Source organism: Mustela lutreola, chromosome 5 (assembly GCF_030435805.1).
Source record: "Mustela lutreola isolate mMusLut2 chromosome 5, mMusLut2.pri, whole genome shotgun sequence".
Lineage (NCBI taxonomy): Eukaryota > Metazoa > Chordata > Mammalia > Carnivora > Mustelidae > Mustela > Mustela lutreola.
In genome coordinates, this window is record NC_081294.1 from 86,750,242 (window position 1) to 86,894,420 (window position 144,179).

General features: G+C 38.6%; 1 protein-coding gene and 1 pseudogene across 5 annotated transcripts; both read left to right on the top strand.

Annotated features, from left to right (window-relative positions):
- Nucleotides 1-3,844: 3,844 nt before the first annotated feature.
- On the top strand, nucleotides 3,845-4,714 carry LOC131831161 (dual specificity protein phosphatase 5-like; annotated as a pseudogene).
- A 20,565-nt stretch (nucleotides 4,715-25,279) lies between these two features.
- On the top strand, nucleotides 25,280-111,969 carry MAP3K1 (mitogen-activated protein kinase kinase kinase 1). 5 transcript variants are annotated; one of them, XR_009353963.1, is made up of 21 exons: nucleotides 25,280-25,788; nucleotides 76,193-76,343; nucleotides 79,639-79,839; nucleotides 83,583-83,783; nucleotides 84,189-84,305; nucleotides 84,670-84,818; nucleotides 91,902-92,023; nucleotides 92,626-92,707; nucleotides 92,813-92,996; nucleotides 95,002-95,277; nucleotides 98,875-98,996; nucleotides 100,553-100,644; nucleotides 101,111-101,300; nucleotides 101,604-102,882; nucleotides 103,240-103,392; nucleotides 104,548-104,710; nucleotides 105,930-106,061; nucleotides 106,952-107,094; nucleotides 107,830-107,961; nucleotides 109,311-109,591; nucleotides 110,304-111,969. XR_009353963.1 is itself a non-coding variant. In XM_059175021.1 (20 exons), exons 1-20 carry the CDS (start codon nucleotides 25,304-25,306, stop codon nucleotides 109,458-109,460), a joined length of 4,524 nt encoding a protein of 1,507 aa, XP_059031004.1. In that variant the 5' UTR covers nucleotides 25,280-25,303; the 3' UTR covers nucleotides 109,461-111,969. The 5 variants fall into 5 exon arrangements, 4 of the variants coding, with proteins under 4 accessions (XP_059031004.1, XP_059031009.1, XP_059031008.1 ...); XM_059175021.1 differs by having other exon boundaries at nucleotides 109,311-111,969; XM_059175026.1 differs by lacking the exon at nucleotides 25,280-25,788 and adding an exon at nucleotides 25,825-26,385 and having other exon boundaries at nucleotides 109,311-111,969.
- Nucleotides 111,970-144,179: the final 32,210 nt, after the last annotated feature.

The following is a 144,179-nucleotide window of genomic DNA, read 5'->3' on the forward strand; positions in this document are numbered from 1 at the left end:
TTTTGTTTTGTTTCCAACGCTAACAATTATATGGTCTTAGTTTAAGTAGCGCCATGGGAGTGGGGGGGGTATGGGTTGGGGAAAGATCTACATTTTCATGAACTGTACTCAGATTTTGAGTATAGTATGTTGTTCCTTGCAACTATGGGTACTTTTATACTTCCTTGCTCCTCACAAAGTATAATTGTTTCATGTTTTCTATTGTCCAGCCCCCAAAAACCTTGACTGAAGAACCAGCAGTCTGTGCTGGGTTTGAATTCATCATTAGCACCCAGGGTAACCTCAGTCCACAGAATGTAAGAAGACAAGTGAGGCAATGTTTGCGGACTCCAGTGGCTGAACCCGCTCCACAACAGAAGAAATGCCCCAATTGTCCTTCCTAAGCAAAAATTGCCATGATTCCCCATAAACAAGCAGTTGTCCGTTGACTGTTATAAATAGACTTTAATATACAACCAGCTGTCTGAGAAAGAGTTTATAACTGTTGACCAAAGCTACAGTGGGGAAAAGAAATGGGAGGTTTCCACATAGCAGGAGAATGGCTTGTATGCAGTGAGTGAGGGTGAACACAGATCCCCCATTTAAAATATGTTAGCATGCCTGAATTCAAGCTAAAATTAGGGAATAGCACAATGGGCTTCATGTGGGAGTCTTTTCAATAGAGACTGTATTCTTCTCTGATGGGCACCCTTGAATTCAGGATTGTGAAATAAGTAGGAGTCACCAGCAGACATCTTATAAAGTGCTGGTCAAAGGAGATATTTCGGAAGATCTATAGCAAGATGCACCAGTTTGGCTGTGATAAGAACTAACTTCTACCCCTATCTCGTCCCCATTTCCTGTCCTGCTTTTCTTTATCTTTTCCAAAATGACAGTCCTTCTCTGCCTTCTTTCCAATATCTCCGGCTAACAATTGTGAAAGTGTTCTGAACAGTTTATTTTAACCAGATCCAATCCCTGGGGCAAGATGCAGTATCAAAAATCTGATGGGCTATGAAAGAGGACAAGGCCCAGAGCAGCCAACCAGGACACATGCCTCTGTACGGCAGCAGGATCCCACCCACAGCTGCTGTGAGTTCTGATCAGCCAGCCAGAGATAAGTAGATGTGGCTGAGCCTGAAGGTAGCTGTGGTACTGTTGCAAAGCTCGGTAAATCTAAACAGGGAAGGACAAACATGCCTTAGACAAATATGGAAACAGAAGGGTGGGGATAGCAGACAGACAAAGGAAAGTAGAATCTAGAGGGGAAGACATATCAGAATGTTTCTCCCTCCTGTAAAATAAGTAGGGATGAAGATATTTTAATATAAAATAATACAGTTTGAACATTTTTAAATGTACACTTTTCCAAATGAATTCCTAATTTGGTCCCCACCCTCTAACAAATTTTAGAGACATCATAAATTTTTAAAAATCACTTAGATTTAAAAAAAATAGGGCTATCATGATTGCTTTTGAATTATCCAGAGCTAGTACCCATCCTATGATCCCTGCTTATCCTGAAATTGACAGGGGTGAGAAAGTTTCTGCTTAGAAACTTTCCTTCTGGTTGAGACACATGTAATTTAACACCAGGTCTTATTTAAGAATTACAAGTTCTATTTTGAAGATTGAAAAACTTTAAACTGAGTAGACAAGAGAATACACCCATAAAGATGTATACCCAGAAGATTTGAAATAGCTGATATCTCATACTACAAACTTGTAAATGATTACTCTTTCCTTGGGAATCACCATTCCTCAATTTCCTTTCATAAAGCAGCACCTCCCTCAGAGTGTAGTAACAGTGCTAAGTGAGTGGGAGAATGCCTTGCACATGGCACTCAGTAGTGTAATATAGCACAAACTAATGTGCTTTCAAACTTGACACTGCTTTCTTTTTCATCCACGGTATCTTTGCACTTTAGTGTTCAGACACAAGTGCACGGCAGTTAGCATCTTGATGAATTTTCAGGAACTGAACATACCCATGGGACCACCACCCAGATCAAGAACATTCCCCATCTTAGTGACCTCCCTTCATTCTCCCCTATTGCCCACCTGTCAGCTAACAGTAACCATTATCCTAACAGTATCAGTTTTGCTTTTTTTAAGATAAATATTTTTAATTGTGGTAAATAGACAAAATAAAATTTACCATCTTAACTATTTTTAAGTGTACGGCTCTATGGCATTAAGTATGTTCACATTGTTGTGTACCATTAGCTTCCACCTGCAGAAGTCTTTGTCATCCTAAACTGAAACTCTATACCAATTAAACAGTCTCTCCCAAATATGCCCAGCTCTTGTCAACCACCATTATATTTTCTGTCTATGAATTTGACTATTCTAGGTACCTCATATAAGCAGAATAATATATTATTTATGTAGTGTCGCCTAAGAGATACATATCCAACATAAGAGAACACAACTCTGGCACCATGGTTAAAGAGTATTATTAATGATAATTTAAAACTCACTATAATTAAATTAAGCAGTCATTACTCAGAAAGCTTCTTAAATGACAAGGAGAAACTTAAACTTTCTATGAGACCAAAGGCCCAACGCTCAACCAAGGGTCAGCATCCAGCAACATCCTCCATACCCAGAGAGTCCCAGGTTCTCAATTGACACAGACCAGTAACTAATGCCTTCGTGTCCTGCATCCAAGCCAGCCCATGAGAGAGTACTCCAAAGAGGAATGCCAGATGGTGAGGAACTGACATCGTAAGGTGCAGGTCAGCTTTCGGCCAGCCCTAGGCCTATGATACAAAGAAGGACAGGAACAGGGGAATAGGTTGTATCCCAATTAGAGGCCTGCTTACCAACAATGTAAGTTTTACCCTCACCTCAAAAGCAAAAAAAAAACCACTCATTCCAGCTCCTCTTTTCCCACTTAAGTGACTTGAAGGTGGCGGTGAGCCTGGCCAACACACAATCTAGAGCAGAGCAATATTCAGACATTCCTACAGAACAGGCCCAGCTCCCCCCAGTGAGGGGGATGATGGGATCAGAGCTAGAGGGGTCTCCACCGCATCAAAGACAAGTGTCCAAGGAGGTGATATTCCCATAAATCCATCCATTTTAGAGAAATGGAAACCAGATTTCACCTTCCCTCCCAAGAGCTCTCACCACTACAAGGACTAATCCCAGTCTCTAGCTGGAGTCCTGAGACTTGTGTGGCTAGAGCCAGTGGAAGCCCCCCCCCCCCCCAGTATCTCCAAAGCAGGCACACCTTCCTGTCAGGCATGTGTTCAGGTGGTACACACACATCTTCCCTTTGCCATCCTAGACCATCAAGGAGAAAAGTCTGACTTCAGAGACGACACACCTACCTGGAGGAGCCAGGAGCAGTCAGGAGCGGCCCTTATAGGAACAAAGGACAGGAGGGTGGACATCGTCATAGGTACAACCCATACTTAGGGGCATCAGGGTGGACAAGGTGGTCATTTACATTCCACAACCCCACCAGCTCCATGAATGCTACCAGAAAGCATCTGGAACATTCCTTGCCTGACAGGGACCGAAGCAGCAGCTATTGACTAGTGGACCTGTGGGTAAAGCCACGTCATCTGGCAAAAAAGATCTCATTCACATGGGAAGGCGGAATCCAGCTGAGATAATCCAAGGGCTCTACCCAGCAAAAACGCAGGACCAAAAACCCAGAGCCCATCGCTCCACACCAGCCCTTTTTGGGTGGTGCTGCGTCAGAGACCCAAGAGCCGGTGTGCGCACGCGCAGCTGCTGCGCTCGAAAGCCGTGTGTGGGACCCGGGGCTTTGGGAAGAGAGCGACGTGGGCGTCCCACGCTCCTCTTTTCTCACCTGCTTTCTAGCGGGCCGTGGATATCCTTTCTCTGGAGGTAAGAGGCTTTCTATTCAGAATATTCTGAGTGTTGCATGGATAGAAATACCCATTTCACAAGAGAAAGTTGAAACCAAGAAAGCCCTCATGAGCCAGTGTGGGAAACCAATGCGCAACATCAGCTACAGGCCTGCTTATGACCCGGGCAGCCCAGGGCCTGGGTCTTCCACCTTGGAAGAGCCTATCATGCATCCAAGAGCGAGTTCTTGGCCAGCCGCCACATCATAGTCCTGCTGAATGCCTCACAGCAGACCTTGGAATCCTGCATGACCCACGGGCAATACAGATGGAACCCGTGTAAAACAGTCACAGGACTGACATTAGCTCCCACTTTAAAGAAGCAGTAAGCTTCACGATGTCAGGGAAAGGGGAAGCAAGGTTTTGGTTCACTGTGAGGCTGGGCTCTCCTATTCACACACCATCTGCATGGCCTGCCTTATGAAGACCAAGCAGTTCTGCCTGAAGGATAACTTCGATTACATCAAGCAAAGGAGGAGCATAGTCTTGTCCAACTTTGGCTTCATGGGCCAGCAGCTCTTGCGGTATGAGTCTGAGATCCTGCCTTCCACACCCACTCCCCGGCTCCCTCCTGCCAAGGAAAGGCAGCCAGCTCTTCATTCATGGCCCATTTGCAAACACTGAGCTCTAAGATGCAGGGTTCCTACTGCACATTCCCTACCTCAGTGCTGGTTCCAGTCCCTACACATTCAGCAGTCTCAGAGCTCAGCAGAAAACCCACAACTACAGTCACATACTGCAAAAACTGGGCTAGGGGAATTAGCTCGACCCCAACAACTGTGATTTTATTTTTAAACTCAGTTCATGTAATATTGAAACCCTCACTGTCTCCCACTATGAGTGATAGTGAGTAGTCACCAGACCTGCAAACGAACTTCAGACCAACCTTAGGGATGGGTTTTGGGGACTGAAGGAAGGTGAAGCTATTATGAAAGCACAGCTTGTGTTGACTACTGTACTTCCAGACCCAGTGCCTTTTCAAGACTGCAGTTCTCTGTATGCTGACTAGTTCACCTTTTCATTTCAAGCTTAAGGCAATAGATAACCTGTAGAAAAATGGAAAAAGCGGGCATCTGGGTGGCTCAGTGGGTTAAAGCCTCTGCCTTCAGCTCAGGTCATGATCCCAGAGTCCTGGGATCAAGCCCCAGATTGGGCTCTCTGCTCAGCAGGGAGCCTGCTTTCCTTCCTCTCTCTGCCTACCTCTCTGCCTACTTGTGATCTCTGTCTGTCAAATAAATAAATAATATCTTTTAAAAAGAAAAGGCAGTTATGAAGTCATTAATTTTAAAGGAAATATAATTTCCACCTTACTTTAACTTTGGCAATCTCAGACTCTGTCTCCATTGCTTCATGGCATAAACTTATCATCATCCAGTCAGGAAAATAACCCAACAGTGTTTGTAGGGACACAGTCTGTGTGCTGATTTCTAATCTCAGATGTTTTTGAGACTCCTTGAGCCCAGTGGAGGCAATTGCTTGAAGTAGTGAGATATTGATCTTTCTGGGTGTCCTGTGTTCTATGTTCTTCCCTGACTTTGGACTTTACACAATTCTTAGTCATACTCAAGACTTTCTTATCATACCTCTCTTCAAACCATCTTTTCTGTCATTTGAAAAAAGTTCTTCAGATCTTATACTTAATCAGGCCTTTGAGGTGGTAGCACCGGGGTGAGGGGGCGGGAAAACAAAAGTACCTACTGTCTAAGTCAGGTGGCACTGAAACAGTCATCTCCCCTGGTTAGTTGTCCTTGTATGTGTTTGTCCCATCTCTTAGAACAAGTGTTTTCTTCCCTGACCATAGGGGTTGTCTTCGAGCTGTTTGTTGACTTCTGGAATTTACAGGTATTACTTTTTTGTCTGCAGGTTATTTCTTCAAGGGTAAAAGCAGTAATTCCCTAAAATCCATATGAATGTGAAGAAAAGCAGCATGTAACTGGTTGTGGTTGTTTGTAGTACAAAAAAAAAAAAAAAAAAAAAAAGTAAAAAGAAAAAAAAAACAGAGCCAGAAGCACAAAAACAAAGCAAGGGCTACACCCTCCTATTGCCACCACTCCAGTCAGTCTTACTTCCAACGCTGAGCTGCCTTTATCACAGCCTTAAACTATCCTTCTGCACAGATGTGGGCCCTTGTCTAAACCCTACAATGTAGGACTGATCATCAGTCCTAGAAAAATTGAATTTTGGTAAGAGAATCTTATATTCCCAGGGCAATATCAATACCTACTCCTTATAGAGAGTAGAGATACAAGAAGTAATAATACAGAGTGTTTCTTAAACTAAACCCAAAAATGCAAGTATATAATAGTAAACAGATGCACTTATTTGGAAGGTGTGCACTGACAGACTGTATCAGTCCAAATGCTGGCAGCAAACACAGATGGGGACAGTTTATAAATTACAAACAATCTAACCAACTTTATATCCTCTAGAGCAGTATGCTTCTTGGACTTCAGCAAACACCAAGAGGATTTGTTGAAACAGATTGCTGGGATGCCTGGGTGGCTCAGTTGGTTAAATGTCTGCCTTTGGTTCAGGTCATAAACCCCAGGTCCTGGGTTCAAGTCCCACACTGGACTCCTTCCTCAGCAGAAACCTGCTTCTTGTTCTGCCTGCCGCTCTCCCTGCTTGTGCGCGCGCGCTCTCGCACTCTCTCTCTCTCTCTGACAAATAAAATCTTAAAAAAAGAAAAAAAAATTATTAAAAAACACAGATTGCTAAACTCTCTCCCCAGAGTTTCTGATTCAGAGGTCTTTGGTGAGGTCTTCCATGAGATCCAAAATTTACCTATCTAACATGTTCCCAGGTGATGTTGGTCCTGAGACTACACTTTGAGATCAGCTAGCCCACATTACTTATACCAGGGCTAGTAGAAAAAAGATATTCATTAAGCTTGTATTGATTCATTGATAATAGGCTATTCATTGATAATAGGCTATGCCTTGTGTGTTTTGTAGCTCTCAAATCCTTAAAAAAAGAAGTTCATCAGGTAAAAAGGATGGAATTTATTAAATCTGGACATTATCAAAGGAAGTACCCACATAAAGAAAATAGCATTTGAAATTCATACTCCCAACATTCTTTTGTTTTGTTCAAGAAGAGGAGACATTTGGATCTTCAAAAATTAAGAAACAGTCCTCTTTGTGTTTCCCAACACTTACAGATTGTTATGAATATCATAGGAGTAGTCTGTCAATTAAACAGTCAAGGTAAGTCATACTTCATTAACAAATTTACCAGAAGTTCACAATATTTGTTTTGGGGTTTGTTTTTTTTTTGGAGTTTATTTATTTATTTGACAGAGAGCGATCACAAGTAGGCAGGCAGAGGCCACTGAGTCTGACCACTGAGCCACCCAGGTGTCCCAATATTTGTTTTTCTTAAGAGACCAAATCACGGGGCACCTGGGTGGCTCAGTGGGTTAAAGCCTCTGCCTTCGGCTTAGGTCATGATCTCAAGGTCCTAGGATCAAGCCCTCCATCGGGCTCTCTGCTCATCGGGGAGCCTACTTTCTCCTCTCTCTCTGCCTGCCTCTCTGCCTACTTGTGATCTCTGTCTGTCAAATAAATAAATAAAATATTAAAAAAAATAAGACCAAATCACTTTGACACACATACACAATCAAAAGAAGAGAAACTGAGGGTCATTTACTCTCATTAAAAAAATTCAGAGTGCAGGGGCGCCTGGGTGGCTCAGTGGTTTGGGCTGCTGCCTTCAGCTCAGGTCATGATCTCAGGGTCCTGGGATCGAGCCCCGCATCGGGCTCCCTGCTCCGCAGGAAGCCTGCTTCCCTCTCTCTCTCTCTCTCTCTCTGCCTGCCTCTCTGCCTACTTGTGATCTCTGTCTGTCAAATAAATAAATAAAATCTTAAAAAAAAATTCAGAGTGCATATCCCAAATTATCTAAGTATATGAAAAGTAACAATAATCAGTACATTCCATCTTTAGAAATGCTTCATCAACATTATTAGCTAATAAACTCACACAGCAAGTTTGTGAGGTAGTCATTATTATCCTTGTTTTGCAGATGGAGAAACTGAGGAAGGAGGACGTAATGACTTGTCCAAGGCAGGCATGAGTCAGCTTCAAATGCAGAGTAGACTCTAGGTTAAGAAAAATGCTTTGGATTTTTGTCTCTTAAAAAATTGAGAAATACAAAACAAAACCAAAGGAGAAAATAACTCACTTTAGGAAAATGAGCCTTGGTAAAGGGAATAGTTGTGTGTGTGTGTTTTCAACTGAGAACAGAATTTCCAAAGCTAGTAATTTGTATGTGCCAAAGTTTCCCACTAATTACCACCATCTCCTCTGTGTTATCTTTCTAGTAAGTGAGAAGTTGATGATAACTCTCTTTTGACTCGAGAAGCTTTCCTTTTTAGTGAACAGGGTCTTATGGAACCCCAATTAAATAAGTAGTGAGCTTATAGAATTTCTAATAAACATGGCTTTCCTTTTGGTGTACATAAATTATTCTTCAAATTATCAGTGAAGAAAAAAGGGGGTGCTCCTGTGTAATTCCCAGACCTTCCCTAAATGCCTTCAAAAGCCATATCAAGTGTGAATGTATTAATCGAAATCCTTCATGAATTTGTAAATTACTTTAAATAAAACCCTTCAAAAATAATTTTGCAAGAGAGGCTTGTTTTTGTAATTTATAGCTAAGCAGCTGTTGTTTTGGTGGTGTCTTCAGTCTCTTTTACACAAAAAAAATTCTGAAAATGAGTCATGTAGACAAGACCAGATTGCTTTACATAGTAAATGTTTTTGTATGCTTGCCTCATAGAACTTCTAAAATCTCAAGAAAGTAAACACCAAAAAAAGATCATACATTAACCCTCACACTGGAAAAAATGTTAACCAATGATATGCGCAACTTACACTCCAGTGGATTTTTGTATTTCTCGTGTATTTCCACGCAATAGCTGAGTGTGTCTGATGAGCACATACAAGACAATTTCTCTGAGCCCCTGCAAAGCCTAGCAGATGCCTCCTCAAGGGTGAAGAACTGACCTGAAATCATTTACTCTGGTATGCCTGTATCTGCATCATTCACTTCCATCCACTTGGATGTAGCAAGAATCAGAACGTGATGAAAAGCATGTAGTTTCTAATATGCTCAGTATATTCTTGGCACTTGAGGTGATGTATATAAAGGTGCTTTGTAAATTATAAACTCTAAGTCCCTTCTGTGGACAAAGGTGTCATATAGTTCAGTAATGTGATCATCTCTAAACTTCTAAATGAGTACCAGTTAAAAGAAATTAACATTTACCATAAAACCTATATGTGTTTTTTCACTGATTAATAAACTATATGTGTATACTTCTCTACTAATATATTATACATACTCTAAGACACACAAAATAGAATTGAAAAGGGATAAAAAAATAAATAAGAAAGACAGGCCACCTGGGTGGCTCAGTTGGTTAAGTGTCTGCCTTTGCCTTGGGTCATAATCCCCGGGTCCTGGGATGGAGCACTGCATCTGGCTCTCTGCTCCGTGGGGAGTGTGCTTTCCCTCTCCCTCTGCCATTCACTCCACTTGTGCTCTCTGGTTCTCTCTATCTCTGATAAGTAAATAAATACATAATCTAAAGATAAATAAATAGGAAAGAATTTATAGTATTTTCTTCCTGCTCTCAATGGACTATCTTTGGAAACTACTGCTCTAATGGAATGTCAAATCTATTTTGAAAATAAGGGGTGATAATTATAATTAACATATAGTATATGTAAATATTGCTAAATATTACTAATTCTAGTGTTTTACATATATTAAGTTGTTTTATCTTGGTATCAGCCTAATGCAAGAGGCGTAATTACTATCTCCACTTCCAAATGATGAAATCACGGCACTCACTAGTCACCTAACTTGTCTGTGGCCACACAATTCAAAGGAGAAGGGATGGGATTTAAATATAGGCAATCTAGAGCTAGACTTTAGCTAATCTGAAATTCTGAATGCCTGGCACATTACTATCATACTAACCTCTAAGTAAAGGACCCTAATTCATTAGTTTCCATAATACCTTCATAATGGCATGTATCTTACCATATTATAACTGTTGCTTTGAGTGTTTGTCTCTCCCACTAGAATGAAAACTCCTTGAGCTCAAGGACTAAAGTACTTTTATATTTGAATCACAGCTTTGATCACAGTGCCTGGTATCTGGAAAGCATCTGTTGAATAAATGGCTAGATGAAAGAAAAAAACCTCATCAGGGTTGTCCCTTCAATTTTTTTATAGTATCCTTTGAAACTAAAAAGTTAATCATTTTGATGAAGTCTAACTTCTTCTTTCGCATCTTGTGCTTTGTGTCATATTTAAGAAAATGATTATGAAATACAAGGTCACAAAGATTTACTCCTATCTTCCAAGAGTTTTATAATTCTACCCCTTACACTTGGCCTTCGATCCATTTTGAGTAAATTTTTATACATGCTGTGAGGTATGGATCCAACTTCATTCATGTGGCTATCTGGTTGTCCCAGAATCATTTGTCAAAAACACCATTCTTTCTTCCATCTAATTGTCTTAATATTTGTTCAAAAATCAATTTAACCATAAATATGAAGCATTATTTCTGGACTGTCAGTTCTTTCCACTGACCTGTATGCCTGCTCTATATGCCAGGACCATAATATCTTGATTCTTGTTGTTTTATAGTAAATTTTGAAATCAGGAAGTATAAATATTTCAATTTTATTCTTTTTCTAGATTGTTTTGATGCATATATTTTTAAATTTACTTCATTTTTATCCATATATCATTTTTATAATCAATTTTGAAACAAAGTCCTAGTAATAATTCCATGTAAAACTGCCTGTTCCTCTTTGTGGAGATGTTCTCCCCATCTCTTCTCTGGGTTGATTAAATGGCAAGGCTCCTCTTGCTGAAACTAAGGCAATGTTTCCAAACAAAGCCCATATGTGAGGTTGGCCATTTTTCCTTCTCCCTCAAAGTTTCTCAGACCAGGTCTCATCTCTTTGCATTGTTTTTTTAAAAAACTCTCAAGATTTTTTGAACAAGTACTCTATCTCTGACAATTCCAGTTGAACTGCTCAAATTGAAACTGAGCAAATGTCTTAATAATAGTCTTTTGGGGGTATATTTTTTTTAAAGCATGTGTATATAAAACATGCACATAGAGACAAGCATGAGTCATAATGGTACAGGTGTACATTTATTTTTAACTTATGCAAATGATATTGTGATAAATGTATATATAGAGAGATATTTATCTCACTTTTTTTCACATAAGTTTCCAAACACAACTTTTGTAATGACCAAATACAAACTTGACTTCACTCCCTTGCTAGAGTAGAGTATAAATTTTAATTTAAAAACAGACCTTCCCTCACCAGGCATTAGGCTACCTCTGTTGACTATTGTTGTCTTGAGAGGAGTATCGGTCCCCTGGTGCCACCACACTGGATGTGCCACCAACCCTGAGATCAGGACCAGTCACTGCCTGACACCATTGATGCAGGTGCCGCTGAAGAGGGTCTCATGACCTGAGAGATGGAAAGGGAGCCAAAGAACCACTGCTTTTATAACAAAACTCGTGGAACTATTTGAGTCTCTTAATAATTTTTATTGATAAAACTTTTTTTTTTTTAAAGAGGAGGAAGAGGGGAGGGGTACTTGGAAAATAAATCAGTAAACCACCACAATATTCCAGGAAAAACTGAACTCTAAGAAAAAGGATAGAAATGGTGGGAAAGAGGGAGAGAACTAAAAGAAGTATCTTGGGAAAATTCTTTTTTTTTTTTTTTAAAGATTTTATTTATTTGTTTAGAGTGCACAAGCAGGGGATGAGCAGAGGAAGAGGAGAGAGAAAATCTCAAGCAGACTTTGCACTGAGTATAGAGCCCGACCTGGGGCATCAATCTCACAGCCCTGAGATCATGACCTGAGCTGAAATCAAGAGTCGGACACTCCACGAACTGTGCCACCAAGGTGCCCCTTCTTCAGAAAATTCTTAGGAATTAGCGCTTTCGTGTGGAGGAGAGACACTGAGATGGCTGAAATCTCAGTTTATTGGGAGAACAGTGTATACCTAGAGGAAAATACATTATTTGGCATATATTGTCCAACTCTTAGGATCGGTGCATCATTATACACTATGATGTTTTCTAATTACATAATTGTAGAATCTGGTGCCTGTTTGTACAGGGCTGTCATCCTCATGAACAGCTTCATGTTCATATCATTTTTTAACAACACTATAAACTTCTTTGCTTTTTATCAGTTTCAAATGCCTTCTTGGTTCCACACAGCTAAGGATATTATAGATTCTCTGGGAACAATCCATGGTTAATTGATGATGTAAGGTAGAAAAGACAGGTTTTTAAATGTTGGAAGCTGGTAAGAAAAAAGAAACCCAAATCTATGATTCTAAAGTTACTTTATTTATAAGTACTTTATATGTTATTTTATATAGAAGTAGAACAACTAACACTTATGTAGTACTTTCTGTGGTCCAGACGCTATTTTAAGTGCTTCATATGTTTTAACTCATTCATCCCTCTCTCAGACCCCATAAGATAGGTACCACTATTACGCCCATTTTCTAGATGAGGGAACCAGTGCTCATGGAGATTAAGTAATTTATTCAATTACTAAGTTGCAGAATCAGGTTCAAACCCAGGTGGTCTTGCTCCAAGTTTACATTCAAATATATATGTCAATATGGTATGACACTGTGATGTGATATAACTAGAGAATAGCACAGCATATCATAATGCACAGTGTGATTCAGAGAGAGACTGTTCAAGCAACCAGAAAGAGAGGTCCTGGTGAATGGAAATGAGTGGGAGAAAATTTCCTAAGGAGAAAGAATATGAGTGAATCATAGGTCAGTTTTCTATAAGTCAATATACCAAATGATTTATTTGCCAAATGACAGATTTGCGGAAATTTGTCAGAAAATTAATCACAGCTATGTTACCATACAAGACATCCACGTGGCCAGGGGCAAAAGGGACAGAGGTATCTAAATTGTGAGAATGGTAACCAAAACTGATAATTTGATGAGTCTAACAAATCTAACTACAAGACTATAACAAAGCTTTAAGGAAGCTAGAATATAGGAAAAGTCCCCTGTAAGGCAATGAAGTATGAGTTTGTGATTAAATCATTCATGGAATGGATTTTCAATGAACTGGCTTGAGGCAAATTCACTTATTGTCATCGAATTGACTTTTGCTACATGGGCCTGATTCAACAGGTAGAAGTGAAATGTATAAATGTAGGTTAGGTCCTATTTTGAATGATCTTTAATCCTACTGTACTGTAACACATGGTAAGGAATACGCTTTACAGTATAACTACATGAGTATGCGTACACACACACATACACACACACACACAAGATCCATGTTGCACTTCAGACAATGCACTCTCATATTTTCTATCCTATTTGATTTTTTTTTAATAATGGTTACAAACCAATGACATGATTTCCTAATCATTTAATTGGTTTTGACCTGCAGTTTATAAAATCTTGGAACAGAAAATCTGTTGTAACTTCCAATATATAGTATAAGATTAATAGTCCTATAGCACCAAACTAACATGTCTAATACTGTTTTAGAGAAAATGGATGTAATTCCAGCTCAGCTCCTGGAGAAGCTGGTGGGACCCCAGCGATAGTTCTCTCTTCTTTGTGAAAGGCAGGGCTCCCTGGAATGGATTCACCCTCCAGAGAGGGGCCAGTGCCTTGGAAAGCATCCCAGTTCCAACTCAGTGTTCCAGGATATAATTCCCCACTGCAAGGGAATGTTCTATCTACTGTAAACCCTGTTGTGGGACTGTAGGGAGATATTGCAGCTTCAGCCCAAACCCTGTTGTGGGACTGTAGGGAGGAGATATTGCAGGAGGTATGGCGGCCCTGGCCTCATGGGTCACAGAGGAGCTAGTTAAAAGGGAGAAGGGAGATACCTTGGTCACAGATGCCTCACTAATGGAGTCCTTCCTTCTCCTCTACCAAAACTACTGGTTTAACCTTCTGCTACTCATAGGAATTGCTCTCTCCCTTTTCCCACTAGTAAACCAAACACCATCTTAAGCCATTCACTTCCTCTTCTGGCCTGTCAGCAGCCCTAGAGATTTCCTAAAGGGTATCATGCTGGCCATAAGAAATGTACAGATGGGTTAGAAAACATGCATTTTCTTTTTCACTTGTGTGGAGAAGGAAAAGACAGGATTGCACATAAGATACTTCTGAGATTTTCAAGTGCAGCAGCATTAATTTATCACCATTTAAAAAAAAACCAAACTTGGGTTGTTTTGACTGGGCTTTCAGATCATCTGCCTACAACCACTGTTTTATGATACTGTTTCTAATTCAGTGACATAGAAATATTAGAGGGGAAAATGATAAAAACATACACCATATGCTATTGTATAATGTCTCATCATTTGGCCATGCATTTAAACAAATTAGATGCTGATTATACTTCAAGTGTAAAATGCTGAGGGCCTCTTCTGCCCTTTTGAGTTCAATTAAATTTTTAATTACTTGGTAAAGGGAGGCACTTCGGAAAATAGAGGTAACATTTCACCCAAAGGCTTTTGTAAAATTAAGAGTCGAAGAACAATGATATTTTTATCTGCTATTGTTCACTGCTGGCCAGCTAATGTTTTTGCTTGTTTGTTTTTGTTTTTAACCATCTCTGTGTATCCATCTCCACTGGACTTGTGTTAGCCCTACTGAATGCTAATAGAAAAGATTAGAATCAAAGATGAAGAATAAATAAAATCCTACCTGTTTTCAAGTATTTGCAAATTTCTGGGACTCATCCTTTCTCACTGGAGCTTTCCATATTGAAATCAGCCCAAAACTCAATTTAGGAAGAGTAAGTGATTAGCATTCCTTCAGTTATGAGGCCTTTATTAAAGTAAAGTGTTTTCTTGGCATCTTTGGTTGATATTTTTTCTTCCTTATCCATGTGAGCATCTTTAGAAAAAGATGAAAGAGCTAAACTTTGAAATAGACTTACTAAGAGAGTAAATGTGATGTACTCAATTTGCAAAACTGAAAAAATACAAAACTGAGAGTGTTATATCAGTATTTGCGTATCCTGAACAGCTAGTGTTGGATCATTCTACTGAAATACCTAAGAATCTGTTATGGAATTCCAGGCCCACTTTGGAGAGCCGATAACTCAGTGAGTTAGAACATAATGCTAATTAGCCGAAATGACAGTCATGGCCCTTGTTTGAGTTACCAAGCATCATTAAAAGAAATTTTGTTACTTTTACCACCCACTAAACTTTTAGCCCCAGTGACCTGCTTTTGTGCTACTGCTCAAAATAGGACTGGTTGAGGACCTTGATTGATTTCACTATGGTTATACAGAAAACCTTCAAGTGCCTGGTGCCTGATAGGCACTTGATAAACATTTGTTGGCTGATTAGAGATGCCTGATTGTTACACAAAGAGTACATTTATTCTTCCTGGAAGCAGTGACATATTATGGTTCGAAGACCAAGTTTAGAGTTAGCATCCTATCGTGCTAATTTTCCAGCTAAGTGATTTGCAGCAGGATAAAAAAGAAATCTCCCTATGATTCCATTTCCCAGTCTGTAAAACAGGAGGAACTAGGTCTGGCTCCAAAAACACCTGTGGAAGAATTAAGTGGGCGACAGTATGCAAAAACACCTGACAGACAAGGGCCCTGAGTAAATGTTGGTTGAATTGAATCCTACATTTTCATTATCATGAGTGAGTTTGTCCTTAATGCTAGGCTTTCCACCAATAATTTTAAGCTATTTATTTTGTTCTCTGGATTATGTAGTATTCCTCTTCTCTTAAAAATAACCAACTCATTTTGGGCAAAGTACAGAGATGCAAGCAAAAATAATAGGAATATTAAATATTACAATGCCAATATAAAGGATTAAGACTGACTTTTAGGTATTAGCAAGCTCACAGTGTGTACATTGGTAAAGGAGTCAGTGAATCCAATAGTAACTTCCCTAGTTAAGGACAGCTGCAGCATTTCACAGAGAAATGAGCTGATGGTGATTTTCTGCCATCCTCTCCTCAATTACGGCCTTTTGGCAGTTACCTAAGCTGACATTATTATTGTTGATTAGATTATATGAAAAGTTATGATGGATGCTGGGATATTTCCCTTCAAATAAAATGAAAATAGAATCCAAGGAAAAGTGAAGAGATAACACGTGAAGAAGCTAAAAATCACCTGAGTTAGAAGGGGCCACTCTGAACATATGCTTTGCTTCTGAGGAGGCTGACAGCTCCAGTATGAGACAGGCCAGACTGTTTGGGAGCTCCCCTTTTGCTTCTGCCAGACACGATGATCAGTAACTGTCACATGAATAGGCAGAGCTGGGGCTGGCCGGAAAAGTACAGTGAGGTCCCACTGACTGGTCCTAGCCAACAAGCCTGCAAAGCAGTTGGGAGAATAAAAAAATGCAAATGTCCGGGGTTTCCTCAACCCTCAATACACAATCTAAGTTCCAACATAGGGTCAACTGTTTCAGGAAGATAAAGAATTGCTTTTAGGAAAATCTGGCAATTTAAAAATCAGCTTAGAAATGTTCTTATATCTCAGAAGCTTTTGATCTCTACTGATATTTCTATATAATTTCCACCCCTGATCATTTTAATATTTGAAAAATTTTAAAAACTTAACTTTTCAAATTAGTTCACTTCATTTTACCAAGACCTTATTTCTAAAGAAGGAGGTGAATCTTTAAAACATAACTTTGAGACCCTCTGCAATATGAAAAGTGATTTAAAATAAGACGAAAAGTTTGTTTCCACGGTCTTACTCTGCCTAGTCCAGTGTTTTCTTATCTTAAAATAAGCTGGCATTCCAAAGTTTTCATTTATATAATAATAAGCTACAACAGTTATGGCCTCCCGCCTTACACTGATCTCTTCAGCAATAAAGAAATAGTTCTGGGGGCGCCTGGGTGGCTCAGTTGGTTGGACGACTGCCTTAGGCTCAGGTCATGATCCTGGAGTCCCAGGATCGAGTCCCACATCAGGCTTCCAGCTCCATGGGAAGTCTGCTTCTCCCTCTGACCTTCTCCTCACTCATGTTCTCTCTCACTGTCTCTCTTTCAAATAAATAAATAAAATCTTTAAAAAAAAAAAAAAAAAGAAATAGTTCTGTGATTTTTGCCACCATTTGGAGTGCTTCTCAAAGAAACCCCATTTTAGTTTACCTTTGCCTCTCTCTTAGATGGGCATATGACCCAGTTTGCTTTGTAGTCTATAAACTGAAGAGAGTAAAAGCTTCTGCTTAGCTTCTTCATGTTCTCCTGCAGCTTGGCCCAGCAGATTCTCTGCTAAGAATCGTCTGAGACAATGGATGTATCCTGGAATTGACAACAAAATGTGTGAAGGTGGGGTTTTCTCCAGAAAGACAGCCTGTGTTTTAGAGCTGTTGATTCAATGGCATTTTCATTTCAGAAATTATTTTTCTTTGTAATTTAATTAGAGATGGAAGTCAGTAATAGGTGTCTGCTAAGGAAATGCAGAGAAGCACTAAACTAAATCCAAAAATGAAGATTATTTCCCCCATCTCATGAATTGTATTTCTTTTTTAGGTTTTTTTTTTTAAGTTAACCAAAAACACTTTTTTAAAATTACTTACTGTGCTGAAAAATAGGCTTTGTCCACAGCATACACTGAATATATTGCAAGGATTGGCCTTCAGGGTTATAATTTCAGACTGAAGAGCAAAGGCTTCATAACCAACTCAAATTTTCACCACTAGAGTTTGGGGAAAATAAGTCAGTAAAGCTTTATGTTCCCCAAAGGGAACCTGGCATTCTAGCATTTAATGTCACCCAGACTATTCCTCTACCCAAAACGTAAACTTCATAATGTATGTAAATTAAAGCCTTGTTATAGAAACACTCTGATTTTCAAAAAGTTAGGCAAGTTATAGGACTCTAACTAAAACTTAGCCAAAACAAAATCACTAATAAGGCAAACTTTTTGGAAAGATTTATTATTTCATATTGTATGTATTATTTAAATTTATTACTGAGAAAAGATCCATGTCTGTTTTAAGATGGACAAACAACATAGAAGTAAAAAGTGAAATTTCCTTCAACTCCCAAGAGTTGCTATTAACTGTCTTATATGTATTTGAAATATATAAAAATTTGTCATATTACATTAACATTATATATGGTATACATAATAATTATAGGCTTTACAAAAATGGAACTTTATTCTATTCTGGTACTTGCTTTTGCACTTCAGTACATTTTAGACATCTTTGTCAATATAATAAATAAGTACAACAAGTTACTTCACTCTTCTCCATGAGTGAATATTCATGCTTAGGTAGCATAATTTTTGAAAATCCAACCACAACTAATTAGCATCTGGTGCACTGTCACTCTGTCATGAACACAAACACCACTCTAAAGGACATTCTCAGTTTTCCATAAAATAGAAATGGTTCTCTGCAGTGTAGAAAACCATGCGGCTTCAAAACACAGTTTCATTTAAAATTTTGAAAGCTATTTCACATTGTCCTCTGTGGTTCTATACTGGATGCCTCCTGTGCCCACCTCTCATCTCAACCACCTTTTATTTCCGTCATTGCTACAGCTATGTGGCAGCTGTCTGTAGTGGTACAGCTCCTCATTCCAGCCTGACCTCATTATCTCTCATTTCTCCCCAGGGTCTCTCAAGTCCTGGGGACACTGATCAGCTTTTGCACATGTGCACACCTTGAAATGTGACAGGCTAACATAACATTTATTGGTGCAACTCTTATCCAATGAGGACAGGAGCTGGTGGGTAAATGCTCCCCTCCTCCTCCCCATGTGCAATTGTGAGGCACAATCCACACAGCTCCTCAGAAGATCCCTGAAGGATTTAGTCCAGACTGCCTATAAAGGTGGTAACAAGGTAGAAAAGGCTCCCCTGGACTGTCTTTAGCCCTCCCTTTCCACTACCCCACTCCTGTTCCCCTGTCTCAGGCTCTGCTTTTGGGGGGACTTCAGTTAACATAGATAAAGATTAAATTCTACCAATGGTGACTGTTTCTTCTTATCCGCAGTCATATCAGGCATTGTCCACCCTTTTAAATCTTGTCAGTGTTATAGGGGGGAAAAATAGATCTCACTGCTTTAATTTGCAAGTCTGAATAATAGTAAGTTACATATAAAAAACACTTTAAAACATCAGTAAGTAAACCATAATCAAGAATCTGCCATTTCTTCTAACAGTAAAACCCTAAGGAAAAACTTTTCCTTGGCCCCTTTTTTCCCCAGATGAAGGCAGTACTTTCTGATTTTCACATAGTAATTGATACAACAAAGACAATACCAAGTATATAATATGCACATAAGTCTTTTTATACTGTCGTATAGCCCTTGACATATTAAGACAGGACTAGCAAATGATGGGTACGTTGGGACCTTTTTTTTTTTTTTTTAAGATTTTATTTATTTATATATTTGAGAGAGAGAGATCGCAAGTAGGCAGAGAGGCAGGCAGGGAGGGGGGAAAGCAGGCTCCCTGCTGCGCAGAGAGCCTGATGCGGGACTTGATCCCAGGACCCTGCAGGAATGGCTAGGAAACAGTCACTGGCTGGTCAGCTGTTTCCAGCTACAACTGTATGGGGTGACCTAAGGAATAGATACTTGTAACTGGAGCCTAGGCCTCAGGACAAGGTGAATGGTAGAGCAGAAAACAGTTAATGGTGGAAACTAGAAGGAGGAGATTGACTGAGAGGTTCAGAAGGGTAGAAAGCATGTCTGCTCTTGGGCCTTGCATGGTAACTAGCACGTAGGAGTTAATGCACTTAATATCTGTTGAATGAATGAAAGAAATAATTTAGATTCTATTCTCTATGTAATGTGGAACCATTAAAAAGTTTGAGAAGAAGAGACAGAATCATAATTGCAGTTTAGAAAAATAGCTGATAATAGTGCCTAAAATTTATTTGTAAGGTTAAACAATGGACTACCTCCATTGGAGGTAGAAAGTAATTGACTTATTATAGGTTACCAATTTCTATCTGTTGTGATTTTTTATTTCCTAAACACATAAAGGTGGATATTTTTAATTATACCCCAATCTGGCCTAACCAGGCAGTTAAGAGTACATCTAACTCATAAGTGTTAGGTTCAGTGGCTCTAGGACTGGGCTGCCTGAATCACAGCTACTAGCTACATATGTCTTTTGAGCATCTGAAATGTGGTGAGTCTAAAATGATGTTCAAGATGTTCTGAAGTATAAAATACACACCAGGGGCGCCTGGGTGGCTCAGTGGGTTAAAGCCTCTACTTTTGGCTCAGGTCATGATCTTAGGGTCCTAGGATCGAGCCCCGCATCGAGCTCTCTGCTCAGCGGGAAGCCTGCTTCTCCTTCCTTCCCTCTCTGCCTACTTGTGATCTTTGTTAAATAAATAAACATCTTAAAAAAAAAAAAAAATACACACCAGGGGCACCAGTGTGGCTCAGTGGCTTAAAGCCTCTGCCTTTGGCTCGGGTCATGATCCCAGGGTCCTGGGATCGAGCCCTGCATCGGGCTCTCTGCTCTGAAGGGAGCCTGCTTCCTCCCCTCTCTCTCTGCCTGCCTCTCTGCCTACTTGTGATCTCTGTCTGTGAAATTAATAAATAAAATCTTAAAAAAAAAAAAACCACCAGATTTCAAAGATATAGCACAAAACAAATGGTAAAAGTTATCATGAATAATATTTTATATATTGCTTACATATTGAAATAGTAATATTTTGGATGTACTATATAAAAATAACACAATATAGTAATTAATGTCACTTTTTATATTTTTAATGCAGACTAAAAATTTTGAATTACATATGTGACTTGCCTTTGTGGCCTGCATTATATTTTATTAGCACTGCTCTAGCAGATGCCAATTTTGTATACCTATTTAGCAGTTTTCACTCCAAAACAATGCAAATCAATTGCAAGTAAAGGTGCAAATGTTGCAAAAGATGCAGAAGCTAATTAAGCCACTGGAAGTGGTACTTAGCTCACATGTAAAGCCTGTTCAGTGTAAGATTCAACGGAGTTGAACCATCAGACCACAAAGGAAGAGAAAACCAAAAGGGACATCAATTCAAAGAAAGTAACTGAGGGCGCCTGGGTGGCTCAGTGGTTAAGCTGCTGCCTTTGGCTCAGGTCATGATCTCAGGGTCCTGAGATCGAGTCCCGCATCGGGCTCTCTGCTCGGCAAGGAGCCTGCTTCCTCCTCTCTGCCTGCCTCTCTGCCTACTTGTGATTTCTCTCTGTCAAATAAATAAATAAAATCTTTAAAAAAAAAAAAAAAAAAAGAAAGTAACTGAATATTACAGGAGGACCTTAGGGTAATGTATGAAGTCTTCAAATACTTTTTGCAAAAATAATAGTCACAAATAAACCACAAAAGTCAAATGGAGAAAGAACACCTCACCATACTTCGAAAATGTTAATCAACATGACTCAAAGAATTCAAAGAATCAGTGCAGTTGTAAAGGTAGCAGAATTTTGCTAACTGTGAGAGAGATCAATTTCATAAGCTGTAGTTTTATTTTGAAGTAGAAACGCCCAATTCATCTGTTTTTTTTATTTATTACAAAATTTAGTTTCTGATTTTAAGTACATGCAAATATATCCAAATATTTAGATGGCTGGTTAATAAAAAGGAATCATAAATATGTGTATGTTTACATATAAGATACACATATCTTAAATATCTTATTTTAGCCTAAAACATAAATAAAAGAGTTTTGTTTTGTATGGTTTGGGTTTTTTTTTTTTACCAGTATTTGGCTGTAGGACCTTGGTCTGTTGAGTGTGTGTTTGCTATTTAGAGTTTCATGTATCATTGTCACGTATCTCACTGTCTACATTTTTTTTTCTTAGTGTTTTAAGGCAAAGTGGGAACTGATAGATACTTGCTTTCCCAATCTTTTACAGTTATCCCATCCACAACTAATTTGATAGAGATTTGTTTAAGAATTTACTTATCTATTATTTGAGAAGGGCAAGGAAGAGGGTGAGGGAAGAGAGAATCTCAAGCTGACATCCTGCTGCGTATGAATCCCGACCCCCGAGGGGCTTGATTTCATGACCCTGAGATCATGATCTGAGCCAAAATCAAGAGTTGGACACTTAACCAACTGAGCCACCCAGGTGCCCAATAGAGACTTTTTTCAGTGTCTCACCTTCTTTCATTTTCCAAACTGAAACTTAAATTTTCTTTGGAACAACATTCTTTTTGCAATCACATACCCTTGTTTTATTAATTTAATAGTGTTTAATTAAATTTTGTAAGGACAGTTATAATAGGTATAATCAGGTTTGGGAACAAGTAGGACAGATTTTCTTGGGGCCCACAATTCACCTGGAGGGAGAAGTTAACAGGCACCATGAGCGTTCATTGTCCTCTGGCATCCCTCTGTATGTTGAACACCACACTGGGAATGTTGCTTGATGAGTCAGCTAAGTGAAGGCTGCTTTAGAAACTTTCTACTATAATGTCACCTACATTGCCCTTGTAGGGGGGTCAATTACCCCACAAATGACAAGATTTCCTGACCTAGAACATGTAGAAGTACCTGGAAATATGGTGTCTGGAAAGTATAGAAAAACCAAATTCTAGCCCAACTCTCCTGCAAGTATTTTATATCTATCTATCTATCTATCTATCTATCTATTTATCTATCTATAATAGAACACAAGCATTTGCTCCATTCTCCAGGTTACATTCCTACTCTTTGTCAACCTAAGACATAAAAATCTTACAGACAAGCATGAAAACACACACACACACACACACACACACAAACACACATACACACAAATCTGAAATCTTCATAGACTCAGCCTGATAAATACCTAATAAAAATATCTGCAGATAAGAATGTTTCATTTAATTTTGTAAATATGAAAAACAACAAACAAATCCCAGGGAAGAGGAAAAACCCTTGCATGAGCATAATAGGTGCTAGGTGCTTAATAAATATATGATGAATGATGTACAGTATGAAATATTTCTGGCAGTGCATAGTGAATCTGTTCATTTTAAGGTCAGCGATATTTATGCACAACCAAGAAATGCATCAGTATTAAACTAGATCCTCCAAATGAATGTGTGTAGGAATTGAAATGTGACAATTCCCAGAAGCACTGTGTAGAAGCAGTGATCTGTGAAGCACTAGCATAAAGGTTAGTAAAGTTGTCATGGCATAAATGTAATCATTGCAATGCTTGTATCTAAGAAAGGATAGAACTAAAGAGCTTGGGAATAGTAACTGGAATTTTCAGTGTACAAGCAATCTTTGAAAAGACACAAGTCTACTTTATGCCATTAAAGAAATCAAAGTAAGGCACTTCAAGATATGCATTTGAGCAGTAACATAAAGCAGGATCCAATAGCACCAAAACCAGTGCTAGAGTCCTAATCATGCTTAAGATGGAGAAACTACAGTAGCAATCCCACCAGTTAACTCCTCTTCAAAGGAGACTTTGTATAACATATGGCAGAGGAAGAACATCCTTTGCAGTCAAGCATGTCCTTTATTCCTCTATCCCTCAAAAAAAAAAAAATTCAATTTGTTAGTGTACAGATGCATGATGACAGCTGAATATTTACATAAAAGATCAAGGGCAAAATGACTTAAAGCATCAAAACTAGGCAAAAGACCAGTACTGGGGTTTCTCCATGGTGGTGCAGAGAACTGGGGACTAGTAGACAGTGTTGTATTTGGTACAAATAAGGAGTTTTGCTGGAATTCTGTTTTACTTTGCTATTATGGCCAAACTTCAAAACTGGAGCAATCTTGAAAGGCTAAGGGCATCCACTTGCTTTTCTCCTTTACAGGTACCTGAGTATGTGTTTCGATCTAAATAGGAAAGAGGAAAGTTGACTCTTTTTAATTTAGGATTTGGTGGATGTGGCACCTTGGAAGACACGGGAGATAACTAGTGTTTAGTTTAGATGATATACTTAGCAACCACTAAAGTACTGTATAATTATAGCCTAAATGTAGAATATAAATTTTAACAGATTTATCTAAACTTCAAAATTTGTGTCGTTGAATGTAATATCTTATGGCAGAAGCAGCAGTATTCAAAACATTAAGCTAATATAAAATCAGTAACATTTTAAAAATCCCTCGAATATCAGCACCTTTTGCGGTTAACACTTAAAGTCGGGAAGATTTTCTAGTTCTAAGAAGTCAAATGAATTATTTTGTAGACAGTACTGACTTAATGTATAATTCTAGGAACACTGACAAGATCGCGCTCTTTCTGTTCCCGAAGAACCCTCCCCCTCCCACCCACCCCCTTGTCTTACTTAACGTTTTCACAAAATAAATCTAGGGATACAGGTCCCCGGTTGTGGGAGGTTTCCCCTCACGGACAAATCAGCTCGAGGAAAAGAAGGGAGGGGAGAAATAAACGCCACGCAGAAGCTCTACGTGTCAGAAGAAAGGTCGAAAATCATTAACATGTAAATGGTGCTCTTTCACTTCCAAGGCTCCTTAACGCCGAGACCTCCCCAAAGACTAGAACGGTTCCGAACTTCAGGTTAGGCAACTCCGGGACTGCGGAGGAGGGCGGGGTGGGGGTGGGGGCGGAGGGAACCCAGACCGTGGCCCGACCCTGCCAGGAAGAGGGACGTGCCGCCAGAGGCACCGGATTCGGGGAGGGCCAAAACCTGGCCGAGAATGACATTAGCGAGTACCTTCCGGCAGAGCCTAGGTTCCTTCCCCTAACAAGCTCTCTGTGGTCCTGTTATACTGCTGCCTTTCCCAAAAACAGCGGAGTCAAAAATAAAGATGTACAAGGACTTCCGCCCCTCCAAGTCTCTATCTAGCGGGGGCGGAGAAGGAGGGCGCCACCTGCGCCTCCCGCGCGGAGTGGGGGAGGAGGGTTAGCCCTTGCCCGGGTTCCCCGACGCCCACTGCAAAGGGCAGTGAGAATGACAGACCGCAAACCCTCTCGCTAGCATCCCCTTCAACGCACTACACACCTAAATTCAAACTGCAACTCTCGTTAGGCGACCTCCCGACGAGCCGGGCCGAGATTGCGGCGAAGAGGAAGCCGCAAGCTGTTGTCGCCGAGACTCCTCCTCTCGCCGGTGCAACCCGGGACTACCTGGCGCACGGCAAGTGCAACACGCAAAGCCCCGGGCGCCTTGCGGCGTCACGTCCCAGCCCATTTCGACGGCCCGTGCGCGACGCGGAGCGCACAGCCTACTCCTTCCACCTGCTCCCCACCCTGCCCTACCATCTCCCCACCAACCCGGCCCAGCGGAATCCCGTGCGCCTGCCCCACCGTCCAGGCCAAGCCTCCCGCGGGCCCTGCCCACGCAGTTGGCGCAGGCGGCCCTACGCTAGCGGCGCAGCGCCCGCCGGTCCGCCCTCCCCCTGCACTCTCCCCGCCCCTTCCCTCCCTCGCATGGGCCGAGCGAATGTAGCCCGCGAGAGAAAATGGCGGCGGCGGCGGGGAATCGCGCCTCGTCGTCGGGATTCCCGGGCGCCGGGGCGGCGAGCCCCGAGGCGGGCGGCGGCGGAGGGGCTCTCAAGGCGAGCAGCGCGCCCGCAGCAGCCGCGGGACTGCTGCGGGAGGCGGGCAGCGGGGGCCGCGAGCGGGCTGACTGGCGGCGGCGGCAGCTGCGTAAAGTGCGGAGTGTGGAGCTGGACCAGCTACCGGAGCCGCCGCTCTTCCTCGCCTCCTCTTCGCCGTCGTCCTCTTCCACTTCCCCGTCGCCGGAGCCCTCGGACCCGGCGGCGGGCGGGAGCGGTTTCCAGGCTGTGGCGGTGCCGCAGCCTCACGGAGTCGCGAACCGTGGCGGCGCCCACCCTCTGGAGCCCGCGGCCGCCCAGGACAGCGGCGCCCGTAGCCCCGCGGGGGCCGAGCCCGGGGAGAAGCGGACGCCCGCCGCCGAGCCGCCTCCTGCAGCGGCCCCCGCCGGGTGAGTAGCGCGGCCGGGAACGCGGCGAGGACTTGGGGGGCGGGCAGGCGAGGGCAATGAATGAATCCCGGGCACCGCGCACTGCGTCTCGGGGCTCTGCGCAGCGACGCTGCGCGCCGCTCGCCGGGATTCGAGCCCTCGGGCACCCCCTTTGACCCCTCCGGCGTCGGGCGGCGGCCCGGACCTGGCTTGGGGGACGGTACGGAGACCCGGGGCGGGGACGTGCAGGAGAGTTTGTTATTGTTTGCAGACATGTGACAGGCGTGCGAGCCGCGCTGCAGGGACCCGTGGAGATAAGGTGTGGGGCCCCGGGCTGGCTTTGTGGGGCTCCCGGAATCGGGACTCTCCGAAGTGACCCGGCTCGGGACCCTGGCGCTGCCCTTGGGACTGGGCTGGGGGCCGGGCAAGAGCCCAGCGGCGGCGCCCCCAGAAGAGAGTCCCGGGATTGCTGGGGGTGAGGCCCGAGCCTGCAGGCAGGCGGTGGTCATAAAGGGGGCGGAGTGGGTGCGGAGCCCAGCCCCAGGCCGGGTGGGGGTGCTGGGGCGCGGAGAACGCCGCGAGGTATACCGGACGTTGACAGACAGAGCCCCTTGTCAGGTACTCGGGCCGGGAATCGGCAGAAGGCAGCACGACCGCGAGGCTCTCGGGGTGCAAGGCTCCGTAACGCCTGTCAAAGCGGTGTAGGCGGGCAGGCTGCAAACTCGGGGATTTGGAATATTTTAGGACTTGGGTCTCTCACTGCGTCCCTCAAGGGGCTCCACATGTTCTTGGGAATGCGCACAGCGCCACTAAGACTTGAGTGACTTCTGTTTGGAGTTTGAATTTGGCCTTTGAAGTTTGCATTCGGCGGAGTGGTGTAAGAGCCAGGACCGGATGTGTCAGCCATTCAGTTTCAAAGCAGTGGTGACTGCTCCCCGCAGCCTCTCCGGCGTGGCTGAGGACTGTGGCTGGGGTGCGGTGCTTCCTGCTCCGTGCAGCTAGCTGCGCGGGCTACCCGCCGGCTGCGGGATTCCAGGGACCACAGTGCAGTGGGCTTCGGCTCCGAGAGTCCTACGTGCCTATGCATTACGGTACGTGTAAGGTAACAGACGAGCCGTTCTCGGCCTGATCCTTTTTTGGCAACTGGAAATATTTATGTTAAAGGAAATTCTTTTAAGTGTGACAGTCGTAATCCTTCTTTTTAGGAAATCTGACTAGTGTTTGCACAGCATAGTCTTGATGAGTATTTTGAGTTGCTGGAAATGTTTTTCTGATAGTTAACCGTTGCCCTGTAGAGTTTCCTGACCTTTATTCTGGGTATTTTAAAGACTGTGTCTTATATTTGTTCCCCTTGTGAGACGACTTTGGCAGTAGGAATCCTTGGTTTGGGTTAATTATCTAAAGTGCTTTGGCACTTTTTTTAGCTTAAATATTTATTTAAAATCATTGTTCATTTATTACCAGGAAGTTGCACCCCCCCCAAAAAAAAACCCTAAAAATTTTGGTCAACACTGCCATGGTAGTTTGAGAGGAAAGGAGATTTGTGGCTGTGATAGTTTTCTGTGTGCACTTGAAAATATAACTCTTGTGTAACAAGAGCTACGTTTCTGTACACCTTCCTGCTTCTGTGAAGATTGGATTTAAAACCTCACTAGATTAATTCTTTGAAGACAGTTGGCACTACAAATGAGCTCCATATAAAAATATTAAACTTTAATTTTAAAAGTTAATTTTGTCTGTTCTTATGAGAACAGCTTTTTGAATACACTAAATAACTTAGTGTCAGCATTCTAGTCCTTTTAATGAGCTTTGAATATAGTAGAGGAGCGACCACTGTAAAAATAATTCTAGAAGTTGTTTAGAGTTGCCTCCACACAAAATAAGAGGACTAAGATGGAGGCAGAATTCAGGAACTGAATAATTCGTGTTTAATTTTTGCATGTTATAAGGTAGGTGTTTTTGCCTTCTTTGTTGAAGGAGTGGATTGTATTGCAGTGTATGAAATAATGAGCTAATCAGCATAATCATTTTTAAAAAATGAATTTCACTAGCCAGAATGCTGTTTGTTCACCCCAAATGTAATACCTACAGACTTCATTTATAGTAAAATGTTGATTTCCTCAATTTGAAAATACAGTGATTTTCCTTCCACTTCCTTGTCTGTGGAGTTGAAATTCATTTGCATCTATTGGTATAAACACCGATTAAGAAGAGTTCAGTGAACTTTATATTTTACTTTTTTGACAGTAGTTTTATTTGTACTTTTTTGAGGAAAATGGGGCATCGAGATTTTTAAGTATTTTTGTGTTCCAGTAGTATGGGTCTGGAGTTCCCTTCTGTCTAAAGACCTTTTGGATTTTTAAAAGAGAATTCTATGATTTTTAATTTCAGAATTTCCTTCAGTTTTTTTGCTCTTTGGATGTAGAAACTGAAAATGTGGGAAACATATTTGTGAAATATAAATTGTGTAAGTCATACTCATTAAAAATAAAAGATTTTCTGTCTGTCCTTCTCCTTTAGTGTAATAATAGAAATCAATGAAAGTTTTGTGCCTGTAAGTGGCGCCCAAGGGTTTGGAATTTTAACTTATAGAATTAGGAGCTTTTTTTCCTACCTATTATTTTTTAAGAAAAATTACAGTGTTGCTTTCCATTGAAAAGGCTGTTGTGTTTGGTAGATATAATTACTCTATCCTATTTTTGTAACTTAAAAAATCCCTAACTATCAATTTGCTGGCCCCATGAAAGAACAAGATATGCTGTACTTGTTAATGCTAGTTTTTGTTTAAAACTAAAACCATTTCATAGGCTGCTTTTATATCCTCATATAGCCTTCAGCTTTCACTTCCTTTTAGAAGCTGCTAAGTTAAAAATACAGTTTAGTGACCTTTTTACTAGAGGAGATATAGGAACATTATTACCTAAAAATAAGTTGTAAAATATTAAGTTGGTGATTTTATGAAATAATAGAAGTAGTTACGTAAGTTACATAACTTACATGAATTTGTAAGTTTTATAGTTATGAATTTTCTACAGATTCTATTTTAAATCAGGTAGGAACATTAATGCACTCTTTATTATATTTAACCTTATTAAATGTAATTCTGAAAGAAAAATATCAGAGCTATCGTTGTTGCCAACTTTTGTTTTCTTTTCATATCTGATTTTGGCAAGGGTGACTGGTTAACCAACATTCCTTAATGTATGATTTCCAATACACTATAATAACTCCATTTTGTTAGATACAAAAACCAGGAAGTAGCCCTGTTCATTGATACTCTTTCCCGTCTTCTGTAGCACCTCGAACATATGTTGCATGTCTTAAAAATGGTCATTGACTTACTGACTTGAAGATTTCAAAACATGTAAAGAAAGGAGTGTTCTTTGTTTTCAAGAGAGCAAAATAACCAGCTACAGCTTGCCTAGGCTGTCTGCTCATCAGTCTTTGACAGTGGCTGTAAGCATTCCAGAAGAAGAAATAATGGGGTGGCAAAGCAGTTAATGGTGAATGGATTCCCCTGAGGGAAAATATGGAGCATTCAGAAGTACTCTGAGAAAGCACAGTTTTTGCATTTGTAACCCATTTTCTTGGGTTGAGAGTTAACTCTCTGTAAAGGAGGCAGTAGAAAAGATGGCATGGAAAAGTAATGGTCTCCAGAGGCTGCTGAAGAACTACACTATATTGCATATATTGCACCTCTGACCTGGAGAATACTGCTTATATCAGATATACCAAGTATATTCCTTAGACTTGTTGGTTTTCCTTAGTCCTTGCCTCTTTTTATATTCCAATCAAAAGTTAGAGCTACTTAAAAATGTAAATGGATAGAAGATTAACATGAAGAAATGTGCAGTTTTAGGAACAGAGCCAAGTTGTCATTAACAAAGAATTTAAGAACTTTTTTAAAAGATTATATTTATTTATTTGACGGAGAGAGAGAGATCACAAGCAGGCAGAGAGGCAGGCAGAAAGAAAGGGGGGTGGAGCAGGCTCCCCGCTGAGCAGAGAGCCTGATGCAGGGCTTGATCCTAGGACCCAGAGATCATGACCTGAGCTGAAGGCAGAGGCTTAACCCACTGAGCCGCCCAGGCGCCCCATTTTAAGAACATTTTTAAGCACGAAAGAAGTAATCAGGAACAGAATTAAAGTAAATGTTGCAAAACAATGAGATTAGTCAGGTGCTCTTCTTATAGCAAGATTGTAAGTGGATTTTAGCCCTGGCTAAAATATGTTCATTGAGTTTACAGATATGTTTGGATTCCGTTTATGTAGTCACCTTTCTTGCCTTCTGCAGGTTAGGCCAATTATATGTAGTATCTCATTTCATTATCACTACAGCCCTCTAAGGCCAATATTATAATTTCTGTTTTCAAGAGAGGGAAACTCATTTGTGATGCTGAAGCCCTGTGATCACATAACTAGAAGATAGAACTATGTCTTTCTGACTCCATAGTTCATTTCTTTCTACCATCTGTGCTGGTTTTATTTTTCCAAATTAATAATTAAATTAATTGATAATTTTTTAGGAAGAATTTGCTCTGCAGGACTCATAATAAACAATGGATAGGCCTCTACCCAGTGCCATTGCCAATATATTTGTTCCTTTATATGTATATATTGCATAGCTTTCTATAACCTGGCCTTGTATGTGTAATACAAGTAGACTGTACTTAAATCACCTTACTGTGTTAGGCAAGGAGAAAAATTGATTTAGGCTGAGTGTTAGATTTTTTTTTTATTTTGTGCTTTATTATAAATGGAGGGAAATAAGGTAAAGTTAATGTTACTCATGAATCTTAATCATCACACATGGAAAGAAGCTGTTTCAGTATAGTGGTATCTTGCTCCTTTGTTTTTTATTTCATTCATCCAAGGTTTACAAATCTCTATATGATGATGGTCTGAGTGGTAGAGAAAAAGATTATTGATGCATGGCTGCTGTTTCTTTTGGTAGGGGTCTAGTATGAACATGTTTAACAGTACTATATTAAGTGCTTTAAGAGAGATGGAAATACAGAGATATTCCCAGTTTAAAAACTAGTGCTTTGAGTCTCATGCACAGCCTTTCACACTATAGTTGTGTAGTGAATACAGTGGTATCTCCCTAACTTATTGAGGAATTAACTGGCCTTCCAGGTTAGTAGTCAAGGGTGGTGACTTTGTTCTTTGTGCTTGTATATTTGTTCTCATAGTTTTGGCTCCTTTCCTTTGGTCTCTTTTGCCTTTCTTAGGACAGGTATGGGCTGTAGTTTTTCCATTTCCAGAGTAATGGAAAAAGCAATCTAGATATAGATTAGTTTCAAACAATTTCTGTCTATACTCTTAAGAGGAATATGTACAGAACTGCAAGTTCAAATGTGATTTTTTTTTTTTCCTTTCTTGAAAGAGAACATTAAAAGGGGGTATGGAGAGCAAGAAACTCAACATAGACCAATGGTGGTTTTAAAACTTAGTCTTTATTATTAGTAACAGCAACTCTGCTAGTTAAGAAAACAATGTTAGGGGATGCCTAGGTGGCTGTTTCTCTGCCTGCTGCTCCCTCTGCTTGGCTCTCCCTCTCTGACAAATAAATAAATAAAATCTTAAAAAAAAAAAGAAAAGTTAGGAAATGTCACATAGCTCTTGAATGTAAGATAATAAAAATAATACTTATCTTCATTTACTCTCTGGCATGTCACAATTGGTTTAGGTATGTTTAGGTATGCAAGGGAGTTCTGTATTGTTAATGATTGAGTCCTTTGGAATACCAGTCTGGTTAGTTTGGTTTAATAGATTGAGTTGTCATAGAGTGCCAAAAACTGTTATGTTATTAATACCCACCAAGTATATATTTCTGAGTATAGCCTGACACCCAGGAATTATTGAGGCATCAGACCTCTTGAAGACTGGAGGAAGCTTACACAGTGCTGTAGTTCGTGCATTAACTAAGTTTATCACATGAAAGTATAATGATGGTGAGTGGATATGGAGTAAGGAGATAGTAGATACTGGGTGGAGACTTTACTCTTAACAAATAGACATGATCATTACCTTTTGTTATTGCCTAAATAGTCACTTAACTGACAAATTATCAAATCTTCAACTGTTCTACAGCATTCTAATACTAAATATCAGTTGTTAGCAAATGAGAAACTCTGTTTTACTATTTATACTACTGCCTAGTACCTAGACTAGTGTCTGACACCCATGGATATTAGGTGCCCATAAATGTTAGGATGAATTAATTTTCCTGAAGAGGTAATTTTTATATTACCATATCTGAAGATCACAATAATTTACTTTGATGTGATTTTAACCATGGTCTAGTTTAAGGCAAGTTTTGAAGGCAAGATCTGTTTCTTATGTTGATACATAGTTGCAGTAGGTGGTATTTAGCAATCAGTGGTTGATAATATAGACTGCTTTTATATAACATAAAACTTAACATACTTAGTTTAATAGCTAAGTATAGTTTCATAGTAATTAGAGCCATGCTTAAACTGAGTTTCTAATATTTGAAATGACTCATTATTTGGGCTAATGGGTAACCCTTCTGATTTTCTTTCCTTTTTTTTTTTTTTTTAAGATTTTATTTATTTTTTTTTATTTGAAAGAGAGAGATAGTGAGATAGAGCAGAAGCAGGGAGGAGAGGGAGAAGCAGGCTTCCTGCTGAGCCGGGAGCCCAATGCAGGATTTGATCTCAGTACTCTGGGATCATGACCTGAGCTGAAGGCAGACGCTTAACTGACTGAGCGACCTAGGCACTCCTGATTTTCTTTTTGACCTTAGCAGTTTTTCTTTAGTGGCCCATCATCACCCACTTGAATGTAAATATTAAGAGATCCTTAGGGTGATCCCAGGGCTTTTGTCATTCTGTCTTCTCCATTCCCACCATTAATGCCTTTAGATAGTTATTGACCATTCACAAGTGATTGCAGAATTTGTTTTCCTAGCCATGACCTCTCCTAAACTCCAGACCTACATCTATCTGTGTGACATAGCCATACTCAGGTATCTAAAATCAAATTCAGGGTTTTCCCTGTACTTTGTCCTACTATTGTATTCTTTGCTCGTGAGACAGCAAAACCAGAACCAAGGAGTTATCCTTGAGCACTCCTTGTATTTAGTCCACCATCAGAGGCTAGGGATTTGGCCTCTTGCCACATTCCTAGGCCAGGCTTGTATGATCTCTTTCTTGGACTCTTTCACTTTCCAGGCTTGCAAGATCTCTTTCTTGCAAGCCTCCTGACTTGTTTCCTGTATCCTGCTTTCTCCCTTCCAGTCTGTCCTCCATATTATATGACCAGAGTGATCATTTTAAAGTGTTAATCTGATTATAACAATGTTCCTCTAGAAATGCAAATAAGATTAAGTCTAAAAACGTTCCAAAGCTTGCCCTTTGGTTAAAGACTAGAGAATCCTTAACATGCCCTACCCAGTCCCTGCCCTGTCTGGCCCCTGCGTGCCTCTCTAGGCCCATCTCAGATCACACTTGCCCTTGTTCTCTGCAAGACTGCCTTCTTTCATTTCCTCAAAGTCAGCACACTACCTCCTGCCATCGGGCCTTGGCATGCACTGCATGCTCCCTCTGCCGGGAACACTTTTCCCCAGTCCCAAGTCAGCACTTCATTGTTCAAATCTTAGCTCACTGTTAGTTCCTCAGGGAAGCTTTTCTTCCCTCATCTCCCAGACTGGCTTCATAGCACAGTGTCCTTACTCTCAGTGTTGTGATTTTACATTTGTTATCTCATCTGATAAATTACTATCTTCTCCAGAAGACTTTAAGACCTGAGTGGGCGGTGCCTGTGTGGCTGGATAGCAACCCAGCACCTAGCAAAATGCCTGGCCCAGAGTAGCCTGTTGGTAAATATTTGTGGAATAAATGTGTAAGGATAATAATGCCATGACAAGCTCAACCTCATAGATCGTTTGTTCTTCACCTTTGGTTAGACTTGTCTAGGACCTAACTGAGACAGGATTAAACAGCAAAAGCCTAGATGATTGATATGCCCTAAGTCTCAGTTTGTGATAGATTCTTTGGGAGGTATCTGGACTATAAGACATGCCAGGTGCTGTGAGTGAGGTAGGACAGCTTAATGTGGCATGAAGGAAATAGCTATATAGTAGTCCCTGCCTCCCCTTTCCATGGTTTCACTTTCTGAGGTTTTGGCTACCTGCAGTCAGTCACGGTCTGAAAGCAGATGATCCTCCTATTGACACTGTCATCAGAAACTCACTGGTAGCTTAATGCTTCATCACAATGCCTACACCATTCACTTCATGTCATTGTGTAGCCATTTTATCATGTTACATCATCATAAGGGTGAGTATAGTACAGTAAGATTTTGAGAGACCAGTACAGCAAGCTTTTGAGAGAGACCATGTTCATATAACTTCTTAAAAATATATTGCAATAATTGTTCTATTTTATCAGTTATTGTTACTCATTTACTGTGCCTAATTTATTAATTAAATTTAATTAATTAAACTTTATCATAGGTATGTATGTATAGGAAAAAACATTGTATATATAGGATTCAGAACTGTCTGTGGTTTCAGGCATCACCTGGGGTCTTGCAGTGTGTCCCTAGTGGATAAGGGGAGACTGCTATACTGTGTGATAATCTGCTATAGGTTGGAGGAGTTTACTATCTGTATGTAATTCTTTTGCACTTACTAGGGAGATGAAAATGGGTATGTATATTTATGTATATATGGTATTTGTAATCATGTTCATATTCATAGATACATAAATATACACATAAAGGTGTTATGCATTAATGTAATGACTCATTTTTTCAAATTCTCAGAATGTTATGTAAACTTAAGATTCCATTTTAGAGTTCTTGTCTCTTAAGTATTTATTTTTTGAGTGTATTTACATCTTAAGTATAAATATACTCAAAAAGGTGTTATGCATTAATGTAATTGTTCCTCTTTCAAGTACTTATAATGTAAACTTAAAATACTACTTATGGAGTTCTTGTCCCAATAACCCTACTGTCATGCGAAATTTATTAATTTGTTATTAATTCATCTTAGAGTAAATAGAAGTTCACGCTTGCTTTTAAGAAAAGATTTGCTAAGCAAATACCGTATGAAATCTTAGGAGCCAAGAGCCCACGTAACAGAAAACACTTTAAAGTTTACTGGTGGTAACTAAATCTTACAGCCTGCCTTATCTAGAACATGGTTTAGCACTAAGAACTAAGGAAAAAAGGCTCTCAGCTGCCAGAGGGCCTGTAACAAAATCTGTCCTTTGAAGTTCTTTGATTTTATGCTTAACAAAAGTTCAAGGGCATTGGCTCAGAATTCACTGACACTTATTTAAGATATTATTCTTGTAGTCTTATCCATTTGGTATCCCCAACACACTGCAATCAAAAGCAGCCAATTAGACTAGCAGTATGAGGAAGAGACAGGTTCCCTGATGGCCGCAGCGTAGAGAGAAACTTGACCGTAAGAGGAGAGAGGGAGGGAGAAGAGGACATCATAGCCTTGGTGTCAGAGGACACCTGATGTGAGAACATTCATTTCCACATATCTGGATGGCTTCTCAGATTATAAATTTATTAAATAGCAGGACTTCCCACATTACTTTTTGAGTACCAATTTCCTTATGTAGATAGAATGAGTGTGATCAGGATTGTTTTTATAATGGTGAGTGTGGCTTACTATTACAAGGCTTTGTTTCTGTCTACTCACTGAACTGAGCTAGAAGGCTTATTATATTTTAAGCAAGATATCCATTCAAGATAGTTGTAGAATGTATTTTGATCCTTAAAGTGGTAACCTTCTAAGTTACCTAGAAGAGATAGTCTTATGGCCTTGATGATACTGAATAAATGAAGTGTTCTTTAGAATTGCGTAAAATTGGAGGGTACTCATTAGAAATGCCATGTGGATTGTCTATATGGGAAAATCTATTTTGCTTTATTTCTTGGCCTGAGCCATTTTATACCCTGTAGTTTCCTTAGGATACTTATTAATCACCACCCCTGGTATACACTGACCTTTTTCTTAGTGAGGCTGTGAAGAGTCAGGCAGTAAGCTCCAACTCTGTAACATTGATCAATTTACTTGATGACTGCAAGGTTTTTGGTTTAATTACTTGCAAAAACATTCGTCATGTCTGTATGTGCTAAGATGATAAGTGTTTTGGAACAGACATTTCACATTTCTTTTTTCTCCTTTAAGATAATAAATTGGCTACATCTCTTATTTTTTGGATTTCTGTTAGTATTCTTAAATTCTTCTTGTGTATTTATTGAAACTTCGATTTCATAAAAAGTGTGGCCGATTAATGTAGATATTAAGATTCCTGAAAAAGTTTTAGTGTTTGAATTTTGAAAATATGTTTCAATTACTCTGGTACGCTGACATCTCCAGGCTGTTATATGAGGTCCTAATGTTTCTGGGATTCAGAATTTATAGTATTAAACTTCATTAATAAAATTCTTATACAGTCCTTTTGAAAGTAACAGAATAATTTATTTTTTAAAAAATTGTATCTTTATCATTTAACAAAAAGGACTGTACATTGTAGACTATCCTTTGCTTTTTTCTTGACAATATTTTGTTATCATGATAAACACAGAGTCTTTTAATGACTGAATAATACTCCATCTTATGTATGTCATGTTAGCCAGTTTCCTATTTTTAGACATTTATATAGTTTGTTTTTGAATTTGTAAATTAAGTTTCAGTGACAACCATTGTGTATACATTTTCATAAATTTGTGCTTATAGTTCTGTAAAACAAATATTCAGAAGTGGAATTGCTGAGTCAGAGGACATGCTTATTTAAAATTTGATTGTGTAGCTGAAGCGCCCTGTCAAACACTCTACCAGTTTATATTTACCTCATAGTATGTAAGAGTGCCCATGGCCCCACATTTTGGCCAACATTGCATATCATTAGTCTTTAATTTTTTGCCAGTTTGGTGGATGAAAGATGGTTTCTTATTCTAATTTGTTTGTTAGCTTTTTAGCATCATTGTACAACTTGTCCTGTTTATCATCAGCTTCATATTTTTTGGTGTATTTCCTTTCACACATGGGTAAGAATTGTTTGGTTTTTTTCTTACTGGTTTGTAATCATCCTTGGTATATTATAATTTTAGCTCTGAGATATATTGCATTTGTTTTCCTCCACTTCTGTTGTGAGTTATGAATTTCAGTTACAGTATTTTTCCATAGAGAAACTTTAATTATTTTTTCAAATTTCAGTTCTTTCTTTTCATTATTTCTGTTTAGGTCTTATATAATGGCCTAGAGATGCAGTGCTGGATAGTATCTAAGAGTACAGACACGTGAATTCTAATCAGAGTTTCCCCACTATCAGGTAGGGTAATCAGGCAGTTCACTTCAGTTTTCTTAACTGTGATATGAAGATACTGCTTCATAGTTGTTGCATAGACATCATCTTTGTATAGTTCTTCAAACAGTGCTTGGTGAATGGGAAACCCTGTGTAAGTAATAGCTATGATTATTCTTCATTGCAGAAGTATCACAATTCGCCAATGTTTTCTAATATTTTTTTTTTTAATTTTTTATTTTTTATAAACATATATTTTTTATAAACATATATTTTTATCCCCAGGTCTGTGAATCACCAGGTTTACACACTTCACAGCACTCACCAAATCACATACCCTCCCCAATGTCCATAATCCCACCCCCTTCTCCCCAACCCCCTCCCCCCGGCAACCCTCAGTTTGTTTTGTGAGATTAAGAGTCACTTATGGTTTGTCTCCCTCCCAATCCCATCTTGTTTCATTTATTCTTCTACCCATTTAAGCCTCCATATTGCATCACCACTTCCTCATATCAGGGAGATCATATGATAGTTGTCTTTCTCTGCTTGACTTATTTCGCTAAGCATGATACGCTCTAGTTCCATCCACGTTGTTGCAAATGGCAAGATTTCATTTCTTTTGATGGCTGCATAGTATTCCATTGTGTATATATACCACATCTTCTTGATCCATTCATCTGTTGATGGACATCTAGGTTCTTTCCATAGTTTGGCTATTGTGGACATTGCTGCTATAAACATTCGGGTGCATGTGTCCCTTTGGATCACTACATTTGTATCTTTAGGGTAAATACCCAATAGTGCAATTGCTGGGTCATAGGTCAGTTCTATTTTCAACATTTTGAGGAACCTCCATGCTGTTTTCCAGAGTGGCTGCACCAGCTTGCATTCCCACCAACAGTGTAGGAGGGTTCCCCTTTCTCCGCATCCTCGCCAGCATCTGTCATTTCCTGACTTGTTGATTTTAGCCATTCTGACTGGTGTGAGGTGATATCTCATTGTGGTTTTGATTTGTATTTCCCTGATGCCGAGTGATATGGAGCACTTTTTCATGTGTCTGTTCGCCATCTGGATGTCTTCTTTGCAGAAATGTCTGTTCATGTCTTCTGCCCATTTCTTGATTGGATTATTTGTTCTTTGGGTGTTGAGTTTGCTAAGTTCTTTATAGATTCTGGACACTAGTCCTTTATCTGATATGTCGTTTGCAAATATCTTCTCCCATTCTGTCAGTTGTCTTTTGATTTTGTTAACTGTTTCCTTTGCTGTGCAAAAGCTTTTGATCTTGATGAAATCCCAGTAGTTCATTTTTTCCCTTGCTTCCCTTGCCTTTTGCGTTGTTCCTAGGAAGATGTTGCTGCGGCAGAGGTCGAAGAGGTTGCTGCCCGTGTTCTCCTCAAGGATTTTGATGGATTCCTTTCGTACATTGAGGTCCTTCATCCATTTTGAGTCTATTTTTGTGTGTGGTGTAAGGAAATGGTCCAATTTCATTTTTCTGCATGTGGCTGTCCAATTTTCCCAGCACCATTTATTGAAAAGGCTGTCTTTTTTCCATTGGACATTCTTTCCTGCTTTGTCGAAGATTAGTTGACCATAGAGTTGAGGGTCTATTTCTGGGCTCTCTATTCTGTTCCATTGATCTATGTGTCTGTTTTTGTGCCAGTACCATGCTGTCTTGATGATGACAGCTTTGTAATAGAGCTTGAAGTCCGGAATTGTGATGCCACCAACGTTGGCTTTCTTTTTCAATATCCCTTTGGCTATTCGAGGTCTTTTCTGGTTCCATATAAATTTTAGCATTATTTGTTCCATTTCTTTGAAAAAGATGGATGGTACTTTGATAGGAATTGCATTAAATGTGTAGATTGCTTTAGGTAGCATAGACATTTTCACAATATTTATTCTTCCAATCCAGGAGCATGGAACATTTTTCCATTTCTTTGTGTCTTCCTCAATTTCTTTCATGAGTACTTTATAGTTTTCTGAGTATAGATTCTGTGTCTCTTTGGTTAGGTTTATTCCTAGGTATCTTATGGTTTTGGATGCAATTGTAAATGGGATTGACTCCTTAATATCTCTTTCTTCTGTCTTGCTGTTGGTGTAGAGAAATGCAACTGATTTCTGTGCATTGATTTTATATCCTGACACTTTACTGAATTCCTGTATAAGTTCTAGCAGTTTTGGAGTGGAGTCTTTTGGGTTTTCCACATATAGTATCATATCATCTGCGAAGAGTGATAATTTGACTTCTTCTTTGCCGATTTGGATGCCTTTAATTTCCTTTTGTTGTCTGATTGCTGAGGCTAGGACCTCTAGTACGATGTTGAATAGCAGTGGTGATAATGGACATCCCTGCCGTGTTCCTGACCTTAGCGGAAAAGCTTTCAGTTTTTCTCCATTGAGAATGATATTTGCGGTGGGTTTTTCATAGATGGCTTTGATGATATTGAGGTATGTGCCCTCTATCCCTACACTTTGAAGAGTTTTGATCAGGAAGGGATGTTGTACTTTGTCAAATGCTTTTTCAGCATCTATTGAGAGTATCATATGGTTCTTGTTCTTTCTTTTATTGATGTGTTGTATCACATTGACTGATTTGCGGATATTGAACCAACCTTGCAGCCCTGGAATAAATCCCACTTCTTCGTGGTGAATAATCTTTTTAATGTACTGTTGAATCCTATTGGCTAGTATTTTGTTGAGTATTTTCGCATCTGTGTTCATCAAGGATATCGGTCTATAGCTCTCTTTTTTGGTGGGATCCTTGTCTGGTTTTGGGATCAAGGTGATGCTGGCCTCATAAAATGAGTTTGGAAGTTTTCCTTCCATTTCTATTTTTTGGAACAGTTTCAGGAGAATAGGAATTAGTTCTTCTTTAAATGTTTGGTAGAATTCCCCCGGGAAGCCGTCTGGCCCTGGGCTTTTGTTTGTTTGGAGATTTTTAATGACTGTTTCAATCTCCTTACTGGTTATGGGTCTGTTCAGGCTTTCTATTTCTTCCTGGCTCAGTTGTGGTAGTTTATATGTTTCTAGGAATGCATCCATTTCTTCCAGATTGTCAAATTTATTGCCGTAGAGTTGCTCATAGTATGTTCTTATAATAGTTTGTATTTCTTTGGTGTTAGTTGTGATCTCTCCTCTTTCATTCATGATTTTATTTATTTGGGTCCTTTCTCTTTTCTTTTTGATAAGTCGGGCCAGGGGTTTATCAATTTTATTAATTCTTTCAAAGAACCAGCTCCTAGTTTCGTTGATTTGTTCTATTGTTTTTTTGGTTTCTATTTCATTGATTTCTGCTCTGATCTTTATGATTTCTCTTCTCCTGCTGGGCTTAGGGTTTCTTTCTTGTTCTTTCTCCAGCTCCTTTAGGTGTAGGGTTAGGTTGTGTACCTGAGACCTTTCTTGTTTCTTGAGAAAGGCTTGTACCGCTATATATTTTCCTCTCAGGACTGCCTTTGTTGTGTCCCACAGATTTTGAACCGTTGTATTTTCATTATCATTTGTTTCCATGATTTTTTTCAATTCTTCTTTAATTTCCCGGTTGACCCATTCATTCTTTAGAAGGATACTGTTTAGTCTCCATGTATTTGGGTTCTTTCCAAACTTCCTTTTGTGGTTGAGTTCTAGCTTTAGAGCATTGTGGTCTGAAAATATGCAGGGAATGATCCCAATCTTTTGATACCGGTTGAGTCCTGATTTAGGACCGAGGATGTGATCTATTCTGGAGAATGTTCCATGTGCACTAGAGAAGAATGTGTATTCTGTTGCTTTGGGATGAAATATTCTGAATATATCTGTGATGTCCATCTGGTCCAGTGTGTCGTTTAAGGCCTTTATTTCCTTGCTGATCTTTTGCTTGGATGACCTGTCCATTTCAGTGAGGGGAGTGTTAAAGTCCCCTACTATTATTGTATTATTGTTGATGTGTTTCTTTGATTTTGTTATTAATTGGTTTATATAGTTGGCTGCTCCCACGTTGGGGGCATAGATATTTAAAATTGTTAGATCTTCTTGTTGGACAGACCCTTTGAGTATGATATAGTGTCCTTCCTCATCTCTTATTATAGTCTTTGGCTTAAAATCTAATTGATCTGATATAAGGATTGCCACTCCTGCTTTCTTCTGATGTCCATTAGCATGGTAAATTCTTTTCCACCCCCTCACTTTAAATCTGGAGGTGTCTTCGGGCTTAAAATGTGTTTCTTGGAGGCAACATATAGATGGGTTTTGTTTTTTTATCCATTCTGATACCCTGTGTCTTTTGACAGGGGCATTTAGCCCATTCACATTCAGGGTAACTATTGAGAGATATGAATTTAGTGCCATTGTATTGCCTGTAAGGTGACTGTTACTGTATATGGTCTCTGTTCCTTTCTGATCTACCACTTGTAGGCTCTCTCTTTGCTTAGAGGACCCCTTTCAATATTTCCTGTAGAGCTGGTTTGGTATTTGCAAATTCTTTCAGTTGTTGTTTGTCCTGGAAGCTTTTAATCTCTCCTTCTATTTTCAATGATAGCCTAGCTGGATATAGTATTCTTGGCTGCATGTTTTTCTCGTTTAGTGCTCTGAAAATATCATGCCAGCTCTTTCTGGCCTGCCAGGTCTCTGTGGATAAGTCAGCTGCCAATCTAATATTTTTACCATTGTATGTTACAGACTTCTTTTCCCGGGCTGCTTTCAGGATTTTCTCTTTGTCATTGAGACTTGTAAATTTTACTATTAGGTGACGGGGTGTGGGCCTATTCTTATTGATTTTGAGGGGCATTCTCTGAACCTCCTGAATTTTGATGCTCGTTCCCTTTGCCATATTGGGGAAATTCTCCCCAATAATTCTCTCCAGTATACCTTCTGCTCCCCTCTCACTTTCTTCTTCTTCTGGAATCCCAATTATTCTAATGTTGTTTCGTCTTATGGTGTCACTTATTTCTCGAATTCTCCCCTCGTGGTCCAGTAGCTGTTTGTCCCTCTTTTGATCAGCTTCTTTATTCTCTGTCATTTGGTCTTCTATATCACTAATTCTTTCTTCTGCCTCATTTATCCTAGCAGTGAGAGCCTCCATTTTTGATTGCACCTCATTAATAGCTTTTTTGATTTCAACTTGGTTAGATTTTAGTTCTTTTATTTCTCCAGAAAGGGCTTTTATATCTCTCGAGAGGGTTTCTCTAATATCTTCCATGCCTTTTTCGAGCCCGGCTAGAACCTTGAGAATTGTCATTCTGAACTCTAGATCTGACATATTACCGATGTCTGTATTGATTAGGTCCCTAGCCTTCGGTACTGCCTCTTGTTCTTTTTTTTGTGGTGAATTTTTACGTCTTGTCATTTTGTCCAGATAAGAGTAAATGAAGGGGCAAGTAAAATACTAAAAGGGTGGCAACAACCCCAGGAAAATATGCTTTAGCCAAATTAGAAGAGATCCAAAATCGTGAGTGGGGAGAAAGGGGATAAAAAGAGGTTCAAAAAGGAAGAAAGAAAAAAGAAAAAAAGAAAAAAAAAAAGAAAAGAAAAGAAAAGAATTTTTTAAAAAAAAGAAAACTCCTAAGAAAAATGTAAAAAAAAATATATATATATTAGATAAACTAGTAAAAAATCGTTAAAAAAGAAAAAGGTAACAGTTAAAAAAAAAAAATTTTACCCGAAGGCGAGGAAAAAAAAAAAATGAAAAAGGAAAAATTAAATTAACTGCAAGACTAAAAAAAATCACAGGAAAAAAGCCATGAGTTCCGTGCTTGGCTTTCTCCTCCTCTGGAATTCTGCTGCTCTCCTTGGTATTGAAACCGCACTCCTTGGTAGGTGAACTTGGTCTTGGCTGGATTTCTTGTTGATCTTCTGGGGGAGGGGCCTGTTGTATTGATTCTCAAGTGTCTTTGCCCCAGGCGGAATTACACCGCCCTTACCCGGGGCCGGGGTGAGTAATCTGCTCGGGTTTGCTTTCAGGGGCTTTTGTTCCCTGAGCGCTTTCCGTAGAGTTCCGGAGGACGGGAATACAAATGGCGGCCTCCTGGTCTCCGGCCCAGAGGAGCCGAGAGCCCAGGGCCGCACTCCTCAGTGGGCGCTCAGAGAACCGCGCCCAGTTACTCCCGTCTGCCTGACCTCCGGCCGCGCTCCGAGCTCACCGAGCCTGCGACCGGTTCAAGGTAACACGGAGCTGCGAGCTTACTGTCGGCTCTGTCTCTGTAGCCGGCTTTCCCGTTCCAATACCCGCAAGCTCTGCGACACTCAGACACCCCCGATCCTTCTGTGACCCTGCGGGACCTGAGGCCACGCTGACCCCGCGTGGGCTTCGCCCCGGTTTAGCCTCTGGAGCGATGTCCCTCAGCGGAACAGACTTTTAAAAGTCCTGATTTTGTGCGCGGTTGCTCCGCCGCTTGCCGGGAGCCGGCCCCTCCCCCCGGGGTCTATCTTCCCGTCGCTTTGGATTCACTTCTCCGCCGGTCCTACCTTTCAGAAAGTGGTTGTTTTTCTGTTTCCAGAATTGCTGTTCTTCTTCTCTTCGATCTGCCGATGGATTTTCAGGTGTTTGCAATCTTTAGATAAGCTATCTAGCTGATCTCCGGCTAGCTGAAGCAGTCTCAGCTTGCTACTTCTCCGCCATCTTGACTCCTCGTTTTCTAATATTTTTATGTATTTAAAAATATATTTATATGTATTTATTTGAGTGAGAGAGAGAGAGCACATGCAGTGGGTAGAGGGAGAGGGAGAGAGAATCTCAAGCAGACTCCATACTGAGCGTGGAGCCTGATGCAGGGCTTGATCTCACTACCCTGAGATCACAACCTGATCTCAAACCAAGAGTTGGACACTTAATCAGCTGAGCCACTCAGGCACCCCTAATTTTATGTATTTAAAAGAAATACTTTAACCTCTGATCCATCTGAAATTTAAGGGGTACAGAAGGCTCTAACTTTATTTTTTCCAAATGATTAGGTGTTCTAGCACTGTTAATTGACAAAAAATATCCCCTTTATCATACACTAAATTTTCAAGCATTTGGAAGTTCGCAAATGCATTTCTTTTTTTTTTTTTTAAATAAAGATTTTATTTATTTATTTGACAGGGAGAGACACAGTGCGAGAGGGAACACAGCAGAGGGAGTCGGAAAGGGAGAAGCAGGCCTCCCGCCAAGCAGAGAGCCTGATGCGGGGTTTGATCTCAGAACCCTGGGATCGTGACCTGAGCCGAAGGCAGATGCTTAACGACTGAGCTACCCAGGCACCCCCCCCCCCAAATACATTTCTTTATTCCAGATCCTTTTCTTAACACCAGGAGCCTAAACTCCTGAATAGCCACATTTCAAGTTTTGTACAAAAATTAAAAGAAAGCCATTGACTAAAGAGAAAAAATATATCACGAGACTGTTAACTATATGTTTGCTGACTCATTAATATTTTGGTTCTTGAAATGTCTTAGCCTCAGTGGCAAAACCCCGCATCCAACTGCCTCCGGGTTAGTTTCTCTCGAAGGTACAGCTCTGGCAGGCATTGCAGTTGCCACCTGTCCAAACTGAACCTCTGTCCTCCCCAGCCTTCCCATCCTCTCCCTCAGACCTCCAGGTTGTTTGAGATGCCTGTTAATTCCTGCCACCATCCCCCTAATTACTGCACTCTTACTCTACTGGCTTTTTCAGCCTCAGCATCCAGGCAGTCTCTAGTTCTAGTGTTCCCAGTTCTCTGCTGGCTTTGGAATCTACACCGTAGCTGCTAACGCAGGGTCACGCCTCTGTCACCTCATCCTAGTTCTTGGAAAGCTTTCTTCATACCTTTGTACCGTCATACTGCTTTTAGACATGTCTTCCTGTCTTTTCCCTACACTGTGGTTAGAGTGGGGCTTCTACAGTGCAGGTCGGACCGTGACACTTCTGTCCATGAAACTTTCCTTCATCCTTTGAATGAAGTCCAGACTCTTTATTGTAGCTCAGAAGCCTCTAGTGACCAGCTCTGCTCCCCTCTTCACGCCCCTTTCAGGGCATCCTCCTCCAGACCTCCATATTCATCCTTGTTCATCCATGCTCATATTACTGTTTTCCCAGCTCGCCCCTCTTTTTTCTCAGTGTGCCATTTCCCCTATCTGGAATACTCATTTTATTTCCATTGTGAGATGTTTTTAAATATGTTTTTATTCTCTTTGCCATAAAGAATTATTGGCATTTTACTAAATATAAATGTGGCTATTTGCAGAAGTCATTACTGTATTGGGAACTCATTACTGCTGAACTCTTTGGTTTTGAGTTCTTCAGTATCTGAATTAGATTTGCCACTTTTAAACCTCTTCGGTTTTGCCTCTGTCACTGCATGTGCATGGTCATGTCTCACTGAACAGTAGTGTTTACAGAGTTGTTTATAAAGTATATATTATTAAAAAACAAGTCAGATTTTTCTATTTGTACTAAAATTTCAAAGGTGCAATATCAGGAAAATATTTTGGTGCCACACAACGTATTGCTGTCTTTGAAAATAATCCAAGACCATCTCCAGTCAGAGAACAAACATGCTCAAATGCTTCAAGCACAGGGTTTGACTGTGTTGTGGGCACATCATCACAAGGTTTATATCAGCTTCCGGGCCTCCTCAGGCAAGGTTCCAGGAAGCTGATGGGCTGTAGAAGATAGGCATGTCAGTTGTGGGATCACTTGAAATCTCTTTTTGTCTGGTCTGTACTCTCTGTAGAGAACCCAAAGGGCAGAGTAGTAAACATGCCAGGGCGAATGCCCATTGCCAGTGCTCTTACCCCCCTGAGGGTGCCACTGCCTGTGCCTTCAGGAGCACTTTGAGTGACTGCTATGAGCTAGCAGGGATGAAGCCTAGGTATGAAGGACTTTAACAAGGTAACAGTGTACTGGTGACAAGGAGTGTGCAGGCCTTAGCCGGGAGTGGGACAGTATAGGGAGGGTATTCTGGGAAATGGAAATTCTGTGGCAAGTCCCAAAGAATGCAGAGTTGTTAAGCAGGTGAAAGGGGCTTGCAGGAAGGTTTCATGGCTGGGGTGACAGAGCTTGGGAGGGCAAGCCCTCTCTGCTGATACGGAGAACTGCAAATATAATTCAGATAGCTTTGTCTGGGTGGAGAGCAGAGTGTAGATGGGGCTCAGGAATGAAGCTGGGAACAAGATTTCTGTCTCTGTCCAGAGAGTCAGGCTCTCTGCTTCCGTATTGCTCCTACTGGCGGATCCTTAGATCTTTGTTTTTAGGACAAAATAAAAAGCTTTTGTAGTTTGACAGGTAATCACAGGTTGCTGGGAATTGGGTTAGGAGACCCAAAGGAGTTACATCAGAGCTGGTGTGAGATAGTCTGTAGCCACAGGTCTGGGAGCTGTGGCTCTTTGCACTGCCAACAGCTCCCACAGTTTCAGAGGTTCACAGATTGGGAAGTGTTCTCCTGTAAAACAAATGCCATCCACTTTGATTCTGAATGTGGTTTTGGAACTGCACGTTTATATTTTGGAGATGGCTCAGTGTAGTGATTGGGAACCTGCATCCTGAGAGTCAGGCCTGTTAGCCACTTAATACTGCTGGACTTTGGGCAAGTCACTTATTCTGAACTTCAAATGTCCTACCTCAAAAATGGTGTGAGTGGAGTGATCAGATGAAATAATGAAGCATGATTTTTGACCCAGAAGACTACTCAGTAAACATTAACTGTCAATAATTTTACTGCAAGTAACTGAAGACTCACTAATACTTTGTGCAGATGAGGATGAAATTAAGAGACTTAGGGTTACCTTACCAGTTGCCATTAGTTTAGCAAAAGTAGTGTGTATAGATTATACATTATCTTGAGAGCAGTTTATTTTCTTCATTATTTTGAAATTATTTGCTAAAATAATAGAAAACACAACTTTCAAAACTATGTGTTGAGGGATAAAGCATATCATTGGTACTACATAGATCAGGGATCTCATCACTTTGTGAGGACATAAGGCTGGTCTCCTGGGTTTTCTCACCTGTGAAAAGAAGAGGTTGACTTACATAATCTCTTAGTTCCCTTAAAGTTCTAGCAACTTTCCATTAATTTAATTTGAAAATTACATCTTACATATATCTTTAGTAGTAATTATTGAAACATTTAGTTTTTTGAACTTACAGACTCTTGGAATTTTAAACCTGGATATCGGCTCTAAAGAGAAATACAAAGGAGAATTGATGAAAGCTCAGAAACAAGAAATCATGTTTGTTAAGTGACATTAAATGAAGAGAAAATACTTACTTTTTTAAAGCCTATAACTATACTGGAAGAATAGTATTTTGCAAAGTGGAGAGAAATTAGGACAGAGTAGTTAGCATGTTTGTGTTTAACAGATTCTGTTAGAGCGGAATTTTGAAAATAACTTTAAATCTAATTTTGGGAGGCACCTGGGTGGCTCAGTTTGTTAACTGGCTGCCTTTGGCTCAAGTCATGATCCTGGGATCATGGAATTGAGCCCCACATCAGAACCCTGCTCTGCGGGGAAACTGCTTTTCCCTCTCCTGCTGCTGCTCCCCCTGCTTGTGCTTTCTCTCACTGACAAATAAATAAAATCGTAAAAAAAATAAGCCTCGTTTTTATAACTATAGTGTTAAAAATTGTCTTTCTTTACTTCAGCTTTAGTTGTGTAAGGATGGATATACCTGGGGTAACCTCTAATAAGCAAAGCTCTCCTTGGACTTTTTCCTGTGTTTATAAAGTTCTTCCCATAAATGGCTATATGCATACATAATTTCCTTTTTACTTAAAACTTTAAAATGTGCTCTTTGATGAACACTTAGTTGTATTGTTTCCTAATTGTGAAAATTCAAATTTAATTGTATTGGGTGGGGTTATTTTCACATACTTTGAAACGAGTTGGCAGTTCCTAGTAAGTATGAATTTCACTGAATTTTTTTTATCTAAGAATTTGGGGCTCAGGTTATAGAAAAATTTGACTTTCAAGTAGATGTAGAGTAGGACTTTTTAACTGACTTACTCATTATGATTGTACCAACTTGAAGCATATCCACAGAAAACTCTCTGGCCCATTGCTGTTCTTCATACACAGAACTAAAGCTGCTTCTAATTCATTGCTGAGCACATCCAACACTAATATTGTTTGTCTTAGATTCCTGGTCGTGAAGAATACTTGACCCTTTCTGTTTCCATCACAGCCTATACACTTAGTTCTGAATGTTGGGATCAGTTATTCACACATCTGGGAGCACTTATTACATGCTACACACACCTGATTTATTCACAGACATAGCTGTGATGAGAAGCAGAGCAAGTTCTTTTAGTCTCTATCGCATTAGCACCATTCTTCTAGCTTATTGTGACTGATTATGATAACTCGCGATAGTTTTTGTTACCACTGATAAGGCAGGTAAGACTGTCATTTGCACAATGCAAACTGAACTCATCCTTCAGTTTTATAAGTGCATGGTGGAACATTCCCTCCACTGCAGGAGGATTTGCTAGGAGTTTTAAATAGTGCCAAAGATGCATGAGAACAAAGCCTTCCCTCTTGGGGCTTAGATCCATAAAGGCAGTTTTGGCACCAAAGAGAAAAGGTTTATGCTCAAGGACTTCTTGCTTTCTTTTCTCCCGCTTACTTCCTGGTAGAAAACCATTAGTGTCTGAAGTCAGCTTATCTCTAAATAAAGCAGCTTGATAAAGAAATGTGCTCAGAATTACATTGTGTAATATAATGCTTTATTCTTAGTGAAGGTTCGCTAAAATAGTGAATGTTGCAGGTTTTAATTACTAAAAATAAATTAGTAGAAATTTCTTATCTGAGTAGATAATATGGTTGACCATACACTGAACCAAGATGAAATTATTTTTTCTGAGTTCTGTCTGTGTTTCATAGTCTCCGCCTGTAACACATATACATCCCTCACCCCTCCCTCAGCCCCCAACACACATGTAGTTCTTGCCTTTTCACTCATGCTGACAAGTTGTTCTGGGACTTGATATTACAAGGTCTTCAGTAAGAACTAAGTTCTTTGCTATGGCGAGTTTCCTATAATGCCATTGCATTCATACATTTTCATGTATTTCTCAGTTGTTTATTAAAAATAAATCTTAAAAATCATTTATTGAGCATTGATAGGGTTTGCCTTTGCAATCAATCTGCTCTATGCTTTGAGTTGCTTATCCCATACTTTTACTCTTAGGCTGATTTTCTGTCCTCATGCTGTTGAGTTACTTCTGCCCTATTATGTTACTTTGAGCACAGGAGCTACATTTTATATTCGCTGCAGTCAGATTATTTTTAGCTGTCACAGAATTTAGCTCAAAGACCTAGAAAAGTACATGTTAATTGATTAAAAAAAAAAAAAACCTAATCTAGGATTGATTTTTTTTTTTTTTAAGTGTACTAAAGGAGATTGCCTGCATCAAAAACATTGGTAATAGCACTTACGTTTTGTAAAAAGATTCTGCTTAAGGGATATATTTTAAATGTTCAGGTTTTCCATATGCATTGTCAGCCACCTGAAACGAATCTTTTAAAATACAATATTCTGTCTTCTTTCCATTAACCATGAAGATATCCTTGGAAATTTTATAATTTCACCATTCCAGCTCTTTCTTCAACAGCACTTTTACCTGTGAAAATGGGATAAAATCCTGGGTTTTTAGACTGATGTGTAAGAATCTGGGGTTTGGACACTGTGAAGACCTGACAGCCATCACCACCACTCCTCCAGGATTATGTGTCGTGGAGGAAATTGTGAAGTCAGCACTCTTAGCTGTTGTGGCTTTCATTTTCTGCCCAGCAACCCAGTAGTTATTTTGGGGTCTCTCCTATAAGGCTGGGAAGGAAACATCACTGGGTCTCACCCTGGATCCTGGGCAAAGAGGGGTTCTCTGCTCTGATGCAGCTGAGGCTGAGGTGGACTCCTTGCCCTAGTTCAAGATACTACAGATAACACAGTTGCTTTTGGATAATACTCGCTCAGGATATTGACCTGACCTATTGTTCTGCCTTGCTGGAGCATAGAAGTCACCAGTGGAACTTTTTTAGGAGACTAGATCAGGAATGGGTGGATGGAGAAAAGAAGGGACCATTACTGGTGGCACTGTAGCCCCATCAGCTAGAGTCAATCTTTACAACCAGTGAACTACAAAACTTAAATCAGGCGTATTTATTACAAGGTAGTTAGACTCTGACAGAGGGAGGTGGACCACAGAAGACTCAGGCCTTAATTTTTTGTTAACCCCTGATTTGTAACTTAATGTTTTCCTAATTGTTCATTTTGTAATTCAAGTTTAATTGGACTGTCAGTGGGGCTTTGGACTACCCTTTCAAAAAACTGGTAGCATATTCACTTCTGCATTTATTAAATGATACTTGGAGTCATTAACTCTTTCTCTTAGAACTTTAAACATTAAAAACAACTTTGAATATTCTAGTCTTTTTCAAGATACTTAACAATTGCTTATGTAGGACTAATGTAAAAAATTTGGAACAAATGAATTCCATGACACTTCTTTGACCTCTCAGGAATCAAATAGCCCAACTTAAAGGTGAGAAAATGTGGAAAATACTTTGAAAATCAAAATTATTCTGATAGAAAACTTGGACTTTCTTCCCTGTTTCAGTTAAAATTAAAAGCCTAATTAAATTGCAGTTCAAATTCAAGAATTTCTTATGGACACATCTGATTCCTTCTTTCCCGTTTCAGGTATTGTATAGGGAATTTTCACGAGTCTTTAACTGAAAGGTATTTGACCTGCTGTCCAGGAGCTGATTGTGGTAGATGAAGTATTAGCATTGGCTCACACCATCTGACCTGTCCTCAGTACTGTCTTCTTAACTTTGCAAGAGATTGACTCAAGTACTCCAACCTCTTTGACTTTGTCCTCATCTGTGAATTGGAAGTAATACCTTCCCTACGTCCAGAATTGGAGAAGATCACATGAGATATTGTATATGAAAGTACTCTCAAAGGGTAGAAATAATGCACTAGGATTTATGATCCCAGCACTCTAGAATTCCAGAGTGCAAGCACTTGCCTCTCTAAATATCACAGTGGCATTATACCAACAGGGTTGAGCAGAGCCCTGGAGTGCCAGGCTGCAGTGGCTGGCCAGTGCTGAGTTCCCTCAGCTCATTATAGTTCAGCCCCTTACTCCTGTGTGCTGGTCTCACTGGAAAGAACAATAATAATTTGCTTCCTCCATGCCTGGTCCACTGGGTGCATTATATAGTTTCTCTCACTTAAGCCTTGCACTGTCCTTATAAAGTGCAGTTTTATTCCATTTTACAAGTGAGAAAGCAGACACTCTGAGAGATGAGGTAACTTGGCAGGTAGCTAGGCAGTGAAGCCTGGCTGTGAACCATCATAATTTGACTATGCCTTTAAGCTTTAAATAATCTTTTACACACACACACACACACACACACACACACACACACACGATGTGTATATATATGTATGTGTGTGTGTGTATATGTATATATATATATGATATATATAAAAATACATACTAAATCAGGATAGGTTTGAGTTACAATAGCACACAGATTATTATCCGTTATTTATTTCCTTGTCTTGGCTTTTATTGAAGTAAAAATCATATCTGGTGGTGACTTTTAAATTATGTTTACGTCTTCCAAAATACACAGGAAGCATCAGTAAACCACGTTAACATTTTTGATTGTGACGTGAAGTTCTTATAAAATAAAATAAGGCCAGCTGTGAACACAAATAAATTTAGACTTCATTGTTTGCTTTGCTAGAGAAGAGAGTAGGCTCCAGGCTGCAAATGTAGTTGAATTCCTTAATACATAGAACTTTGTCCATAGAATGGGAGATGTGGTTGGGGCACATGTGCATTGAAAGTGGTCATCATTAATACTGTGGAATCCTCACCCTTCAGAGAGTGCACACACAGACTTCTCTCTCCCACACTCTGGGACACAGCCATTATTCCCAATTTACAGATGGTGGGAATACCTCAGAACAGTTAGCCTCCCCAAGGAAGTGAATCAGGAAGGGGCACAGTGAAAAGTCTGACTCTGTCGTATGTGCACACACTCCCTCCTCAACTTACACTTGAGTGTCCTAGTGCATACTCTAAGGTAGCTGCCTTGCGTGTTTCAGACATTTTGGAATTTACTTCTTTATACCTAAATGTAGTTATTAGAGCTCTTTGTGAGTCCTGAAAAAAATAACTAGTTTTCGTGTCCAGTGGTTTTAAATTAGAGCTCAATTCAGACTTTAGCATTCTTTTAGTAGGTGTATTTTAATTGTTGACTATTCCTGTTTAATCAGGATGTCAATTTCTAAGGCTACCATCCAATATACAGGTATGCCTAAATGAATTCTAGTCCATTTATTCTCTATTGATGTTTGTTCTTATCTGTAATATAAGTTAACAAATGCCTGCCTACTAAGTGTGGGATCTTTAGTTTGTGTTCAGCAGGCATCTTCTTTGATAATTAAAAGAGCTTAATGGCTTTGAGAGAATTCAGTAATCTCCCTGACCCTATGCCACCCCCACAAACAAAGGAGATTATCTTTGAGTTTAACTATAGAAATGCCACTCAGGTAAAAATGAAATCTTCAGGGAAAGAAATGTACGTTATTCTCTTATTTTGTTTTCTTAAAAATAATGGTAACATGTTTGCTGACCTATAAATCTTACATATGTGCTCCTTATAGAAACTTACATTATCATTTCAACTCAGTCCATATTTACTGGCATACTCGCATACTGTGCTAGGAACTCAGTTGAGGAGGTAAGAAGATGATTCATTTCTTGTGTTCCCTAGCTATTGACTCCTGGTAGCTAATTTCAGGAAAAACTCTTGGAGAAAAAAGGAGTAGTTGTCCATTCTACCTGGATTTGACAGTATTCATGCTTATGCTGGATATGAGGACAGTCTCATAAATGCTGCCTGTTGATTACCTTTTAGTGCACAAATGATGTAGGCAGTGAAGAAAAAAGATGAAAAAAGAAATACTGCTATGCCTTAAGAAAGGCCTCTTAAAAAAGTGTAAGTTGGCACACACATATACACACCCCCCCAAGAAAAAAAGCAAGAATGATGCATCAGATTCCTAAAAGTTATTTTATTAGGTATGTTTTATTTATATACATCTTTTAAGAAAATAACTTGTGGAAAGTAAGATATGCTTAATCTTATATCTATTACAGTTATAATAATTTCAACTTTGTAATTGAAATTTCATGGCTTCTCATGAGTGTTTGTAAGGATACTTTTGCTCAGGGGCGCCTAGGTGGCCCAGTTGTTAAGCGTCTGCCTTCAGCCTAGGTCCTGATCCCAGGGTCCTGGATCGAGCCCCACATCAGGCTCCCTGCTCAGCGCGAAGCCTGCTTCTCCCTCTCCCACTCCGCTGCTTGTGATCCCTCTCTCATTGCGTTCCCTCTTTCTTTTGTGTTTTTCTCTGTCAAATAAATAAAATCTTTAAAAAAAAGGATACCTTTGCTCAGCTGAACCCTGGGTTGCTCAGAATCTTTCACAGTTGCTGAGGATTGAGGAATGAATGGGGAGTTGTTGGGGGGCAATTTTAACTATTACAGATAGGCCCTGGCTCATATGTGGACCTCTGAAATAATAGGGAAATCCTAGCTCAGATACCTTCTTCTCAGGAGTGCCACGATTGAGCAGAGGAGAACCTGCAAAAGGAGCCTGAGATGTCACAAGACAGATGACACCCAAAAGGCAGGAGAGAGGACTTTGTCCAAGGAGAAAACAGTCAGCAGCAGCAGTGCCGCTGAGCAAGGAATGCAAGGGTGGTGGTGTGGGTCTCCTGACCAGCAGTTTTAGTGGAGCGGTGGGCATCAACGCCACTGTGCTTCATTAGGGAGTGACAGAGAAGTGAGGAAGCACAGGCTCCTCTTGAGAAGCTCATGGAGAGGGAGAAAGCCTACGGGTTAGCAAAGGCAAAGAAGCGTTTCAGGATTGATTTGGTTAGTTTGTGTAGAAGGCTAGGAGAAGGAAGAATGCTTATAGGCTGAAGAGATGGAGCAGAGAGAGGAGGTTTTGTTGTTCAAGTAGCGAGCTTTTTCTGAAACACTGACATTTCTTGAGGAGGAGGCTTGGAGGGCACTTGACTGGATGGTGAATAGGAAGCCAGTCTGTGATTAAAAGTTTGCCATGGTTATGAAATATGTAGAAGGGCATTTTCTCTGTGTTTAAGTTATTATAGTTCATGATGTAGCAAAACATTCACTCACTCAACACATCTGGCTGTGTGCCAAGTGTTAGGAATACACCAGCAATGGAACAGACAAAAAAATCCCTGCTCTTACAGAGATTATGTTCTCACAAAACATAAGTGTTTTGTTTTAAGTGTGCTTGGAACCCATTTCATGGTGTCTACGTACACAGTTTGTTCATGTTTTATGGACTTGCCTACAGCTGACAAGGAACCCTTTTTTTAAGTGACTTTCCGTGCCCCAAGTGTTCAGAAGATTGCTTTCTTTCCCAGCCCTCTCGGGGTTCCTTACATTTCTCTACCCCTTCCTAATTGTCACGTGTAGTTACCTCATAGAAATAGTGTCATTGTCCCATTTTTAACGTGGTCAGCATGCATACCTGTCTGGCCAATCAGATTTTGATTTTGAAGGTGTGGTGTAGTGATGCAGCTGGGGAGGGGATCCAAGAGTACTTTCTTGGTAATAATAAAGTATCAAAGTTTTTACATATTTTTAGAAAAATACTTCAGAACATATTTAGAAATATTCCTGTAAATATTACATATATTGCATAATTGGTAGGCTTTCTTGGATGGAAAGTGGTACAGAGGTGGCGTATACTTGGCAGGTATGCAGTTTATCTTTTGTTTGTTTGTTTTGTTTTATTTAAAGATTTTATTTATTTGACAGAGAGAGATCACAAGTAGGCAGAGAGGCAAGCAGAGAGAGAGGAAGGAGGAAGCAGGCTCCCTGCCGAGCAGAGAGCCCGATGCGGGACTCGATCCCAGAACCCTGAGATCATGACCTGAGCTGAAGGCAGAGGCTTAACCCACTGAGCCACCCAGGCACCCCAGGTATGCAGTTTATCTTATCTCTGCCTTAGGTAGAGGGTGACTTATTGCTTACATATGGCTAGTTGCTGTGCCATCGATAAATTACACTCTCTAAACAATTTTTTAAGTTTTGTTGTATCTTGTTTATGTAAACATTATATTGTGATTGGAAGGTGGTTGAGAACAGCTGCTTTAGCTTATTGGTGAACACTTTGGCCATCCATTCAGTTCTGTTAGAAAGAACCCAGGAGTGTTCCGTGCAGTCTGCCATCCTAAGAATGCTTACGTGGAATAATGAACAAAATTGATTCTCAAGACTATAGCCTCGGGTTTACATTAATTAATTCTTTAGAATTTTGTTTTAGTCATCTTTGTATTATTAACACTAAACTTTCACTGTCTCCCTCTCCCAAATCTTAGAATAAAATTGGCATTCTAGAAATAGATGGTCTGTTTTTCATGCTTATGCTGTGGCTTCAGATGCATCCTGACACCTATATCTCCCTAAACTAGGAGAACCTTGGTTTGAGGAGTCTGGATTTGGGGTTCCAACACTGCCCCTTCCCTGGACACACCCCATTCACTGGCCCCCTTAGCTAGGTCCCTCTGAGTTTGCTTCACAGTAAGATATAGTCTCATGGTTTCTGCCTCTCCCCTCCCAGACACAAAACCTGTTGTTATTCTTATTAACCATAGAAAAATCAACAGGCATTAGCAAAATTAGAGTCATGGGTAAGCTCCAAAGTTACTGGAAATTTTTTTCACTGAAAGATGTCTAGGCTCATGGTTCTTGACTTCTTTTACAGGGGATGAAATCTTTCACTTCACAAGGAGTGATCCCTGCTTTTCCCTCTTTCTGCAGTCCCTACAACTAATGGTGGATACTTGGTTTAAACAAAGGTCTCAGTGAAGCTTATTTACATCCTAGAGATCTTTCTGGTCTAGAGGCTTATATTGAAAAGGCATTGCTTCTTCCTAGCCTGCTGTGTACAGGTGCCAAGCATTAGAAGGTCCATAATATTAGAATGGAAATCGAGAAAGACATGGGCTTTACCCTTAAGAAAAATACAGCATGAGGGAAATGATCATCCTGTTCCTTTATTGAGGACTTAATTATTAAGTACCTCTCATATGCCAAGCTTTCTGCTAGGGCGGGGAACATGTTGAGACCCATTTCTGCCCTCAAGGATCATTTCTTGCCCTCACAGTCAAGTGTTGGAGACAGATATGTAAGAGACCATTATAATGGTACTATTTACTTAGTGGGGATGGAGGGATCCATCCCTCACCCCCAACCTCAGACTGAGTTAGAGGGGCTGTGACTAGTGGGGAAGGCTAACAGCAGTATCTGGGACAGTTTCTCTAAGGTAAAGATAATCCTAGAACTTGAGTGATAAGATGGCAACTACAGGGCATTGAGACTAAGAGATATTCCTAAAGAAAACTAGACAAATTTTATTTTTATTTTTTTCTTCTGTATAGTAGATAAATTACATTTTATTGTTAACTTTGTTCCCATTTTTCAACTTAAAAATGTTAAGGTTGAGTATCAGCCAGAGTGGTAATAAATTGAGTCAAAGTTATTCCAAGTAAAGAGAATATTCACATGCATGCTTATGAAAAAGAGATGCTGCCACATTCTTAAATAGCATTAAAGAAAATAGTAATTTATATAAGTACAGTCTTTTGCCCCATTTCCATTCAGATTATTCTTTTTATAACAGAATTCATTAAAATTAGAAATGTTTATAATGACTGTCTTTTGAAGCATATACTAGGCTAAGTCAGAACCTGCCATTTTAAAATAAATGCAATTATTTGGCTCTTCTAAATTGTAGCTTTTGCTACAGTGAAAAAAAAAATGGCATATTTATGAACACCTCCAGAATTCTGCTTAAATGAGGAAGACATTATTTAGGTAGACAGAAAGTAATAATTCAGACTATATTTGGAACACGATATCAGAATTAATGTATCTTTTCTTTAAAGTGATACCTCTTTTTCCAAAGTGGCTGTACCAACTTGCATTCCCACCAACAGTGTGAGAGAGTTCCACTTTCTCAAAAAGTTAAAAATAGAGCTATCCTATGACCCAGAAATTGCACTGCTGTTTATTTACCCCAAAGATACAGATGTAGTGAAAAGAAGGGGGCACATGCACTCCAGTGTTCATAGCAGCGATGTCTACAATAGCCAAACTGTGGAAGGAGCCGATATGCCCTTCAACAGACAAGTGGATAAGGGAGATGTGGTCAATATATACAATGGAATATTACTCAGCCATCAGAAAGGATAAATACCCACCATTTGCATTGACATGGATGGAAATGGAGGGGATTATGCTAATTGAAATAAATCAAGCAGAGAAAGACAATTACCATATGGTTTCACTTATATATGGAACATAAGGAATAGCATGGAGGACATTAGAGGAGAAAGAAGGGAAAATGAAGTGGGGAAAATCAGAGGGGGAGACAAATGAGAGACTATGGATTACAGAAAACAGTTTCAGAGGGGAGGGCATTGAGGGGTTAGGTTAGCTTGGTGATGGGTATTAAGGAGGGAACATATGGCATGGAGCACTGGGTGTTATACACAAACAATGAATCATGGAACACTACATCAAAAGCTAATGATACTGTATGGTGACTAACATAACATAATGACAAAAAATAAGTAGGGGGGTGGATGACATCTTTGATATTAATAGTCACCTAAATTACATTTCAAAGGAAAGAGTGCCACCTACTGAATAAGGATTTTTTCCTTCCCTGTTGTTTCATTCTAGAATGTTCTGTTTCACTTTGTAATTCTTAGGGTGTTTTTTTTTTTTTTTAAACTACAAACAGGTAGCTTATGCCAAGCCAGTGAACAAAGAAGTTAGGTTCACTCCTGATCTCATCATCCAATGGATTAAATAAATATGGTGGCTAGTATGCATAGAGGAAGTTTGTGCCTCCAAAACCAGTTGTAGAAAACATAACAAACATAAACATAAACATGATTCAGCACTTTGCAAGTTTCAAAACCTTCTGTGAATGTACTGATTGGCCCAAAGGTTTTTGTTTTAAGATGGGTATGTGTATTGGGGAGGGTATGTGCTGTGGTGAGTGCTGTGAAGTGTGTAAGCCTGATGATTCACAGACCTGTACCCCTGGGGCAGATAATACATTGTATGTTAATTAAAAAAAAAAAAAAAAAGATGGGTATGTGTACACTCACTGAATGGGAATAGGTGGGCAAATGGGTGGGAAGTAATTATTCCAAGGAATGACTGAAGAGGCGTAAGGAACATATGACATTGGTCTCAGTGTCTGGTGGGAAGACCTCAGTCACCTAAAGAATAATAATAATACAGGTCCGAATAATAATACTACGGAGATTATTTGATCACACCTTGGCTGTAGGGGAGATACCTGAAGTCAAGTTGGAAACCCTAATATCTCTTTCACAGTAATCCATTTGGTACTTTTGGTAGTTATGAACAAGATGTTATCTCATCAGTTGAAAGATTGAGAACATTAACACTAGCAAACACACCAGTAACAGAATTAAAAGATTTTATTTGAGAATTTTACATGACCATTATTTATAGTTTACTGGCACATTTGTGGTGTTTTGGCTTAATTTATTGCTAGGCATCAAACATTTGCAGCTTTTTCCGCTTATTTATTGGACTATGTAAGTAGAGAGTGATTTTTTTTAAGAGGAGCTAGACTGTATAACAGATTGATTTATACCTGCTGTTGTAGATTAATAGTACAGCCCATTGAGGAATGATGTTTTGTATTAAAATCCTGAACTGAAAAATAGAAAAACATACAGTAAAGGGCATTAGAATTTGTTCCATATAAGATGTTTATGTGGGGGCGCCTGGGTGGCTCAGTCGTTAAGCATCTGCCTTCCTCTGGGGCCATGATGCCAGGATCCTTGGATCAAGTCCTGAGTCGGGCTCCCTACTAAGGGGGAAGCCTGCTTCTCTCTCTCACAGTCCTTCTGCGTGTGTTCCCTCTCTCGCTGTGTTTCTCTGTCAAATAAATAAATAAAATCTTTTTAAAAAATAAATAAATAAAATATTTATGTTGTCTAATCCAAACATGTTAAGCTTGTGTCCTAAATACCAGATGTAATTAACCAAAGGTTAGTCACGCTTTCAGTTTAAAGAATAAATTGTATCTAAGAGAGTAGATCTTAAAAAAAAAAAAAAAGTAAATTGTAGTAATGTCTACTTTTATTATATAAGTAAGGAATGATAATTTGCTGAATGAATGACATGCATTCTCTGAAAATATATATATTTTTTTTTAATTTGAGAGAGGGAGCTCACAAGCTGGTGGGGGGATGGACAGAGGAAAGAGAGGGAAAGAGATTCTTAAAGCAGATTCCCTGCTGAGCACAGAGCTCAATGACATGGGGCTGGAACCCACCACCCTGAAGTCATGCCCTGAGCTGAAATCAGGAGTTGGGAGCTCAGCAGGCTGAGCTACCAGGCACCCCTCAAAAAACACAATTTTTAATAATACAAAATTAAAATATTCTAGCAGTGTTTGGGTTTTCAGGTTAGTATTCAATATGACACATTAAATATTAACATATCCCAGATTTTCCTTGTTTTAGAAAAGCAAACCCTCATTTTTATGACACAGATCAAGCATTTCTGAAATTATGACACCGGATAATGACAAAAAGGGGCTGTGTGGCTGCAGAGAGCCCTGGAACCATGGGAATTAGAATGCAGATTGGCCATTGTCACAAGTGCAGCCGAGACTTGGCCAGAAAGTATCCATGCTTCATTTATCATTTCTAGCTACTACTTCACATCTTCTTGACTTATAGCACTTAAATATGCAAAAATGGTTTTATCTTTTAAGAAAATTTGTGGTTAATTCAATTTAAAAAAAAACTGGAGTTTCTAATGTAAAACAACCTAAAAGTCTATGTTTTGTGGTCTCCTTTCTGAATGTTTGTCCTGACAGTTTGACATTTCTGAGAGAGCTTTCTTTTTTTTTTTTTTTTTTAAAGATTTTTTTTATTTACTTATTTGACAGAGATCACAGGTCAGCAGAGAAGCAGGCAGATAGAGGGGGAAGTAGGGAGATAGAGAGGGGGGAAGCAGGCTCCCTGCTGAGCAGAGAGCCCGATGCAGGGCTCAATCCCAGGACACTGAGATCATGACCAGAGCCGAAGACAGAGGCTTAACCCACTGAGTCACCCAGGTGCCGCTGAGAGAGCTTTGAGTCTTTTAATATAATACTCATCCCTTTTCATAATTAGGTTTATTGCTTTTATGAGAGTGACCGTAAAGTATACAGAGTCTGTTTAGTATTTTCTAGCCTAAGTTTTCACAGGGTCTGCAGGTCCACATGTGTACCTTGCTGATAATGGTGCTGGTTATGTTAAGAAAGGATTCTCACAGTTTAAAATACTGGAAGCAACTAAATTGTAGGAGTGGCAAAGAATAATTTGCACAAATAAACTATTAGGAGGTACCCTTCAAATTTAACAAATAAGGGAGTTTAGGAGTCATGTTGAGGTTTATATTTTTTGATACTATATTTCCCTTTTAGGACTATAGCATGTAAATTGTGGAATTAATAAATGAGTCATAATGTTCACATTGGATGACCCTGAAGTTTTGCCTTGTAGTCTGATCTGATTTAGTAAATTTTGGAATTCCAGAAAGGTTGTGAATTACTGACGATCACATACCTGGTTAATGGCAGTTAGGACTTGACTGAATCTCCAAACTCCCCAGTCCTTTTATTCTTTGATTCTTGAAGCCTTCCACAATGTAGAGAGTAGTAGTTTCGTACCATGTGCTTATTTTTAAAGATTTTGGCCATATAGAAAAATACAGAGGGAAAATATTAGAGAATAGTATAATGAACAGCCATAAAACGTCACCTGTATTCAGTAAATGTTAATATTTTATCATTTTTGTTCCAGTCGGGTACATGAATGTATGTTCTTTACAGGAACAAATATTAAACAAATAGTTGTTTGTCCCCCTGCCTCCCTCCTGGCACCCCACAGAGAACAGACCACCTGGTAGACTTGTACAGCAGTTACCTCCTGAAACTAGAAAAACATAGTTGTATTTTACTATTTTCATCTGTTTTTCAACTAACGTATTGTTAAAAGAAAATACGAATCAACATAGTGTGCAAGGAGGAGGATGGGACTTTGAGGCCAGATAAACCCAGTTTTAAAATTCAGAAATCCACTTACTACGAATTCTTAGTCAAGTTACTTGATCTTTCTGTAAGAGTTTCTTTGCTCCCACCATGAGGATGGTGTGTTTCACCTTGAAGCCGTGGTGAGAATTAGAGCCACTCTGTGGACAACATCTAGCATAGTACCTCGTACAGAGGGGGTGCTCCCTAAAGTGCAGCTTTAATTAACATCATTATTATGAACAATAATAGTAGTAATTTTAGTAGATAAATTTATCTGGGTGCCTTCCATGTAATTGGCACTTTTTAAGTGCTTCATTCATGTACATTCACTTTAAAATTCTGTTAGATGAGAACTAGATGCAAAGGGCTTAAAACTGTGAAAGGCGCATAGGAAAGTGCATCATATAATTAATAGGAGGAAATTAGGGAGGTTAACTTCCTTTTAGGCATTCTACATATACATTAGCTTATTTAATCCTACTAATGACATTACGTGGTAGGTATTTTTATCCCCATTTTACAGTGAGGAAGTTGAGGTACAGAGAAGGTAATACCTTGGGCAAAAGCCATAGCTAATAGTGTCAGACCTTGGATTTGAACGTAGGCAGTCTAGCTCCAGAGTTCATCCCCCTTATCACTGTGCCATACTTTTTAATTAGGTGTGTGGTATGACTTCTGTTTCTACCCTATCCTAGAAATAATATCCTTCAAATTATGTCATCTCTCATGAATAAGAAGTCTTTTAGTTTTGATTATGTGTACAAGCCAGATTTTACTGGTTTCAGTGGCTGTTGCCCCCATCAGTACCCTTAAGACACCCCACCAAGCCACGCCCCGCAGTATTTCTTAAACTCCCCAGTGTGGGTCTGACTTGGCTCCTGAACGCATTTGGTCTGTTGCCCTGTAGCTATCTCTGGACAGCGCTGCCTCCCTGTCTGTTGCCTTTGCTTCCTCCGGCCACATTGGTCTCACTGCTCCTGCCGGGTACTGATGCTCTTTCTGCTCTGACCGCCTTCCCACCAGTAACTGCCGGGAAAACGGCTATCAGTGCCAAAGACACAAGAGAGCTCCCACTGTGCCAGAGCTCTGGGAGTTTGCAGTGAAGTGAAGACTGTGCCCCAGGTCCCTATTTTATTTCATATTCTGGGGCTTTACTCGATTCATGTGGAGATGAGAGAAAATGGCTTGTCAGGGTTTTTTGGTTTTAGTTTTTTGTTTTTCTTTTTCCTTTGGCTGATGTCTCATCTTCACCCAAGACCTCTTGGCAGAGAGTGAGTAGAAAGGGGCAAATCTTAGTGACAAACTCTGGCCTCTGCTAATAGACTAGGCGAAGTGTGAATGTCTGACATCCCCATCTCGGTTTGTATCAGGTGATTTTACGCATTTTACTCACTTACGCATTTCTGAAACCGGCTGTCAAGTAATCTTTTCCCCCATATTTTGAATTCTCAGGTCCTTAGTTGCATTAAAAACATGCTGAATTTTGTGATAGCTTGAGAAGTCTTATATTAAGACAGTAAGATAGCCAGTATTAGTTTCTTCCCTGAATTCTTCTTAGACATACTAACTGGAGCCAGAATGAACTGTAGAGATGATTTAGTACGGATTTCTCATAGTATATCCCCAAAACCACTACTCTGTCAAAGGCGTTCTGCTCAAAGGGACTTCTGTGCCAACAGCATGAGGAATGCTGTGTATCTTCTTCCCCTTGCCTTGGAAAATTAAGTGCACATAGGTTTTTATTTCTTTTATTTTTTTTTTTAAGATTTTATTTATTTGACAGACAGAGATTACGAGTAGGCAAGAGAGGCAGGCAGGGTGAAAGAGGAGGAAGCAGGCTCTCCTTGGAGTAGAGAGCCCGATGTGGGGCTCAATCCCAGGACCCTGGGATCATGACCTGAGCCAAAAGCAAAGGCTTTAACCCACTGAGCCACCCAGGTGCCCCAGCACATAGGTTTTTAAATAACCTGTTTAATTTCATTTTATTTCATGTTTTCTAACAGCAGAATCATAAACTGTTTAGTATTTTATAGAACATTGTTTTCACCAAAGTTATATCTTTTGTCTAGAAAATCTTTCAGCCTTCATCAACACTATGCCTGCCAATCCTGTTCTTTCCTTTAACATTATTTAGGTATGACCACCTCTGTGGATCTCCCCAGGACTCCCCAAGATAAAATTAAGGGTGGATATCCACTCCATCCTTTCAACTATTTATGATATATTAAAATACTTCATTATAACAGAGATGGCATCCTATTTTCTCTGTTGTGCTAGACTAAGCACCTGGAGGAATAGAGATCCTATCTTACTTATCTTCTGTCTCTTTTTCCCACTTTGTATTTCTGTCTCTTGCCTAGCCCAGAGCTTCCATGTAGTAGACGTGCCAACATTCATTGAACAGAGTGGTTTTCTAGTATTAAAAGCATAAAGAAGAAAAGCAGCATTTGTCAGGAAGTCATTCTTCCTCATTCTGAGCATCCCAGTTAACATGCCTTTCCACCAACTAGAAGGAAGTACTATAGAAATAGTATCAGCTGTTCTGCGGCATTTGAAAGAAATCATTCTCCTAGCAAAGGCTGTAAGAGGGCTTTGTGCTGTAATCCAGTGCTATACTCTCTTCTCCATTAATCTGGGAACACTAAAAACAGCCCAAGGGTTTTTATTAACATCGATGGTATTCACTCAAAATATTCTAATTTTAACTGTAAACCTACTTTTTTTTTTTTAAGATTTTATTTATTTATTTGACAGAGAGAGATCACAAGTAGGCAGAGAGGCAGGCAGAGAGAGAGAGGAGGAAGCAGGCTCCCTGCTGAGCAGAGAGCCCGATGCGGGACTCGATCCCAGGACCCTGAGATCATGACCTGAGCCAAAGGCAACAGCTTAACCCACTGAGCCACCCAGGCGCTCTGTAAACCTACTTTTCTTAAAAGAGGGGAATATGTGCAGTAACAGACCAGTTTCCTAATTATTAGCCTTATTCATTTGATCTCTTAAAAGAATACTCAAACTAAGCTGCTGTGATTTTTGAAAAACAATTGACATAGTAAAAATGCAGTTGCATACCCACTGGAGAAAGTTCCAGAGAAAAGCATACAGCCGAGCTTCCATATAACATTGATTTGGGATCTTCTCCATGAAAAGCAAAATGGTGAAGGAATAGCCATCCCTTCCAACAACCCCCTGTCCCCTTACCTGCTTTGTACCATGAACTATGTAGTAGATGGAGGACAGGACACACAGTGCTTTGCTGAAAACTCGCATAGTGGTGGTATAGGGAGTTCCCATCTGCTTCTCTAATGTATTATGAAAGCTTACTATAGTTACGCATCATCTGTCATTTAGACATTCCCAATTCTAGATTTGTTATGTAGCACACAAGGGGAATTCTTGAAAGGAAATACACATTTAGCCAAATACTATAAAATATTAGCATCCTTTTCCTTGCTTACTGATCTGTGTTCAACAATTAAGGAAGAGGATGCTCATACATCCCATTTTTTTCAAAGGTTTCTAAAAGTTCTTCGTCAAGTATCAAGGATACACAAAGGAAGGAATAAACAGTGGAATTTTTAGCAGTGAATATCAAAAGAATACAAAGCTTCAAGATTAAAAGTATTTGAAGCTTTCATGGGTTTTTGTTGGAAAGGAACAAATAAGAAATGGGACCATATTGGTCTTAAACTCCCTTTGTAAACACTGGCTCTGAGAAACTAGTTTACACTAAACTTGGTAGCTCTCCCAAGTTTGTGGGTACAAAGAAGAGAATACTCTGAGTCTTTCTCTGGAAAATGGGTGGCAGGATAGCAGTATTTAGAAATATTGTTACAAAGGCCATTACTTTGATGAGCAAAAAAAGTATTTTCGAAAAACACATAGTAAACATTCCACTGGCAGCTAGTTAACTTTTCGGTCCATTTGTTTTGTCCATCATTGTTAGAAGAAGAGCATTTGTTGGTGTTCTGTCAGTAAGATTTTCATGTATTTTGTGAGTTGATCAATCTTAGAAAACCACAAAAGTCATTTCTGTTCAGTTCTGACCATTTTTACAGTTTTCACTTGTCTACCATAAATACTACCGTTTCATTTTAGTTCATAATTTGTGATGAGTCAGTGAATTTCGCTGAAGTAAAGTCCTTATAGAACTGAAAGCATGTGTTTAACTGTAGTGTGATTTGTTCTTTTATGCCAGTATACAAGGGGTGTTATCTTGAAAAGATGTCTGCCTTCACTGTCTCTGCTTTCTCTCTTCGAGTGCTTTTTTATGAACATATTTTCTGATGTCAAATTGCTAATTTTATAGGATTTTTTTCCCTAACTTAATTTGATTACTAACTTGGCTTGCCACCTTATTTCCTTTAGATTTTCTTTAAGTTCTGTATTATTTTATTTATTATTTTATAAATACAAAATTTTTATATAAATACTATTTTATAATATAAAATTTATATATTCTATATTCTATAAATTATAAATTTATAATATAAAATATTTATTTTTAATAAATATAAAAATTTATTTTCTAAATAGAATTTAAATTTTATTTTCTTAAAATTCTTTTTGCCTCCTGGCAGGTTTTAACTTCTTTTGTAGACATTTTCTTGACCAGACAGTTACACACCTGTTAGTACATGTGATTATTCTTAAATATCCTCTGGCTTGATAAAGTATATATAATTATTTTCATTTAATGTAAATTTGTTGATTTTCACATTCATCTGTCATCACATTGAGAAGGAACAGCAAATTTTTTTCCAGATTTGGATAGAGTATCACAGTCCCATACCCTGTGATGTCATCAGTACTGCATATTAGACTGATCTGTTTGTGGTAAATTCATTAACTTGAATGTTTGGTAGTTTTTCATATGCCATTACATTTCTGAGATACACGGATGTACCAAGGAAACTTCTTTTTTTTTTTTTTTTTTTTTAAAGATTTTATTTATTTATTTGACAGAGAGAAATCACAAGTAGAATGGAGAGGCAAGCAGAGAGAGAGAGAGGGAAGCAGGCTCCCCGCTGAGCAGAGAGCCCGATGCGGGACTCGATCCCAGGACCCTGAGATCATGACCTGAGCCGAAGGCAGCGGCTTAACCCACTGAGCCACCCAGGCGCCCCCAAGGAAACTTCTTAACCAAGTTTTTACATTGCTGCTTTATATTCTCCCTGGGACTAGGCAAGTGTTAAGAGTGATTTTAAAAGATTTTTTTTTTTTTAAAGATTTTATTTATTTATCTGACAGAGAGACAGGGAGAGTAGGAACACAAGCAGTGGGAATGAGAGAGGGAAAGCAGGCTTGCTGCCCAGCAGGGAGCCCAGTGCGGGGCCTATCCCAGGACCTTGGGCTCATGACCTGAGCCACCCAGGCGCCCCTTTAAGAGTGATTTTGAACACTATTTTTCACTGTATCTTGTTCTTGGTTCGCGTAGTTCTTAGGCACAGGAAACACACCCCTTCAGTTTGATGATGTTTTCTCGTGTATAAACCTATCTACCTGAAAGTCTAACCTTGGTGTTTACCTTCAGCATGTTAGTCACTTTGGAAGCTACTGAAGTCCATCCAAAAGGCTTGTGTGCTAATTACACACGATTTACTTTTCCTGCAAAGCAATTTCTTTTTATCAAACTCTTATTTGAATATTGTTATGGGTATTTGTGATCAAGAAAGGTGCCTTTTAATCATAAAACAGTTTTGAGTAGAATTAAATTAAAAAGTTCATAAAAGAAAACCTAAAATCTTTTCTTTCTTCACTTAACAATTTATCCCCCATTGGTAAGTACAATATGTTATGTACATTTCAAAACCTTTTTAATGATGTCTGACTTTCGAATAGTTATAATTACCAGTAATAACTGACTTATCAATCCATTAGAATTTATTCAGTATTCTGTAGAGTATCAGTTTCTTTAAATATATCCATACATATTTATCACATATATAAGAACATATAACATAAAACTATGTAGTTAAAATACACTTTTTTTTAAAAGATTTTATTTTTAGGGGTGCCTGGGTGGCTCAGTTATTAAGTATCTGCCTTTAGCTCAGGTCACAATCCCAGGGTCCTGGGATTGAGCCCCATATCTGGCTCCCTGCTCCACGGGGAGCCTACTTCTCCCTCTCTCACATTCCCTGCTTGGGGTTCCCTCTCTGCTGTGTCTCTCTCTGTTAAGTAAATAAAAATTTTTTATATTTAAGTAATCTCTATACCATCGTAGGGCTCAAAATTACAACCCCAAGATCAAGAGTCCCATGTTCCACTGACTAGGCCAGCCAGGTGTCCCAAAATACACTTTTCTTTTTGATTCACTTGAATTCTCTAAAAGGAGCCTTTGAGGCATGTAGTTTACTCCATAGACTAGATAATAGGTAATTGACTGCCAAAAGAAATTCCATGTGGATTTGCTACCCTTACGAATGCTTTGATACTGGGGCGCCTCGGTGGCACAGTCAGTTAAGTGTCCAACTCTTGGTTTTGGCTCAGGTCATGATCTCAGGGTTGTGAGATCAAACTCTACGTCAGGCTCTGCACTCAGCACAGAGTCTGCTTAAGACCCCCTCTCTTTCTGCCTCCCCCACCCCCAAATATATAAATCTTTTTTTTTTTAATGCTTTGATACTGTCTAGTAGCTCTCTGCACTTTATAAAGTCATTTGCATAATGATTGTTAAGCTAATATTTTACAAATTACTAATTTAGAAGTCAGAAAACCTTTTGAATATTCTTCATGTTCTCTTTGAAATTGTTTTTATGTTCCAGAGACACTAGTTTTTGATAGAAGTTATGGGCTAAATAGGCTGTGTGTGTCTCCTGGATACTACATCTGCACAATGTTATTTCCCAGATATTTATTAGAAATGATAACAGCTACTTCTGACTCTGAATCAGCAATTATTTATGTAGCCCATGGGATATGTTGCTCTGGGGGCTCTGTTGGTAGCTACATGCCACGCCAGGGGAAAGGCCCTGCCTTCAAAGCACTTGCACTTTCCTTGTCTATGTTGGCCTAAGTCAGCGAGTAAACAAGCGCTTGCAGTATGGTTACCCATTAATATATTCTATTGGATTCATTTGTCTAATTTCATATATACTCTTCACGTTTCTATCCCATGTTCAACTTTTTAGAATTTTGTAATTTTTACTGAATAATTTAAAGCTCAGATGAGGTGCCATTTTAACATGAGATCAGATAAATGGAATTTTAGTATGTACAGATAATTTGGAATAATTTATAAATAGAAACAATCAAAATCACTAAGGTGGTATTAAACTACTTGTAATAATAATTGTTGACAATAAGTTATATTATTGTCTTTGTTATTTGGCCTCCATACTATTTTACCTTTGATGTTGTTAAACAGTATGTGGGCTTTTTGAGGGTGAGATTCTGTGCCTATCTCCCTCAAAGGACTAAATAGAAAGATTCGTACAATACTAGAAATAGCTCTCTCCCCATAAAAACTTCTGATAGAGATTCCATATATTATAAAACTGATTGTCCATGGCCATACCCGTATTAAGAAATCAGTAGTTCTTTGTTGTGCTAAAGAGAAGATGGTTACTCTTTATGAGGGGGAAAAAAGCAGTTCCTCTTTCTCATTGTAAATAAATAGGAATTGTGCCATCATTAGTTCTCAGAGTCAAATAGTACCGAGCACAAGTTGTAATAAAGTCTTTTGGGGACTAATTATCATACACACGTGAGCCATTTTATATACTATTATTTCATATCTAAAATTAGATATGTCATAATTGTTGTATTACAAAGGTGGAAGGGTTGGACTGACCATTGATTTTATTTCATTCTTGCTGCCCAAAAGAGCCTATACTCGAGAAATTATCTTATGGGAAAATAGAGTTTTTATGGATATTTTGGACTCAGATCTTGGTCAGCATTTGGTCATCATCTCAGGGTCCTGGGATCAAGCCCCACATCAGTCTCTCTGCTCAGCGGGGAGCCTGCTTCCCTCTCTTCCTCTGCCTACTTGTGATCTGTCTCTCTCTCTGTCAAATAAATAAAATCTTAAGAATGATTCCACAGTCTTTTTTTTTTTTTTAATCTCGGTTTATAGCCTGTATTTTTCACATACAGACCTTGGAAACAAGTTGTTTTTCTTCCTTGTTTTCTTTTTCTTACTTGTTTTTTCTTATCTGCCAATGGGACAGTAAAAGTCCCAAGTCATGAGAATTGACTGAGGTGACCCATGTGGAGCTGTTAGCACAGTGCCCTGTCCATGGTAAGCGTTTGTTAGCCTCTGTTGTTAGCCTTATGGTTCACCACACACTCTCCCCATTCTTAACTAAGTCATTCCTTCTCTTGACTTTTACCTGGAAACTCAAAATTTAAGGGTCCCACAACAGACTAATTTTTGTCTTGGAAGATAGTTCCTCGCTTGCTCTCCTCTCCCCTTGGCCAAGCGGACCTCAGTTGAGTGGCTTTGAATTGTATCTATTCTAGACAGGGTTCCTTGAGAGTTCTTGGACAGTGAAAGAATTAAGTTTCTTTCAAAATAAAGTTATCCATAATGTGAACTGTTCTGGAAATGTTTATATATCTACTAAAGTTAAACTCCCATTACTTTCCAGGAAGGTTTCATGTGATCATTACATACTCTTATTATAGTGAAGTGCTCTGTTAATGAAGAGAACATGCTTCTTTAATTCTTAAAATAGTCACCATTGTAAATACTTGTTTAAATTTTGTATTCTCATCAGGTAGATAAACAGCACAGATACCTGATGTTGAGTCATTGTAAAAACAAAATCAGAGTTGACATGACCTGCCATAGCAGTCAAGAGTCAGGTGGACCAGGGTTTGAATCCTGATCCTGCTCCTTATACACTGTGTGACCCCAGGCATGTAAGTGAGCGTCTCCAAGCCTCAGATGGTAACTACCTCAAAGGGTTATTGGGAGGGTGAAGTACATATAAATACTTATAAAGCACTTAACACCTTGCCTGGCATGTAACATTAATTTTTTCTATTATGACATAAGTCTGGCAGTTATTTCTCCATATCACTAGTTGTTGACTAACATACATACTTCCATGCTAAAGATGAACCATTTAAGAAATACCTTTTAAAAATAATAATTAGGGCGCCTGGGTGGCTCAGTGGGTTAAGCCGCTGCCTTCGGTTCAGGTCATGATCTCAGGGTCCTGGGATCGAGTCCCACATCGGGCTCTCTGCTCAGCGGGGAGCCTGCTTCCCTCTCTCTCTCTCTTTCTGCCTACCTCTCTGCCTACTTGTGATCTCTCTCTGTCAAATAAATAAATAAAAATATTTAAAAAAATAAAAAAATAAAAAAAAAATCATAATTGACTTGGTAGAATTCTATTTCTAAGTGTTTTTCTAGTGTCTTATGTGTACCAGAGCAATGTGCTGTGTTAGTGCTGTAGTCAAGCTCTTTGGGGATGGTGGGAAGAGAGACATAATAGGGTTTATTTCAGTGCAATGTAAAATGGAGCCATGAAGTTTCCTCCATTGCAGTGCATACATGTGACCTCTGGAGAATTGGTTATTCACCACCCAGGGAAGTTTAAAAGTAGCTCTGGTCATGTAACAGCATATTGTGGGACCCAGGTACAACTCTTAAGTTTATTTGAATTGCTTTTTCCCTTACTTCTATTGCCAACCACATCTTCTAATTTCTCTTTCTTCTTTATTTTTGTCTTATTGTTCCTACTTAATTACTTTGCTCTTTTTCTCTATTTCAATGCCATTCTTCCTGCAGTGACACGATCTGTGTATCTTACAGTCACATACCCATAGTGGGCAGATCTGGTTAAAATGTAGAGTACCATCCAGTATAGAGGGTCTTTGGACCAGGGCACATTCTTGCGCTGGCCAACTGTGGAGTGTAGGATGGGTTCAGATGTATAAGCATGGTACTCCCAAGCATCAGGCACCACCGTTGAAAGGGGAGGTGTCCATTGCTGGATAGACACTCTGGCTTGGGTTCAGGTGCATTTTGTGGCCTGTCGAGGACATTAGCTACTGATGATAGAAAAATAAGTAAGATGTTAGAACCTGTCCCAGGAAAGCTCCCAATGTGGTGAGGGAAGCAGATACTTAAACTAATACTCAACTTTATAATGTATTATAATTAATATTAACTCAGTGGGGAGGGAGTGGCAACCGCTATAGAATGATAGTAGGAAATTCTTTACTGAAGACATGTCAGATGATAGGGTCATTTTGTCAAGAAAAAAAAAATCATCTGCAGTACCAGAGAGGTATGAAATACCTTGGTATGCTTTAAGAAGAGTATTTAAGTGCTTTGAGAAGTGGTGGTTCGTGTTTAAGGGGTTCTAGGAAGAGGGTCTAGTATATGATCCCAGTGAGGTCAGTCAGAGAGTTAGAAGCAGAACTGGGGAAAAAAATCACCTCGTAGAAGTTCAAGGAGAGGAGAGCTGTAAGAGTGGCAGTCCAGTTAACAGTCCTTGCTGCCACAGGTGGTCAGGCAGAGGACCAAGTGGCTTCATTAAGAAGGGACCATTGAACCATCTCATTTGTTAGCAGGTAAATTCTGTAAGTCTAGAAAGGGACCAGAACAAGAAGCCTAACTGCAGAGGAAAAAGGTTCTTTGAAGCTCTAGGTTGATCAAAGATTCATTCTGATGATGTTTAGAACCAAAAAAAAGCAAGAAATATGTTTCCTAAATAAACAGGAAAGGAGGATAAAGCTTAATTTGTAACAATCTTTAAGTTTCTCATATTTGTCTGGCTAAAATTTCATTTATGTTTAAAGTCTTCAAAGTAGTTTCCCAAAATATGTATGTTTGTTTTGTCAAAGGGTCAGAAATGTTCAAGTTATGACTTAACGTAAAATAACAGGTATTGGTTGTAGGTACTAATGCAAAAATAACTCTCCAAAACACTCATGTTGTTTAACTAAATTGAATTAGAGGCCCTGTAATCTCCTAGTGATTTAGCAACTATCTGTTTAGATTAGTTTGTGTTTAAAAAAAAAAAGATGTTTCCTGTTATGGCTGTAATATTAATTGAATAAGAAGTTACATGACTGCTATATACATACACACATGACTTTTTTCCTAGCAAGTAGACAGAATTCACTGTCTATTTCATTGAATCTAAGATCCCATTGAGTATAAACTGAACCATTATCTTATATAAACCCTACCATAAATTACAACATTTGGTTGTAAGAAGTATTGAGATTTCACAGATACTAAAATGCAAAAAAATATACATTTTTGAATAATATATGATTATTAAAACATTAGAAATAACTTTTTGGTTTATATTTGCAGATTAACTTAGGAGCAACAAAAATTGCTCCACTGAATAAAATCTAAATTACAAATGTAGTCTTAAATACAAAACTATAGAAAGATTAACATGAGTAGTCATTAAATTGTAAAACTAGGGAGGTACTGGGTGACTCAGTTGGTTAAGTGACTGCCTTCAGCTCAGGTCATGATCCCAGGGTCCTAGGATTAAGTCCCACATCAAGCTCCTTGCTCAGTGGGAAGCCTGCTTCTCCCTCTCCCCTCTCCCTTCTCTGCCTGCTTGTGCTCTTTCTCTCTCTCTCAAATATATAAAAAATATATATTTTCTATCAAATATATTTCTCAAATATATCAAATATTTATATCAAATATATTTCTCAAATATATAAAATTTTAAAAAAATAATTTTTTAAGATTTTATTTATTTGAGAGAGAGAGAGCATGAGAGGGGAGAAGGTCAGAGGGAGAAGCAGACTCCCTGTGGAGCTGGGAGCCTGATGTGGGACTTGATTCCAGGATTTAGGGATCATGACCTGAACTGAAGGCAGTCGCTTAATCAACTTAGCCACCCAGCACTGCCCCCCCCGCCCAAATTTTAAAACTAGGAAGGTCCTTAGGGCTGCCAAAGATGTTAATAAATGAGCATTCATTTAATATATGCTTTGAAACCTATCATAAGCCAGACATTGTTAGTTGTTGGATATAGAATGATGGATAAAAACACTGGTCATGGAATTTATAGTTTATGGTGGAGAAATAGGTTTGCAAATTGCAGTGAGCACTTTAAAGGAAAAGTACAATGGTGTGAAGGAATGGAACTACAGATTCCTAACTCAGATTGGGACCATCTCTGAGGTATAGAAGAAGAGTTAAAAAGTCAGAAATAAACAAGGTGAAAAGTAGACAAGAAGCAGTCTGTGCAAAAGTCTTGAGCTGGAGAGATGTTGGAGTTTTTCAGGCAGTGAAAAAAACACAAGGAGCCGGGTGGAGGTCTAGGTTACTTCATTTGAGGTAAGACCAAATGATGCATGGCCGCATATGACCTGTTAAACATTCTGAATTTTAGTCCAACCCAGAGGGATGCCTGGAGGGTTTTAATAGAGGAAGTAACCCTGGCTGCTCTGTAAAGCCTGGATTGGAGTAAGATTCAAAGTGAAGAAGCCTCCTTAGGAGTCTGTTGTTAATACAGACCAGCTAAATTGGCAATTTGACCTGGGGGTTTGGAGTAGAAGATACATTTTCTTGAAGATAATATGCCAGTATCACCAAAAACATTAATTTGTGTACTATTTGACCCAGCAATTCCATTTCACAGCATTTGTTGTGAAGAAATAATCCTGTATGTATGTACAAATTGAGGTACTAGTATGCATATCCCCTATTATTTATTAAGAAACTGGTTTAAGTGATTACAGTATTTTCAAACAAGTGTAAAGAAAAGAGGCAAATCATGCCAGCTTTAAGGAGGCCACATCATTCAGGAAGATTTGTTTAGACAGGGAGAGTCTTCTTCATGTTTGGGTGAGTGCCAGGGAGAGAGACACTGAAAATACAGAATGGAGAAGAGATACTCATAAAACAAATTTGGGGGAGGAGAGACATTTAGGACCAAAGGGAAGATAAGCTCCTTTGTCCATGAGTGCAGGAGCTTCTGGGGTGAAAATGCACTGTGCTTCTGCAGTGTGTCTTATTTTTTGAGAACTAGCCTGGGAACCTAGCCACGCCTTGCAACATAGTTACTAGAGGGGAAAGTGTTTGCTTTTCAAACCAGAGAGTTGTAAGTGAATTTTTGGTATGCAGTCAGCCCATAAGTTGGGTTCCCTGTAAATCCGAGCTTCCCTGGGTAAGTAGTAACTGAACAGGATGAAATTTTGGGAAAACATTTCTCTACTCTCCCTGCCTTCTTGTCCTTCCCTTTGCCCTCCCTCGCCCAACCTCGCCCCACTCCTTCTCTCCCATTCTCTTCTTACCTTCTACCTTTCCCCTTCCCTTCCTGCCCTCTCTTCTTTTCCCACTCCTCTCCCCTCTCTACTCTTCCTCTTAGACACCCAAAAAGTTACATTTTATACTATAATCAGAGCAGGAAAAAGAGCCAGGCACTTGTAAGCAGATAAAAGAATCTCCTTCCTTCCATTCTTTATTTACCTTTTTTCTTTACATATAGGCACTTTCTATTCAGGAGTTTTCTTAGACCTTTGTGGTGGAAATATTCTACTATATGCTCTTAGTGCCCACTTGTAAGTCTCAAATGTTTTGTGCCCTCTACATTCCTAAAACTAGACCAGTCTCTCTACACAGGATTTTTAACTTGATTTCCACTGCCCTCACAGAATTGATGTTTCAGAAGAACCAATTAACTATTTCCTTTCTAGTGCATATTTAGTTTTTAGTAAGTTTTTTTTTTTTTTGCTGGTTCTCTGGAGATACTGATGCTTCATGGTTGTAATTAGCTGGAAAGTTCCTAGAGAAGTTTGCATTTGACTTTTTAGTAAGCTTGCGGTTATCTTCTGTGGTATTTCCTTGAGTATTTCCTTTTCCAATTTGTAAAAAAAAAACACACAACTGTTCTGTAACTTTATAGAATATCCAAAATAGTTACTGAAATTAGCTTAGTATTTTTTAAGTTGTTACTTCTTCCAGAGCACAAATGCTTTAACTCTTTTCTTCTAAATCAGGTTTTTAAAATCCATGCATATGTGCGTATGTGTTTTGCATTTGATATATATATCCTCATGTGGATATAAGTGTATCTGAAATTAGCAGATGATAGGGTGCTTGGGTGTCTCAGTTGGTTAAGCCTTCAGCTCAGGTCATGATCGAACCCCACATTAGGCTCTCTGCCAGGCAGAGAGGCTGTTTGTCCCTCTCCCTGTGCTGTGCTCCCCCTGCTTGTGCTCACTCTCTTTCTCTAATGAATAAATAAAATGTTTTTTAAAAAAAAAAGAAAGAAAGAAATTAGCAGGTGCTTTACCATTTAGGCTTTGTAGAATTAGGTCTCAAAAGTTACTAGCTTCCAGATTATTTTGTTCTAGTAACTCCACACTATATTATGGAGTAAAGGACAGATGTTTGTACCAATTTTTACTTTTTATTTACAGAGTATACCCAATGCTTTGATATGGAACTGTTGTTGGGAGAATACAAATTTAATCATTTAGGCTTTGAACAAATATTATGGGATCACAGAAGATGGCTTAGGTTACAGTTAGCTTATTAAATATTTATTGTTTTTCATAAAATGAGCATATCCACCAGATTCAGTCTATAAAGACTTAAATTATTGGAAATGCTAGAATAAATTTTGGAAATCCTTAAATTAATGGAAATCCTATAGTAGTAAAATACTCTTCTAAATCTCTGTTAAATACTTCAGGATGTGAGAGTGGTGCAATTGGAAACAATGCAGTGTTCATGAATGTGTTCGTTAATGCCACACTTAATGTCTTGGGATCCATTTTGTTAACTACCTGGGAACAAGGACTGCATTAATATTGTTAGTTAAGTCTGTACCTTCTAAATAGAACCTTTCTTTTTAAAAAGACATTATTAAACTCACATTATCATGTGATATTGAACAAGAGTATGTATGATTCACAGTGATACTTTCATTCTTGGCTTAAAGTCATTGGTGAGGTGCGTTAGCAGTTACCTTTTTAGCTACATGTCCAATGAAGATATAAAATTCTATTTGTTCTTGGAAATTATTTTTTATATATTAATCTCATTCTTGTTTCTCCCTCCATTTCAGTCGTGAGATGGAGAGTAAAGAAACTCTCAAGGGCTTGCACAAGATGGACGATCGCCCAGAAGAACGAATGATCAGGGAGAAACTGAAGGCAACCTGTATGCCAGCCTGGAAGCATGAGTGGCTGGAAAGGAGAAACCGGAGAGGCCCTGTGGTAAGTGGCTGTGGGTTACCTGATGTAAGGAAGAAAGCATAGCAGGAAATGGGAAATGAATCATAAATAGATCCTCTTGTAAGCTTTTTTTCCTTCTTTTTAAATACAGTCGTTTCATTTGCTTGATATTCTAGCCACTTGGAACAAAATATACCTAAAACTATGCTCAGTAAGCACCTTAAACTGTTAAACTAAGCTGGTTGGGTTGGGGAGGTAATGCTTAAAGCAACACTGCCCCCTACTGTCAGTATCTAAAACTTTTTAGTAGAGACTTCTATTGTACTTCGAAAAAGAAAAGCATTTTTTTTTTTCCACATTTTATTTTGATTTTTTTTCTCCGAGGTAGGATCCAAAGATCCAAGTTCCAGAAATCATTCAGGAAAGCAAAAAGTTTGAATAGACTCATGGGGTTTGAGGTAAATTTAAAAGATGCCCAGGGTTTAGGGAAAGAAAACTTAGCTAGCTAGGATTAAGAAAGAAAGGCATTCTCTATCCTTTGCCATGGTTATTTTCTTTTAAAGTATACAAATACTTTGAAATGTGCTCATCTTTCTTATAAAAGAAGTATATCTTGATTTTTAAGTTTTCCAGTATCAGTTTGTATCAGCAGGTTTTTATTTGCTTTTTGTTTGTTCTTTATAAGTAAAGACAAGATTTATTAGATTTGGGGGAGGGCAAAGGGATGGTGGGTATAATCATAAAAGTTACTGGGCAAGCTACTCATTTGACAATTGAAACCTTCCAGCTGTATGATCATCTAGCCCTGCATTCATCCCACTTGCCCTTTTTTTTTTTTTTTTTTTTAAAGAGAGGGTTAGATAGGAGGTGGGAGGAGCAGAGGGAGAGGGAGAGAGTATCTTACACAGGCTTCATGCCCAGTGCAGAGCCCGACATGGGGCTCAGTCTCACAACTCTGAGATCATACCTGAGCTGAAATCCAGAGTTGGATGCTTAACCAGTTGAGCCACCCAGGTGTTCCCCACTTGCCTATTTAGTTTAAATTTAAATATAAATTAGTTAGGGGTGCCTGGGTGGCTCAGTGGGCTAAAACCTCTGCCTTCAGCTAAGGTCGTGATCCCAGGGTCTTGGGATCAAGCCCCACATAGGGCTCTCTGCTTAGCAGGGAACCTGCTTTCTCCTCTCTCTCTCTCTCTCTCTCTCTCTCTCTGCCTGCCTCTCTGCCTGCTTGTCTGTCAAATAAATAAATAAAATCTTTAAAAAAATAAAATAAATATAAATTAGTTAAATATAAATAAGTAAAAATTTTGTTCCTTAGCCACATTAGCCATGTTTCTAATGCTCAGTAGCCATATAGACTTCCCTCATCACTGAGCTGTGTTCTGTCTTGTACACTCTACCCAATTGGTGCTAACCCATGGAGCTAATATAGAATATATTTAATTGTTCCTTTATATACCAGCCTTTATGCTAAGGTACCATATTACCCATGAGTCCTTTTCTTTCCAGCTAAGCTTCCACATTCCTTTCATTTGTTTTTCATATGAAGTAGTATGGTGAGAACCCCTCACTGTTGCAGTAATCATGTCAGAGGATGCAGATGAAGAAATTGGGGATTCATCTTAGAACAGAGAAAGTTCTATTGAAAACATCTTATAGAAGGGGTAAATTTCTACCCAATTAATATAAAGAATATTTGAGTAGTTTAAATCCATCTGAAGTTTGAATGTGCTTTCTGGAGCTCCTTGTGCTGATGGAGAGTCCAGATCTTTTGAGAATACCATAAAGCAGAAATCACAACTTTTTTGAAAAGAAGCCAAAAAAGCCAATCCTTTATGACATATAAACTAAGGACATTCAGTTATCTAAGGTTAAATTCAGTTTTTTCTCACTGTCCCCTTTCCAACAAATTCTTGAGTACGTTATCTGTGTATAGGACAGAGGTAAAGAGGGAAGAGATGTATGGAATAAGACACGACTTACAGTCCTTAAATTCAGTTATGCTACCCTCTCACAGTTTACAGATTTCATATTACCCTTAAGAAGTTTATAGTCTACTTGGGGACTCTGCTTTTGTTTGTTTTTATTATGCTTATGTAGTTTAAATCAGGTCCTTCTTAAAATGTGAGGTATAAATATCTCCCAATTATGAAAATGGAACTTAAAAATAAAGGCATGAAATATCACAGAACAGTATGCGACTGTATGCCAAATGTGTAGAGTGGGCAGAGAACAGTAACAACTTAGAAGAAAAATGTCAGGCTGACAAAGTTAAGTGCACATCTGGATTTTAACTGACCCTTAAAAGATGGGAGTTTTGGGATGCCCGGGTGGCTCAGTTGTTACGCATCTGCCTGGCTTGGGTCTTGATCCCAGGGTCCCGGGACCGAGTCCTGCATCGGGCTCCCTGCTCAGAGGGGAGTCTGCTTCTACCTCTCTCACTCTCTCTGCTTGTGTTCCATCTCTGTCTGTGTCTCCTCTGTCTATTAAATAAATAAAATATTAAAAAAAAATAAAAAAGATGGGAGTTTTTACCAGGTGAAGGTATGCTGCCTGGTGTGCTACAGGCTGGAGATGTGATTAGCAGGGAAAGTGGGAGTGAAAGCCCAGGAAGATGTCAGGTTAGTCATGTTTGGTAGGCACTTCAGCAGGCTAGTAGAGTAAAACAGTAGTGGGAGAAAGGCAGGGAAGATTGGCTAAGGTTACAGGGTTTAGCCTTTTGGTCAGAGCCAGATTAGGTCTGTTGAGAAACAACAGGTCTTGCAAGCTGCCTTTCTCCTTGAGACATTGCTCTTTAAATGTGTAGTTTTCTTTGATGATTTTGAAATACATGTCTAAACTACTGTAATAAAACATTGTATAAAAAAAGGCAAAATGGTTTTATATTAATCAAACTATTTGGGCATTTAAATTATGCCCATTATTGTTTTCAAGATCCTGCATTTTCTCAATAGAAATGAAAAAGAAAACATCTCCTTGAATCTAGTTGAATAAATTAACTGTAGAAGGTAAAAGTGCTTATTTTTCATGTTTGTTTACTAACCTATGATTATTGATTTTGAATGTTAAGTGATTTAGGGGACATAATAACAGATAATACTAAATTCTAAAATTATATGTAACATTTTAACTAGTGATAAAGCCTAAATGAATGAAATCTGTGGGTAAAAATAGTCTTAACATTCATTGTTTGAAGTAATACTAAATAAAAGTTGATAAGTTGTTATATTTGTATAACATTGTGTAATGAAAACTTGAATTAATTTTTTGGCCTCCTGTGTTTAAATTTACTTCGTTTTTTATATTAAGTAATCAGAATATTGGAATTTTAATTTAGGTGGTAAAACCAATCCCTATTAAAGGAGATGGTTCTGAAATTCACAACTTGGCAACTGAGTCACAAGGAGAGGGCCAGGCGAGCACCACGTCACCCGCTCCCAAAGGCCGACGTAGTCCTTCTCCTGGCAGCTCCCCATCGGGTCGCTCAGTGAAGTCGGAATCTCCAGGAGTTCGGAGAAAAAGAGTTTCTCCAGTGCCTGTAAGTTAATGTTTCAAAAAGTATATTAAGTTTCTATAATTTTTTGATACATTTATAACACAGAAAAGATTGGCTAGCCATCTGTTACAGCAACATTTCTCCAAGTGTAGTCCACAAACCCTTGGTTGGGGGAAGAGTGCAGGTCCTGAGACCTTTTCTGTGGATCCATTAGATCAAAACAAATTTTGTAATAAAACTGAGATCTCACTTGCCTCTTTAACTGCATAAACATTTACAGTGGTGGGTAAAGCTGATGCATTCACCTAAATTAAGGCTATGACAACAGGAATCGGGGTATTTTTGGCAGACATTTTCCTTAAGACAAGTTAAGTGAAGGAAGGAACTTCAAGAAAGAAAATTGAAATGTTTTTTAACTAGGGAGTTTAGAATTTCAGGAAACTCATATCCACCACTATAAACTTGGCAGTTTCCCAATACTTGAATTTTCTAACAAGATTGGTGAAGTTACCAAATGTGACCTTTTTTTAATGTAATGCACAGCGAAATGCATAAACATTTAGGAAATCTGCATAACTTGGTGAACCAGTATTTTCTTAATGACCAATGCATGATGAAACAGAATCATCCTTAGGTAAATGATCCATTCAAATTGTGAAAGACAGATCTGGATTTTCATGTGTAAGAGTAGGAAAAGTTTGTTGATCTGGTTTCAGATTTCATATCACAGTCTTGGGACTAGTATCAAAGATGAGTGTTCATAATTATTGGAAGAGTCTTTTAAAATACCCTTTCCAGCTGCATATATTTGTGAAGCCACATTTTCTTCATGTACTTTAACCAAAATGTCATTATCACAGCAGATGCAATGCAGAAGTATGGATGAGAATCCAGCTGTCTTCTGTATTAAATCAGACATTAGAGAGATTTGCAAAATGTAGGTGCTAACTTTCTGAGAGAGAGAAAGACTTCTAGTGAAGAAATGCAAGTTAAATTTTACTTTCTGAACTTGAAGAGCAAAGAGCAAATGAGTAGGTGGTAGAATGACTAAGATCATGACCACAGGGGGGCATCTGGTTTTCCTCTGATCAGCACATAAATCCTTCCAAAAGTAAATTTTAAATAATTTTTTTTACATTAAAGTCCAAACTACCTAACAGTATTTATTGGCTTTATGTTGACACATCTTTAAATGAGCCATTATTTTTAAACTTAAAACAAGAACAATCTTGGTTTTGCTCATGTAAATTAGGCAGGGCTCAGCAAGAATGACTTATGTCTGTTCCTCATGATATCTGCTGAAGCTGGAATATCCAAGATGCTTCCTCACTCATGTGTCTGGTGCTTCAGCTGGGATACCAGAACAGTTGGAGGCTGTTGGCATCTCTTCCTCATAGCATGGAAGTTAGGTTGCAACACCAAGTTTTGCAAACTAGGAGAGAGCATGGAACAGATTCTCTCTGTCCTCAGAGGGAACCCTGCTGACACACCTGTTCTTGGACTTGTAGCCTCTCGAACTATGAGACCAAAAAAAAAAAAAAAAAAAAAAAAAAAGTGTATCAAGAGGGCAAGTCCAGTGTGGAAGCTTTTTTCAAACTGCCTTGTTTCCTAATGCCTTATGCCTTATTGCCCAAAGGTAGTTCCATGCTAGTTGTATATCCAGAATCAGTGTGATGGGGGACTACACAAGGGTGTAAATACAGGGAGGTACAGGGGCCATCAAAGTATAAAAGTCTACCACAAGTGTATACAGAATTGCATTTCCCCTTCACTCCCCCACTTTAGGATATATGTTAGTCAGAATTACCTCTTGTTCTTTTTAACACTAAGTTTAGCATTTCATTATCTGGATAAATCATACTTTATTTAATGAACTGCATACTAATTAATGGACATGTATATTCCTTGTTTTCATTACTAAAAAAAAAAAATGGTCCTGCAAACATACTTTTTATGCATATGGCATTTTACACATCTGTGAGCATATCCATAGTCTGAATACTTAGGTCATATAGCATGTGCATGTGTACTTGTTTTTTCTTTTACTTTTTAATAACTGCCTACTAAAAAAGTAATGGCTGGATTGAGATATAATTCCTATACTGTATAATTCACCTGTTTAAATTGTAGTATTCATTGGGTTTTGGTCTATCCAGAGTTGTAGCCATCACTATAGTCAACTTTAAAACATTTCTATCACCCCAAAAAGAAACCACAGACCAATTAGCAGTCTCTGCCCAGCCCTTGGCAACTATTAATCTGCTTTCTTAGTCTATATATAATTGCCTGTTCTAGTTATTTCATAAACAGTAAATGGAATCATTCAGTATATGTATATGTTTTTTTTTTTTTTTTTTTTTTTTTTTTTTTTTTTTAAAGATTTTATTTATTCATTTGACAGAGAGAGATCACAAGTAGGCAGAGAGGCAGGCAGAGAGAGAGAGAGGAGGAAGCAGGCTCCCTGCTGAGCAGAGAGCCCGATGCGGGACTCAATCCCAGGACCCTGAGATCATGACCCGAGCCGAAGGCAGCGGCTTAACCCACTGAGCCACCCAGGCGCCCAGTATATGTTTTTTTTTTTTTATTGGTTTCTGTCACCTATCATATTTTTGAGGTTCATCCATAGTATAACTTGTACCAGTACCCCATTTGGGTTTTTTTTGTTTTTGTTTTTTATCCCCCCACAAAATATGTTTATCAATGTGTGTGTTGATTTTTGCCACATACATACGTATTTTAATGTAAAAATATTAGCTATGCCATATTCATGGGGTTTTTTGTTTGTTTGTTTAACATTCAAAACTAATTTCCAGTTGACCCAATTCTCTGTAATTCTGTTTGGAGGTACTTCATTTTTAACTATAGAATAACAGTCTTTTGTATGGATAAACACATTTGGTTTATCCATTTGTTAGTTGCTGGACTTCTGGGTTGTTTCCAGTCTTTGGTTGTTATGAATAATGCTGTTTGGAACACTTATGTACAGATCTCTTTGTATTTTTTCACCTCTCTTGGGTTTATACCCGAAGGTGGAATTGCTGGCTTGTGTTTTCCAAAGCAGCTGTACCATTTTATTTTCCCACCAGCACTGTATGAAGGTTCTAATCTAGCCTCGTGTTCTCACTAGCATTTATTATCTTTAGCAATTAAACGAGGCATCAAAAAGGACTAGAATTCCCCCTGGGCATTACTATAGAAAGTCCAAGTTCTAGGGGAATCAATGGAGTGGAATGAGTGGTATATATCACCTTGACCACAGGAGATTTTGTCTGCCTTCAGTGAAATGTCTTAATCTGGGGAAAGTCACTTACTAGTTCTCTATAGAATATATGGGAGGAATTCCATGGTAGTTATAAATTACCAGTTGCAAAGAACATTTAGTAACATGTTAAGTGGAAGCCAGGGAATTGGATGTTTAATTTTTATCACTAGAAAGAAGCAATTCATTTTGCTTGCTTATGGATGAATTTTTATGCTTTTAATCTTGATTTACCTGATGCTTTTCAAAGAACTCAAATATTTACATTTTGTAAAACTACCACATAGTTGTCTCACTTGGCCAAATATTTGTCATTAGTTATAAGGATGACTGAGATTTTAGAAGTTTATTTGTGATGCATATGTCAGATAAGCATTTGCAAAACAAATTTTGTCCCATTATATTTTGGAGCATTTTTTCGGAATATAAAATGCCACGTGGCCATATCTGGTTTGACCCTTTTGGAGGTCATTGATTCTTATCAAGAAGTAAGTAATATACCTAACACAAAAATAACGTTGTGAAGTTTCAGAGTGGGCGAGTCACACCACCTCGAAGAGCCCCTTCACCAGATGGCTTCTCACCATACAGCCCTGAGGAGACAAACCGCCGTGTAAACAAAGTTATGCGGGCCAGGCTGTACTTATTGCAACAAATAGGACCCAACTCTTTCCTAATTGGAGGAGACAGCCCAGACAACAAATACCGGGTGTTTATCGGGCCTCAGGTAGGATTTTTCACCATTTTACATTTTATTAGTATCTGGTATTAACTCAAATGTATGTACTATAACAGTTTAAATTTAGATGAGTTAATTCTCTTTAGTTAACTAAAGTGAATTTAAAATATATTTTGGGCTAATAAACATTTTTATTTGATGTATTTGTGAAGGTCTCTAGTATGACTCAATATACTTTAGACCACAAATCTGATTTAATAAATTCATCAAAAATAAGAGATTAAGTCATAGTGTAGACTTTTCTTACATATTCTTATATACTTTACTATGTAAGAATAATGAAGCAAATTAACAGAAACATTGTTAAACTTGGAAATTTTAAAAAAGTGATCATCTTGGGAATTCTGATGGAACCACAGATTTATTACCGATAAATTCTCTGTAACTCTTTAGAACTGCAGCTGTGGCCGTGGAACTTTTTGTATTCATCTGTTGTTTGTTATGCTCCGGGTGTTTCAACTAGAACCTTCAGACCCAATGTTATGGAGAAAAACTTTAAAGAATTTTGAGGTAATTTTTAATAAATGCTTTAGAGTAAAACTGCTAACAATTTTTTATGGCTCATTCGTGGCAATTTCTCGTGAGCTATAAATTTAAAGAGACATTTTGAAGGTGTGAAGATATTTAAGAATTATTTGAGACTTATCTCTTATAATTCATTGACTAGTTTTTTCTTCCAGATTGAAAAGAAAGTAAACACTGACATGTTATAGTAAATATTGTCCGTAGTAAGCTATATATGTTCTTATTTTTGAAGCTCTTAAGATTGGCTTTGTGAAAAATTTTATGAAATAAAAGACAGTGGAACCTCTAGAACTCTTTATATGTATATTATAGTGCGAATATCATTGTTACTGTTTTTTTTCAATGTTAGGTTGAAAGTTTGTTCCAGAAATACCACAGTAGGCGTAGCTCAAGAATCAAAGCTCCATCTCGTAACACCATCCAGAAGTTTGTTTCACGCATGTCAAATTCTCATACATTGTCATCATCTAGTACTTCTACATCTAGTTCAGAAAACAGGTTAGTACAATTTAAGGAATTAAAAGCATTAATCCAGTGTTACTTTTTAATTATAGGGGTAATTTTTTATATTTACTTGTTAAGTTGCTCGAAAATAATTACTGAATCTTGGCTTTGAAGTTAAAATCAAGGGTAAACAATATTTAAAGGTCATCTGAGTATTTGTGTGTATACATACATATATACATACATATATATATATGGACTTTTCATCCTGAAAAACTACACTGTTGAAAAATGGCACCATAAAAATCAGAATATAATAGGCACTTCATAAGAAAAATCAGGTGGCAAGTATAAAATATAAGTGGCTACTGTTTATCAATCATTACTTTTTGCCAAGCACCTAATATGGTTTCTCATTCTGTTCTTATACAAACCTCATTACATGGTTTTACCACTCTTTGGCAGACAGTGAAGTTGAGCTACTGTGTAAAAAATAAGTCTTTAGTTCTTTTATAAACAAACGCCAAAGTGGTTTTCCAAAATCAGTTTCCCATGTAGTACCTTAAATTGTATGACATCGCTACTTCTTTCATAGATATTTTCACAGAATCCTCATTACAGGCTGTTTTATGTGTGAGAACACAAGGATGCTCTTCTAAACAGATTAATCATTTGTAATTAAGTGATACAGGAGCTGTTAATCACAGGTATTTAAAATCTACAATGCTTCTCAAACTCTTCCATTGCCTAGCTGCTAATAAGAATGAACACGTAATGCTGAGGATCTGAAATACAGCCCAAAATGACAGGTGTGAAAAAATTTTCAATTCTCATGTGAATTTTCTTTCTTTTCTAAGTTCTTTATTGGGTTCCTTCATTGGTTCCTTCACTGGTAAAAATGAGTTTTTAAAATCACTCCAGAAAAGGAATGCTGCTTCTCTTAAAAGGCACCTCCTATATGTTCCTGAGGCACCTGTTTGAGAAGCACTAGTCTTAGTGATTAAGTCCCATCTTCATATCAGCAATTTTTTAAAGTATTATTACTACTTCAAAATTGATGAAGAATGAAAAGTAATGAGGTCAAGGGATTTGTAAAGAAAAGAATGGAGAAGATATATGGAAAAAGTAAATGTCTAGATTTTCTTATTTTTTATTAAATGAATTGGTTTTAGAATTGCAGAGTTTTACAAGTTTTGGGGGGAATTAGAGATTTCTTAAGTTTACATGGTTTAGTGATAACTGAAGCCAAAAGAGGTCATGCAGCTCAGCTGAGCAAAGGAAGTATCTTGACTTCTAGTTCAGGGCTCTTTCTGTTACTCCTTATCTCTTGTAAATAGTGAAAAAGTGAGCTTTATTTCTTGAGCTTCATGGCCCAAACTTATTCTGGAACCCTCCTCCTTTTGATTCACATTGCTATAGCTTTTTGCTTTGGAAAAGAAAAAAAAATGTTTAAAACCGGGTAGCCAAAGTTAAAATAGAAAGTTTCTCTCTAAAATAAATGAAGATTGGGGCGCCTGGGTGGCTCAGTGGGTTAAAGCCTCTGCTTTCGGCTCAGGTCATGATCCCAGGGTCCTGGGATCGAGCCCCGCGTCGGGCTCTCTGCTCAGCAGGAAGCCTGTTTCCTCCTCTCTCTCTGCCTGCCTCTCTGCCTACTTGTGATCTCTGTCTGTCAAATAAATAAATAAATAAAATATTAAAAAAAATAAAATAAAATAAAATAAATGAAGATAACTTCCAAATATGGACTGGCCATAATATGGAGGTTTTATTTATTCACTTGGATTAATATATATATGGGGGGAACCACTGAAGCTGTCTTGATATACTGACATTATACTGTACAGGTAAGTAGGTTAATGTTTCATGTAACCACAAATTTTTATATCTAAAGACTACAATAAAAAAAAAAAAAACAGGAACTCTGTCTGGAGACCTGATTGCATTGTATTAATTTTAAATTATATAAGAAACAACAAAAGCCAGAACTGGGACAAAGTGAACCTAAGGTCTTAGTACATAAATGGGCAAAGGGCGTGAAGAGAACATTCACAAAAAAATTTCAAGAAGCTAACAAACAAACATACTAAGGAAATGGTCATTTAAAAAAAAAATTTGTTTGTATAGATATTTAGATATTTATATAGATTTATTTAGATAATTTGTCAGACAGTTCAGTTCTTGTATAAGGATTTGCTTCACCATATGTCAAGTTCTGTAGTCTTCTGGGAAAAAATATGTTTTTTTAAAAAACGTTTATATTTGTTGATGTAGTAAATGTACTTTTTTGACAAAAATTTTAATCTGAGAAATGCACAAGATTTATATATATAACTCTGTCACAGTATTATGGAAAAAATTGAGAGTAGCTTAAATATCCAGCCAGGGAATGGTTAAAGTATACCCATATTAGGAATAGTTCATGCAGCAACTATTAAAATTATGCTTCTGGGGTGCCTGGGTGGCTCAGTTGGCTAGGCATCCAACTCTTGATTTCAGCACAGATCGTGCTCTCAGGATTTTGAGACTGAGCCTGGTCTCCGGCTCTGAGTTTATCAGGGAGTCTGCTTCAGATTCTTTCCAGTTTTTTGCCCCTTTCTCCTCTTGTTGCTTGCAGTCTTGTGCACTCTCTCAAATAAATAAATCTTTAAAAAAAAATTATGGGGACACCTGGTTGGCTCAGTCAGTTAAACGTCTGCCTTCCATTTAGGAGATCATGATCCCTGGGGTCCTGGGATCGAGTCCCACATCGGACTTCTGGCTCTGTTGGGAGCCTTTTTCTCCCTCTACCTGCTGCACCTCCTGCTTGCTCGCTCGCTCGCTCTCTTTCTGACAAAGTATTTAAAAAAAAATTTTTTTTTTAATTATGTAGTCTGAAGAATACTGAATGGCATGAAACCAAATCCAGGTTCTATAATACTGTATGCTATGCCTGAATCTAATTTTTTTTTAAAGATTTTATTTATTTATTTGACAGACAGAGATCACAAGTAGGCAGAGAGGCAGCCAGAGAGAGAAAGGAGGAAGCAGGCTCCCTGCTGAGCAGAGAGCCCGATGCAGGGCTCAATCCCAGGACCCTGAGATCATGACCTGAGCCGAAGGCAGAGGCTTTAACCCACTGAGCCACCCATGCACTCCCTGAATCTAATTTTTATATATAAAGGTATTGTGGGTGTATACATAATGAGTAAGAATTTTAATGGTTATTAGCAGGTGGCATTATTATGGGTGACTTTAAATACTTCGGGCTTTAAGGTTCATCACCTTGTAGCTGAAGTAGCCATAGAGGATAAATGAATAAATGGGTATGGCTGTGTTCTGGTAAAACTTTATTTACAAAAGTTGGTACAGGCTAATGTGATCCCCTTGTAGTATGCTAATACCTGCTCTCTATTCAAGTGACTTTACTTCTGAGAAAACTATGGTAAAAAGAAAATGTATAATGTAGAAGAAGTGGGCACAAAAATGTTTCTGCTGGTTTCTTAAAAGGTGAAAATAGAGAAACAATTCATGCCCAGCAATAAAAGAATGCTAAAGTCAGAAAAGTATTTGAGGGGTGCCTGAGTGGCTTAGTTGTTAAGTGTCTGCCTGCAGCTCAGGTCATGATCCCAGGGTCCTGGAATCCAGCCCCACATGGGTCTCCCTGCTCAGTGGGAGGCCTGCTTCGCCCTCTCCCACTCCTCCTACTTGTGTTCCCTCTTTTGCTGTCTCTTTCTTTGTCAAATAAATAAAGTCTTAAAAATTAAAAAACTTTGAAAAAAAAAAAGAAAAGCATTTGTTTGATAAGTTATACTTGCAATTGGACTAAATTGTGGAATTTTATTTTTTTCTTCTAAGTCATTTGAATAAGCTATTTTTGGTGTAATTTGAAAGTTACTTGACCTGGGATCATCTCTGCCATTCATATGTTTATTATAGACTGTTGTACAAGTGATTTCTGCCATGTATCTGTTCATTTTTATCATTACCACATATATATTTTGACAGCACTTCCCCATTCCACATAGCTCCATAATTATGAAAAGAGATAAAGAGAAGAGGCAAATAATCAGGAGGGGAAGAGACTAGTATGTGTGCCTTCACCTCAGGAATCATGCATCATGACTTTGTTGCACCCGTTTGTTCAGCTTTTATTAAAGTTTTTTAAGCAAACTGTTACTTTGCTGTCATCCAGACTGTTTTTCAGGAACTATAGCTTAAGGTTGTAGAAGTGTAATATTAGGCCCAGAGAAAAGCCTAAGCTTAGTAGAGACTCGAATTTGTTGGGGTAGGCAGAATATGAAATGTTCTCCTCAAATTAAAGCATAGCACAAACTAATTTTAATGGTCTTTGGCAGCTTATTTAACATCTCAGAACCTAGTCTATATACTGTAATGGAAATAATATTGCTGATTTTTAAAAGCCACTCGTGACATCATAAAGGTTCAACAACAATTTATAAAATATAAAACAAAACCCCTCTCTCCAGTCTGAGCTGCATACAAAATAACTACTGTTAACAGTGTAATACAACTTTTAAAAACTGAAATAAAACTCTCCCCTGCATTGTTTTTTTATATACATACACACACTCCTTAGTACTTCTCTCATCTTTGTTTTTTAAACAAATATAAATTTCATGCTTTAAATTTTGATCTGAAACTTTTTTTTAAAAAATTTTAGATACCAGGATGATTTTCCTGAGTCAGTACAAAAATACACACTACTTTTTTTTATGGCTGTATAAGATAATGTAGATAGAACACAATTTATTTTGCCATTGCCGTAATTAATGGACATTTAGTACACCCAACTTTTTGCCTATTAAATGCAATACATTTGCTTTGTTTATATATTCCAAATGACTCTGTAGGACAGCATTCTAGAAAATAGTTTTTTTAGGTCATGCATATGTACATTAAGTAATTTAAGAAATATTAGCAATTCCCTTTCAAAAATTTCAGTTTTTACTCCCACCAGTAGTATATATGAGAACTTGTTTTCCTATGCCAAAATGAAGCCAGATGTTACCAACTTACACAATTTGTGTCAACCAGATTATTTAAAAAAAAGATACAGTTGGATTAATATGTATTTGTAATTCAATTTTCATACTTAATTGGCTATTGGTGTTTTTCATTTCAGTTGCTTTTTTATCTTCTTTGCCCATTTTACTATTGAATTACTAGTATTTTTCTTACTGATTTTTCTTTTATTTTCAGCATAACAGTATTCATTATTTTTTGCACCATACCCAGTGCTCCATGCAATCCATGCCCTCTATAATACCCACCACCTGGTTCCCCCAAACTCCCACCCCCCGCCACTTCAGACCCCTCAGATTGTTTTTCAGAGTCCACAGTCTCTCGTGGTTCACCTCCCCTTCCAATTTCCCCCAACTCCCTTCTCTTCTCTAACACCCCTTGTTCTCCATGCTATTTGTTATGCTCCACAAATAAGTGAAACCATATGATAATTGACACTCTCTGCTTGACTTATTTCACTCAGCATCATCTCTTCCAGTCCCGTCCATGTTGCTACAAAAGTTGGGTATTCGTCCTTTCTGATGGAGGTCCATAGTGTATATGGACCACATCTTCCTTATCCATTCGTCCATTGAAGGGCATCTTGGTTCTTTCCATAGTTTGGCGACTGTGGCCATTGCTGCTATAAACATTGGGGTACAGATGGCCCTTCTTTTCACTACATCTGTATCTTTGGGGTAAATACCCAGTAGTGCAATGGCAGGGTCATAAGGAAGCTCTGTTTTTAATTTCTTGAGGAATCTCCACACTGTCCTCCAAAGAGGCTACGCCAACTTGCATTCCCACCAACAGTTTCTTACTTTTTTTTTTTTTTTTTAAAGATTTTATTTATTTATTTAACACAGAGAGAGAGATCACAAGTAGGCAGAGAGTCAGGCAGAGAGAGAGAGAGAAGCAGGCTCCCCGCTTAGCAAAGAGCCCAATGCGGGGCTTGATCCCAGGACACTAAGATCATGACCTGAGCCGAAGGCAGCGGCTTAATCCACTGAGCCACCCAGGCACCCCTTCTTACTGATTTTTATAAGTACTTTGTGTATTAAGAGTGTTCAAATATATACAGTATACTTTAAATATACACAATAAAGTTGCAGTTTTGCCATATATTGAAATTGTTCTATACAAATTAGAATTCTGTCATGTTTTCTCCCACCAAATAGTAGTATATTGTGGGTGTTTTTGTCATTATTTATGAATGTCTTAGATCCTTTTTAAAAGCTTCACAGTGTGTGATGTACTATTTTTTTTAACCTTTGATGTTCATTTGGTTTTTTCCTTTATGCTAAATAATACTGCAGTGAAGATATACAGATACAGATACAGATATTCATTATTCTGTTTCCTTATGATACATTCCTGGAAGTCTAATTGAAGGGTTTTGCTTATGAACAATGTGACGTATGTTTTAGCTTAGTTTCTAGGAAAGTTGAACCAGTTTATAGACCCACAAGAAGCACCTGTGATGGGCCTTCAGACTTAAGAATAGATGAGCTCTAAGGTCCTTTTCAATGATCGAAATCTTGAATCTGTTGGCATATCACATTTCCATAAGTCAAACCTTATAGTAGTTGTTGAAAAGGTACAACTGCAGAATTTTGGGGCTACATAGGTCTCTAAGATTATACTTCATATTTTGAATTGTATTCATAGCAAGAAAAGGTTAACACATACCCATAATCTATAAATATTAGTGGTGTGACTCTTACTTAAAATTCGTCTATAGCAATAGAAGAAATAAATATTTCTCAAATAGTTCTATAGAAGATGCTCCTAACAAGAATTTCTTTTTTTTTTTTATTAAGATTTTTATTTATTTATCAGAGAGAGAGAGGGAAGAGAGCGAGCACAGGCAGACAGAACGGCAGGCAGAGGTAGAGGGAGAAGCAGGCTTCCCGCTGAGCAAGGAGCCCGATGTGGGACTCGATCCCAGGACGCTGGGATCATGACCTGAGCCGAAGGCAGCTGCTTAACCAACTGAGCCACCCAGGCGTCCCCTAACAAGAATTTCTAATGAGTTTTTTTTCGTATTGTAAAGAATCCAAAATTGTTTTTAGCTGTGGTGTTAATTCTGCATTATATTCTTTGGCATTTAATGCTTTCCTTTCTCCTTCCTCACAGTATAAAAGATGAGGAGGAACAGATGTGTCCTATATGCTTGTTGGGCATGCTTGATGAAGAGAGTCTTACCGTGTGTGAAGATGGCTGCAGGAACAAGCTGCATCATCACTGCATGTCAATCTGTATGTGGCTCTTTTTCTCCCTGTGCCTACTCAGCATGGTTACTTTAGGAGTTAACTATATTCTTTAGGATTTTAACATGACTTTTGGGGAAACTGGGGAGAGAAGAAAAGAAGTATATCTAGGTCCTTATGTAAAGTTTTCAGTGAAATGGAGTTGAGGATCTCTTAGGACATGAGCTTTGTGAAAAAAAAAAAATGTAATGTGGGGTGATACATGTAGTAATGGAAGGCATGCACAGGATTGAAAACATATTTCTTACCTGGAAAGTGTACGTGGAGGTGAGGAGGTAGAAGACCTGGGCAGGCATGACAGGGTAACATGAAAGCAAGTTTTGGAATGACTTTACCAGGTAATCAAGTGAGCAGAATGTTCTAAAAAACAGTTAGCAAAATACATGCTGTAACTAAAAAAAAGCATATGCAAAAGGTACGTGCATCAAAATAATTTTACCTCTTGTGTTTGCCTGCTTCAGGTAAATACATCAAAGTATTTTTTGAGGTTCCTTCGCTATAAACCTGTACAAACCATTAGCAGCAATTATTACATACAACTAATGTTAAGTATTTATATTTTTTGAAGTTTTTTTCCTCTAATTTTTCAGGGGCAGAAGAATGTAGAAGAAATAGAGAACCTTTGATATGTCCTCTTTGTAGGTCTAAGTGGAGATCTCATGATTTCTACAGGTAACAGTTTTTGCATTAATGATGTAGACCTGTTTAATAAAAAATAAAAATGTTCTGGAAGTGTTACTAAATTTTTTAACAAACTTTTGTTAATTTTTCATTTAGCCACGAGCTGTCAAGCCCTGTGGATTCCCCTTCTTCCCTGCGAGCTGCACAGCAGCAAACAGTACATCAGCAATCTTTGGCTGGATCCCAACGGAGGAGTCAGGAGAGCAATTTTAACCTTACACATTATGGAACTCAGCAGATTCCCCCTGCTTACAAAGATTTAGCTGAGCCATGGATTCAGGTAAATAGTTTTTATTCTTCATTTCTCAAATAAACCTTTATAGACCAATTAATGTAGCTACCTCCAGTTGTTCTAATTTAAGAAAGTACTTTTGCTTGCCTCCATCATGACTGATAATTTGACTGAAAAATTTACCTCTGGTATTAACACTCATCTGCTTATTAAAGAGTTTAAACTTGGAACATTGTTGGAGTCTCACCTCTCATCTCTAGAAAAATCTCTTTCGGGACCATCAGACATCAGGATTATCTAAGGATAGAGGCTAGACTCCTTCAATGCTAACTTGTTCAAATGTTTAATCCCATTTCTACGAAGAATTTTCTGTCATTTTTCTTTTTATTACCATTTAAACTCAGTTTCTATTTTCTGTATCCTCATGGCATATAGTAGGTGCTAAATTGCTGAGTGGATTAATAAGAAAAAAAAATAGAGCTTTTGCCTTATATTAGCCATTTTTATTTGAAAGGGCAGTTTCCATTTTTACTTTCCATTTTTACTTCCTCTTCTGATGAAATCTTTTCTTACTCGGTAAATTGGAATTTCTGTTAGTTGGTTGGTTGGATTCTAGTGATTTTCTTTGTTGTTGTCTGCTTAGTCTATTATTTTTTATAAACGATGTCTCCAGTAGACAGTAGTAAAGTAAAATGTTTTTAATAAACTGTTAAATTCTTTTTAATACTATTAAATTTGTAAACAGACACACTGACTCATTCAGTTTGTATGTCATTAGGATTTCCTTTTTCTTTTTAATGACTATTATAGTCCTGCAGCTTTTGAATTCTTTTCTTAGTATGTAAGTAACCTATCATGAATCTAATAAAATTTGGAAACTTAAAAAACATAACCTTATTTATCTCGTTCATTAATGGTATTGAACATAGGCCCTTACCCTGCCCCTTCATGAGTCCTCAAGAGAATTCTCAAAGTTGGTACTCAGGGGCTAGGGATACCATTCTTTTATGGTTTTTTTGTTGTTGTTTTTGTTTATTTTGCAATACCTGTGTTTTGGTATTTTGTTTTTTATTTTATTTTTTCAGTGTTCCAAGATTCATTGTTTATGGATGCCATTCTTTCAGGGCAGTGGTGTAGTCAGTTTTGCTTAAGCTTTAGGCTGGACTATGCTATCTACTAGTTTTTTATTAAAAATATGACATAAGACAGATTTAAGACTTACGTCATGGTGTGTTATTTAACACTGCATGCCAGGCATAAGTTGACTATTTTGGTTGATTTATTCTCCTTTAGTGTCACCTTGTAATGGAACACATTTAAATAAATCATCATTTATTTGCCCTAAAAATTCAGAAATTTTCATCTCTAAAATTCAGAAAATTTTCATAAGATAAGTTATCTTGGGTCCTAAGTTTACTTTTAACTAATTGGCCCATAATTTCAACACCATGTACCCTTTCTTTGCAGGCACGGTGATTTGCTGATTTGAACACAAGTTTTTTTCTTGAGATTTTTCTACTCCTTAGTTGTAGTTCCATCTGTTTTGTTGAGGGTATTTTTTTCCCTTAACCTTTTTCTGCAAGACAAAAATCACATTTAAAGTTTTTGACTTAACCACTGTCATCTGGAGGAGAAATACTCTGTATCTCTTTGGACACTCCATTGCCTTTTTTGATTTGGCTTTATCTTGCTTCAGTTTTTTTCTCTGTAACTAACCTTAATAAAAAGTTGGGGTTCTAAACAGATTTTTTTTTTTTGTCATAAGTATAACAGTACAAAAACATATACGTATCCATCTAATTACTTAATGAAGTTCACTCTTAATTTTGTTTACACCAATGAATGTTAAGGAGTTTGGGTAATTACCAGTTAAACTTGAATATAAAATTCCTCCTTCTGATTTTTAAGTGGCTGGGCATAATTTGAAACTGTAGATTGGTGACGATTTAAGAAATGTACACAATTTTCCTTTAGTACTCAAAAATCATGCTTATTTTCAAATATTTGAGGCTTACCAGTTTTTCTTCACATTGAATTGTTTGTTTGACTACAGGTATTTGGAATGGAACTCGTTGGCTGCTTATTTTCTAGAAACTGGAATATAAGAGAGATGGCTCTCAGGCGTCTTTCCCACGATGTTAGTGGGGCTCTGCTATTGGCAAATGGGGAGAGCACTGGAAATTCTGGGAGCAACGGTAGAAGCAGCCCAAGTGCTGGGGCCAGCGGGTCTTCCCAGACCAGTATCTCAGGAGACGTGGTAGAGGCATGCTGCAACGTTTTGTCAATGGTCTGTGCCGACCCTGTCTACAAAGTGTACGTTGCTGCTTTAGTAAGTAGCTTTATTACATAACAAAAATGGTTTTTGTTTTGTTTAGAACTTGTAGATACCACTCTTAAGATCCAGTGAAAACTACTTTATCTGATTTAATTTTGGAAAAACCAAATTTTTATTCCATAATCCCAAGAAATTGCAGTTTTCTATTTAATCTCTTCATTTGGATTTTACTTGTTTTTTTTTTGTTTTTTGTTTTTTTAAAGATTTTATTTATTTATTTATTTATTTGACAGAAAGAGCACAAGTAGACAGGCAGGCAGAGAGAGGAGGAAGCAGGCTCCCTGCCGAGCAGAGAGCCCAATGCGGGGCTCGATCCCATGACCCCGAGACCAAGACCAGAGCCAAAGACAGAGGCTTTAACCCACTGAGCCACCCAGGCGCCCCTGGATTTTACTTGTTTTAACCTATTCAGGTTTTCTTATATGCTGGTTACTTTTCTCCCCTAAAATAGCCATGTCTTGCTGTTCCTATCTTTAAATCTTCCTAATACCTTACACATGATCAAATTAAAAATGCTTTATGGGATAGCAAGTTCCTTTGATTTTTTTAAAAATAATTTGACATTAGGCATTAAGGAGAACTAATTATTAATAAACATTGTTGTATGGAAATTCAGGATCGTTTTCACAGAGGAGGGTTCCATGACATAGATAACTGAGTTGTTTTTCTAGTTGAAGCTGTTAAAAGTTGTCTTTCTTGAGTGGGATGGAATGAGGAGGTTGTTTAATTTGTAATTTTGGAGGCTAACTTGACTTTCTCCATTTTAAGTATATATATCTTTTAGAATAGGATTTCTCAACCTCAGCACTCTTGACATTAAGCCAGATAAGTATTTGTTGGGGGCAAGGGTGCTGTCTTGTACACTGTATGATGTTTAGCACCATCCCTGGCTTCTACCCACTAGGTATCAGTAGCAAACCTCTCTTCTCCCTCCCATCTCCTTCATGACAGCCAAGAATGTCTCCAGGCATTGCTGAGTGTCCCTGAGGGTCAGAATTGCCCCCATTTCATGACGACTGCTTTAGAATAATTCTTACCTAGTTCTTTCTTCTTTTAACTAGGCTCCAAGCTCAGGTTTTTTAAAACTCCTTAATCTCTCTGCCTCCACCCTCAGTCTTCTTGTAATCCATCCTGTAAGAACTATGCCCAGTGAATCTTCTTTTTGAGAGGTAATATAGCCTGATGGTTATGAACATGAATTTGGAGTTAGAACTGAGTGATTTCATAACTTACCATCCTAACTGGGGTACTTGAATAATCTGCTAGTTAAACTGGGACTAGCCTAGGCAATCTGAACATAAGATCAAGATTATGGAGACCTTAATTGAAATTCTGGTTCTTCCACTTGCTGGCAGTGTCACTTTAGGACTCATTAAATTTCAACTTTCTCACATAAAATAATGAAAATATTACCTGTTAGGTTTGAAATGAGATTGTGTAAAACCTCTAGCCATAAAGTGTGGCACATTGTAAGAACACTGATTATATAGTAGCCATCAGTATTCCTTAAAGACCACTTTGGTTATTGCCTGGGTTAGAAACCCTTAGAGGATTAGCAGCATTTCCAAAAGCATATTCTATGGCAATTTGGCAGGATTATGAAAACTTCCCCTGAAGGAAGAGTTCTCTGTTCAGTTAAAATTGATGAGCAGTGAATTACACAAGTTAAGCGGGTCTGTACCCTGCAAGGCTTCTAGGAACCTTCAGTAAAATAATGTACATTAGGAATTTATAAGAACAAGAAGTAGAATGCATTATTTCCCAAGCTATCTTACCATGGTCTGGTTTTTTCATGTAGAATATCCAGGGACCAGCATACTATAAAGACCAATGTTTTTGGCCCAACTTTTTACCTCTTTTTCTTACTGTTTTCCAACACAAACCTACTTGACTGTTCAAAGTACTGCCTTACTGTCTGGTTGTTTCTTCCTAAGTTCAGACGGTTTCCCATCTAGCTTGTGAACTGTGGAGTGAAAGGACTCTGAGAATCAGACTATACTCTTGATTCCTCTATAATTACTTAGTGTGCCATGCACAGTGGAAGCAGAAATGGCTCCATCCCTTAAAGCTCTCCATTCTCTTTCTCCCTTCCCTTTGTCCTTCCTGTTTTCCCCTCCCTTCCCTTGCCATATACAGTTCTTCGCTGAACCACTGGAGGGTTATTTGTGGGCATCACGACATGACATTTTAGCGGGTAGCTTTTAAGAACAAATACATTCTTCTGTATAACCACAATGCAATCAGCAGACTCAGGAAATTTAGCATTAATAACAGTATTATTATGTACTTATGAAGTCCATATTCAGATATCCCGTTGTTGCAACAGTGTCCTTTATAGCTAAGCCACAGACTTTACTCAGTTTTTACCAAATTTTCCATTAATGTCTTTTTTGTTCCAGGACCTAGTCCAGAAACTCACATTGCATTTAGTTAACTGTACTCCCTTAATCTCTTCCCATCTGTGACAGTTCCTTAGTCTTTCCTTGTCTTGGATACATCTTGACATTTTTTGAAGTGTGCTGGCCACTTATTTTGAAGAATGTCCCTCATTTTGGGTTTATCTGGTATTTTCTCATGATTTGATAGAGTTTATGCATTTTCATAAGAATATGAGAGGTTGGGGTGCCTCGTTGGCTCTGTCAGTTAGGCATCTGCCTTTGGCTCAGGTCAAGATCCCAGGGTGCTGGGATAGAGCCCCACATTGGGCTTTCTGCTTAGCGGGGAACCTGCCTCTCTCCTTCTCCCTCTGCCTGCTGCTCACCCTGCTTGTGTTCTCTGTCAAATAAATAAAACCTTTAAAAACAAAAAAAAAAAAACAGAAGGAATACAAGAGGCGATGTGCCATTCTTAGTGCACTGTATCAAAGGATATATGATGTTGATCTGGCTTATTATTGGTGATGCTGTCTTTCATCATTTGGTTAAGGAGATGTTTATTGGGTTTCTTGCTATAAAATTACTATAATAAATGTCTTAGGGGAGATACTTTGAGGCTGCAGATATCCTCTATTTCTCTTCAGAATTTTGCCCACTGATTTTAGCATTTGTCAGTGGATCTTGCCTATAGCAGTTATTATTATAGTGTTCTAACAGTGATTTTCTATTTCCCTTATTTCTTCTATATTAATTAATTGGGATTTTTCTATCAAGAGGAACAAACTGTCTCTTCTCCCCCCATTTATGTATTTATTCAGTTTTTAAATTTATATCAATATAGACTGATGGGTATTTATTTTATCTGTGGATTATAATCCAGTACTATCATCATTTATTTTGTTGCTTATATTATTTGAGCTTTGGCCATTAGAAGCTCTTTTTTAACTTACTTTAAAATTCATTCTTCAAAATTTGCAGAAATAGTTCAAGAGTTTCCTTATACCCCACTGTTTATTCATATACGTATATATGTGTATGTGTGTGTGTGTGTGTGTATGTGTATAATGGATTATTTATTTATAAATATATCATGGATTATTTATGGATTACAGTCCTTTCCTATCATAATTTATTTTATTAAATGGTCTCAGATTATGCCAGGGTCTCTTATGCTTTTCAAATGCAGTTAAACTGACCTTCAGTTTTTTCTTCCCAGAAAACGTTGAGAGCCATGCTAGTATATACTCCTTGCCATAGTTTGGCAGAAAGAATCAAACTGCAGAGACTTCTCCGGCCAGTTGTAGACACCATCCTAGTCAAGTGTGCAGATGCCAATAGGTAAGGCCCTACTGATGAACTGCTTCAAACCCTCTTATATTAAAAGCCTAGCAACAAGCCTCACACCTGGTGAGTATTTGATACATGTTTATTAAATGAGGCTTTGAATATTGTTTTCTAATATGAGATTTGAAGTTAAAATTTAACACTTAAAGCTGTTGAACACTAGGGAGAAGGACTAGTGACAAGTAAAAACCAGGCTAAGAAACTGCATGGATAACCATTTTACTGTGTTGTGATTGATTTTCTTTTATCTTAAAGTAATATTCTTAATCTCAAGTCCATTTGAAAGAACAGTAGGTGTTATATACATAATCTTACTTTAGAGAATGAGTTACACAGGATAGGAACCAATAAAATCATTGCATCTGCTTAAAAAACCAAACAGTTCCATATTTGCTGTGTTTTGGAATTTTACTCTATGACAGTTTATGCTAAAAAAAAGAACCACACAGCAACAAATTCCATTTGATCCTGCAATATCCTTAAAAACTGGCAAGCAACAAGAGTAATGCTAATTGGAAAGGTAAGGATAGTTAGGTAGAGAAATGAGTCATGATCATAGTAAAAACTAAGCTCTAACTGTGCTTTTATGAGACCAGTGGTTCGCCCACTGCTCCTTTAATGAGCATAGCTAGTGCTAAAGGTCGTTGGGCATTCTTACCTCTTTCAGTCCTGCCCATTTCAGGGGAGGAAGCACTGGATCTCCCATGTGCCTCTGCCATGACCCATTTGAAGCTCGCTCAGCCCAACTTTTGTCTTCTTTCCTAAGTCACATGATGCAGTTTTAGGTTTGCAGTTGGTCTCAAAAACTAGGTGCTTAGATTTGACTTCTCATTTCATGAAGTGTGTGCTTTGCCCCCATTGTTTTCTCCACATAAGCCTATGAACTGAAAGTATTAGAGATGGTCTTGTTGCTTAGAGAGAATACTATAATACCTGGACATTAGGCAGATTAATAAATAATTTGCAAATGCATAGAAAAATTGCTGTTTTTCAGAATCAGAGTATATTTTTCAGAGAATTTCATTGCTTTTGTGGCATTTGTTGTGTTGTGTGCTTTCCCAAATACTAAAATTAGGTTGTTTACTTGGTCCCTTCAGTGACAGAACATTATTCAAAAATACAGTAAAAAGATTTTAAGGTATTTGGAACTCACTCAGGCTAAATAAGAGAAATAAAGGTTTGGATGGGAAGGTTTTGCTTTTAATGCAAGAGATTCTTACTGAAAATTCAGAAATCAAAACAAGTATTTTTTATTTTAATGAAATAACCAAAATACGCTTTTTATCTGGTTTGCTATTTAAATCAGTACTTGCTCTTCAAGAGCCACTAGTAAAAGTTCTGTGCTTAACACAAATGAGGTAATGAAATTAACCTTAAATGATGAATATTATTATTTGTAGGAATATTATTAATGTGATTTTAGTGGTGGAAAAGCAAACACATGTGGAAGCTTTTTTCCCCACCTTTTCACATAGCATTACATTACTTTTGTCCTTTTAATGTGCATTTTATCTAAGATCCAAGTCTGATGTTGCTTCTTTCATTTGTAGTCGTACAAGTCAGCTGTCTATATCGACACTGTTGGAATTATGCAAAGGCCAAGCAGGAGAGTTGGCAGTTGGCAGAGAAATACTTAAAGCTGGTAATAACTTTTCACTTAATAATAATGTAGCAGATCTTACCATTTTCCTTCGCCGACTGTCTAATTCTGTAATCTCTGACAGGGCAGTTGTATGGATTTTGGAGTAATTGTGTAAATTGATTGAGTCAGCTAACGTTAGAAATATGAATTAATCTAAGAAATTCTTTCTTTTTTAAACGATTTATTTATCTGAGAGAGCACAGAGGGAGGGGCAGAGGGAGAGGGAGCAGACTCTCTGCTGAGCGCATTGCCAGACTTGGGGCTCAATCCTAGGACCCTGAGATGATAACCTGACTCAAACTCAAGAGTCAGCCATTTAAGCAACTGAGTTACCCAGGAAACCCCTAACAAATTTTTAAAATGAATATAATTAGAGTATTGTCCTTGAATGGTGCTATTTTGACCATGTTTTGTTTTAGATTTTAATATCACTGCTTTTCAATTATTTCTGCTTTCCTTTTCACAGGATCCATTGGTATTGGTGGTGTTGATTATGTCTTAAGTTGTATTCTTGGAAACCAAACTGAATCAAACAACTGGCAAGAACTTCTGGGCCGCCTTTGCCTTATAGACAGACTGCTCTTGGAATTTCCTGCTGAATTTTACCCTCATATTGTCAGTACTAATGTTTCACAAGCTGAGCCTGTTGATGTCAGGTAATATTTCTTCTGCAAATAAATTACTTTCTTCTTCTTTCTACTCATCCCCATCCTCCCCCCCAAGGACACATTTTAGACTCAGAAGCTAAAGAACATATATATAGGTTACTAATACCTTAATCTTTGATTGATTAAAAAAACCTCAAGTCTAGGCTATTTAATTAAAATTTAATAGATCCTTTGTTCTGAAATGACTTTTTTTCAGTGTATAAGCTTTAAACTCTAGTACCTTTCTTATTTGCAGATAGTTTGCAGTAATTTTGACTTGTCTAGTAATTGAATTTTTTTTTTTTCTTTCAGGTATAAAAAGCTGCTGTCCCTCTTAACCTTTGCTTTGCAGTCCATTGATAATTCCCACTCAATGGTTGGTAAACTCTCCCGAAGGATATATCTGAGTTCCGCAAGAATGGTTACTGCAGTCCCCCACGTATTTTCAAAACTATTAGAAATGCTGAATGTTTCCAGTTCCACTCATTTTACCAGGATGCGTCGTCGTTTGATGGCTATTGCAGATGAGGTGGAAATTGCTGAGGCCATCCAGCTAGGCGTAGGAGACGCTTTGGAGGATCGACATGACAGCTTTTTACAGGCGGCTGTCCCAACCAGTTACCCAGAAACCACAGAGAACAGCTCCCTTGAGCACACAGACCATTTAGAGAAAACTGGAAAAGGACTATGTGCTACAAAACTGAGTGCCACTTCAGAGGACATTACTGACAGACTGGGCAGCATTTCAGTAGGACTTCCCAGTTCAACAACAATGGAGCAACCAAAGCCAATGGTTCAAACAAAAGGCAGACCCCACAGTCAGTGTTTGAACACCTCTCCTTTATCTCATCATTCCCCATTAATGTTTCCACCCTTGTCAACTCCTCCTTCATCTGCCCCCTCTGCACCAACTGGCACTGGAACGGATGTCTCTAAGCATAGACCTCAGGGATTCATTCCCTGCAAAATACCTTCCGCATCTCCTCAGACACAGCGAAAATTTTCTCTACAGTTCCAGAGAAACTGTTCGGAAAACAGAGACTCAGATAAATCTTCCTCCATCTTTACTCAGTCCAGACCCCTGCCCTCTAGTAATATACACAGGCCAAAGCCATCTCGACCTTCCCCAGGTAATTCAAGTAAACAGGGAGAGGTCTCAAAGAATAGCATGACACTTGATCTGAACAGTACTGCCAAATGTGAGGACAGCTTTGGCAGCAGCAATAGCAGTAATGCTGTCATACCCAGTGATGAGACAGTGTTCACCCCAGTAGAAGAGAAATGCAGACTAGATGTCAATACAGAGCTCAACTCCAGTATTGAGGACCTTCTTGAAGCATCTATGCCTTCAAGTGATACAACAGTAACTTTTAAGTCAGAAGTTGCTGTGCTCTCCCCTGAAAAGGATGAAAATGATGATACCTACAAAGATGACGTGAATCATAATCAAAAATGCAAAGAAAAGATGGAAGCTGAAGAAGAAGAAGCTTTAGCAATTGCCATGGCAATGTCAGCGTCTCAGGATGCCCTCCCCATAGTTCCTCAACTACAAGTTGAAAATGGAGAAGATATCATCATTATTCAACAGGATGTAAGTATAGTCTTGAAGTGATTAGAGTTTCCTTGCACCAAGCTAAAAGAAACTTAACTCAGAAACGATGCTTTTCACATGAGTTAATTGTGAGAAGCAGTTTTTCACATAGAGTTATACAGCAGTTTTTTAATTGTTGCTTGACCACAAACACTACTTGCCTATTCCAAAGGCATTTCTGTAATGGTGATCCCTTCTGCATTTGACATTGGTCACCGACACTGTCCCTACAGAGGTCAACTTTATAGATGGTCTGAGAAGCCAGACCAAGCAAGACTAGTATTTTGCCAGGCTGATTTCACAAACTCTTCCTCTTTTAACCTAATAGTAAAAAGATTGCTTTCATTTAATATGTAGACACCAGAAACTCTACCAGGACATACCAAAGCAAAACAACCTTACAGAGAAGACACTGAATGGCTGAAGGGTCAGCAGATAGGCCTTGGAGCATTTTCTTCCTGTTACCAGGCTCAAGATGTGGGAACTGGAACATTAATGGCTGTTAAACAGGTAAATACCTAGTGAGCACATAAATGACTTAAATTATAGAAATGAAGCATGAGCAAATAAGAAAAATAAAGGATATGTTCCAGTGTGTATATGCTTTAGTTCTTTTTCAGACACCTAAATTTCAAAGTAAATACTGCCAAAGCACCAAAAGCATCATGGATTCTAATGGAAAGCTGAAGCATGATTTATTTTAATGAGCTGCAGAAATGTCCCCTGATAGTCTTCTTTCTTTCTTTCTTTTTAAAATTTCATATATTTATTTGGGAGCAGGGGAGGCATGAGTTGGGGGAGGGACAGAGGCAGAGGGAGAAGGAGAAGCATCCTTCTCCCCTGATGAGCAAGGAGCCTGATAGGGAACCGCTCCCAGGACCCTGAAATCATGACCCAAGCCGAAGGCAAATGCTCAACCAACTAAGCCACCCAGGTGCTCCTGAAAGTATAGTCTTAAAGCATGATTATTTAAAATGCAGCACCAAGATGGGCCTCATAGAGGTTGTTTTTGGTTGTGCTTTATTTTTTTTTAAAGATTATTTATTTATTTGACAGAGAGACGAGATCACAATCAGGCAGAGAAGCAGACAGAGGGGGAGGGGGAAGCAGGCTCCCTGCTGAGCAGAGAGCCCAATGCAGGCCTCAGTCCCAGGACCCTGGGATCATGATCTGAGCTGAAGGTGGAGGCTTAACCCACTGAGCCACCCAGTTGCCCCTGGTTGTGCTTTTTATAAACAAGAGTTATGATTTCATACTCCTTTTACCCATGTAACCTGTGCAGCAGCATCTTGGGATCTCTAGTTTACTTTTTATGAACATCCTGATCAAAAGAAGAAAATTAAAATAAAGCTTTCATTTTTAAATTATGTTGGTTCTTCTATGAATGGGCTTTTCTTATTCCATCTTTGGACAGTTTGGGAGGACTGGCTACATCCCAGTTTTTTCCCTTTTTCTGATATTTCATTGCTTCTTAAGCTAGACTCTCTTTTCTTTCTAAGAGTTTGATTTTTTTTTTAATGGAGTATCTACATATTAGCATAAATGCTAACTCCTGTTAATCTATAACTGATTTGAAATTGTCCACTTTAGATCAGATTGTTAATAAAGTTTATAAATAGAAATTCGTCAGAATTCAAAACTTTATAAACATGGTTATTGAAACAGGTGACATATGTCAGAAATACATCTTCTGAGCAAGAGGAAGTAGTGGAAGCATTAAGAGAAGAGATCAGAATGATGAGCCATTTGAATCATCCCAACATCATTAGGATGTTGGGAGCCACATGTGAGAAAAGCAATTATAATCTCTTCATCGAATGGATGGCAGGTATGTTCCTGTTTTAAATTGCCAGTAATAGCACATGAATTTAACTTTCTGGCTAATACTAAATTTAAGAAAAACAGCTTATTTTTAAAACACTTATTTTTAGTAAGTAGTTGCTTTTCTAAAAGCAAATCACCCCTAACATAATATAAACCGGAAATACTTTGTTGCAGCAAAACAAAGTGTACCGAGTAATAGTACAAAGCTCTCAAAGAGTGAGGAGAGCCAAGAGTATTGGGTTGCCCATTTTATCTTACATTTAAATATAAATAAGATATTCATTGTCTCTACCTTTCAGACTTTTTCAGTGTTCCTTTTTAAATGATTTTGTAGCACTGTTTTACAGGAATAATTTTTTAAAGACCTGCTTATGTGTAAGAGCCATATTTTTCCAGATAGCCATCATTAGTTAGACAGATTTGAGATGTTTTAATGTGACAATATAAAAATGAAATTAAGATATAACTTGGAAAAATTATTGTAGGCAAACTAGCACTGAAGCATAAAGTTGAATCTTGTCATCTACTTGAACAAATAAAAACTGAATTTTATGTAGTATCATATTGTACATACAGTAGAACAAGTAACTTGGGATATAATGAATGAACAAATGCTTTGTTTAGCATCTTAGATTTTTTTGCATCTGAAGGAGTGTGTTGCTGTTTACATATCTGTTCTTTGGTATGTTCCCTGATGTTGGTTGTAGCTGTGTAGATTGTTGTTTTTAGGTTGACTATTTTAAATACTTCTCAGTGTGAGGTTTATTGAGCTTGTGACCTGTCCCAGGTCAGAGCTAGTAAATAGTAGAGTATGAAGCTTCTTGCTGGCTCTTCTGGTCTGGCTTCTCTCTACCTTCTGCAAAATAACATGTTAGCACTCTTAAGTCTTACTAAGAAAGGTATTTTGTATATCTTGGTCAAAAAGAGAGGTGAATGGTACATTGCAGAATAGTTCCATCCAAAATTGTTAAGTTTCAAAGCTTTCTGAAATCTTGACCTTCCAAAAAACTAGGTCATGAAAGTTGGATGAAAATGTCTAATTGATAGGTTTTGAGATCCCTGGAATATATTAGTTTTAAAATCCGTTTCACTTCTGGTGCAGAGTATAAATTTAATATTTCATATTGAACATGAGGTCTGGTACAAGAATATGTAACCTAAGTGTAATAAAATTGTTTTAATTTTGGCTCGAGTTTATGATAATTATTATATTTGTCTTATAGGGGGATCTGTGGCTCATTTGCTCAGTAAATATGGAGCCTTCAAGGAATCAGTAGTTATTAATTATACTGAACAGTTACTTCGTGGCCTTTCATATCTCCATGAAAACCAGATCATTCATAGAGATGTCAAAGGTAGGTATTCTTTTAATTACTACCCACTACCAATAAATAGAAATACATGTAGTTTTATAACTTGGACCTTTGTTGATAGTTTCTACCTTGAAACTATGGGGTTTCAAGTTAGAAACTTGGGGTTGTTTCTCCTGAGTAACTCAAATCACTAGAATTAATAGAAGTGAAAGGAACCTGTGGAGTCATGTAATCTGCCTTCCTTGGAGAGACTGATTTTTCCAGTCCTACTGCTAATTGATGGCAAATCAGGTATAAAAATTTCCTGATTTCCTATCTTGGTCTCATGACCTCCTACCTCCCCAAAAGTTCCTGTTCCTGGCTTTATTTAGAATAATTGGGATGTCATGTACTTCTTTTGAGAAAAATCCTTTCAAATCTTTTGCAGTTCATCTTATTAAGAACAACGTTGGCTTTCTGACATGAATGTCTATGGCTCGTATTTGATATAACATACTCAAGTAATTTTATAACATTAATTTTTTATAAGTTAGAATTGTGAAATTCCTGTATATTTTCAGTTGGTCTAGTGAGTGTGTTTCAGTAGGACTTTGTCTTAAAATGGAAACTACACTAAAATTTTAACTTCGAGGGAAGATTTTTGATGGGAATCACTATATTAAAGGTTTTTAGCACTTTTTATTAAATGTCTGCCTTTATTTCCTTCTGCCTCGTTACTTTGATCTTCCCTCTGAGGATTTGGATTTTATTTATTTTGCACTATTGATACCTCTGTGCCTTTAGCAAGAATGAAATGAATTCAGAGAGGAGATTTTTCTGAACCCTTCCATGTCTACTTCCTTTGTTACGTCCTATTTTGTAGTATCTTACTGAGTTTCTAATTTGTTCTTTTGTTTTTAACATACAAGGTCATTTGCTATTTCTTTTGACAGGTGCCAATTTGCTAATTGACAGCACGGGTCAGAGACTGAGAATTGCAGATTTCGGAGCTGCAGCCAGGTTGGCATCAAAAGGAACTGGTGCAGGAGAGTTTCAGGGACAGTTATTGGGGACAATTGCATTTATGGCACCTGAGGTGAGAAGCAGCTTTGAGTGTGATGAAAGAAAACACCTGGAGTTCTAGGTGACAGAATTAGAGCAAATTAGTTTGCAGTGTTATTCAGTATATGCTTACAAATTAGAAACATATGGCTCTAAAAATAAGGTTTTAATTATATCCTTGATTTCAGAACCCTTAATCCTTGCCTTTCCATCTTTGTCTTGACAACATTTTAAAAGGCAGGTTGTAATAGTTTGCTTATAAGACTATTTCTAACAAAGAATTTTGGGGTGATATGTACTACTGTTTTGTAGTACACCCAAAGCACACATAATAGGAATCTCAACAGTTGGGTCTCTCCCTGTTCCAAAGGGAGGTGAGCACAGAGAAGCTGGTCTTAGTAGCAGTGGAAGAAGTGTAACTAAGCACTGCTGTTCTGAATCAGGCTTCATCTATTGTGTTCCAAACTCTTCGTGTTTACATGTGGTGATCACTTACTTTTCCTCTGGCCACTTGGTTTACTTAAGTGCACTGGGGGTGCTTGGAAATTCTGTGATACGTCTCTTTCTTTCATTATCTCAGAATTCTCCAAAATACTTTTGTGCCACATAGGAGATTAATAAGTTTATTGATGAAATAAATGAGACATCAGGGTAGTCCGTGGAGTTACCATTGTTTTGATCTGAAATTAAAAAAAGCTAGGATCTATAACTACAGAACATCTTTCTCTTTTTTTAATGAGTAATATTTCCAAATCACCTTCCATTTTAGGTACTAAGAGGTCAGCAGTATGGTAGGAGCTGTGACGTATGGAGTGTTGGCTGTGCCATTATAGAAATGGCTTGTGCTAAACCACCTTGGAATGCAGAAAAACACTCCAATCATCTTGCTTTGATATTTAAGGTAACTGATAGAAAAATTACTTCTTTCTGCTAAAATTGGCAGGAGGCAGATTTTCATGGATTCTCCTTAACTCTCAATCTCAGGTGAAAGCATATCCTCTTTGAAATAAATATGCATGTGAACATCTCCAGGAATTTATATGGTGTGGTGAATATGGGCAGCAAATACAGTCAGTCCTCATTTTTCACAATAGTAAGGCTCTATAAAGTCACTTGGAACAATGAGTTAGCAAATGATAAATCATTGTTCCTAGGTGAAATACATAAATGGATGTATCCAACTTTCAAAGGTAAGAACATAGAGCTTTTTATGTACACAATCTGCCAATTTTTAAAATCAGATTTACTCTTTGGTGTATTTTAAAAAATTATATTTGAATCAGGTACCAAATCCTATTTGTTCTACCTTTCTGACAACGCTCAAATCCACTCTGTCCATTTCCAGCAGAGAAGAGTATCATAGTTGAGATTTTTAGCTTTTGATCAGACACGTACTAGTTAAAAGCTTGGGCTCTGACATGTGCTAGTTAAAAGCTTGGGCTCTGATGGGGGATGGGGTAACTGGGTGATGGACATTGGGAAGGGTATGTATACGTTGTCATGAACACTGGATACTATATAAGACTGATGAATCACAGACATGTACCCCTGTAACAAATAATACTTCTGTGTTAATTAATTGAATTTAAGTTAAACAAAAAAAGCAGCTTGGACTCTGGAGTGATACAGACATGGTTTCAAACCACAGTCTAGCCTTTAATAGCCCTGTCACTAGGGGAATGACTAACTTAATCTACCCTGTTTTTTTGGTTGTAAAATGGGTGTAATGACAGCACCTACTTCATGGGATTATCTCTGGGCCTGAGTAAAGCAAAGTCTACTGCATTGGCACCCCAGCACCTCCCAGCTGCCATAACTGCCTCTGGTTCTTCCCATACTTAGAGACCTTCCTCCTTTGGTGCAGCTGTGTGTCTGATGTACAAAATGGGCAGGTGTGGTCTTTCTCACTTTGAATAGCTCTTTGTGCTGCATAATAGAAAATGTAGGAGAGCGAATAGTATAAATACTTTACCTACCTGTCTAACCATTTTGATGCTCTCATCCGTGTTCATTTGAGACAATAAGGGAAACGCATAGATCCATCTGCTCAGGATGTATTTGGTCAAATTCTAAAAATCCTAAAATTTGAAGGTTCTTGGAGGAAGCCTCCCATCTGGCTGGTGAGTTTTCCCATAAATTCTGTCAGAAGAAAGTCCACACACTTAAGCTTCCGTTCTGTGCACAAGATCCGTGTGTACTACAGAGTTCCGACCATGCAAGGTGTCAACATACTGGTGGTTTTTCTTATAGATTGCAAGTGCAACTACTGCTCCATCGATCCCTTCACATTTGTCTCCTGGTTTACGAGATGTGGCTCTTCGGTGTTTAGAACTTCAACCTCAGGACCGACCTCCGTCAAGAGAGCTACTGAAGCATCCAGTCTTCCGTACTACTTGGTAGCCAATTACAGACTCTGATGGAGACAGGTTGCTCAACAAGGCAAAACTTTTGTGGGGAACCACGCTGATAATCTGCTGGCCTTCATGCCACTGAACAGCTATGAACAGGACCAGTGGGGAACCCTTACCTAAGTATGTGATTGACAAATCATGATCTGTACCTAAGCTTAGTATGCAAAAGCCCACAATTTGTGCAGAAACTGTAAACCGTGCCTTTCAAAGAACTGGCCATAGGTAAACAGGAAAACAGTGAAGTTTGCATGACTAACAGAAGCGTATTTTGGGGTTTTTTTTTTTGGAGCACTTTTTCAGCAATATTAGCAGCTGAATCTATTTTAATAGCAGGATCTATTTTAATGTTTGAATTATTCTTCCATTTCATATCGTGATCACAAGCAGGGGGTTCTGCAATTCCGTTCATTTTTTTTTGTCACTGGCTCCCAATCAGTATCTGCCTCTTTTAGGTCAGAATATGCTATAAGTAGCAGTAAATATATTTTTAAACGTTGATAACTTCTTTATGAACCACAGTTGACCTTTATTTTTTAAATGCCTGGGCAATTGTGGTTCACTGTGCATTTTACTGTTGGCCCATTCATTTCGTTTTTGGATATCATGGTTCTATATTTTCATTTCACCTTCACTTTTGTTTAATATTCAGGGAAAGGTGAGTTTTTTCAAACAGAAAAAAAAAATAGAACTAGGTGTGAACTAGAGTTTATTAAATATCTTGTTATTGCAAGAGGGTATTTTTTAAAATTCAGATTTAATCTTGTTTGTTTTTAAAATTGGAATATAATAAAATACTACCTTCACTGAGTCAGTCACTGCTTTTTTCATGCAGGTTAAATATAAATTAAGTGAAAATCAACTATTCTCTGTGATGCAGCTCAAAACCAAGATCAAGATGACCTTGAAATTTGATTTTTTTAATGTATTGGTTTCTTTTATAGGAAACATCACACCTTTGAAGTCTTAACTTTGTATGTAACAATCCATCATTCATCATCCATCACCACTAATAATATTAAACTGCTATTTTCCTTCTACCATGCATTATCTCTTTACAGTAGGCCTGGCTCATAATTAAAGAAATTAACTAATAACTATCGATGAGTAATAGTGTTTTTACAAAATAAATTTTCTTGGAACTCTGAAAACATGTTCAGAAAGAAAAGTGAAATTGAATTTGACTTACACCCTAATTCTTGGTTTTTGCTCAATTATCTAATGGTTTTCATCAGAGTTGAATTCAGATGCATGGAATCCTGAAGGAAAATGGCAGCTCTTTTATCCTTTTTTTGTGACTCTTTAAATATTTAATACAACTTTTTGAGATGAGAAGTTTTAACTCTTCAGAAGCCAGTTGAATTATTGCAGAGTGAAACAGAATTGGTTATTCTCAAAGACTCAGGATAAACTAAATAAGCTATACAGAGTACATTTTAAATGTACATCACAAATTGGAAGTAAAATAAGTTACAAGATAAGTTTACAGAGATATATTGCATATAATTTTTAAAAGGCAGGTTTTTTTGGTTTGGGGTTTTTTGGGGTTTTTTTTTTTTTTTTTTTTTTTTTTTTTTTACGTGAATGTGTCTCTTAGTGAAATTTTACATTCCTTTGTTTTTGGAAGATTGGCAATATTTGAAGAGTTAAAAATAGTACCGAAATGTGAAGTTTGGTAGCTCTAAATGTGTTGTACTTGACTTCCTTTTTTTATTTTCTATCTTTTCTGTGTGTGTGACTACTTAGAACTTTCACAACCCTAATAAGATTGTTTCCAAGTTTCTCATGTGCAAGCTTTAACGGATGCACTCTTGCCATTTTATGTACTGGAAGATCATCACTGGTCAGATTAATACTGTGTCTGACAGAAATGTAAACTGTATAAACTGAGGAACCTCAGCTAATCAGTATTACTTTGTAGATCACCATGCCCACCACATTTCAAACTCAAACTGCCTCTAGATGCAAATCCATTGTTTGAGTTTGTTTGCAGTTCCCTCAGCTTGCTGGTAATTGTGGTGTTTTGTTTTTTGTTTTGTTTTGTTTTCAATGCAAATGTGATATAATATTCTTATTTTCTTTGGATCAAAGCTGGACTGAAAATTGTATTGTGTAATTATTTTTGTGTTCTTAATGTTATTTGGTACTCAAAAGTTGTAAATAATGTCTACTGCTGTTTATTCCAGGTTCTACTACCTCAGGTGTCCTATAGTTCTTCTTCTACCAAAGTTCACTTTCACAATGAAATTATATTTGCTGTGTGACTATGATTCCTAAGACTTCCAGGGCTTAAGGGCTAACTTCTATTAGCACCTTACTGTGTAAGCAAATGTTACAAAAAAAAATCTCTGGGTTAAGAAAATTTGGCTTAAATGTATCCTTTGTTATTTTAAATATATCAAGATATTTTAATTAAAATTTTTACCCCATTGAACCAATTTTATAGTATTTGTACCTATTTTGGTGTTTGTCTTTATAGTAAATAAAAGTTTTTGAACAAAGGTTGGTAATTTTATTTATTTTGCCAGCTGCCCAGTTATGTCCTTTATAGATGAAGGATCCAGACCAAGAGTATGTATTCCTCGTAGTCATCAAGTTTCTTCAGTTTCATTCAATCCAGAATCATTCCTTAGTTTTTCCTTTATGTTCATGACCTTAGTATTTTTTAAGATTACAGGTTTTTGTTTTATAGAGGTCCTCCATTGGAGTTCATCTGGTGCTTCCTCATGACTGGATTTAGCATATGCATTTGTGACAGGAATATCAGAGAGGTGATGCTATGCTCTTCTTGGTGTGTCTTTTTTTTTTTTTTTTTTTCTTTAAGATTTTATTTGAGAGTGAGCAAGAGTGGAGGGAAGGGGGAGCCACAGGAAGGGGAAGCAGCAGATTCCCTGCTGAACAGGGAGCCCAGTGCCGGCTCTTCCTGGTGTCTTATCAGGAGGCACTTCAAAGCCAATTTGTCCCAATGCTGGTGATATTAACAGTGATCATCTGAGTAGGCTTCACCACTGTAAAGTTACCATTTCCCTTTGTAGTTAATATCCAGCTTAGTACGGATGTTAAGTATTTTGTAGAGGTGATACTTTGAGATTACATAGTTTGTTCTTCATTTAACTTTCACTCTCTGCTCTTAGCCTTCTTGAATTCTGAATTATTACTCCGATAGATGCCAAATGGTGATTTTTCTAGTTCTTGCATTCTTTCTGTATTTTGTTAATAGACATTTTGCTATAAGAAGAGCTTTCTCTTCTATTTATTACTCACTTATAAGAATGGTTTTTTGGATTCCTGTACAGTGAGAGAAAATCAATTAACTGTCATCATGTATTAGCTCAAATAGTCATCCTCAGCCACTGGGTGCCTCTGAAAGCCAGCTTCTCTGTCTGCTGGCAAGCCACCTTCTTCGAACACTTCCATATTTAGAGACTCATCTTGTGTATTCTCTGTTTCAGCCCTGGGATCAGCCATTTTTCAAAGATTCCTTTGATAGAGACTAGTATTTATTTTTATTTATTTATTTATTTATTTTTAAGATTTTATCCATTCGATAGACAGATCACAAGTAGGCAGAGAGGCAGGCAGAGAGAGGGGGGGGGGGAAGCAGGCTCCCTGCTGAGCAGAGAACCCGATGTGGGGCTCGATCCCAGGACCCTGAGATCATGACCTGAGCCGAAGGCAGCGGCTTAACCCACTGAGCCACCCAGGCGCCCCGAGACTAGTATTTAAAAACATGGTGCTAAAAATACTCTTTGCTCTTGGGTATCACTTGTGTGTCACCTGATCCCAGAGTTTTTCTGTGTATGTATATTTCTGCCTATATATATTATGCCTTCCCTGCATGGGGCCCAACCCCTGCTGGACTGCCTTTGTTCCTACTTATCTGTAGGCTTTCATAGATATATGTTCCATATATATTTTTTAAAGCCATCTTACATGAATATATAAAAGTTGTATGATACATACTCTACATATAATAGCATATAGATTATATATACAATATACTTTGTTTTTTTTAGAGTACTTTCAGGTTCACAGCAAAATTTAGGAGAAGATTCAGAGATTAACCATATGCTTCCTGGTCCCATTGACTCACAGCCTCCCCAACTATCAACATCTAAGGACTTTTTGCCAAGAAGGAAAGCTCTTCCAAAAAAGTTAAGTTTTTTTTTTTTTTATCTTAAGTGAAAGTTATAACACTTTTAACACTCTACCTTATGTGGCTTGACATGTTATATACTTTCATATAAATACTACTACTGTTCCTAGCAGCACAGATTAAACTTAGTTGATTCTTTTTATATTGTATGGGAATAAAGATTCACTCACCAGAAGTATTTGTCAGGCATACCCTGGAACAGTGATTACGCTCCATTTCACAAAGGCAGAAACCAGCCAGTTGCAATCATTCTGCAATCAAGCTACACCAGGGAACTCCCTTGGCCTGCCCCACAGTTTTAGTCTTAGATTGTACCTTGTGGTTGTGTACTCATTTCTACTTTTATTCTTCATTTTTCTGCCAGTAGTCATCTCTCACAGGATCAAACTTAGTCAGAAACAAGATGAATTAAGCCTGCAAAATAGGTGATGTCTCCGATTAAGTGGTGGTTCAGACGGCATTTTCTACATCCACGTTTGTTGTAAAGACTCTGTATAATATGAAAATATGCATCTTTTTTTTTTTTAAGAGAGGAAGCAAGGGGTGCAGGGATGAGGCGCAGGCAGGAGAGAATCTTAAACAGGTTCCATGCCCAGTGTGGGCCCTGACATGGGGCTCAATCTCACAACCCTGAGATCACAACCTGAGCTGAAGTTAAGAGTCAGACACTTAACCAACTGAGTCGCCTGGTGCCCCCCTAAATGTGCATCTTTTAAATAGGCTTTAGCTATTACTGTTAAGCAGTACACTTACGTCATTTCCAGAAAATATTACCTTTGAGAACAGATTTTGCCATCTATTTAAATGGCAATAATAATTGTGTAAAAGGGCTGTATATATAGGATAGAGAGAATCTAGAAAAACGTTGGGGTATCATGCTTACCAATAAATGCCCATGTGAATTAATATAGTAATTCACTTGTTATAAAATGCATGAAATACTGATGCCACTGGGGAAAACAGTGACTAAACAGAAACTTTGGCAATCTGTCACCCTTCTACACCATGACAATTTTTAGGTTTCTAAGGAACAGTAGTAGGTCATAAGGAGGGACCTGGAAACCATGAATACATACATACACTGGCTCAAATCTGGCTCTGCCACTTGCCATTTGACCTTTTGAACCTTCACTTCTGCCTCTATAGAATGAAAGTGACAGTGTTGTGCAAAGTAAAAGAACCTATGTAAATGGCCTAGAACACTGTCAGGCATGTTGGATGCACACTGTATGTTTGGATGAATAGATGAGTGATCCAAAGGTTATAGATTCAAATACCTATGTGGCTTGAAGTGTCCTTAGCAGGGCCTATGGCCAACCTAAGAGTTCATGCCAAATTCGTGTTCAAGAAAGGGTCTGTGTTTGCCATACTGGAATGGGAAGAAAAAAAATAAATAGAAGCCTCTAAATTTTCAAAAGAAGCTGGAAATCTGGATTTTATCTGCAACTTCCTGTTGTTTAAATATGGGAAACTAATTCAAAATTTGGATTAGGAACTATAGGCTAAACAAAACTCATAGGCTAGTTTTAACCTGTGGCTAGCCACTTTCTGATCTCTGATTTGGTCCAGTCTTTTAAAACAAAAGAAGGTAGACTACTGGAGGAGAATCTCAGTTTTGGAAAAGTGGATCCAGGACTTTTGTCTTTTAAGAGCTGTGAGAAGAGGGGAAACTGGAGATGATTATAGATGCTAGAGAATAAACCTCTGAGGAGAAAATTAATGTCTAACTATATGCACTAATGTGAAATGTTTACCATTAAATCCTAATTATCAGGTAGCATATTATGCATATGTAACATTCAAATATGCCATCACTGTGATATTAACTTTGTGAATTTTATTTGACAACAGATATTCTGTATTATGTGACTAGAGAACTCCATCCATGATTGAAGCAGCGTCACCACTTTATAGTCATCCTGGAATCACTCTAACCCATGCCTCATGGCCCTCATACCTCTGCCACCCACGCAGGGCTAAAACTAAGCTAACATGATGATGTAAGAGGTAAAGTCATCACACCCCAAAGTACCTTTCCAACAATGCTGAAATTCCTATTAGAGTTTAGAGATAATTAAGCGCTATTTTCCTTTAAAGTCAATTTGCTAAAGATTTCTCACCATGTATAAAGACATACCTGAGGGGTGCCTGGGTGGCTTAGTCAGTTAAGCATCTGCCTTCAGCTCAGGTCATGATCCCAGGGTCCTGGGATCCAGCCTGGCATTGAGCTCCCTGCTCAGTAGGGAGTCTGCTTCTCCCTCTCCCTCTGCCTGCTGCTCCCCTTGCTTGTGTCTGCTCACTTGCTTGCTCTCAAATAAATAAATAAATAAATTCCCCCAAAAAAAGAGAGATACTGAGAGAATAAGGGTGTAACTAGGGTGAAAGGGAAAGGAGGAGCAATAACACGGGATGGTAGACATTGAGAAATCCTTGTCAGGAAGTGGCGTGACTGTATTTTGTAAAGATCACTCTAGTAGCATCTTGAAGAAAGAAACACAGTAGTACAAAAAACTGAGACAAAGAAGACAGCTGCAGTGTCCAGTTAAGAAATTATGAAGGGAGTGTTGCCTAGGTGGCTCAGCCGGTTAAACATCTGACTCTTGGGCGCCTGGGTGGCTCAGTGGGTTAAGCCGCTGCCTTCGGCTCAGGTCATGATCTCAGGGTCCTGGGATCAAGTCCCGCATCGGGCTGTCTGCTCAGCAGGGAGCCTGCTTCCTTCTATCTCTCTCTCTGCCTGCCTCTCCGTCTACTTGTGATCTCTCTCTGTCAAATAAATAAATTCTCAGAAAAAACAAACAAACAAAAAACCAAAACAACAACAAAAAAACATCTGACTCTTGATCTCAGCTCAGGTCTTAATCTCTGGGTAGGGTGTTCAAGTCCCACATTGGGCTCCAAGCTGAACTTGGAGCCTACTTAAAAAAATTTGTGAAGGGAGGGACGCCTGGGTAGCTCAGTTGGTTGGACGACTGCCTTCGGCTCAGGTCATGATCCCGGAGTCCCGGGATCGAGTCCCGCATAGGGCTCCCAGTTCCACAGGGAGTCTGCTTCTCTCTCTGACCTTCTCCTTGCTCATGTTCTCTCTCACTCTCTCTCTCTCAAATAAATAAATAAATAAAATCTTTAAAAAAAAAAAAAAAATTTGTGAAGGGAGAGTGACATCATGGCAGCGTAATAGGTCCCTACCAAAATTGAATCATGAACAAACACAAAATGTGAACAAATTGTAACAAGTTAGGAGACTGAATCAGTAATCAAAAATATTATGCCCCTCCAGAAAAACAAAAAGCCCAGGACAAGACTGTTTCACAGGTGAATTCTATCAAAAATTGAAAGAATTAATATCCTTCTCAAGCTTTGCCAAAAAACTGAAGAGGGAACACTCCTAAACTCTATTCATGAGGCCAATCTTAGCCTGATATCAAAGCCACATAAGCACTCAACCAGCAAAGAAAACTATAGGCCAAAATCTCTGATAAATATAGTTGCGAAAAATCACAACAAAACATTATCAAACTGAATTCAGCAGCACATCAAAAGGTTCCTATAGCATGAACAAGAGGAATGTATTCCTGGGATAGAAGCATGGTTCCACATAGACAATCAAAGAATGTGATATGCCACATAGATGTAGAAAGCTTTTGACAAAAAGGCAGTGTCATTTTATGATTAAAAAAACAACAACGGGGGTACAGAAGGAACATACTTCAACATTTTAAATAAAGGCCATACATGACAAGTACACAACTAACATCAGACCCAACTAAGTTTTCATATATGTAATTGTTATTTTCCCTTAAGGTCACTGTGCTTAGGGAGATTTCTCAATCTTTATGTAAATATGCTACCAGGATGAGGGCTTTACATAACTCAGTTGTGTAGAAAAGTTGAAAGATTTTCCTCTAAGATAGGAATAATCAGGAATGCGTACTCCCATCAGTCTTACTCAACATACTACTGGAATTTCCTGGCCAGAACAATAAGAAGAAAAAAAAAAAAAGCATCCAAATCAGAGAGGAAGAAGTAAAACTCTTTTTGTCTGCAGATGATGCAGTCTTACATACATAAAATCCTAAACTCCACCAAAACACTGTTAGAATAAATGAATTCAGTAAAGTTAAAAGATAGAAAATTGATGTAGAAAAAATATGTTGCATTTTTTTTTTAAGATTTTATTTATTTATTTGACAGACAGAGATCACAAGTAGGCAGAGAGGCAAGCACAGAGAGAGGAGGAAGTGGTCTCCCTGCTGAGCAGAGAGCCCAATGCGGGGCTCGATCCCAAGACCCTGGGATCATGACCTGGGCTGAAGGCAGAGGCTTTAACCCACTGAGCCACCCCGGTGCCCAATATGTTGCATTTCTATATAGTGATGATAACTAGCAGAAAGAGAAATTAGGAAAACAATCCCATTTACAACTGCATCAAAAAGAATAAAAGACCTAGGAGTAAATTTAACCAAGGAGGTGAAAGACCTGTACTCTGAAAACTGTAAAACACTGATGAAAGAAGTTGAAGATGACACAAATAAATGAAAATATATACCAATATACCATGCTCCTCCTCTGGAAGAACTGATATTGTTAAGATGTCCATATTATGGGGCACCTGGGTGGCTCAGTGGGTTAAGCCGCTGCCTTCGGCTCAGGTCATGATCCCAGGGTCCTGGGATCAAGCCCCACATCGGGCTTTCTGCTCTGCAGGTAGCCTGCTTCCTCCTCTCTCTCTGCCTGCCTCTCTGCCTACTTGTCATCTCTGTCAGATAAATAAAGAAAAAATCTTTAAAAAAAAAAAAAAAAAAAAAAAAAAAAGATGTCCATATTATCCAAAGCAGTCTATAGATTCAGTGCAGTCTATATCAAATACCAACAGGGGCCACTGGGTGGCTCAGTTGGTTAAGCTTCTGACTCAGGTCGTAGTCTCATGGGTTGTGAGACAGAGCCCTACACTGGGCTGCCCACTTAGAGGGGAGTCTGCTTGAGATTCTCTCCCTCTGCCCCTCCCCTACATGTGTGCACTCTCACTCTTTTTCAAATAAATGCATCTTCAAGAAAAAAAAAATACCAATAGCATTTTTCACAAAACAAGAACAAAGAATCCTAACATTTGTCTGAAACCACAAAAGACTCTGAATAGCCAAAACAATCCCAAGAAAGAATAAAAAGCTGGAGTTATCACAATCCCTGATTTTAAACTATACTACAAAGCTAGAGTAATCAAAACAGTATGATACTGGCACAAAAAAACAAAACAAAGATCAACTGAAGAAAATAGAGAGTAGCCCAGAAGTAGAGCCACACTTATATGGTCAATTAATCTATGACAAGAAAACACAATGGGGAAAAGACAGTCTCCTCCACAAACGGTGTTAGAAAAACTGGACAGCTACAAGTAGAATAAAACAATCAATTTCTTATATGATATACAAAATTAAACAAAGTGGATTAAAGACCTAAACACAGGAGCTAAAACCATAAAAAATCTTAAAAGAAACTAACTTTTTTTTATAGGCAGTAAACTCTTGGACATCAGTCTTAGCAGTATTTTTTGGTTTTCTCTCCTCTGACAAGGACAACAAGAGTAAAAAATAAACTATTGGGATTACATCACACTAAAAAACTTTTGCACTAAAGGCTGCCATCAACAAAACAAAAAGGCAACCTACTAAAGAGAAGAAGATATTTGCAAATGATATATATGATATATATTATATATATTATATATATAATATCCAAATATATAAAGAATTCATGCAACTAAACACTGAAAAACAAACAATATGATTAGAAAATGGGCAGAGTACCTGATTAGTTATTTTTCTATTTTTTTTTAAAGATTTTATTTATTTATTTGTAAGAGAGAGAGAGTGAGAGCGAGCACAGGCAGACAGAGTGGCAGGCAGAGTCAGAGGGAGAAGCAGGCTCCCTGTGGAGCAAGGAGCCCGATGTGGGACTCGATCCCAGGACACTGGGATCATGACCTGAGCCGAAGGCAGCTGCTAAACCAACTGAGCCACCCAGGCGTCCCGGATTAGTTATTTTTCTAAATAACATATACAGATAGCTGACACACACGAAAAGATACTCAAAAATCATTAATCACCGGGGAAATGCAAATCAAAACCTCAATGACTATCACCCCAAATTGATAAGAATGGTTAGTATAAAAAAGACAAGAAATAACAAATGTTGGCAAAGATGTGGAAAAAAGAGATTCCTTTCTCTTTGGGGAATACAAAATGGTGAAGCCATTATGGAAAACAGTATGGAGCTTCCTCAAAATATTAATAGAATTACCATATGATCCAGTAATCCCACTTCTTGGCATTTGCCCAAAGAAAACAAAAACACTAAACACTTGTGTCTACTGTACCATTATTTTCAAAAGCCAAAATATAGAAGCAACCTAAGTGTCCAATACATAAGATGTGTATACACACACACAAACACACACACACACACACACGAATATTACTCAGCCATAAAAATAATGAAATCTTAACCATTTGTGATAACATGGATGGGCTTAGGTATATTATGCTAAGTGAAATAAGACAGAGAAAGACAAATACCATATGATTCCACTTATATGTGCAATCCAAAAAAACAAAACGATGAACAAATGGACCCATAAATACCAAGAACGAACTGGTGGTTGCCAAAGGGGAGTGAGATTGTGGGGGTAGGGGGAGGTGATGAGCAAAAAAGGTAAAGGGGAAAAAAAAAAAAGTAAAGGGGATTAAGAGGTACCAGCTTCCAGTTATGAAATAAGAAAGTAATGGGGATTGAAAGTACAGCATACAGTCAATAATACAAGTTAACTGAATACAGTCAATAATATCAAAGTAACTGTTTGATGAGTAATGGTAACTATACTTATCATGGTGAGTGTTTCAAAATATATGTAACTATTGAATGACTATGTTGTACACCTCAAACTAATACAATATTACATGTCAAATAACTTCATTTAAATTTTTTTTCCAGTTGCAGGATATAAAATTAACATACACAAGTCAGTACTTTCTATATAATAACAATCAAATATCTGAAAAGGAAAGAAAACATTCTCCTTTACAAGTGCATCAAGACCAATAAAAGACAGGAATAATTGTAACCATGAAGATGTAAGACCTAGACACTGAAAACTAAAAAACTATGATCAAAGAAACTTAAGTAGTATTGTTAAAATGTCCATACTACCCAAAGCCGCCTATAGAGTTAACACAATCTATCAAGATTCCAGTGGCAATTTTCAAAGAAATAGATAAAGCAATTCCAAAATTTCTATGGAACCACTAAAGACACCTAATAGCTAAAACAATCCTGAGAAAGAAGATAACGCTGGAGACATCTCATTTCCTGATTTCAAACTCTACTATCAGGCTACAGTAACCAAAATGGTACGATACTGGCACAAAAATAGGTACAATAACCAATGGAACTAAATTAAGAGCCTAGGCATGTACCCTTACATATACAGTCGACTAATATTTGACAAGGAAGTCAAGATATTCAGTAAGAAAAAAAAGTTCTTTCGAAATGGTGCTAGAAAAACCTGGGTAACAATTTTCCAGATAATGAAAATGAACACTGATCTTACATCACTCATAAAAATCACATCAAAATGGTTTAAAGACTTATAAGACTTGAAAATTTAAAACTCCTAGAAACACACACACACACACACACACACGGATAAAAACTCTTGGTGATGGTCTTGGCAACAATTTTTGAATAAGACACCAAAGTGGAAGCAATAAAAGCAAAAATTAGTAAGAGGAACATGAAACTAAAAACTTCTATACAGCAGGGGTGCGTGGGTGGCTCAGTGGGTTAAAGTCTCTGCCTTCGGCTCAGGTCGTGATCCCAGGGTCCTGGGATTGAGCCCCACATCAGGCTCTCTGCTCTGCAGGGAGCCTGCTTCCTCCTCTCTCTCTCTCTCTCTCTCTCTCTCTCTGCCTGCCTCTCTGCCTACTTGTGATCTCTGTCTATCAAATAAAAAAAATTAAATCTTTGAAAAAAAAAAACCAAAACTTCTATTTAGCAAAAGAAACAACAAAATGAAAAACCTACTAAATGGGAGAAAACCTTGGTAAATCACGTATCTCATAAGGGGTTAATATTCCAAAATACATTAAGAACTCAGAACTCAATAGCAAAAGCCAATCTAATTAAAAGATGCACAGAGGATCTGAATAGTTTGTTCCAAAGAAGACATACAAATGGTCAAGAGATGCAGGAACAGATGATCAGTATGAATAACTGTCAGGGAAATGCAGACTGAAACCACAAGGAGGTATCACCTTGAGGAACGCAAATTCGTGTAACCTCTGTGGAAGAGTATGAAGTTCCCTCAAAAAATTAAAAACAGAACTTCCCCACATGATCCAGTAATTCCACTGCTGGGTATTCATCCAAAGGAAACGAAATTACTATCTCAAAAAGGTATCTGCATTCCCATGTTCACCGTAGCATTATTTTCAACAGCCAACACATAAAACTACCCAAGTGTCCATCAACTGGATGAATGGATAAAGATGTGGTGTGTGTGTGTGTGTGTGTGTGTGTGTGTGCGCTTCTGTATTATTCAGCTGTGAAAAAGAAACCCTATCATTTGTAACAACATGAATGAACTTCAAGGGCATTATATGTTAAGTGAATAAGAGAAAAACAGGGCACCTGGGTGGCTCAGTGGGTTAAAGCCTCTGCCTTCGGCTCAGGTCATGATCCCAGGGTCCTGGGATCGAGCACCACATCGGGCTCTCTGCTCAGCAAGAGAGCCTGCTTCCTCCTCTTTCTCTCTCTCTCTGCCTGCCTCTCTGCCTACTTGTGATCTCTGTCTGTCAAATAAATAAATAAAATCTTAAAAAAAAAAATAAGAGAAAAACAAAGACGGTATGATCCACTAATATGTAGCAGCTTTAAAACAAACAAACAAACAAAAACCTCATAGAGAACAGATTGGTGGTCGCCAGGGGTTGGGGACTGTTGTTGGGCAAAAATGGATAAAGGTGATTGAAAGGTACAAACTTCCAGCTATAAGTCCTGGGGATGTACAGTATTGAGTACAACATGGTGACTATAGCTAACAACACTACATTGCGAATTTGAAAGTTGCTAAGAGAGTAGATCTTAAAAGTTCTCATCGCAAGAAAAAAAACTGTAACTGTGTGGTGACAGATATCAACTAAACTTATTGTGCTGGTCATTTTGCAGTGTATACATAAATCATTATGCTGTAAAACTAACACATTGCTACTTACGTAGAAGTGAAAGGAAGTAGTATAGATGGCTTAAAATGTTCATCGTCTGACTTCTGCTCAACTCTCTCATCTCCTGGACTATCACCATCTTAAGACCAAGATATCTCCTCGGCCACTGCTATTTCCCAGCATGGGGAATGGTCTCTTTATCATCACATTCCTCTACTAGGACATGCTATCCCTCTTTTCACCTGATTCACTTCACCTTATTATTTAAGACTTACTCTTGGTTCCTCTAGGAAGTTACTCTTCCCCATAGTGGGTCAGATGATTTTCCCTGTAATGCTTTGGCAACCATAACTACACTTTTTCATCCTTCTCCCACTGGGCTATAATCCTTTAATTACCTTTCTTCTGAAAGAGACTATGTGTTTTGCAGCTGTAGGAAGAGTATCTTATTTATTTCTGTGCCCTCACTAACTAGTGCAGGGGCTGAAACGGACTTAACCATGGCAAGGAGAAATTATTGACTAAAAAAATACAGTTGATCTCTAAATTAAAATATTTATAGCTTAAGTGTCTGATGAGAACAATTTTCTAACTGTATATTCCTAGTGGGATATATTCAAGAATAAAAGAAAGCAAATCAATATTTTGTTTCGGTAGTAGTGTTGTAATTCTCAAAGCATTTTTGCATACTGTAGGACAGAGTGCATAAGAAAATATATTGATGCCACTGACAAACAGTGTTTTCACTGTGGGAGAAGGAAGATAGAAATATGAATGGGAAAAGGTAGGGGAAAATCAGATGTTATTAAATTTCAATTGGCCACGGGGCACCTGGGTGGCTCAGTGGATTAAGCCTCTGCCTTCAGCTCAGGTCATCATCTCAGGGTCCTGGGATCGAGCCCCACATCGGGTTCTCTGCTCAGCAGGGAGCCTGTTTCCCCCTCTTTCTCTGCCTGCCTCTCTGCCTGCTTATGATCTCTGTCTGTCAAATAGATAAATAAAATCTTTTAAAAATAAAAAAAATTTTTTAAAAATTTCAATTGGCCATGAACTCTTGGTTTTTAAAATATAGTTTCTAGTAACAATGAGCACACCTAGCTCCTCAAACTTGGCATCTGAGGCTGACACCTTAGATGAGAAGAAACAGGGCTCCTTATATAAATAACTCGTTCCAGATCTGGAACAATACAGAAAGTGAGCCTAGAACACAAGCCTTAATGCAGCAAGTCAAAAGGATACAGCTTAACAGGGCTCCTACAGAACAAATTTGGGGCAATTTGATCATCCAATGGGATAATCATGTTAATACGTCAAATAAAAAAAGGTCCTAGCTAGAGCTAACAGTGATTATGAGAGGGCAGAGAATGAGAAAAAGAAAACTATTCTTTACAAAAGAATACCAACTAATAAACCAATAAATACAGAAAGGAGGATCAAATTAGAAACACATCATTTCATGAATTCCGATGTAGTAACCGACTCAGGCAAAAATCCTCATTGATGCTGAAACAACTGAGTGAAAGGCTGGAGAAAGGGATCATCTCATAGCCACAAAGCATCACTCTAGAGATGACTTAAAAATAAAACAGGAAACCATTATCTTCCAGTGGAGGTCTGCTGTCACTTTTCAAAAGTGCTTGCATGTAGCAGTGCGTTACCAGGACACACTGAAATGATGGGACTCCTAAAGCGATGCAGTAAGTACAAATTATATATAATATACATCAGAAGCATCAAAATTAGACGTCTACCTTTTGCCAAAAGTGTCCTAGTTGAATTATGGCGAACAATCAGAAAAATGGTGAACATAAGACACCAGGTCTGATCTCCTCATAAATGTTTTATGTCTTGGGGCACCTGGGTGGCTCAAATGGTTAAGTATCCAACCAACTCTTGACATCAGCTTAGGTCTTGATCTCAGGGTCATGAATTCAGGCCCCATGATGAACTCCACACTAAGTGTGGAGCCTACCAACTCAATAACTAACTAAACAAATAAATAAATAATGTTTTGTCATGAAAAACAAATAAAAGCAGGGGTAGACTAAATTAGAGCAGATAAAATAGACAAAATGCAATGCATGAACTCTGATCCAATTTAAAAAACAAGCCGTTTTCGAGATAAAAGAAATTTAAATGTGGACTATATACTCATGATATTGCATATAATATTGGGATTAGATAGAAAAATGTTATTCTTGTAAAACTGTTTAAATGGAAAGAAAAAATCTCGCGATCTCTCTGCTCCGTGGGGAGCCGGCTTCCCCCTCTCTCCCTGCCTGCTGCTCCGCCTACTTGTGATCTCTCTGTCAAATAAATAAAATCTTTTTTTTTAAAGTTGGTAAAATATTTCTAAGTTTGTACAGTTTTTGGTTTGCCATTTCTTTTTTTACATTTTACCTTGATTTCCTTCTTTTGCTGCTAAGTTCCTGCATTTCAGTGGCAATTCTACCCTCACTAATTGACCACCATTTTAAGAAATATTTTGGCAATTACATAATATCCTGAAGAGGGCAGCAGAGTAAAACTTTTTTTAAAGGATGATCTTGGGTGTGTTAAACTTTGCCAGTTATCTGAAAATCAGACTTTACTTCACCTCCCTCTCATGAACAAAGCAGTTGTGTTAGTGTTTCTCTTAGAAAATTGGAAAACTCAAAAGGCAGTCTCTGAGACTTCAATTTTTCCATCTAAAATCTAGACTCAATGTTTATTATCTGATGGGACATTCCTATTCTCCCCTCTGACAGCCAGTTACAATCAAGTGGCTGTATCAAGACACTTGATAACTTCTTTTCTGGTCTTCCTGTTCTGAAAACCACCTTCCTCCTAGCTGGCCATCCACACTCCCACCCATCCATCCACCATTCATCTACCCACTCACACACCCCCACATCCATCTTGGTAACCACTATTCCCCTGAGCTTCCTAAACTATTTCTATATGCTAGTGCTGGAACCTTCAAAGACTCCCTACCTCAGATCTCAACATTTCCAATGGTGTGATTCTACTCTGACTGAAAATTTTATTTCCTACTACTCCTAATGCAAATTTTTGGTTTACTCAGATCATCATATTTTTGCTCTCTGAACCCACTGTGTTCAATCCCATCTCTGTATCTTTGCTAATACCCGTAGTTCTCAAACTCCTTTGTCTCATAATTTGGTCTGAGAGGCAGCTGAGAACCAGTTGCATGGAATCTTCCAGTTGATATCAAAGCTGTACAACTAACAGTGTACTACAGAATTCTATGGGGCATCGTTCACACTATTGTACTAACAGATTTATGTATTTATTACTTTCCACTAGATGGCAGTGAAGTGTCCGGAAGAGGTAGTGGCTTTTGCTACTTGAAATACTAATAGCTTTTTTTTCTCCTTCTTTTCATGCAGTATTTTAGGTCCTACAGCACAAAATAACTTCCAAATACTTTGTGACTAATTTTGTCAATATGCGATATACCACTGTAATTGAAAGAACTGGCATTAACTCAATATCTAATGCAATGACTTATCACATACTTCCCTCCTCAAAATCTTGCACCATAGTATGTGGTTCTAACACTTGATTCTAAAACATTTTTGTCTTCAGACTCCATTACGCTTTTGAAGATTATCAAGAGTCTTCAAGGAACTTTTGTTTATATGGGATATATCTACTGATATTCCTATATTGTATGAAAAATAATGCTTTAAAATATTTACCTATTAATTCATTAAAAATCAAAACTCAAAATCTATTACATCTTAATATAGAAAACATACCTTTAAGAAAAGCAGCTAATTCACACTCCCTCCCAAGTAGTGAGAAGAATGGCATTTTTTAATTTTTGCACAACTATTTTATTTCCAGAACTAGACTTTTTTTAAGATTTTACTTATTTGACAGAGAGAGAAAGAGCGAGAGAGAGAAAAAATGTGTGCATGAGAGTGAGTGCACAAGCAGAGAAAGAGGGAGAAGGAGAATCCCTGCTGAGCAAGGAGCCCTATGTGGGGCTTAAACCCAAGACCCCAGGATAATGACCTGAACCAAAGGCAGATGCTTAACTGACTGAGCCACCCAGGAGCCCCAAGAACTGGATTCTTGAGACAGCAGAAGATGGCAGAGTAGGAGGACCTTAGCTTCACTTCGCTCCATGAATATAACTAGGTAACTATCAAGTCATCCTAAATCCACTAGAAACTGACCTTTAAACTGGCAAAACAAACCCTCTAAGTAATGCAGAGGCCACACTGAAGAAGGCAGAAATGCAGAGACAGTGGTTAGGAGAGAAACAGACTGTGGCCACTGCAGTGGGGAGGGAGCCATGGTCACAGAGAAGGACCAGAGACAAGCTAACACATGGGAGGGCAAGAAGAAAATAAATCCCCATAGCAATTGGCTTAGAAAGAAGGAGGGCCCGAATTTCTTGAGTTCTTCTAACTAACTGGGCTTAAAGGCTGGAGTTCTAAAGGTCAGCATGCTTGGCTCTAGAAGAGTTCAGGAAGACAATGGGGCTGCACTAAGAGAAAAGGCAGGTCAAACAACTTGCAGACTTACAGCATAAAAACAATGATCTGAAGAGCACCTGGGGCACACATGGTGAGGTTAATTGCTCTTCTCAGAGCATATCACAGAGAGTCAGCATTCATGATGAAATTGCTCCTGGAAGAAAGGAATTCCAGGCACCATTTCCCACCCTGCCCTTCAGCATAATCACAGGGCCACCTGCCGGAACCAGCACAGACACTTGCTCCGCACCCCCGCACTATCTTTGGAGCTGCCCCTTTGAGTTACACCTGCCTCAGTCCCAGCATGGCGGAGCCCTTCCTCCACAAGACTGGCCCAAACCCATGCTCACACCTCATCTCCTAATGTGGGAGTTCTGGGGACCCTTAGTTCTGGTGGCAGTGGTATAGCACCAACAGGTCTCATTTCACAAGCAGATCAGAGGACACCTACTTGAAGCTCAACACATTCAGGCCAGGAGCCAAAGACCGCCCATGAGAGGCAAAGAGCCTCTGCAGACAACTGACCTGAAGGATAAAGCAACCAGGACACAAAAGGAGTCTATGCAGCACACAATGGATATACTCTCAGTAGCACCAGGCCCTAGGGAATAGGTGACATGATACTGCAGGGACCTCTTCTTCATAAAGCCACTACTCTCAAGAGCTGACTTTCCTTGACACAAGGAAACAGGAAAAGGGACTTAAGACAAAATGAAGACAGAGGAATTTGTCCCAAATGAAAGAATAGAACGAGGCCACACTAGGGATCTAAGTGAAAGAGATCAGTAACAATGCCTGATGGAGAATTTAAAGCAATGATTGTAAGGATACTCCCTGGGCTTGAGAAGAGTAGAGGACATTAGTAACTATTAACACAAAGATAAAGAATAACAGAGAAGAGATAAAAGGCTCAATAAACAAAATGAGAAACAGCTTCACAGAATAAACAGCAGGCTGGAAGAAGCACAGGAATGAACTGGTGACCTGGAAGAGTAATAAAAGTAATCAAGCTAAACAAAAGAGAGACACAAAAGAATTATGCAAAATGAGAAGAGACTTAGGGAACTCAGTGACTCCATCAAACATAGTACATTCCTATTATAGAAGTCTTAGAAGAGGAAAGAGAAAATGGGGCAGAGAATTTATTCTAAAAAATAATAGATGAAAACTTACCTAACCTGGGAAAGCAAACAGATATCCAGATGCAGGAGCCACAGAGAACTGCCAACAAAACAACAAAAGCAGAGCAACACCAAAAGATACTGTAATGAAAATGGCAAAATACAGTGATAATGAATAAATATTAAAAGCCACAAGACATGGGGCATGTGGGTGGCTCAGTCAGTTAAGCATCTGACTCTTGATTTTTGGCTCAGGTCATGATATCAGGGTCCTAGAATCAAGCCCCGCATCAGGCTCCACTGTCAGCGTAGAGTCTGCTTTTCTGCCTCTCTCTCTCCCTCAGCCCTTTCCTGTATGCGCATGCATACATACCCTTTCTCTCTCTCTCTCTCTCTCTCTCTAATGAATAAATCTTTTTCTTAAAAATAGCAGTGGGATGCAAAGTGCTAAATGATAAAAACTTGCACCTCAAAATAATCTATCCAGCAAAGCTATCATTCAAAATAGAAGGAGAGATAAAGTTTCCCAGACCAAAAAAAACTAAAGGAGTTCATGACCACTAAACCAACCCTGTAAGAAATACTAACGGGGACTCTGAGTGGAAAGTAAAGACAAAAAATGACAGTATGAACATAGGAAACACAGAAGCAGTAAAAATTAGTGTTTCTATAAAGTATCAATCAAGGAACTCACAAAATAAAAGGATATAAAATATACCTTACATCATAAACCTAAAATATAGGGAGGACCCATACTTGGATGATACTGATGATGAGATGGACCCAGAGACAGAAGAACCTTATGAAAAGTTTTGTTTGGAATCTGAGCATAAGCAGAAACAGTAAAGCTAGGGGTGCCTTGGTGGCTCAGTTGCTGAGCATCTGCCTTTGTCCCAGGTCATGATCCCAGGGTCCTGGGATTGAGCCCCTGGGATTGAGCTTCCTGCTCTACAGGAAGCCTGCCTCTCCCTTTCCCACTCCCCCTGCTTGTGTTCCCTCTCTTGCTGTGTCTTTCTCTGTCAAATAAATAAATAAGATAAAGATAAATTTCAACATATCAGTTTTATAAAGCAGTTTAGGTTATGGTGATTTAGCAGAACACAGGAAAACAAGAAAATGTGTCACACTTATACCATATTAAGGATGTTGAGTTATGTAACTAACGTATACAACTTTAATTTTATTTAACACTATCTCCCCAAATAAACTTCAAGAGTGTGTGTGTGTGTGTGTGTGTGTATGTATACACACTTGCAAAAGTTTATATGTACACTTAATTTCACTGTTTTGGCTACAATAATATCAATTTTGAAAACAAGTCCTAGGCTTGCCTCATCACTCGAACATGGCTAAATAACTACTGAATCATTCTGAAAACCCAAGAAATCAATCTGAGGAGTAACAGAACAAACTATACAACTAGGCAGAGAGAAGAGGCTACTGTGGAAGGTAGGAGGTGCAGAGATGAGATTTGGGGGAGGAAAGGATTGTGCATGTTGCAGAGGAGAGGCAATGTTAATCACCGAGAGAGGCAAGAGAGAGAAAGAGAGGAGTGCACAGAGAATCACATAGGAAAAATTTCCCCAAAGCCATTCATGGGGAAAATGAGAAGAGCTGATTATGGTGAGTTCTGACAACCAGTGGAGCTCAAAGACTGGAGCTTTAAAGGTCCACGCCTTAGCTGGTGTGGAACCCAGTGGGCCGTACAGGGCTCCTGTGAAGGAGGGCAGAGAACCCAGTAGCGGGCAGAAAGATCTGAGGACCCCCTGGAACACACTGGGAGAGATGGTCCCCCCATCTTGGAGCCCATCTGGAAGAGGTGGCATGCCTCACCAAGGACAAAAGAGCCTGCAGATACCATTACCCTCCCTGACTCTCAGCACAGATGCAGAGACACCTGCTAACCTGGGTGGCTAACCTGGACATTGACTCTTTGCTTCATTTTACTCCATACTCCGAGCACCTGTGCTTTGGTGCGACTTCCCTTCTTGGACAAACCTGCACCAGCCCCAGAACAGTGAACACCTTCCCCAGAGAACCAGTGCAGGTGGCAACACATACTAAGTCCCTAAGGCTGGTAGTTTTAAAACTCAGCCGACCTCCCTAGGATAGAACATAGTTGCACTGTGCTGCAGGGCAGGCAGACAGCCCAAACACAGACAGGGTGAAGGCATGGATCTGAGAGAGGCCTGGGACGCAAGCAGAGAGATTGTTTGTTCATTCTTCTGTGAGGGCTTCCAGGAAACTGGTGGGGACAAATTCCCCTCTTCAAGGACAAAGGAGAGGAGGGGTGGTGCCATTTCCCTCCCCAGTCTCCCAGTACAAACTAACATCAGGAAGCAGCAAAGCACCAAAAGTGGAGGCATTAGCTGCTTACACCAAGTCTTGCCTCCTACACTCTGCACGTGCTTCTTTACTAGGACAAGGGTACATGAGAACCAGAGCAGCAGGCCCCCCTCCAGAAGACCAACACAAACGCCCCACATGCACGAAGTCTACTGGCCATAGAGTGCTGCCAAGCTTCAGTTTTAATGGAAATAGCATCAGGTCTCTTTTAATAAGCAGCCCAGAGCACACCTAGTTAAAACTAACCACTCTGGCCAAGGTGCAAACACTCCCCACTAAAGGCAAAGAACAAACTGCAGAGGATTGACTGGAGGGAAAGAGCATCCAAAACATAGCACCAGACTTCACAGAAGATATACCAGAAACCCTTCCTGAGTCACCAGGTCCTGAACAGTTTATGACCCTTTCTTAATAAAGCCATTACTCTCAAGAGTAGGGAACATAACGGGCTTTCCTAACACAGAGAAGAAGACAAAGACCTATATAAAAATGACAAAATGAAGGAATTTGTCTCAAAGAAAGAAAAGGTCATGGCCAAGGATCTAACTGAAACAGATATAAATAGTATGCATGATCCAGAAATTAAAACGACAATCATAAGGATACTAGCTGGACTTGAGAGGACACTAGGGAGTCTCTCACCCCAGACATAAAAGACCTAAAAACTAGTCAGGCCAAAATAAAAAAACAGTATAACTGAGATTCAAAACCAATCAAGCACACTCACTACAAGAATGGAAGAACGAGGAGAGCCTGGGTGGCTCAGTGGGTTAAAGCCTCTGCCTTCAGCTTGGGTCATGGTCCTGGGGTCCTGGGATCAAGTCCCACATTGGGCTCTCTGCTAAGCAGGGAGCCTGCTTTCCCCTCTCTTTGCCTGCCTTTCTGCCTACTTGTGATCTCTGTCTGTCAAAATAAATAAATAAAACCTTTAAAAAAGAAAAAAAAAGAATGGAAGAAGGAAAGGAATGAATAAGTGATGTAGAGGACAAAATTACTGAAAATAATTAAGATGAAAAGAAGAGGGAAAGAAAAATATTGGATCACAAATGGAGACTTAAGGATATCAGCAACTGCATAAAGTGTAATAACATTCATATCATAGAAATCCCAGAAGAAGAAAAGAGGGGATACGGGGCAGAAGGTTTACCTGAGAAAATTATAGTTGAAAACCTCCCTAACCCAGAAAAGGAAACACATATCCATATCCAGGAGGCACAAAGAACTATCAATATCAACAAAAGCAGGCCAACACCAAGACATATAGTAGTAAAATGTGCAAAATACACAGATAAGGAAAAAATCGTAAAAGGAGCAAGAAAAAAGAAATCCCTACCTTACAAAGGAAGACAAATAAGGTTAGCAGCATATCTCTCTACAGAAACCTAGCATGCCAGGAGAGAGTGGCAGGATATATTCAATGTACTGCATGGAAAAAAATATGCAGCCAAGAATATCCTATCCAGCATGGCTGTCATTCAGAATAGCAAAGAAAGAGTTTCCCAGACAAATAAAACTAAAGGAGTTGCTGACCAATAAACCAGCCTTGTAAGAAATTTTAAAGGGGACTCTGAATGGGAAAGAAAGAACAAAAGTGACAAAACTAGAAAGGAACAGAGAAAATCTTCAGAAATAACTACTTAACAAGTAATACAATGATACTAAACTCATACCTATCAATAATCATTCTACATGTAAATGGATAAAAAACAAGTCCCATCCGTATGATGCCTACAGGAGACTCATTTTACACCTAAAGACACCTGAAGACTGATAGTGAAGGGACAGACGGAGAAGCACTTATCATGCTAACAGACATCAAAAGAAAGCCAGGAGCACCAGGATGGCTCAGCCTCTGCCTTCGGCTCAGGTCATGATCTCAGGGTCCTGGAATCAAGCCCCACATCAGGCTCTCTGCTTGGCAGGGAGCCTACTTCCCTCTCTCTCTGCCTGCCTCTTTGCCCATTTGTGATCTCTGTCAAATAAATAAATAAAATCTTAAAAAAAAGAAAAAGAAAGCCAGAGTAGCCATCCTTATGTTAGACAAACTAGACTTTAAACCAAAGACTGTAACAAGAGATGAACAGCACTATATCATAATAAAGGGATCTATTCAACAAGATCTAACAATTGTAAATATTTATGCACCCAACTTGGTAGCACCCAAATACATAAAATAGTTAATAACAAAGGAACTAACTGATAATAATACGATTTTATTAGGGGACTTTAACACCCCATTTATAGCAATGGATACATCATCTAAGCAGAAAATTAACAAGGAAATAATGGCTTTGAATGACATGTTGGATTAGACGGACTTAACAGACATACTCAGAACATCTCATCCTAAAGCAGGAGGATACACATTCCTCTCGAGTGCACAGGGGCATTTTCCAGAATATTATATACTGAGTCACAAATCAGACCTCAACAAGTACAGAAAGACTAAGATTACACAGTGCATATTCTCTGACCACAATGTAATGAAACTTGAAGTCAATTAACAAGAAAAAATGTGGAAAGACCACAAATACATGGAGGGTAAAGAATATCCTACCTTCTTTAGGAATGAAGGGGTCAACCAGGAAATTAAAGAAGAAATTTTAAAAATAGATGGGAAAAAATAGTATTGAAAACAGAAGAGTCCAAAACTTTTGGTATGCAGCAAAAGCAGTCATAAGAGGGCAGTATATACCAATATAGGCCTACCTAAAGCAGCAAGAAAAATCTCAAATACACAACCTAAACTTACACCCACAGGAGCTAGAAAAAGAACAAATCAAACCTAAAGCCAGGAGAAAGGGGAAATAATAAAGATTAGAGCATTAAAAAAAAGATATAGAAACAAACAAAAGTCAGTAGAACAGATCAATGAAACCAAGAGCTGATTCTTTGAAAGAATCAATACAACTGGGACACCTGGGTGGCTCAGTTGGTTTAGCAGCTGCCTTCGGCTCAGGTCATGATCCCAGCGTCCTGGGATCGAGTCCCACATCGGGCTCCTTGCCCCGCAGGGAGTCTGCTTCTCCCTCTGACTCTGCCTTCCACTGTGTCTGCCTGTGCTCGCTCTCACTCGCTCTCTCTCTGACAAATAAATAAATAAGATCTTTAAAAAAAAAAAAAGAATCAATACAACTAAAAAAAAAAAAAAAATCGATACAACTAATAACCCCCTAGCCAGATTTACCAAAAAGAAAAGAAGAAAGGTCCCAAATAGTTAAAATGATGAATGAATGGGAAGAGAAAACAGCCAACACAGAAATACCATTTTAAGAGAATAGTATGAAATATTTATATGCCAACAAATTAAGCAATCTGGAAGAAATGCATATATTCCTAGAAACATATTAACTGTCAAAACTAACACTGGAAGAAACAGAAAACTTGAACAGACCAATAGCCAGCAGGGGAAGTGAATCAGTAATCAAAAGTCTCCCAAAAGGGATGCCTGGGTGGCTCAGTTAGTTAAGTAACTGCCTTTGCCTCAGGTCATGATCCCAGAGTCCTGGGATCGAGTTCCACATCAGGCTCCCAGCTCCGGCAGGGAGTCTGCTTCTCCCTTTGACCTTCTCCCCTCTCATGCTCTTTCTCACCTTCTCTCTCTCTCAAATAAATAAATAAAATATTTTTTAAAAGTCTCCCAACAAACAAAACTCCAGGAGTAGATGGCTTCTCAGGGGAATGCTACCAAACATTTAAAGAATAGTTAATACCACTTCTTCCAAAATGTTTTGAAAAATAAAAATGGAAGGAAAACTTCCAAACTCATTCTACAAGGCCAGCATTACCTTGATTCCAAAGCCAAACAAAGACCCCACTAAAAAAGTGGATTATTAAAGGGAATCCTTTCAGCAAAAAGAGAGCTCAAAAGTAACATAGACCAGAAAGGAACAGAGACAATTTACATAAACAGTGACTTTACAGGAAATAAGATGGCACTAAATTCCTATCTTTCAATAGTTACTCTGAATGAAAATGGGTTAAGTACCCTAATCAAAAGACACAGGGTACCAGATTGGATAAAAAAGCAAGACCCACTGATATTCTGTCTGCCAGAGACTCATTTTAGGCTCCAAGACACTTCCAGATGAAAGTGACAGGGTGGAAAACCATTTATCATGATAACTGACATCAAGAGAAAGGGTAGCAATCATTATATCAGAAAAATTAGATTTTAATCCAAAGATTATAATAAGAGATGAGGAAAGACACTATATCAAAATTAAAGGGTCTATTCAATAAGAAGATATAACAATTGTAAATATTTATGCCCCTAACATGGAAGCAGCCAATTATATAAACCAATTAATTGCCAAACTAAAGAAACACATTGATAATAATGCAATACTAGTAGGGGACTTTAATACCCTACTCACTGAAAAGGACAGATCATCTAAGCAAATGGTCAACAAGGAAACAAGGGCTCTGAATATTACAGTGGACCAGACAGACTTCATAGATACATTCAGAGCACTCCATCCAAGCAACAGAATATACATTCTTCTCTAGTGCACATGGAACAGTCTCCAGAATAGATTACATCCTGGGTCACAAAACAGGTCTCAAACAGTACCAAAGATTGGGATCATTCCCTGCATATTTTCAGATCACAATGTTTTGAAACTAGAACTCAACCAAGAGGAAAGGTGGAAAGAACTCAAATACATGGAGGCTAAAGAGCATCCTACTAAAGAATGAAAGGGTCAACCAGAAAATTAAAAAAAAAAAAAAGAATTAAAAAAAAATTCATGGCAACAAATGAAAATGAAAACACAACTGTTCAAAACCTTTGAGATGTACCAAATGAGGTCCTAAGAGAAGAATATAACAAAACAAGCCTTTCTCAATAATCAAGAAAGGTCTCAAATATACACCCTATTCTTATACCTAAAGGAGATAGACAAAAACCAGAAAACAAAGCCTAAACCCAGCAGGAGAAGAGAAATCATAAATATCAGAACAGAAATCAATGAAATGGAAACCAAAAGAAGAGTAGAACCGATTAATGAGACTAGGAGCTAGTTCTCTGAAAGAATTAATAAGATCCATAAAGCCCTACCCAGACCTACCAGAAAGTAAACAGAAAGGACTCAAATAAATAAAATCATGAATGAAAGAGGAGCAGTCACAATCAACACCAAAGAAATACAAATAATAATAAGAACATATTATGAGTAACTATATGCCTACAAATTGGGCAATCTGGAAGAAATAGATGTATTCCTAGAGATGTATAAACTACCAAAACTGAAACAGGAAAAAATAGAAAACCTGAATAGACTCATAACCAGCAAGGAAATTGAATCAGTAATCAAAAATCTCCCAATGAACAAGAGCTCAGGGCCAGTTGGCTTCCCAGGGAAACTCTACCAAACATTTAAAGAATTAATGTCTATTCTCCCAAAGCTGTTACAAAAAATAGAAATGGAAGGAAAACTTCCCAACTCATTCTATAAGGCCAGCATTACCTTGATCCCAAAACCAGACAAAGACCCCACCAAAAAGAAGAATTATAGACAAATATCCCTGATGAACATGGAAGCCAAAATTCTCACTAAGATACTAGTCAATAGGATCCATCAGAACATTAAAAAGATTATTCACCACAATGAAGTGGGATTTATTCCTGGGCTGCAAGGGTGGTTCAACATCCACAATTCCATCAATGTTATACAATACATGAATAAAAGAAAGGAAAAGAATCATATGATCCTCTCAGTGGATGCAGAAAAAGCACTGGACAAAGTACTGTATCCTTTCTTGATTAAAACTCTTCACAGTGTAGGGATTCAGGGTACATAACTCAGTATCATAAAAGCTATCTATGAAAAACCCACAGCAAATATCATTCTCAATGGGGAAAAACGGAGAGCTTTTCCCCTAAGCCTGGAAAATGGCAGGGATGTCCACTATCAGCATGGTAGTTCAACATAGTACTAGAAGTCGTAGTCTAAGAAATCAGACAGCACAAAGAAATAAAAGGCATCAGAATCAGCAAAGAAGAAGTAAAACTTTCATTCTTTGCAGATGACATGATATTCTATGTAGAAAACCCAAAAGAGTCCACCCCAAAATTACAAGAACTCACAAAGGAACTCAGCAAAGTGGCAGACATAAAATCAATGTACAGAAATCAGTTGCACTTCTATACACCAACAAGAGAACAGAAAGAGAAATTAAGGAGTCGATCCCATTTACAATGGCACCCAAAACCATAAGATACCAAAGAATAAATCCAACCAAAGAGGCAAAGGATCGGTACTCAGAAAACTACAGAATACTCATGAAAGAAATTGTGGAAGACACAAAGAAATGGAAAAATATTCCATGCTTATGTATTAGAACAAATATTGTGAAAACATCTATGCTACCCAAAACAATCTATACATTCAGTGTGATCCCTATCAAAATACCATTAACTTTTTTCACAGAGCTAGAACAAATCATCTTAAAATTTATATGGAACCAAAAAGACCCCAAAGAGCCAAAGGAATGTTAAGTAACAAGAATTAAAATAAAAACATGAAACGAAAAATGAAAAAAAGAAAGATCTAAAATCAGTGAGGATCTACTTATGAAGGTCAAAAAAGAGTAAAACCAAAGAAAGTAGAATGTATAAAATAATACAGAACAGAAATTAACAAAATTTAATTTTAGGCAAACAGAAGAGAAAATTAATAAAGCCAAAAGCTCTTTCTTTGAAAACAACAACAACAACAACAACAAGAAACTTCCAGTTATAATGAGAAAGGAAACACAAACCATCAAAATCAGAAATGAAAATGGGGTTCTCACTATAGCTCATATAGACATTAAAGGGACAATAAGATTATATTTATGAAAACTTTATGCCAGCCAATTTGCTAGACTAAATGAACAAATTCCATGAAAAATACCTTACCAAACTTGAAAGAAGATGAAACAGAAATTTTCAATACAACTGTATCTTTCAAAGAAATGGAATTTAGGAGGGGGGATGGAGACGGCAGAGTAGGAAGATCCTCCGAGGACATAACAACTTCTATAACTACATACAAAACAACTATCTCTGAAGACAAACTGAAGACTACCAGGACAGATAGTACACAACTACAGATAGAAAGAAAAAGCCACATCAAGATGGGTGGGAGGAGCAGAGATGTGATCTAGCCAGGATCCACCACCCCTGCACAGTGATCGCCTGCAGGAGAGATAACACAAACATACATGCCCCTGAGGAAGAACAAAGGATCCAAGCCTCACATCTAGAGCCCCAGTCAAGGAACATGCAAACATGCATGGGAAAAATGAGGCTCATAACAAATGTGTTTGCAAACCAGCGGTGCTTCTGTTTGGGAGATCCAGAAGGCAGTAGGAAACTTAAAGGGCAGGTGAATAATTTCACTCACTCCAAGTTCGAGAGAAGAGGCAGCAGTTGGAAAAGCACCTGGGTTATATGGAAAGATCCATTCACCAATTTTAGGACATTCTCCAAAGAGTACAGCGTTCACAGACTAGCTGGTGCAGCCTAGCAGCAGCCATTTCCAACCCTCGACTTACTGTGCTAGCATCAATCAGTGGGCCGCAGCCTTCCTCTGCAGACTTCACCAGCCCAACTTACCTGCCCCAGCCTGCCCCCTGCAGAGCAGTTCCCCACCTGGCCACACCTGCAGGTGGAGGCAGCTGTACCAGAGTCCCAGCCTCCCCATTACCCCATCCCTACCAAGCAACCTCCATCCCAGGGGAAAGAGCCAAACACTAGAGCACCTGCAACAGTCAGAGCTGGGCCTCACAGCCAACCAAACTGAAGGCCGACCCCATCCACACACATGCCCACAGCTATTGGTCCAGAACTTCACAGCCAACTGCATGAGGGACCAACCCTGCACATGAGCACACTAACAGTAATTATGGCCTCGACTCTCAGCCAGACAGGCTGGGGACGAGCCCCATTCACCAGCACATCCACAGCCAACATGGCTAAGCCGCACGGAAAGCTGCCCTGGGGAACAGCCCCTCACAGCAGTGAATCCACCACCAAGTGCAATCCAGCTACAGTAGGAAGGTACCTGCAACCCAAAGAGGGGAGACCACTAGGGCACCTGGCTCAAGTAATGAGGGGTGGGGGGTGAGGTTGCACAACTGGACCTCACAGGATACTTCTGCATAAAGCCACTCCTTCAAAACTGGAAGGAGGCCATCAACAAAATGAAATGCACCCTATCTACTAAATAAGAGAAGATATCTGCAACTGATAAAACAGATAAGGGGTTAATATCCAAACTATATAAAGAACTCATACAACACACTATCCAAATTAAAAAAAAAAAATCCAATTAAAAATGGGTAAAGAACCTAAACAGACATTACTCCAAAGAACACATACAGATGGAGAACAGACATAGGAAAAGATGTTCAAGATTGCTAATCTTCAGTGAAATTCAAATCAAAACTACGATGGCATATCACCTCGTACCTGTCAGAATGGTAAGTATCAAAGATAAGAAATAACAAGGTCAGCAAAGATGTAGGAAAAAGGGGAAACTTGGGCACTGCTGTTGGGAATGCAAAATGGTGCAACTGCAATGATTAGTCTGGAGGTTCCCCCAAAAATTAAAAATAGAAATACCATACAATCCAGCAATTCCACAGCTGGATATTTACTGGAAGAAAACAAAAGCAGTAACTAGAAAAGATATATGAATCCCCTTGTTCACTGCAACTTTACTTACAACAGCAGAGATATAGAAACAATTTAAGTGTCCATCAACAGATGAATGGATAAAGAAGATGTGGTATAGATATACAATGGATTACTATGCAGCCATCAAAAAATGAAATCCTGGGGCACCTGGGTGGCTCAGTGGCTTAAGCCTCTGCCTTTGGCTCAGGTCATGATCTCAGGGTCATGGAATCAAGCCCCATATTGGGTTCTCTGCTCTGCAGGGAGCCTGCTTCCCCCTCTCTCTCTGCCTGCCGCTCTGCCTACTTGTGATCTCTCTCTGTCAAATAAATAAAATCTTAAAAAAATGAAATCCTGCCATTTGCAATGATGTGGCTGGAACTAGAGGGTATTATGCTGAGCGAAATAAGTCAATCAGAGAAAGACAATTATCATATGAGATCTCTGACATGAGGAATTTGCGAGGTAGGGTGGGGGTCGGGAGGGTAGGGAGGGAAAAAATGAAACAAGATGGGACTGGGGAGGGAGAAAAACCATAGAGGACTCTTAATCTCAGGAAACAAACTGAGTGTTGCTGGAGGGTGGGAGGGAGGGATAGGGTGGTTGGGTGATGGACACTGGGGAGGGTATGTGCTATGGTGAGAGCTGTGAACTGTATTAAGACTGAGGATTCACAGACCTGCATCCCTGAAGCAAATAATACATTATGTGCTTAAAAAAAAAAAAAAAGAGAGTATGTGGTGTATAAACAATGAATCTTAGAACACTGACAAAATAAAATTAAACTTAAAGAAAAGAATATATGGTATAAAAACATACAATGGGAGGTGCCCGGGTGGCTCAGAAGGTTAAAGCCTCTGCCTTCGGCTCAGGTCATGATCCCAGGGTCCTGGGATCGAGCCCCACACTGGGCTCTTGGCTCAGTGGGGAGCCTGCTTCCTCCTCTCTCTCTACCTGCCTCTCTGCCTACTTGTGATCTCTCTCTCTGTTAAACAAATAAATAAATAAATAAAAACATACAATGGAATACTATTCTGCCATTAAAAAATGAAATCTTGCCATTTCGAACAACATGGATGGACCCAGAGGGTACTGTGCTAAGTCAGAGAAAGACAACCATCAAATGATTTCACTTATATGGGGAGCCTAAAAATAAAGCAAGAAAACAGAAACAGACTCATAGATAGAGAAAACAATCTTGTGGTGCCAAGGAGAGATGGCCAAAATAAGGAAAGGAGAATAAAAGGTACAAAATTCCCAGTTATAAAACAAGATAAGATTCCAATGTACACCATAGGAAATATAATAATAATGTAACAACTCCATATGGGGACAGATGGTAGCTAGACTTATAATGGTGATCATTTCCTAATGTATATAAATACTGAATCACTATGTACACCCAAGAATAATACTGTATAACAACTCTACTTCAATTTTAAAAATGAGGGCGCCTGGGTGGCTCAGTGGGTTAAGCCGCTGCCTTCGGCTCAGGTCATGATCTCAGGGTCCTGGGATTGAGTCCCGCATCGGGCTCTCTGCTCGGCAGGGGGCCTGCTTCCCTTCCTCTCTCTCTGCCTGCTTCTGTCTACTTGTGTTCTCTGTCAAATAAATAAATAAATCTTTAAAAAAAAAAATGAATTCATTAACAAAGAATATGACAAGCCCAATGGTTTCACTGGTGAATTCTATCAACATTCAAAGAAGGAATAACAGTACTTATATACAAATTTATTGGTGTTCTAGAAAGTAGAGAAGAGAATACTTCTCAACACATTTTATGAGGTCAACATAAGCCTAACACCAAAACCCTAAAACAAAACTGCAAATAAACCATGAGACTAAAAAGTTAAAACACACTTCAAAATAAATGTAAGACAACAAAAGCATATAAAAACCTATAGGGTATAACCAAAATATTACTCATAAAGACTTTAAGGATGGTGCAAGATTTAACAATGTGTCGTTGTAATTCATTACATTAACAGAAGAACAGAGAAAAATGGCAAAGAAAAGCATGTGATATTCACCATTTAAAATTAGGACAAAAATTCTTGACCAACCAAAACTAGAGAACTTTTTAAACTCAAAAGAATACCTAAAGAAAACTATAGTAAATATTAAACTTGATGGCAAACCTTAGAAATAAACAGAATAATAAAGTAGAATTATACACACTAATATGAAGAGACTCCAAAATATATTTTTGATTTAAAGAAGTTACAGGTATTTACAGTAGTTTAAAAAAACTCCACATATTTCTATGATTTTCTGTAGGAATATACACAGGTATACAAATACACAGAAATAAGACTTACAGAAAACACATCAGCCTGATAACTTCGGAGGAGACCAGGTGAGGACCAGGACTGGCCTAAGTACAAGTCACAGGGTCTGATTAAAGGAGATTTTAGCTTTATCTACCATGTTTCTATTTGTTACCAGGAGAATGTTGTTTTTATAAACAGCTTAGGTAACTAAAAAGTAACTTTAATACCATAAAATTAAATTCAATATAGTACTGGAAGTCCTAGCCAAAGCAATTAGAAAAGAAACAAATAAAGATATCCAAATTGAAAAAGAAGTAAAACTGTCACTATTTGCACATTACATGATATTATATACAGATAATCCATCTAGAAAACCCAAAAGACTCTACCAAAAAACAGTTAGAACTAATAAATTCAGTAATGTTACAGGGTTATGAAATCAGTGTACAAAATCTGTTGTGTCGGGCGCCTGGGTTGGGGCCTCTGCCTTCGGCTCGGGTCCTGGGATCGAGCCCCACATCGGGCTCTCTGCTCTGCAGAGAGCCTGCTTCCTCCTCTCTCTCTGCCTGCCTCTCTGCCTACTTGTGATCTCTGTCTGTCAAATAAATAAATAAAATCTTAAAAAAAAAAATTTGTTGTGTCTACACAGATGAGACATCTGTGAGCTATCAGAGAGAGAAATTAAAACAATATCCTTCACAATTGCATCAAAAAGAATAAAATACAGGGGCACCTGGGTAGCTCAGTTGGTTAAGTGTAAGATTCTTGATTTTGGCTCAGGTCATAATCTTTGGGTCATGAGATGGAGCCCCACATTGGGCTCCATGCTGGTGGTCATGGAGCCTGCTTAAGATTCTCTCTCCCTGCCCCCAGACACAAAAAGATCTCTCTCTCTCTCTCCTTCCCTCTCCCCGCCCCCTACCTCTGGGTGGGGCGGAGAGGGAAAATAAAATACATAGAAATAAATTTAACCCAGGATGTGAAGGATCTGCACCCTGAAAACTGGCATTAATGAAAGAAAATGAAATAGACACAAATAAATGGAAATATATTCCATGTTCATGGACTGGAAGAACTAATACTGTTAATACTGTTAATACTGTTTCCATCTACTCAAAGCAACCCACAAATTCAATGAAATTCCTTTGAAATTTCAGGGGTATTTTTCAGAGAACTAGAACAAGTAATCCTAAAATACATATAGAATCACAAAAGACCCCAAACAGTCAAAGCAATCTCACAAAGATGAGCAAATGTAGAGGGATCAGACTCCTTGATTTCAAAGTCTAATACAAGGCTACAGTAACCAAATAATACAGTGTTAGCATAAAAACAGACAGATAAATGTAAGAGAATACAGAGTCCAAAAATAAACCTCTATTTACATGGTCAAATAATTTATGATAAAGGAGCCAAGAATATACAATGGGGAAAAGATAGTCTCTTCAACAAATGGTGGTAGAAAAGTGAGCAGCCTCATGCAAAAGAATGAAACTGCACTACTATCTTACACCATACACAAAAATGAACTCAAAATGGATTGAAGACTTGAATTTAAGGACTGACACCATAAAACTCTTACACAGTGAAGAAAATATAAGCAGTAAGCTCCTGGACATCAGTCTTAACAATAACTGTTTTTTGGTTGTTGTTTTTAATCTAACACCAAAAGTGAAGACAACAGAAGTAAAAATGAGTAAGTGGGACTACATCAAAGTAAAAAGCCTCTGCACAGCAAATTAAACCATCAACAAAATGAAAAAGCAACCTATGGAATGAGAGAAAACATCTGCAAATCATACATCTGATAAAGGGTTAAAACCCAAAATATATAAAGAAATCCTACAACAGAAAAAAAAAAATCCAATTTAAAAAATTGGCAGAAGACCCAAGCAGATTTTTTTTCCTGAAGAAGATATACATATGGCCAACAGACACAGAAAAGATGCTCAACACTACTTATCTTCAGGGAAATTAAAACCAAAGCCTCAATGAAATATTACCTCACACTTGTTAGAATGGCTATTCTGAAAAAGGCAAGAAATAACAAGTGCTGGCTTGGATGTAGAGAAAAGGAAAATCTCATGCACTGTTGGTAGGAATGCCAATCAGCGCAGCTATTATGCAAAACAGTACGGAAGTTCCACAAAAAATTAAAAATAGGGACGCCTGGGTGGCTCAGTAAGCATTTGTCTTTGGCTCAGGTCATGATCCCAGGGTGCTGGGGTTGAGTTTCCCAGCGGGCTCCTTGCTCAGCGGGAAGTCTGCTTCTCCCTCAGCCTGTCACTCCCCCTGCTTGTGCATTCCCTTGCTCTCTCTTTCTCTTTCTGACAAATAAGGAAAGTCTTTTCTAAAAAATTAAAAATAGACCTACCATAAGATCTAGCAATTCTACAGCTGGGTATTTACCCAAAAAAATGAAAACACTTAACTAGAAATGATATATATACCCCT

Coding starts and splice junctions, on each gene's coding strand:
- MAP3K1 (XM_059175021.1), top strand. CDS start 25,304: ATGGCGGCGGCGGCGGGGAATCGCGCCTCGTCGTCGGGATTCCCGGGC. Junction 84,306..84,669: donor AAACTTTAAAGAATTTTGAG/GTAATTTTTAAT, acceptor TTTCAATGTTAG/GTTGAAAGTTTGTTCCAGAA. Junction 101,301..101,603: donor GCTGAGCCTGTTGATGTCAG/GTAATATTTCTT, acceptor TTTTTCTTTCAG/GTATAAAAAGCTGCTGTCCC.